Source organism: Apodemus sylvaticus, chromosome 13 (assembly GCF_947179515.1).
Source record: "Apodemus sylvaticus chromosome 13, mApoSyl1.1, whole genome shotgun sequence".
Classification (NCBI taxonomy): domain Eukaryota; kingdom Metazoa; phylum Chordata; class Mammalia; order Rodentia; family Muridae; genus Apodemus; species Apodemus sylvaticus.
Window position 1 is genome coordinate 85,013,941 of NC_067484.1, and position 104,892 is coordinate 85,118,832.

Consider the following 104,892-nt stretch of genomic DNA (forward strand, 5'->3'; position numbering starts at 1 on the left):
ATTTATTTCATTCTCCCCCACTTTTTTTTTTTTGCATTTTTTACATGAACTATAGATGAATTATCTCTAATGATTTCCAAGTGGTTTACACTGAATCAACGATTTTTTTCTTAATAACCTTGCTTTATATAGAACTAGGTGAATGAATGTCCTAGCATAGTATAGAACTGTTTCAGCTAAGGAATCTACCTGTTGATAGTTCTAGGTCTGTTTGGTTTGAACAGGTATTTTTCTGACAGTGAGAGAGTCTGGAGGCCATTATGAGTCCCAGTATGCCGGTAGGCACTAGGGGAGACATTTTGCCTCCTTGCCAGGGAATTTCCTTTGGATTTAGCCTTCCAGCCTTTTCTTGAGTATTCAGGATGACATCCTCTTTTTTTGTAACTACTCCCTGATGAAATTAGGATACTGTTGTCAGGGACCAGGAAAACTGGAATACCAGTCAAAGAACAGGAAAGGATTCAGGCAATGGGACATCATTCATAAGAAGCATCTGGTTTATTGACCCAGCTGAAGAGACAGAGAGCAGTATGGACTGGTTCACATCAACTTTCAACAAGCTCAGACATTTGAGGGAGTTTCTAGTCCACAGCTGATTTCTGGATGGCGTTGGTACCAGGACCTCCGAAATCTGTGACAGTATGACCTACACACCTGTTGCCAAGGCAACAGCCACCATATTCCCAGAATCCACTAGGCTCACCTTTACCTGTGACCACATCACCAGCCATGTATATATAAGAGAAGCACCCCCCTCTCTTTCTCTCTTCCCCTCTTCTCTTTCCACCGTCCCCTTTGCCCTTTCCCTTCTCAATAAACCTCACGTGGAACTATTTGGCCTGGTGTGGTCTTTCTAGAGCTGCCGCTGCCGCCCCCAACAGATGGGGTCTGTCAGCTGAGAAGAAATCTGCTGGAATAGACATAGACTAGGGACAGGAATTAATGTTAAGAAACTTGAAGGAAAATCTTACATTTTGAACTTCCTCCTTAGGAGTAAGCATCGGTGAGGGAGTCCAGGCTGTTGATGGACTGGGGTACTCCCGGAGTCCATTGGAAAGGTGACTGGTACATTCAAGTTGTGACTACTGAATTCTTTAGTATGTAAAAAGAGATAAAAGTTTTAGATACATTAGCATTACCATGGTTTATAATTGGTACTTCTAGAAAAAAGAAGCTAACAGGTGTCTGTGAACAGCTGGAGTAGACTTAGACCTTTGAATAGTAGCATAAGTTTTATTTTCAGTTTAAAAAGCATAAACATTCTTTTCTGTGTTTAGAGGACTGTATTTACTGATTTTTTTTTTACTCCCAATGATGTTTTTAACATAATAAACTCTTTTAAGTCTATATTTAGAAAGAACCAAAGAAAAATTTAAATCTTTTGAACTATAAGAGTAGTCAGTGCTTAGAGGACGGTGGTGGCGCACGCCTGTAATCCCAGCACTCTGGGAGGCAGAGGCAGGTGGATTTCTGAGTCCAGCCTGGTCTACAGAGTGAGCTCCAGGACAGCCAGGGCTATACAGAGAAATCCTCTCTTGAAAAAAAGCAAATCCAAAAAAGAAAAAAGAAAAAAGAGTAGTCAGTGCTTTACCACTTTATCACATCAATGCTAAAACTCAGAATTTTAAAGGTTATAGTTTAAAAGCTTAGTACAACTAGCCGAACAAGGAGGAAGGCAATCTGAATCATTTTTTGTTATCCTAAATCACGTTCTTATACCTTTATAGCTTGTATTTATGTCTTAAATCAGTTTTTTTTTTAGCTTTCACATCCTCAAATGTTTACAACTTGCATTCATACACCTTAAATAGTTTGTTTTAGATCTTTACAATTTATATAAACCGTAAACTTTTTCCTGTCTAATCACTTGCCACAAGACACCAATGGTTAATGATTGAAAGAAGCCATTGCAAAGTGGGTGTCTTTAAATAAAGGAATAGTACAAAGTTACGTCTGAACACTGTTTATCCTTTAACAATTTTGTTAGCAACGCAAACCCGTCTGCCTTTCTCAGCAGGAACCTAGAAGCTTTAGAGAAAACAGGCCTCATTTTTACATATGAAATGAACTAACTGGAGAGCTACTTTGGGAAGATGCGTGTCACCTGCTGCCGCCAAGCCGATAAAGCTACGGTTAGCCCTCAACGCCATCAGAGACCTGAGAAGGATAAATTATAATAAGAAGTATAAATGGAATGACCAGCCCGGCAGTGGTGGTGCACGCCTTTAATTCCAAGCACTTGGGAGGCAGAGGTAGGCGGATTTCTGAGTTCGAGACCAGCCTGGTGTGGAGAGTGAGTTCCAGGACAGCCAGGGCTACACAGAGAAACCCTGTCTTGAAAAAACCAATAAATAAATAAGTAAATAAGTAAATAAATAAATGGAATGGCCTCCGTAATGGCCAAAGACTTTGCAGCCGCCTGGGTGATTACCCTATGGGCTATGTGGTCTCTGTGGCTGAGGTTGTGGTCTTCAGCTGTTGCGTAGGACAGACAGCATTCCTTATGCTTTCAGCTGCTGCACAGAGCAGCACAGGGTATCAGCTGTCAGACCCAGAGGGTCTGAGAGATTTTCCGGTGGAAAAAAACTTCAGAAAATTGGTCAACTCTGACTTACAAAGAGTAGCCAACAAGGACCACACATTGTCCAGTGGTTGGCATCTGTGCCCCAACGGTCTTCTTGGGAGACCTTAGGGTTGCAGCTAACATCTGGCACTTCTGTCTATCTCAGGAAGCTTTTTTCAGTAAACATTTTAAATGCCACATTCATCAGACCTCTTTAGATTTTGAGGACCATAATCTATTAAGTATACCTGATTTATAAACAAAATTCACTTGATTTTAGTTATTTGATTTAGACTTAATCTTGAAAACATATACAGGAGACTAAATAAAGCTTGTCCTTATAATCACTTACATGAGTGCTTAGCATGACCACTAGTATAGTTCTTAATACACGGAAGAATTTGATCATTTTCGAGGTAGCTATTAACTTGCTGTAGCCGTCCAGCAGCCATGGATGAGCTGGGTTGCCTGAGAAGGGGCTGGAAATGAAAAAGGAACAGAGTGCGAGAGAAGGATGAAGCCAAGACAAAGTTTCTGATCAAGGCTCAAAGTTTAATATCCAGCACTGTATTTACATAGGGAGAGCCCATGGACCCATCCTTTGGTTCAGCAGGATTATGTTGCAAAGCAAGCTCAGGAAGCAGTTTGCTCCTGCAGGAAATTGCAGGTGCAGCAAGGGGTAAAACTCTATCCTAGGCCTGCGAAAGACCAACTGTTGCAAACACTCAAAGTCTATTTAGCTTGCTCAAGACTAGGTGAAGGGTAAGACTTGCATTTCTTAATCATCTTTAACAGTTTACAAGTTAGTAGCTTTTATAAGATTAGGATTTGCATTTTTATCCCAGTTAGATTAGCTTTAAAAAGTAACTTTTAAAAAAAGAAAAACAAACAAACAAAACTGAAACTCTTTTAGTATGAAATAAAACTTTAAATCATAATTAAATCCACAAGGGGGACTGGCAACTCTGGTTTCCTGGTCCTTTCACAGGACACCATTATGGAATATCACAGTTTCCTGTATGACTCAGTTTATCAAAATAGCTAAAGCTTAACAAAGTTAGTAATGACATATATTCTTAAGTCAGCCCCTGCTAGGCTGAGTAGACCTAAGAGAGACATCCTATGGGCTCTTTGACAAACTACGTAGGTCATTGTAAGACAGGAAGATCCCAGTTCCTGATGTTTAGTATTTGGTGTTCATATCTGTGGTCCTAACTCCTTAGTCTATTTATTTATTTATTATTTATTATTTATTACAATCACATATTAATAAAAACATAAAATAGTTTTTTAATTTAAATTTTTGGTAAAATTTCAAAACTTTCTATTTAAAAAAAAAGTTTAAAATCTCTCAATTGTGGAATTCCATTGTTCAGTTTTATAAAATGGCGGCAGTGTGATGCGGTGGGAGAGTAACTTCAGTGGCAGGCCAAGGTGTCCCCCTGAATAATCAAGTCATCTGACAGGCCTAATATAAAGACAGTCTATTGGCAAGAAGAGAAGGGGACCTGGAGAACGGAGTAGAGACAGAGAAAGTAGGGAGACAGAGAAGGACAGAGAGAGAGGAAGAGGAGAAGAGGCTGGCTGGTGTGTGTGTGTGTGTATGTATGTGTGTGTATGTGTGTGTGTGTACACCGAGCAGGAGGGGGAGGGGGGAGAAAGAGCCACAGAGACAGAGACAGAGACAGACAGAGACAGACAGAGACAGAGACAGAGAGAGAGCCTGGATCCTGGCTTGTACCTGGAGGGCAGAGATGCAAGCTGTTGCTAGGTAACTGCTGGAGGAGCCTGGAGGAATTGCTAACAAACTACAATATCAAAAAAATAATTTAAGTACTTTTTTTTTTTTTACTTCAAGAGGGAAGAAAGGGCCCAACGACAATCTGGAGAAAGCAATACAAACTCCAGCAGCAAAAACAACTCAGTGCTCTGTATCCAGGATTCTCCGAAGCCGAGGATCCCCTGGGCTCCTCCAAGGGGCTCCGGTTAGCTCTCAGCTCTGCCCTTGGCAGCACGTACAGCCTGGGGTCTAGACTCCAGCCAGCGCCACTTCACTGAGGCTGTGGTCTCTGGTGGCTAGCGCAGGGCACCAGCACCTCCAGCACAGCTGGCTCCCTTTCCATTCCCAGGCTCTCTTTAAGAGCTCAAGGCCTTAGCCATTCTGACTGGTGTGAGGTGAAATCTCAGGGTTGTTTTGATTTGCATTTCCCTGATGACTAAGGATGTTGAACATTCCTTTAGGTATTTCTCAGCCATTTGATATTCCTCAGGTGAAAATTCTTTGTTTAGTTCTGTACCCCATTTTTTTTAATAGGGTTATTTGTCTCTGGAGTCTAACTTCTTGAGTTCTTTGTATATCTTGGATATAAACCCTCTGTTGGATGTAGTGTTGGTGAAGATCTTTTCCCAATTTGTTGGTTGATGTTTTGTCCTTTTGACAGTGTCCTTTGCCTTTGTAGTTTTATGAGATCTCATTTGTCAATTCTTGATCTTAGAGCATAAGCTATTGGTGTTCTGTTGAGAAAAATTTCCCCTGTGCCCATGTCCTCAAGGGTCTTCCCTAGTTTCTTTTCTATTAGTTTCAGTGTGTCTGGTTTTATGTATCTGATGTTTTTTTTAGGCTCAGTGCAGCAATGTAGGGGAATACCAGGACAGGGAAGTGGAAAGGGGTAGATTTGGGGAACAGGGGGGAGGAAAGAGGGCTTATGGGACTTATGGGAGTGGGGATCCAGGAAAGGGAAAATCACTTGAAATGTGCATAAAGAATATATCAAAAAAAATTAAAAAAAAAAAAAAAAGAGCTCAAGGCCTGCCACACTGCCAATTCTCAGCTGCTGTCCAGGACTCCTTCACGCCTTTAAACACCAACCAAATCTGGGTGACTCTGACATTACAAAGCTCGACTCTCAGCATGAGGTACATGCTGAGTATGAACACAAGGAGAAGCAGCTTTAATACCTTATTTCAAAAGCACTGAGATGAAATGGATAAAGCCCTGAAGAGCTGTAGTTGATACTACATGCAAAATTCAGGAAGCAGCTTATTTTTAGGTTATTGTAACTTTATTTACAGCTTTTCTTTTTGAGACAGGATCTCACTGTGTAGCCCTGATTGGCCTGGAACTTGCTATGTAGCTCAGGCTGACTTCAAACTCGGGATGTGCCACCACATCTGGCTGACATGCAATTTTTATACAGAACATCAATTTGGGGTGGGGGAGGAATTGATGAGAATTAAAATAGTGTAAATAATAGTATCTTTCATTTTAATAAACAAAAATGAAGTACAGGGGCTTGTACCTAGGAAATAATGTTTTCATATGCTCATTGCTCATAGATTAATTATACATGGAACTTTTTTATTGAGAATACCAGGATGTCAAACTCGGTAACATTCCATTTCTTGCTTTGGGGCATTCTTAACTAGAACTGGAAAGGAATCAGATTTTTAAAAGAAATCAAATTTAGATGGAGCATAGCATCATTAAAAATTCTTTAAAATAGACCAGTGAATATTAATATGAGCACGATAAAAAGAATTGTGGAGAAAGACCTGGAAGTGAGCTTTGTACAGAGCACTGTGGTAGGACCTGGAAGTGAGCTTTGTAAAGAGCACGGTGGTAGGACCTGGAAGTGAGCTTTGTACAGAGCACTGTGGTAGGACCTGGAAGTGAGCTTTGTAAAGAGCACTGTGGTAGGACCTGGAAGTGAGCTTTGTACAGAACACTGTAGTAGGACCTGGAAGTGAGCTTTGTACAGAACACTGTAGTAGGAAAGCTGAAGGAAGATGAGCAACCAATCGCAACCACAAACTGCTGCTGAAATCCAACGGTAAAGAAGACCGTCTGTTACAGCCTGTTTCTCAATCGCTAGAAGTGGTTGCGCAGAACTTCCCGGATTTTAACGGAATTAATTTTTGTAAAACAGCAGGTTTAAACTTCTCTTCTCCTTCTCCTTCTCCTTCTCCTTCTCCTTCTCCTTCTCCTTCTCCTTCTCCTTCTCCTTCTCCTTCTCCTTCTCCTTCTCCTTCTCCTTCTCCTTCTCCTTCTCCTTCTCCTTCTCCTCCTCCTCCTCCTCCTCCTCCTCCTCCTCCTCCTCCTCCTCCTCCTCCTCCTCCTTCTTCTTCAGTTTTTAAAGACAAGGTTTCTCTGTGAAGCCCTGGCTGTCCTAGAAATCACTCTGTAGTTCAGGCTGGCCTTGAACTCAGAAATCCACCTAAATCTACCTCCCAAGTGCTAGGATTAAAGGCATGTGCCACCACTGCCTGGCCAGTTTAAACTTTTTAATTACAATCCTTTTAAGATGCTTGATTATTAAAAAAAATAACATTTGAGTAAATGCAGAGCAGCAGGAATAAATAATTAGGGTGCTGCTTTTTGTAAAATAATTGGAATTATTCCTATCCCCCTCTAGTTTTCAAATGCATGAGACTATGGTTTATTTATCTGGCTTTGTCAATTACTGGGGGGTAACCCCTAAGCTATTTTTCTACCTGCTGGACTGGCTACTTCCACAGCAGTGGACCCCAAATACTTGCTGTTTGAATCTGTCTGGGTTATTTCTGCTCAAGCAGTCTGGTGTCCTGGGTGGGGGCAGCTCATTTGGGCACACGCTGCTGGTCCGTTGTGTTTTAAGGAGACCTCCTGTTCTCCCCATCTTCTCCTCTGCTGTCTTTCTTGTCCTCTCTCCTCTCTCCTTCTCTCTTGTGGTCCCCACCTTAGACCCCAGCCCAGTAACTCAAACTCTACCTCTCTCTAATCTCCCCAGTAATTCATTGTAGCCATATTTATTTAGCCAGTAGTTTTAAAATTGGGAGCAAGATTTACACAGGAATTTGCTTGTCTGGGGAAACCAGATCTTGGGGTACAGAATTTTTAAGTTTTTTAAGTTATTATAAAATTGCAATTTAAAAATTATTAATTTTATTTAATTTCCTCGGTTTTTGAGACATTGTATCACTTTGTCCCCCAGGCTAGCCTGGAACCCAGTATGTGGAAGTCAAAGAATAAGAGAGCTGACATGGAGACATGGAGCAGCAAAACAGATGCACGTTTGATATTTCTGAAAAAGAAACAAAACAAACTTAATGGGAAACATTCAAAAATATAACTGAGCTAAAAGAAGAACAAGGGCCTCTGTTTAGCATAGATTTTGCTGGTTCTTTTATTCTTATCAAATCTTGACTAGCCAAGTTTTATTTTATTGCTATTTCTTCTTCACTATCCTCTACATTCTATTTCTAACATTTTATCGATTATGCTCAGATTTTTGTTTTGTTTTGTTTTTTGTTTTGTTTTTTTGAGACAGGGTTTCTCTGTGCAGCCCTGGCTGTCCTGGAACTCACTCTGTAGACCAGGCTGGCCTTGAACTCAGAAATCTGCCTGCCTCTACCTGCTGCCTCCCAAGTGCTGGGATTACAGACGTGCGCCACCACCACCTGGCTTATGCTCAGATTTTAAAACACACAGCTAATTTGTTTATGTGCATGTAGTGCAAGCATGTATGTCAGAGTCTAACTATATAGTCCAAGCTAGCCTGGAAGATATGATTGTCTTACTTGTGCTTCTGAGTACTGGAATTTTAGGTATGTACAGCCACAGCCAGGTTTTAAATTGCTACTGGAGCAGATTAAGAGATGCTTTCTATGGAGGACTTATCTGTAGATAAATACCAAGTCTTCAGGAGGAATGACACCCCAGGATCTGTGCGAGTCAGATATCCATGAAGACTATCACTGATGATGCATCAGTTTGGTAAAAACTCTTTAGGACAGGATTATAATTTTGCGCAAAACAAACAAATAACCCCCTCAAACTAAACCAGACAAACATAAAACAAGGCTAGGCAGCTTCCCGGCAGGCAGCACAGCTTCAGGGTGGAGTGTCTGGGATTGCAGGCTGTGTGTTGTCTAAGCTCCTCAATCATGGAGTCTAACACAGCAAACATACTGCGGCCTCCTAACCACGAGGCAGATCTAGGAACACACACATGCATGTGTTCCCTCCGTGAACTGCGCTGCATTTTAAAGCTCCAACGTTGAAGGCATTATGTCATGAGATTTAATAAAACTTAATATTTACTGAGGATTTACTCTGCTCTAAGTACATTGTCTGGATACACTTTATAAACTATTTCCAGGACCTGGATATATCCTTTCTGAATATACTGCATAAAAATCCGCAAGCATAATTCTCATCAGATATGGAATGAATGCATCATTTAACTCTCAGATGGCTGGACCAGCAGGATGATAAAGCCGTTAGAAGAGTATTTTGTAGAAACAAATGTGTGGGCGTTTAAGAAAAGTGTTAGAATAGATTGTGCTTTGTAACCATAAGACAATATAACTTTGAGTACGTCTTTTCAATCCTACTGAAATTAGGTTTATTGGTCTACCTGCAAGTTAATGTGTAATTCCACTGAGTCTAAGCTCTTAGTTCCTGTGTGAGTCATACAAAAAGCTCTGTACAAAAGTCAAAGGAATTGTGCCCTGATTCAAGTTTAGTGATACGCGAGTGAGCAAAGTTAAATAATGACCCAGTGTGTCACCAAAGGCACACCCTGAATTCTCTTTGCCTTAGGTCTAAGCTTTCCATATCGTTTAAGGAATTTACACTGGTGTTCTCTAGAGGAATTAATCCTGTGGAATATATGAAAGGGATTTTCTAGATTGTTTTATGGCGTCTAGGGCTAAATAGTCCCATGATGCTTGTTTGCCTGCTGTAGAGCCAAACAAACAAAGCCCAATGGCTGCTTAATCCAAGCTAGAAGCCTCAAAAATCAGTGTTTTAGTTCTTTTTTTTTTTTTAAGACAAAATACCACAACCAAAGCAACTTAGAGAAAGAAAATTGTGATAGGTTGGCATAAATGCTGCTTGTAATTTGGGGCCTCCAAGACTGGTTGCCCCAAAAGCAAGAGAGACTATATGTAAGACACTGAGTGGCCCAGCCCCCATTTAATTGTGATTGGTAAATAAAGATGCCAATAGTTAATAGTTGGACAGAAGAGACACGGTGGGGTTGAGGTTTCTCAGCTTGGTGAGAGAAGACCACAAGGGAAGGAGAGACAAAAGAAAAAGAGGTAAAAGGAAGAACATGCAGGAGAGGGAAGGAAAGCCACCACGGTAAATAGTAAGTGATACCTAAGGGTTATCGACAGGGAAAGAAGAGTCTTTCAGCACAGAGCATAGGCAGCTGCCTAGCTATTGTGCTGCCTAAGGCTATTTAAGAATATAAAGCTGTGTGTGTATTTCTTCTGGGAACTCAATAACCAAAGCCAGGGTTGAAACCCCATGACTGGGTATTCAATATTTATCACTACAGAAATTACTTATTCCGGTTCATTGCTCCAGAGAGTTAAGAGTCCATGCTTACATATCAGGGAACATCACAGAAGACAGGCAGGCATGGAGTTATGGTGTGAGCTTTAGAATCTTCAAATCTCATCCCCATCCCCCCCACCCCCACCCCCGCACCCCCGCCCATTTGAATCACCACAGGCATAGTCCTGTGAGGTCTCTGAGGGCCCGGGGTCTCCCCGAAGAGTGGCTGATACGAATCTGAGTTAGAGCCAGGCGGTGGTGGCACACGCCTGTAATCCCAGCACTCTGGGAGGCAGAGGCAGGCGGATTTTTGAGTTCGAGGCCAGCCTGGTCTACAGAGTGAGTTCCAGGACAGCCAGGGCTATACAGAGAAACCCTGTCTCGAAAAAACCAAATCCAAATCCAAAAAAAAAAAACAAAAAAACAACAACAAACAAACGAACCTGATCTTCGGAGTATGTAGCAGCAACAGCCTCATTGCCGTGTGAAGACTGGGCTCACCCATCTGCTGGATCCTACTTCAGTGCTCTCAGGACTGTTGGGAGGCACTGCTCATTTTGGGAGGGTCATTGGCAGAGCTGTTTTTATTTCACAAATGAAAACTGGAAAACGCATTCAGCCAGTCCAGCCCTTTTAGCAAGCTTTCTTCTTTCTGCACGAATGAGACTTATTTGAGCCCCTTTTCCATGGCGCTGGAGAAAGACTGGCAGAACCAATATCCCAACCTTATTTTATTTTTAATTTATTTACATTTCAGATGTTATTCCCTTACACCAGTCCCCCCCCCCCCAGAAACCCCCTATCCCACCCTTCCTCTGCTTCTATGAGGGTGTTCCTCCACCCACCCGCCCACTCCTGCCTCTCTGCCCTCAATTCCCATACACTGGGGCATCTATCAAACCTTCACAGGACCAAGGACCTCTCCTTCCATTGATGCCTGACAAAGCCATCCTCTGCTACATATGCAGCTGGAGCCATGGCTCCCTCCATGTGTACTCGCTGATTGGTGACTTAGTGCCTGGGAGCTCTGGGGGGTCTGGTTGGTTGCCCAACCTTATTTTAATGGCATAATATAGAGCATTAGTAGTCTCTCTCTACATCATAGTATGATTTAAGAGAATGGAAAAAAGGAAAAATTATTGTATTTTTAACTTGCTACATTATATTACCTAGTAATTTGCCTAGGGTTGCAGGCTGCATGCATATCTGGCCAAGGCCGACTTACTACAAAGTATTACTTTGCAGTAAAAGGGCTTTGCTTCTTTCTTTGAGGTACCTGCAGCATATCTAATGTTCTCGCCTTTTACAGTAACTTATTAGCATTTACACTGTCCTTTCTGTGACTATGCACTTTCGGATTTTAGTTTCCGGGAGGGAAGGCCAGTGTTGTAGGATTCTCCTTCAGCCACAGAAGCACACAAGTCCTGCGTCTGATGTAACTGGATCCCATTTCTCACTTAGTGTCAGTGCCTTCGGCCGGACTCACTCAGGAACCCAGACTAGTTACCTCCTGCACGAGAACTGCACAAGATCAGTTCAGCCCTAGAGAGACCTAGCTGGAGAAAAAAGGCTTTTATTAGGGATATGGACCCTCCCACATCCCAATACACGCAGCACGACGCACTTACGGAGGCGCTGCAGAGCAGAGGGAGACTCAGGGGTCAGAGTCCAGTTTCTCTTTAAGGGCTGGAGTTTTAAGTGTCTTTGTAGGATCTTTTTCCAACTCAGGGCTCATCAGCCAAACAGATGGGCAGGTTATAGGCTCACAACCGTGGGGTAAACAAGCCTGGTGGCCAGTCCCACCGGCAGAGTGCCTATGGTGGGAGAAAAGGCCCACCTGGCCTTCCATTTAAGCTGCCAGGCTGTTGTCTCAGGTCAGGAGAGTGAGGGAAGAGCCACATGTTTGCCTTCTTTATTATCTGTGTGTAACTCCTGTCAAGGATCTGTGTAAGTCATAGTCCCTTGTGCCTACTGTTGCTCCAGCGATGGCCCCACACCCATTTACACCTGGGAAGCCCTGATGGGACTTAGTAGGCTGTTAAAAAAAAAAAGAAAAAAGAAAAGAAATGCAGTTACTAGAAAGCCATGCAACCTGTGGGGCAGGATTTGGAAGGAGCTGAGGGGGAAGAACGGGGTTAGAAATGAACATGTTTCCTTGTGTATGTGCACGTAATTAAGAAATTAGTAAAGAAATTAGTGAAGAAAACTAACAAAAATTATGAATACATTAAAGCTCCAAAAGTATTTTCCTTTAAGTCGCTAAAAGAATAGACTGGCAAAATCCCATGAGCTTTGTGACAATGGTAAATATGGTAATGAGTGGATTTTTAAAATGGCCTAAAAAAAAAATCCCACATTAACAGTTACTCTGTATTATAATTGTACTTCTTGGCTTGTCTTCATAGCTGCATATAATATATATATACATATATATATATATACACATATGTACATATACATATATTTGTGTGTATATTCACATACGTGTGTGTGTGTGTGTGTGTACATTGTTGTTGTTTTGGTTTGGGGTTTTTTTTGAGGCAGATTTTCTCTCTGTAGCTCTGGCTGTCCTAGAACTTGATGGTCTTACACAGAGATTTGCCTACCGCTACCTGCCTCTGTGAGTACTGAGCCTCCACTGTCTAGCTTTAACTTTCTTCTTGCAGTAAGAGATCACCTTCAGATCCATTACCTTTCGTCTAAATCAGTGGCTCTCAGCCTGTGGGTCTAGACCCTTTACAGGGCTTGTCTACAACCATCAGAAAAAACATAGATATTTACAGTACGATTCATAACAGTAGCCAAATCACAGTTATGAAGTAGCAATGAAAATAATGTTATAGCTGAAGTCACCAGCGCGTGGTGACAAGAATCCAGGGCTTCCCCAAGCAGACTGAGAGGCTTGTCAGAGACAAATGTCCTAAATCACAGAGAAGAGGCATCTGTTTCCACGTGACAGGGGCCCAGTAGGGAGACAGAAGCAGTCTGGCACAAAGGTGTAGCTTTTGTACTAATAGTGGACAAAGAAGGCAACTCAGGTGTTAACACTTCCCCAGGGGATGAGGAGAGAAAGAGAAAACTGCTGGCAAGGTGGGAGAGGCCTTTGGGAGAGGAGAGGGTTCCAACAGAGGCAGGGGAGTGTCTTTAGAGAGAGCCCCCCCCTGCTCCATTTGCTCTCAGCTACTTCCCGGAGTTTCCCCACCTTTCCTCAGGAGCTGCAGCCTCAGCTCCCTTAAGCCCTCCTTGTCCTCCGCAACCCTGTCCCTTCTGTCTCTCAGCTCTCTCCTGCAAGTCCCAAAGCTTCTATAGCCCTCCGGGGCCTTTGACCCTTTCCTTGCCTCCTCCCCAGAAGCTCCCTGTGCTCTCTCTCCACCCTCCAAGGCTGTACCTTTCTTCTCATCTCTTCCTCGGCGGTGACTGCAGAGTCCCACAGCTTCCACCTGAGCCTCTAGCTTCCTTACACCCTCCTGGGCCTTCTGGTCCCTTCTCTGTTCCTCCTCGGACTCAGGTTTTGTTAAAGCCTCGCTGTCTTATACAACCAACTTGCCCTCAATACATCCCAATCAAAGGCCAAAGATTGGCCCACGCCATTGTCAAATTCTTTCATGGGGTAACAATTTCTGCCACTGCACACACAAATGATCCCTGAATCTCTTCTAGCTAAACTTTCTCTATGCTCTGGAAGGTCTCCTAGCCCTGGCTGTCCTGGAACTCACTCTGTAGACCAGGCTGGCCTCGAACTCAGAAATCCATATGCCTCTGCCTCCCAGAGTGCTGGGATTAAAGGCATGCAACACTGCTGCCTGTCCCAGAAGGTCTCTTATCACTACAATTCCTTGGTGCTCTGCTCTTAGGAAACCTTCCAAGACTGTAATGTAAGCAGTTTTTATCTCAGGATTTCTAAATTCACTGGTTATGTTTAAAGAACCTGTAAAATCTGTAACTGACAGTTTAAAACCTGTAACAAAAAAAATGAGTCTTATTTTATTATATGTGATTAAATTAATTTTCAAAACATAGATACTTATTGTTTGGTTTTAGACCAGACGTGGTTCATCTTTTACATATCAAAGCAGACCTAATATCCAGGTTTTCCCAGCATCCCTCCGTCCCTACCTGGTATTACCTGCCCCCAACTCTTGATGTTCCAGCCCAGGGGCCGGGCTGCCCTTCCCCTAGGGGCTCTTCCTATATAATGCAGACATTTTGGGCTCTCTATCTCTCCTCCTCCTCCTCCTCCTCCTCCTCCTCCTCCTCCTCCTCCTCCTCCTCCTCCTCCTCCTCCTCCTCCTCCTCCTCCTCTTCCTCTTCTTCTTCTTCTTCTTCTTCTTCTTCTTCTTCTTCTTCTTCTTCTTCTTCTTCTTTTCTTCTTCTTCTCCTCTTCCTCCTCCTCTTCTTCTGCTTCTTCTGCTTCTCCTCCTCCTCCTTCTTCCTCTTCCTCCCCTTCTCTTCCTCCTCCTCCCCTCCTCCTCCTTCCCTTCTCTCTCTGTGCACATGCCCTTTCTCTCTTTCTCTCCCTCTCCTTCTTCATCATGGTGACTTCCCTGACCTTGGTCCTTGGTGTCAGTGAACACTCTGGAGAGCAGCCTCCCAATAAATCTACCTTTAATGTATTCTAATCTGGTTTGAATCGGCTCATTTCACTGGCAGAGAAATAACCTATAGCCAGGAGTTGTTGGCCACATCTCTGAAGTGGGCGTTTGGGGGGAGAGATTGAGAGACTGCCTGCTAGGCAGAGTCAAGGCAGGTCAGGGTCTGTCTGCAGACTTCCCGTAAGATACCACAAGAGGAGGTGTGCTTGAGGCTCAAGGCGAGGGGCTAAAGACTACTGATCTCGGTGGAAGGAACAGGGAATTTTTTGGGTCTTGTGTATATTTCTGCAACATTGTTTCTGTTAGTTCATGTCTTTGCCTTCCATGGTACTGTAGTATAAGAAGGCTATGAGAAATACACTGGGGCTGGCATGGTAATGACCTGCCCCCTCCCGTGTCTGTCTCTTGCATCTTTTTTCATCTTTCCTATAATCATCCTCACTCCTCCCTCAGAAGACTGTTAGACTCTGCGCCAGCTTTACTGGTACAATCCATTGCTTATTATATATATATACAGCTTGAATTCAACTCTTGTTTAGGAAAACACGTTTCTAAATAGCAACCATGTGCCTCCATGTGCCATGTGATGTCATTAGCATGAAGCAGCCATGTGCTTCCATTGTAGTAAATAACAATAAAACCCTTTTCTTCAACGGCGTCTTGGAGAGGTCATGTCCTTATTTTAGTCACATACTTATGCTTCTGCACGGTGACTCCATTTAGTTTTTCTGGGTTGCATAAGCCCCATGAATCTATAGCCTCAAAAGAGCCAAGGCAAGATGGCTTTTCCATCCAGCTCGAGTGTCTCAGCTGACCTCTTCCTACGGAGGAGGACAACGGGCTTCCTAAGGATGATGTGGCGGCACTTTGATCCTTCTATCTTCATTCTTCAGCTGGGTGTGTCAGGGAATGGTTGTAATCCCTAAAGGGTAGAGACCGGAAGATCAAGATTCAGGGTTATTTTCAGTTACGCAGGCAGTGAGCTTCAGCTCAGCCGGGGCTATCCGAGATCGTGCTCAAAGTCAAATCTAAATCTGAAGAAACAAAAATTCCCTCGTTCTCTCCTCAAGTCCTCTGTCTGCTCAGTGCCCAGCCCCGGGACGTTCTAAATGACTCCCTGTTTTCCTCCAGGCAGGCTTCTTACTCGAGTCAGCCTCGAATTTGCTGGCCCCGAGCTGGGGCCCGCGTTGGTGGTTATCAGGTCATTCAGATTGTCTGAGAGGCGAACTGCTGAATCAACCTAACACAAGCCCATCAGAGGAGAAGAATGGACAAAGCTACCGGTTTATGAACTAGGTGGGAGTGACCTAACTCCGACAAGGGACCTGGCCTGCACGCACTACTCTTCCTTTCCAGAGTCGATTCCTTGTGGTACCATTTAAACAGAATCCTGACACAGACCTTATGACAGAACTGCTAAAGAAAGCTGGAGTCACAGACCATCTCTATGACTCCGACAAAGACGATAAATGCTACAGAGTGCTCCAGAGTGGCTAGCTTCACTCCCACAAGTGAAGGAGCCACGTGAAGATGGCGCTGGTGGGGCTGGCCGGAAGGGCGTGAGGTCGGCTTGCCTGATAACATCTGGCTGAGCTCCCAGCTCCGAGCCTTGTTCATGCTTGACCTGAGGCCCGTTGTTTTTGTTCACCTGGCTAGCTCCGGTTTCCTTATCCCCAAATGTCCTATAATGCCCGCCAGTGGGGTGTTGCGAAAATGACACGCAAGTCGTCTGAATCCTTGAAAACCCAACAGGGCTTTCCAACAGCATGAAAGTGCGGCCTCGTGACGATGAAAGACAGAAGGCCTGTGGAGATCAGCACAAAATTTGGGTCAAATGTTGAACTAGGGATTTTCTATAAATTTTTATTAGACATTATTTCGAAAATACTATATGTGAACATTAAGGTATTGCTTTTTGTTTGTTTGTTTGTTTGTTTGTTTTTGGAGACAAGGTTTCTCTGAGTAAGCCTGGCTGTCCTGGAACTCACTCAGTAGACCAGCTGCTGGCCTGGAAATCATATGTCCACATGCCTCGCCTCCCCTGTGCTGGGATTAAAGTGAGCTACCACTGCCTGGCAGGCGATTAAGCTTTAATGAGATTAAGTTTGCATGTCAATATGACATTTAAAATATTTTTTGAATATAACCTAAATTGAAGAAATCGATATCTTTTTTACCTAGCAGAATTCTGACCTTATTTATATGGGAAAAATTAATTTTAAGAGAAGGTTTTTTGTTGTTGTTGTTGTTGTTTGTTTGTTTGTTTTTTGGATTTGGTTTTTTCAAGACAGGGTTTCTCTGTGTAGCTCTGGCTGTCCTGAAACTCACTCTGTAGACCAGGCTGGTCTTGAACTCAGAAATTCACCTGCCTCTGCCTCCCAGAGTGCTGGGATTACAGGTGTGCACCACCACCACCCGGCTGAGGTTTAGTTTTTAATGCAGGGCAAGAGATATGCCTAACTATACAGTTCTGATCAGAGTATGGTCCCTTCAATCATTGACCTAGTTCCTTCCCCAGTATGCTACTATGGAAATTGCAATTTTTTCTGAAGACCATTGTTTTTAATAGTTTGATGATTAAAGGAAGGAACCCATGTCTCTTTGGACTCTATCTTTAGTCCTGCTAGGATGGTTTATGCAGTCATGATCAGCTGAAAAGAGACACCTGCACACAATATGCTGGGAACATGTGCTGTCGGTAAGGGGCCCAGTAATGCAGCAAGAAGCGTTGGAACAAAGGGTAGCCTTGCGCCTAGAAGATGCATCACTTCAGTGGTCAGCTTGCGGGTTAGCTAGGGATTGGGACTGCAGTGCTCATGGGCCTTTTGGTTGTATTCGCCTTCAATGAGAAGGCTAGTCAAGGCATAACGGATACACATTGGCCCACATTGCATCCGACAGCCCATAAATCCAGGAGGGAAATGTGACTCCTTCGTCCTTCTCCAAAAGGTCCTTATTTCCTACGAACATATCCCTGGTGCAGAGCGCATCCCATGCTGGGGACGCGGTCCTTGCTTAGTGCCAGGTCCACCAGGGATGGTGCCCGGGAGGGCGGGGCGAGGTGGGATGCTGGCGCGGAGTACCAGGACCAATCAGGACCCGCGGCGCTCCAGGGGCTAGGGCTCTGGTTCCTCTTCTCCCGGCGCAGCGCCGCCTGGCGAGTTGAGCACGGGCGGGCGGAGCCTGCAGGGGTCTCGGGGCGCACAGGGCTGTCGGGATTGTCCTCGTGGGTGTCCGCGGTCGGAGATCGCCGCGCGTCTGTCACCTCTTTCCTTCGCCCTCCGGGCCCCGGCCGCGCGCATCCGCCGGGTAGTCCGGGGTCTGTGCGGGGGCGGCGCCGCCTCTCCCTCGGGCCCCGCGGCGGGAATGCGGCTGCTGAGGCCGGCCGGGCAGCGGGCGGCTGCAGCAAGCGGAACCCGGGCGCATTCGCTGCTGGCCGGGACGCCGCCCTGGCCTGCGCTCGGCTCCCGAGGCCGCCGCTGCGCTCCGGGGCCCGGCGCGGAATGAAGTGCAGGCCGCGCGCCGGCGAGCGCCCCGCTCCGCGGCCCCCAGGTTCCCCGCGGCCGGCCGTGCCTCGCGTGCCCCGGCGCCCACGTTAGAGCCCCGCACCAGCAGCGTTCGCCGAGGCACCGGCCCGCAGAGCGCACGCGACCCGACCCGGGTCCGGATCGCGGGGACTCGCCTCTTGGACGCCGCCCCGAGTGCGGGAACCCCGGCACGCTGCAGCGCGCGGGCCGCGCTCCGCATCGCAGAGCTCCTTCAGCCTGGTCCGGGGCTTTGGCCTCCACGGATCCCGGTCTCCCGGCCTCCCTCCACGTTTCTCCGCATCCTTCCTACACCCCTCCCGCGGCTCCACCGCCTCCCATTCATTGCATCCGTTTCTCCTCCCCGGCTCGGTTCTTCTCCCCACAGCCTCCCCGGCCGGACCCCGCTACCCTCTTGGGGTTCTCCGTACATTCATGGAAGTTTAGGGCCTGGACCGTGGCCCGGAGTCTGGCCTGAGAGCGCAGCCCGCGCGGCTGGCAGGACAGAGGAAGATGTCTGCGCTCAAGCGGATGATGCGGGTCTCCAATCGCTCCCTGATTGCTTTCATCTTCTTCTTCTCCCTCTCCACGTCCTGTCTCTACTTCATCTATGTGGCTCCAGGCATCGGTAAGCACCCGGACACACCCTCACCTCCTATGGTCAGAAGGAAGGTAACTGGGGTGTTGAGGGGTTTGGAAACTGGACCAACACATCTGATTTTATTTATTTATTTCAAAACTGTTGAACAAACTGCTTGGGCATGCTAGCTTTGTTAAAACCGGTTTAGATGAACTTAAAAGGTCGCACTCAGGGGATGTAGGGAAATGAGGGCCTGGTGGCTGGGTAGTGGGGGTGGGGTGGAGTGCCTCTTGTCGCTTTCTTGAGTATTCATGCATACCCTATCTATTGGGGTAGTGTTTAATTGTAGTTTTTCCTAGACACCTTTATTTCTTATAAAATAACAGGTCGTGATAATATGAGTCAGTAGCAACTGCGAGGAAGGTCAGGAGTATGCCTGCTGGTATTGCAGGTCTACAGACATTTGCAGCTTACTTGAGACATTGTAGCTTTTGAAACCCAGCTCCGTTAATCAACTTGAGTCTTCTCGTTAAAGTCAGTCTACTTAACCCGTGAGGATGCCTGCTCAGACAAAATACTGATTAAAACAATTATGCAAGGCGATTTGTGGATTTAAATTGTTGACTTTCTGTGAGTTACTTTTGACTTTTGGTTCCAAATATACTTTTGATCTTTGCTTCTTGATTGAAATACTCTTAATTCTTTATTTTTCCTGCTGTTGACAAGGAGTCCATATGGCCTTGTTTTAGTGAATGAAAATTTCTATGGATCTGTATGACTGTTTGAACACATCCTATTCACTAAGCTTGGCTGAGTCTTCTTGTCGTTGGGTAATTTAATGCTGAGTGACTTGGTAACAGTGCACACTGTCATTTCTTTTTAGCTATTCAGTTGTGTTTTGAGTCAGTGTTTCTCCCCGGAACTATCCAAAAAATGTCATTCCTTTCAGAAAGGAAAAACACCTGCAGAATTTTGAGCTGAAATTCTTGTTCTCGCAGAGGTGTGTGTGTGTATGTATGTGTGTGTGTGTGTATGTGTGTAAGACAATGGTAATGAGTTACAGGGGAGACTGTAGCCTTATCCAGGCTGTTTGATTTCTCATGAAAAAATAATTACTATGTGATCCTTTTCTTTATTGGATTTATTAAGTATATAGATGATGAATCTTGGAAAGACCGTCATCGCCAACTAGAAGTTTAGCGAACTTTTTTTGAAGGAGTGTGGATGTTTTAACAATTTGGTCCTTCAATGTGGGTTTTCTTTAGGCAAAAAAGAACAAAGAAAAACATTCTCCTGAAGCTTTTGATACTTACGACAGCAGTTCACATTTTAGCCTGAATTATGAAGTGGGCAAATTTTCATAGAAATGGCACATAGACTATGTAAGAATGGTTTTTATTGGCCCTAAGTTAGATGTTTGGAATCTCTGTTATTAGAAAATCTTTATTAATTCTGCCACACCAGCTAGTTTGTAGATGTCAGATGTATTTTAATATCATTTAGAAGGTTGGATATTGCTTAGGACATTTAGGAAAAGGTTTTAAACAATTTTTTTCTTTTTTTTTTTAAAGATTTATTTATTTATTATATGTAAATACACTGTAGCTGTCTTCAGATACACCAGAAGAGGGCATCAGATCTCATTACAGATGGTTGTGAGCCACCATGTGGTTGCTGGGACTTGAACTCAGGACCTCCGGAAGAGCAGTCAGTGCTCTTAACCGCTGAGCCATCTCTCCAGCCCTCCCAATTTTTTTCTTGCCATTTTAGACACCCAAGAATGCCATTTATTTCTATAAAAACTTTTTCCTTTTTCCTATAACTCCTTAAAAGTTGGACTTCATTGGAGAATATTATTTTACCAGATATTTAACTGTGAGAGATTCTGTACGAGACTATTTTAGAGTATCTTTTTAGCATCTGTGCATGTGAGCACAGGTGTGAGGGTGAGTGTGTGTGTGTGTGTGTGTGTGTGTGTGTGTGTGAAGGTCAGACTGCAGCTGTGGTCATCTCTCCTCCCACCATGTGGGTTCTGGGGATGAAGTGCGCGTGGCCAGCCATGCCTGCCAACACACAGCCTTCCCTCCTGTGTAGCCATCCTGCTGGCCCCTGACAAGATTTCTTTTTTTAGACTGGGTCACTTTATGTAGCCCTGGCTGGCCTGGAACTCTACGCAGATAAGAGTGCTGAGATTAAAGGCGTTTTAATCTCATACCACAGCAGCAAGAAAAAAAAATTTTTAATTTACAATTTCCTATTTCCTTTGAAGTTCCCTTTTTGCTTTTTTGTTTCTTTTCTGAAGCTGGGGATGGATGGTACTCAGGAGCCCTGTGTGTGCAAAGAAAGAACTGTATAATTGAGCTAAATCCTTGTTCCTGTTTCTTCGTATATTGGGTGACAATGCTAAAAAGTCAAGCCAAGCAAGTCCAAGTCTCAGCTTTCTAGTGCCCATATACTTACTATCTGTAGATTGCTACAGTTCGGTGGACACAAAAGCCTGGTGTGTTTTTCTTATTTAAGTGTGTGATGTTGCCATAGAACAGCTAGTGATTAATGTCCTAAAAAATTGGCACTTCTCTTGCAAGCAAGTAGGTCAGCATAACTTAAATTACTCTATTTTGAGGACCTTATAATTAAAAATGGTAACAATGAAGCCAGGAAGAAAAGTAAGTTAACCAATCATAACATGCTATGAATTTGTTAAATCAGATGTCTGCTTACCTTTGTGCTATTTGGGGTGGGGGTGGGGTTTCTCATCTTTAAATTTGGGAAGACGTTTTCTAATTTAGAGTTTGTCTAGGAAATTTAAATTTTGTGTTTAGTGACGAGGGCTGTCTATTTTAATTTTTCATTTTTTTGGTATGTCAGGTCACTTTCTTAAATGCAGGTCAGATACCACACAGTCTGTCAGCTGTTTCTGAAGTGAAAATGATGTGGAAAATGTGGTCAGTTGAGTTCCCGGTGCCTGAGTCAGTGCTCCTTGAAGCCACAGGTGCCTTGGTGTGGCGTGTTCTCCCAGGTGTCCCTTTCCTGTTCTCCATTGGATAAACGGACACTTCTCCCAATGCTCAGTATTCTCTCTCTCTCTCTCTCTCTCTCTCTCTCTCTTTTTTTCTCGAGACAGGGTTTCTCTGTATAGCCCTGGCTATCCTGAAACTCACTCTGTGGACCAGGCTAGCCTCGAACTCAGAAAGCCGCCTGCCTCTGCCTCCCAGAGTGCTGGGATTACAGGCGTGCGCCACCACCGCCTGGCTAATGCTCAGTATTCTCATATGAGCTATAGATCTTGGAGCAAAATTTCCTCATGACTGGATTATGCTAATAGAAGTTCTATTTATTTATTTATTTATTTAAATTTCTTTCTTATTTTATGTGTGTATTTGTCTGCATGTATGTCTGTGCACCATACGCAGGCAGAAGCCAAAAGGGATGGTTGGGTGTCAAGACACAAAGGTTATTGATGGTTATTAGCTGTCACATGGGTGCTGGGAACTGAACCCCAGTCAGTGTTCTGGAAAACAGTGCTCTTAACTGCTGAGTCATCTCTCCAGCCCGCCTGCCTGCCCCTCCCCCCCGCCTGCCTGCCCCTCCCCCCTGACACAGGGTTTCTCTGTGTAGTCCTTCTGGCTGTTCTGAAACTCACTCTGTAGACCAGAATGGCCTCAGATTCAGAGATCCATCTGCTTCTGTCTCCCGAGTGCTGGGGATTCCTTTCATTGATTTAAGAAAACAAAAGTGTTTCAGATCTACTCTATTAAGTCCTTACGAGCCATATCACATGGACTTGTTTGCTAGGTGTTTCGATACCTTTTGGGTGTACACAGGGTTGGTCACGTGTGTTCCTACACACAGGCCTTCCATCATTTAGTGTACTCTTACTGTCTAATGTCTTTCTTCTGAGCTGACAGGTCAGACACTGTAGACTGCCAATCTGGTTAATTTTCTCTTTTTTTCTTGGTGTTGCCCTGCATTCTTTGGGTCCCAGTCTATAGTGTGTTCAATAGAACTCAAAACTTAAACTATTTTAAGAGTAAATTGAAACATTTCCCCCCATACCTCATTCAAGGTAACATCTTTCAGTTAGGGACGTTAGTGTCAGCTGCTTGTTTTGTGCCTGCCCTTGGGCATGGCTGCCCAGGTGAGTGCAGTTCCCATCCAAGGCCTCCAGCTGCTGACTGCTGAGAATAGAGTTCCATTTTGTAGATGGCATTTCCAATATAGCGTCCCATGCAACACAGTCATATCCTGTCATATCAGAGGGCAATTGATTTGCCTTGGAGCGCCCAAGAGAAGCTGGTCATGTATATAATCTATGTGTGCTTATAGATTCCTAGGATAGGTAGCGTAAGATTGGGGTATATTGAGCACAGAAAAAGCATAGAAAATGTCAGTTCTCTGCGTCTCTATGGCTACTCCTTAGGGTGTGGAGAGGCAGATTGCAGAAGGACTTTAGAGCTCCTCATTGCAGCCCAGGTGGGGTTGTCGAGGTTACTAACGTTCACAGCAGAGTGTGCTGGTCTGCCCTCACAGCTTTATCTAAATGTTGATAAGGAAGAAATTGTAGTGCCTGCCGCTGGTAGGGCGGTATCTGAGGGAGACTGCATAACTTCCTTGGGAGTGGGGAGTTTATTGTCCTTTTGACTCCAAAGTCCCTGACCTTTTCCTGGGGAGGCTTTCTTGGACTTTGGGGGAGGAATCTGGCTTTGGTCATTTTGTCTGGCCTCCTGTGGGCCTCTTGGATACTTGTGCTTCCAGGGGATATGTTTGGCGGGCTGAAATGGTGAAGTGGGCGTTGTGGGGTATATAAGAAAGCAAGTGTTTGTAGGAGGCACTCAGATGTTTACTTGGAAGTCTAGCCTGGGGTCTGACTCATTCCTTAGGGGTACCTCAGGAGGTAGCTTCTTGCCTTGCACCTTCTAGTGAGCGTTTCAGCCTCCTAGCGTCAGGTACCAGTAGGGCCTTTTGTGCTCATTTTAGCCTGCTTTGTTTTGCAAAGGACCTTTGTTTTCCCCTCTTCAAGTTCTCTGTTCGCTGGGGCCTTTTCTTGAGGTTCTTCTGATTGGGTATTGGTCACCCTTTGCCTCTGGGCCTGTCTTGCTGTGAGGCGTGCTATTTTTGTTCTGTGAGTAGCTGGACTCAGCGGGAGCTTTGCAAAGGGAAATGAGACAGCCCTTTGTTTTGGAGTAATCCTAGCATGAAGGATGGGAATGTGGGGCAGAGACTGGGGGACACCAGGTGAGAAGCTATGGAGTGTTTCCAGCGCAGGAGATGAAATTCTGGTTAGACAGGAGCACCAGATCCCAGGGCAACGAAGGGGATGTTTCCCTAAGATGCTCAGATTCTAACTTAGACCCCAGGTGACCCGTCACGGGTGATGTTGGCTCCTGGGGCTGAAGGAGCAGTTTTGGCCTTAGGATCCAGGAATTGATTGCCCCTGGAATATCCAGGAGAAGAGTTTGCCAGTGGCTAGGTAGGTGGAAATAAGGTCTTGGAGCCCAAGGGGCAGAGTAAGACAAAGCCCACCTACCCCAGGATTCCTCAGCAACAGTTTCCGGTCCCCATACCCTGTAATGGTTCTGGAATGCCTAGAGAGGCAAAGTAAGACAAAACCCACTTGGTTGTCTCCATCCTGGAATGAGAGACACCCCCACCCCCTTGTTGGGCTTCTGCAGAATAAAACACTCCTTGCTCTTGCATTCTGTTTGAGTCTGGAGTATCTCTCTTCTGCCAACAACAGACCCTTACACATCGTAGAGTCACATTTGGCCATCTTTGGCATTACAGCTGAGCAGTAATTAATCTCCCGCTGCGAGTGCTTGTGACTCCTCCCAAGCCACCTAAGCCTGGTCTCCTAGTGAGTGCAAAGACTGCCCGGAAGGCCAGCATCCCATTGGCAATCATTCCCAGAGGATCTGCCATCTCTTCAGTCCCGCCTTTTAGACAGAATGCATCATGAGCGCGTAGTATTTGTAACTCTGCCCTTAGTGTCAATGACAGTTAATGTAAATGGTGTGACCTGAAAGCTAGCTAATATATTGATTCATAGAACTCTAGCACAGCCAGGTGCCTTTCTCCACCTTGTTTGGTGGTGAGTGCACAGGTGACTACAGCTTTGAGTGTTTATTGAAGATAAAGATAGCCTCGTCTGAAAGAGAAATCCTAGCCTGGGTTAGTAAGTGTCTCTGTGTGATAGATATTTCAACATTTTTCAGAGTCATGAAGAGAATGCTTTTAACTTGTGTAAATAGGGTAGTTAGTTTTAGAAACTACCCAAGCCATATTGAATGTAGGTTTTTTGTTTTGTTTGTTTATTTTTGTTTTGCTTTGCTCTGTGTTTTCTTCAAGACCAGGCAAGGTCTGTAGCTCGGCTGGTTAGCATTATCTATGCAGCTAAGGGTATTTGAACTTCTACCCATCCCCACCTCCTGAGTGCTGGGACGCATCGGTATCTTTTCACCTTCTTCCGAAGGGTTGAGGACTTTGTGTGGCAGGCAAACACTGTCATCTGAGCTCTATCTCTACCCTAAGGTATGCTGTTTTAATAACCCCCCTTTTAGACCTTATGTCTGAAGAGCTTGGCTCTTCTTATTTTAAAAACAATTCATCTCGGGCCGGGCGGTGGTGGCGCACGCCTGTAATCCCAGCACTTGGGAGGCAGAGGCAGGCGTATTTCTGAGTTCGAGGCCATCCTGGTCTACAAAGTGAGTTCCAGGACAGCCAGGGCTACACTGAGAAACCCTGTCTCACAAAACAAAACAAAAAACAAAACAACAACAACAAAAAAAACCCAATTCATCTCGTGTAAATGACTCTATGACTTTTCAGTCCTTGGACCTCGTGTTCCTGGTTCCAGGTGTGACTGCTGCTGTCCTCAGGGTCTCCATGTTTTCTTTGTGCAAGGGTGTGGGGCCACGGGAGCCTGGAGCTTAGATGCACCAGAGTCCTGGATGTCACAATTAATCAGCAAGGAGCATCTGGGTCGAAATCCCAAAACCAGCCCACAGGCAAATCTGATAAAGACCCTTACTCAATAGAGACTTTGCCTTTTTTTTTTTTCTGTTGAGGCTAGACTGGGTCAAGTTGACAGTGCTGACTAGGGCCATCACAAATTTAGTCACAAATTATTAGGCATAGCTTCATCAATATATTGCAGTGTCACAGGCAAAAAGTCTAATGGCCGACAAACACTCCTTGTGCTAATTCCTATTTCAACCAAGCAAGATTTCTGTAGCAGCTCAAAACAGATGAGGCCAATCTCTGCAATCACTGAAAAAGCGGATATGCCCACAGGAGCCTAACCATAACACAACTGATCAAACTGACCAAGCCGCGGGCAGCTGGGACACACTGAGCTACCCATGGAGGAAGCTGGTGTTTTCCGAAGGCATGCTCACAGGCCTCGCGGAAGCCCCGACCGGCTGCTTCTTCCTTCCTTCCTTCCCTGGATCCTTGCTCTTCACATCCAGTCCGTATCACTCACACAGTATCCTCTTTGTTACTGTTCTGGCAGAAGGTTTCCAAACTATGAAGTCATTGTGTGTCCTGGGAACAGGAGGCTCTGCAGGTCCTCCCCCATGGCCTCACTGGTTGGTTATCTTTCGATACTATTAAAAGTGGCTTTCATACGTGAATGTGTTTAAGCCTTATTTAAGGTGGTCTGTTTTAATGAGCTGCTTTTTTTTTCAGGAATATTTTTTTAGATAAAATTTCTTTCTTTCATACCCCTTTCTCTTTTCTTTTCTTTTCTTTCTTTCTTTCTTTTTTTTTTTTTTACCTTTATTGAGGCAAGGTTTCACTCTGTAGCCTGGGCTTTTCTGTACCTTACTATGTATAGATCAGGTCAGCCTTGAACTTAAAGAGATCCTCCTGCCTCTGCCTCCCCCTTGCTGGGGTTAAGGTACAGCCACAGTCAATGCCAGGCCTTAGTTTATATTTTTATTTTTTGCTTGCATTTGTCCTACAGGATAATGGGCCCCTTTGTAGCAGTTGCATGCATTACATAGACATAGCATGGACCTTGACCATATAACCTTCCCAGAGCCTTTCTACCAACAGGTCATCTGTTAGTGGAGCTGCTGATTGCAGCTCCCATCCATCTTACTCAGTACTCAGGTCATTCTGCAGTGTGGTAGTGCTGGTGGTGAATTAAGTACTGGCTAAATTTATTTTTCTTTTGTATAGTCGAAAATGGCCTTGATCTGCTGCCCTACCTCCTGAGTGCTGGGGTTATGAACGGTTCCTGTTGGTTCAAGCGGTGTTGGGGTTGAACTCACGGTCTGGCAGGCGCTCTGCTGATTGCGCTCCGTTTCCTACCTCTGGGCTTTACTTTTCGGTAAATTCATCACCTGATTCCATTTGATCTATCGCAGAACTAATTCTAGGGCTTGAAAACCAAGCTAGCTGACCATTTGTGGTGAATAATGTCTTTCATCCGGAGAACTGGATCTCGAATTAAAAGACTGTGTCATGTGTTCATTTATAGGTTAGCAGTGAGTAGGGGATGTGGTCATAAGTTGATCATTTTTAATTATTATTTTTAATTATTAGAAGGACATGTAGTAATTCTTTGACAAAATTAATAATAATCTGTAAAGCAGTTTTTCCAATAGGTATAATTTAAAAATAGCATTTCTGAGCATTTGGCTAGAAAAATCTTCTTAAACTACTATAGCTGGAGAGATGGCTCAGCGCTTTGAGTGGGCTGCTCTTGCAGGTTCAGTTCCCAGAACCCAGACAGCTGTTCACAACTATTGGTAATTCAAGTTCTGGGGGATCTGATGCTCTCTTCTGAACTCCCCAAAACACCAGGCAACATGTTGTAGGGCACATACAGGCAAAACACTAAAAAAGTACCTTTTTTGGAGGTGTGGTGGGGGTTGAGGCAGGTCTTGCTTTGTATCCCTGGCTGTCTTGGAATTCATTCTGTAGACCATGCTGTCCTCATATTCAGAGATCTGCTTGCCTCTGCCTCTGGAGTGCTGGTATTAAAGACACCAGTAATATACTACGGTAGTATTTGAGTGATTGCCTAAAGTTACTGAAGCATGAAATATTCCATTGGAAAATATTCCATTGAAATATTCCATCCTGGTGGTCCCCAGCTCCTAACCCCTAGACAAGGATTCTCTGTGTAGACCTGGCTGCCTAAGAACTCAGAAGAGAGCTGCCTACCTCTGCTTCAGGAGTGCTGGGATTAAAGGCGTTTGCTGCCACCATCAGTGGTCTATTGGTTTTTATATTTGATAATGTGAATATAACTTGGTTTATAACCACTTGTTGAATAAAATTATGTTGCACAGATTGTCTGTGATAATCGAGGAGCTGGTAAATATCTTGGTTCTAACTGTTTAGCATACTGAGCCTGGATGATTGCCGGGAGTTTGAGGGCAGCCTGTAAAATAAAGGACAGTATCTCTTAAAATAGAGGAAGAAGGAAGGAAAATGGGCAGAGGGAAGTATAACTTCCGGTGTGACTCATAGGAGGGAAGAGGAATCCCAATTGTTTTCACTTGAGTCAACATGCTAAAGAGACAGAAGCGAAAGCCGCCCTGCTTCCTGATCAGAAACATCCTTTTCTGTTGGAAGTTGCTGAAACTCATTCTTGACCAGTGTTCTCTTCTCTGTCTGGCTTTAGAGTTCCTCTCTTCTCGTGAGCAAGTTGAAATTCTGAAGTGTTAATCATTAAAACAGTGTTTGGAGATAGAAAACATAGCTTATACCAGGCATACTTTGCCTGTTGGCTGTAACTCTTCAGTGGGTAGAGATTCGGTTCATTCCCCTGGCGGATGTGGAAAACTCTAGCTCTGTAGTGTTGGGATTACAGGCGTGCGCCACCACCGCCCCGCTTGGGTTCCTGATTAGTTCTTGCCTTCCTTTCTGTAGCCCTTCACTTCCTCCTGGTTTCATTTCCTCATTAGCTCTGTTAGAGTCCCCGGGATACTTGGAAGAAGCTATGCAAATATTCTAGGTCAATGGCACTATAAATTAGCAAGTGCAGGGCATGTCGTCCTCAGTTAGTGTTTTCACACTGGTAGGTGGGTTTTAAGTGTATTGAAATATGTTGCCTTTAAACAAGACTGAACCCACAACTGGCAGTTTGTCTTTCTTTGAATCTTGATTCCTTCTTTCCTTCCTCCCTCCCTCCCTCCTTCCCTCCCTTCCTTTCAGATTTATTTTTAAACCAAATGAAGTTTAATTACTTCATTAATTTTGAGGCAAGGTCGCTCTGTAGGTCATGATAGTCTTGAACTACAAAGAGATCCAGCAGCCTCTGCTTCTCCAGTACTGGGATTAAAGGGGTGTGCCACTATACCCTCAATTTTATTTTTAATTATGTGTATGTGTGTGTCTATGTATGGGTATGTGCACATGAGTGTGGGTGCCCTTGGAGAATAGGGGGTGTCCATCAGATCTGGAGTTGTAGGCAGTTGTAAGCCATCCAACATGAGTGACGGGATTGAACTTGGGGTGCCCTGCAAGAGCACTCTGTGTTCCTAATTGCCAAGCCATCTCTTCAACCCTGTTTTGTTTTTGTTTTTGAGACAGAGTCTCATAGCTCTAGCTGGCTTTGAAACTACTATGTAGCGAAAGATGACCTTGAACTTTTGATCCTCCTGCATCCTCTTCTGTAGGCTCTGGTTTTATGCAGTACTGGGTGTGAATCCTTTGTGCATGGTAGGCAAGTGAACTTCACATTGAACCCACAGCCCAGGATCTTGGGTCTGAATCTACACGACCCCTTAGTTTCCTGAAGTGCTTGGTAAATAGCATACAGTGTATATCCGCTGGGTAAACTTATCTCCACTTGACTAGTTTTAATGTAATAAGGCTGTTGGAAAAGTCAGTTTTGTTTAAAAATGAAAGCTATGACCAGTCTTAGCACACAAGCGCTCCGAGCATAGAGCTGTTTCCACCAGCATAGACGTGATAGACACATGTAACGGCACTCCTGTTAATTTGTAGTGTCTACATCAGCAAATCATGAGCTTTGAATGGGGTTGGCGATGGTCGTGTTCTGCCTGTTACGTTTTGTCTTATCAGTTGATGAAGTGGAACCCTGAACACAGGGCTCTCTCTCTTCAAGAGTCAGACCGTGACTAACTTGGAAAATGGAGTTGAATCTATAGGCTAATAGTTTTCACAGTAGATTACCTTGTGACCCCATCTGAATTTCATTCTCCTGTAATAGCACTCTTTGGCCCAATGGAAATTGCTTATCTGCTTGGCACAGTACCACTGTTTATTTTTGTTTTTAATCCTTTCCTTTAAGCAATGGTTTTCAACCTTCCCAGTGCTGCAACCCTTGATATAGTTCCTTTTGTTGTGGTGACCCTCAACCATAAAATTATTTTTGTTGTTGCTACTTAACTGTAATTTTGCTACTGTTATGAATTGTAATGTAAATATATGTGTTTTCTGATGGTCTTTGTCTACCCCTGTGTAAAAAGGTCTTTTGATCCTCGAAACGGTCACAATCCACAGGTTGAGTCCCACTGCAAAATACAAATCCTGTTTCATGCTTGATCTGGCATAATCCTGTTGTTACCATGATTTTTATAAATGTAGTTTCTCTTGTGAACATGGGTGAGTAACTTCCAGAGGTTCATTGGTTATAGCACTGACTGTGGAAAGAAGATAAGTTTACGGTGCCTGAAACATATTTAGATCATTGTAATTTGTAGAAACTCTGAGGTACCTGGTTCAGGAGGTAATGCCAGGTAAGCGGTGTGGTGTCTTCTGAGATACTGTCTCCTTGGGTGTTCTTAGGTGGTGTGGGAGGCAGCTTCTCCTGCCATTTTGTCCCTTCTGGCTTCTGGAGTAAATTGTAGTCTGGTGCTACTTTCTTCGTGATTGTGTGTGTGTGTGTGTGTGTGTGTGTGTGTGTGTGTGTGATAGAGAGAGAGAGAGAGAGAGAGAGAGAGAGAACACATCTGAGTGCATGTTGTGCTCGGGAGGGCAGAGAATAGTCTTCTAGAACTGGTTCTTCTCTACCCTGTAAGTTTTGGGGACCAAACTCTGGTCGTCAGGCTTAGAGACACCCCCCAGAAACTTTCTGTTTTGAATATTTCTCTTTTTCCTTACTTGTTCCCTCCCCCCCATCTCTGCCGCATTGCATCTGAAGTGTGGGTCCTCAGGCCCTTTATGTCTACACTTGAATATCAGTTTTCAAATCTGCTTATAAGGCTTTCCTTATTTCTGTTTTTTTGATGACTAATCTCATAGAGAACACAGTTGACCCCCCTCAGCTACTACATCCGTTTCCCAGGTCTGCACGCCTTCCAACGAGCACGGCTTAAAATACCAGGAATTATCTCTTCCCAAGGCCTGAAGCCTGAAATGAAGGCCTTGGCTGGATACTTCCTCCTGCGGGCGGTCGCAGGTGCCTGCTGGCTTCTCCAGCAGAAACCTGAGTTTCTTCCGTGTCTGTGTTCTTGTGCCTTCTGTGTGCGCCCACCTCACATGCCCTTTCCCTTTATCTTATAAAAGCCACTGCCAGGTGACCCAGAACTGTCTCTTGAGGACTCCTCTTAGCTTGGGTGTCAGTCAGGTCCTCTGTGGCTCGCCCTCCCCAGCGCTCTCAGAACCTAAGGCCCACAGCTCTTCCTCACTCCTGGTCTCCTCACTTCTCCTTCTATCCAGGGAGCTGGGGAGCTGTCCAGCTCAGCTTCCTTTGCAACTTGTGGCCCTGGGTGTGGCCTTGTTGGAGGAATTGTGTCACTGTGCCGGTGGGCTTTAGGACCCTCCTTCTAGCTGCCTGAAAGGCAGTCTTCTGACTGACTTTCTGTCAGGATGTGACACTTTTGGCTCTTTGTCTACCACCGTGTCTGCTTGGGCACTGCCATGATGATAATGGACTAACTCTGAAACTGTAAGCCAGCTCCAATTAAATGTTGTCCTTTATAAGAGTTGCCTTGGTCACAGTGTCTCTCCTCAACAATGAAAACCCTAAGATACTACTAAACTCTCCTGTGAATCTTTTGTGTTCCCTTCCTCCCCAGGCATGCTCAGACACTCCGCGTCTAAGGAATCTTCTCTTCTCCCTGCTGACTGCTTTCATGAAATGTACCATCCACTGAACCACAGACTATTTTACTTTCTCTTCCAAAAGGCGCCGCCCTCGCAGAGGTTGGACAGCATTGTCTGGAGGTGTGATGGTAACTGTTCCATCACTTGCAGTAAGGGATGTGGTATCCCATTGCCCTGCCTCAATTTTTTAATCTTCAAATAGGAATAATGTTAGTACCCACAGGTACTAACTGAGAGGATAACTGAGAGGATTGATTAAGATGGCTGACATAGGCACATCCAGGGAAGCCTGGCAAAGCGTGGGTCGTACCTCATATGTTGGATATTTTCCCCTAAATTACCTTTTATTTTATTGTACTTTGGTCTTTTGATTTAAGACTTTCAGTTCAGGGCCCACAGAGGCCGGAGATGATGTCAGAGCCACGGGGTTGGAGTTCCAGGTCATTGTGTGCCATTTGATGGTGATGGGAACTGAACCCTAGGGTTCTACAAGAACAACAAATGTTCTTACCCACTGAGCCATCTTTCTAACATTCAGGCTATCATAATACTTTCTCTGCAGCCTTTGCAGCGTTTAACCTAGCTGACTTCTGTTTAGTTTGTAGATTCTTCTGAGGTTAATTAATTTTAGGGCATCATCCGCATAATGGGCCTATCTGTCACCTACTTATGTCCATTCTAGATCATTTTTCTGGTAATTTGCCAGTCTAGTTCTAGCTTGTGGTGGTATTTGCATGTGTCCTAGTTGTATTTCCTCTTAGCTGCAGTCCTGCCATTATACCTGTTGCTAGGTGCTTTATTATCAGGTAAACAGTTGCTTCCAAAGGGACGTGGTGGGCAGGCGACCTGGCACCTGATATGAAAGCACTGAACAACAGTGTGTGTCTCAGCAGTTAGGAGCTGCTATCAGTGCTGGAGATGTCCCTGTCCTGTGGCACTTCTATGCCCCCGCCCATGGGGAGCCCTCACCGTCCATGTTCAACCCTTGCAGCGAGCAGAGTTGGGTATGGGAAGGGTGGTCCGCACAAGGTTATTTTTACCAATCTCTCTTTTCTAGTAGAGAAGGAGGCAGGTTCATGAGGCTCCTGTCGCAAGCCCTGGTAGAGTGCCTAGCAGTTTTGTAAACTATTGTCCTCTGATTTTTTTTTCTTTCCTTTCCCCAAGATGCTTTTTCATCCTTCTGAAAGGATAACTGGCAAACAAGTTGGCTATATGTCTCGTTATGTAGAGGAAAGCAGAAAATGAGCTAATTAAAGAGCGTGCAGCATGGTTTTAATTAAGCAGTGGTGGTTTTTTTTTTTTTTTAGAATTTCTGAGTTGTCTCAAGACACAGGGCAAAGACTTCCTTATTTATTTTCTGAATTATAGTTTCTCACAAGTTGGAATGAAAATCTTAGACAAGGATTTTTTTTTCTTTCTTTAAGTCTTACCAGAGAGAGAGATGCATTTCATCTTAGTGATAATTAGGTAGGATTTAGCTGACTGTGGGTCATTGTGCCTGTCAATGTGGCCATAATACTTTGGGGATTTTGTCCTGACGGTCCGGCTAGTGTGACTTGTTGATACACCACTGTGTCCCTGTTGGCTTCTCAATGTTTAAGTACATCTTTATTCCCAAATGGGTTCCCTTCTTCAGGGACCAATCCTCCAAGGTCCATTTACCTAAGGAATGTAATGTCTTAGCTGTAAATGATTTAAGATAAACTAATAGATTTCTCCCCATGTTGAGCATGGTTCCTGCCTCTTCCTTATGCCTGTGAATCCATCCATGCAGTGAATAGAAAATTCATTTCCTTTGGTTAAAAAAATTCATCTACGTCATGAGGATAATTTTTTTAATTTTTATTTATTTATTTATTTATTTATTTATTTATTTATTTATTTATTTTTGTTGTTTGTTTTTTTCTGAGACACGGTTTCTCTGTGTAGCTCTTGCTGTCCTGGAACTCACTCTGTAGACCAGGCTGGCCTCGAACTCAGAAATCTGCCTGCCTTTGCCTCCCAGAGTGCTGGGATTACAGGCATGCGCCACTACCGCCCTGCCGATGATAATTTTTTAATAGTTTTGTTACCTGTAACTGGAAATATGATTGGAATATGAAAGATTATATCTTTAAGATACAGGATAATGCCCCTCCCCTCTCAGCATCTTAGCATCCATACAGGTGCAAAAATGTGGTATAATCATGTGGTCTTTCTAACTGTACATAATAAACGCAAGTCTAAACAAGTTAAGTCTAATTATAAGACTGCTTTCTAGAAAGGGCAAAGATATCCCTTTACATTTATTTTAGTGTGTGTCCGAGTGCACATGCAGTGTGCATGTGGAGGTCAGAGGACAGCTTGAAGGAGTCAGTTTCCCCCACTATGTGGGTGTCTTCACCCTCTGAGCCATCTCCTAGCCTTAGACAAACATTAAGATGTATGAATGAAGTAATGCTCACGTGAAACCCAGATTTCTGTTTATCTCCTTCTTGTGCATTGAAAATGAAAGAGAACAGTTACATGGTGCTGGTAGTGAGCCCGGGGTGCTGTGACCGCTCTCTTCCAATGACATGGCTCAGCCCGGGGATTCATTCTGTGCAAGTGTCGTTACTCTGTACAGTGACAGTTTTTCATCTGTGAGTGGACAGTCTTGCTGGTGCTTGCCTGGGCTGTGGGAATGAACCTCGTGTTTGAATGGAGTCCTGAAGGTTTCCTCATGATGAGACTAGTTAGCATGGAAAGGGCTTTAGGGGGCATCTAGTGTGATGCTACCTCCTTAAAAAGACACAATCGGGGTGCTGTAGGCTGTCTCAGGTAGGACTCTAAAGAGGATCTCCTGAATTAGTTCCCTGACTGCTGCTTGAAAGAGTGTCACACCTGAGTCAAGGTGTTCTGTAGTCTGTCTGTTTACGGATTTCCTCAACAAATTGAAATTAGGGGTCTGCTTTTGAAACATCACAAAGAATTAAGGAAACCAACCTTAAACTGTATACTCATGGTTGATTTTTTTTTCATACTTTGTTTGAAAGGAATTATAGTACTTTAACTCATAGAAATGATTCAAGAACTATCAACTCTAAGCTACACGTTGGGGCTACAACTCTTCAGACACGTTGGGGCTTTGTGGGCTCTGGAACGGTGAGCCCCTCCTGGTGTTATGGTGATCTGTAGAGCCCACCCTGGTGTTGTTATGATCTGTAGGGTATTAATTGTCAGATAAGAGAATCTTTTTTTTTTTTTTTTTTTTTAATTTTGGTTTTTTTTGGATTTGTTTTTTTCGAGACAGAGTTTCTCTGTGTAGCCCTGGCTGTCCTGGAACTCACTCTGTAGACCAGGCTGGCCTCAAACTCAGAAATCCACCTGCCTCTGCCTCCCAGAGTGCTGGGATTACAGGCATGCACTACCACCACCTGGCTCAGATAAGAAATTCTTATCTTTGTGGAATTTTTTGTTTTAGGGAATTAATATAGAATTTTTAAAAGTGAATTTTGAAATACAAGACTGTGACCTTATGATAAGTAACTCTTTTCTTTTTTTGCAATGACCACTTTATTCATTTTGTAGAAGTTAAAGAATTTTATTACAATTTGTGTATTTAGTTATTCTGTTAACTAGGTGGATATTACCTGTTGTAGAAAATTCTGATCTAGGGTTTCTATCCTGCCTTGACCATTTATTGGAATTTCTAATCATTGCCACATAATTGTTTTCATTTTTATTTAAAATTTCACATTTATTCCTTTGTGTGCATATATGTGTGTGTGTGTGTGTGTGTGTGTGCACTTAAGCACTACAGTGCACACGTGAAGGTCAGAGGGCAACTTTTGTTTTTTTGTTTTTTGTTTTTTTTTGTTTTAAGATTTATTTTATTTATTGTATGTAAGTACACTGTAGTTGTCTTCAGACACACCAGAAGAGGGCGTCAGATCCCATTATGGATGGTTGTGAGCCATCATGTGGTTGCTGGGATTTGAACTCACCACCTTCGGAAGAGCAGTCAGTGCTCTTAACCGCTGAGTCATCTCTCCAGCCCAAGAGGACAACTTTTGGGGATTGGTTTTCTTCTTCAGTTATATGGGTGCCAAGAGTCAAACTCAGGTCATTGGACTTGGTGGCAAGCACTTTCACCCACTGAGTCATCTTGCTGGCCCCCCATTTTAATTTTAAAGTCCATCTATTCCTAAGTTTTTAATGTAGGAAATAGTCATCTTGTTTTCTCCTCTGGTATGTAAATAATCAAGAGTCCACTTTTGGGGGTACTTCAGTAAGTCTGAATAGTATCTTACTAAGAAAGTCTTACTGTGTGTGACCTTTTTCTGTTTTGTCTTGTTTTCTAGCCAACACATACCTCTTTATGGTACAAGCTAGAGGCATCATGCTGAGAGAGAATGTGAAAACAATTGGACACATGATCAGGCTGTACACCAATAAAAATACGACGTTCAACGGGACAGGTAAGACTGTGTCCTCTTTTGTTTACCATGTGAGTTGCAGATCAGTGAACAAACCTTTAAATTCCAGCTCTTTTACCTGCCTATACCTCGCTGTTAAAGAGGGATCTGCCTCCTGCTAAGTGCATTACGAGATGATTAGCATCCCCTACTCAATGTGCTCCTAAGTGGGTGTCTTCTAAGGGTGCCTGTTACTCCATAGGCATCTTCTGAGCAGTGTGTGACTAGGTTGGTCCACTACTCAGTGTAGGGCTAGATCACTGCTTTCATTGCTTGAGCTTGATATCCCCACCTAAGTGTTCTACTAGGTTAATAAACCTGCCATTTGCATGTACTTCCTAGTAATTTTAAAGACCTCTTTAAAGAAACCAAAGGACACATTTTATGATACTGGACATTGCCTACTGTTCTTTTCTGTTTAATGTGAACTGAGAGTGGGCTCACACAAGGCTAATATCAAGTTGACTCAACTAGAGGTTTTCTTGTGTTGGATTTCTTTCTTTTTTTTGTTTTTTTGTTTTTTTGTTTTTTTGTTTTTTTGGATTTGGTTTTTTCAAGACAGGGTTTCTCTGTGTAGCTCTGGCTGTCCTGGAACTCACTCTGTAGACCAGGTTGGCCTCAAACTCAGAAATCCACCTGCCTCTGCCTCCCAGACTGTTGGGATTACAGGCATGCACCACCACCGCCCAGCTAACTAGAGATTTTCTAACAGGAAGTACTTGGTGTCAGTAGCTTTATTTCCCTGTTATAGAAATAAAGTATCTCCTGGCATATTATGGGATGTCACATGGATAAGATCAGGGATTGTCCCAGTAGCACTCTTTAGATCTTTGTTTTGTTTTTTGTTTTGTTTTGTTTTGTTTTTTTTTGGTTAGTTTTTGGATTTGGTTTTTTTCAAGACAGGGTTTCTCTGTATAGCCCTGGCTGTCCTGGAACTCACTCTGTAGACCAGGCTGGCCTCAAACTCAGAAATCGCCTGCTTCTGCCTCCCAGGCGTGCGCTACCGCCCAGCTAGATCTTTGTTCTTAAATAGTTAAAACTATCAAAACTCTTTGTGCCATGGTAGACACACTATGTTCTCATCAACTCTGTTACCTTCTAGAAAGGTATACCTGCTAGAAAGCCTCTATCCCCAGCCATAGTGGTATTTCAGTCTATGGTAGGCAGGTGGAAGTTTTAGGATGATATATGTATGTGTAGAGAACTCATGCTACTCATTTGTCTGATTTATTTATGAGTTCCTTGTAGCCATCCAGCAGCCTCGGATTAACTGGGTTACCTGAACTGAAAGGCCGGGGAGGGGGGTGGGGAGGTGGGGGTGGAGTGCTGGGAACGGGTGGAGAGAGAAGGATGAAGCCAAGACAGAGTTTCTGATCAAGGCTCAAAGTTTAATATTCATCACTGAGAGCCCACAGACCCATCCTTTGTTTCGGCTGGACTGTGTTGCAAAGCAAGGTCAGCAGGCAGTCTACTCCTATAGGAAATTGCAAAAGCAGGGAGGCCAGGGACTCCAGCTAGGTTGTAAAACCTTTGTGGGTCTGTTTAGCCTACTCATGTTGGGGGGAAGGGCAAGTTCCCCTTTTTTGTTTTTTAAAGATGAGCTGGACTGGGGCACAAGATTCACTTGTTTTCCATAATCCTGTCTAGGGTAAAGAGTGGCTGCCGGGCAGTGGCGGTGCATGCCTTTCATCCCACACAGAGACAGGTGGATTTCTGAGTTCAAGGCCAGCCTGGTCTATAGAGTGAGTTCTAGAATAGCCGGGGCTGCACAGAGAAACCCTATCCTGAGTGGCTAGGTGACCGTGTCTGTCTTAGGTCAGTGTCTATATTACTCCTTCTTACCCGTCAGGGAGAACAAACATAGCTTTTTTTCTTTTTTTTAGATTTGGTTTTTTTGAGACAGGGTTTCTCTGTGTAGCCCTGGCTGTCCTGGAGCTCACTCTGTAGACCAGGCTGGCCTTGAACTCAGAAATCCGCCTGCCTCTGCCTCCCAGAGTGCTGGAATTACAGGCGTGCGCCACCACAGCCCCGCCATAGCTTTTGATATATGTTTCTGTAGGTCAAAAGGAACATGCTTACCTGTCTCTTTTGAAGGCTACCGGCCTTCTAAAGCACACTCTTTTCCATTCAGACCAGAACCAGAAAGGACATATGAATATGCACGCAGTGCATTTCTTCATAGTGAGGAATAACTGCACAGTGAATAGCTGAGCTTTCTGAAAAACGATCCTGTGTGAAGGCAACCAATCTGCTTAAGATACAAGGTCCAAAAGTTAAAAGCAACAAAATTATAATTAATGGTCCGAGCAGTATAAAAATTAAAGTTGTAAGCAACGGGGAAGTGGAGAACCAGGATTAATCCCTAATTCTGTTCTTTTTCTCTTTTCCTTTTGGCTAGTCCTTCTCAAAATTTAGCAATAGAATAGATTGATGTAAAAATAACATACTTCATGGAGGGATGTATGTAGTCCTCCCTGTTGAAGGAATAAAAGATTAGGAACTTAAACACATGCGCTAACACTTGTTTGAAATCCAGATCCTGTCCAATTTTATCGACTGCAAATGCAACTTCATAACCAGCCTTCCAAATGAAGGCTGCCATTTCCTTTTTTCCAATATTGGATTGATTTTTAGACAAGTCCATGACTGAGTCAGAATAACTGGTCACATTAAAGGAAAGAGAAGAGTCATTGTAACTTCTCTTTTGATTAATTTTTCTAAATCAGTTTCCACAGTCTCCATGTTCTCTGTCTCACAAGGTCTAAAAGCTTGAGGCAAGGCAGCTTGGCCAATCTGGGGCTTAGGCAAACAAAGGTGGGTCAGGAACATGTATCCAATACAGCTTCTCTGTCCCTTTGTCAGGGCGCTCAGCAAGCTCACAGATCAGCATCGTTCTTTGTCCCAGCATCAGCATGTCTCAGTCACTCTGGCAGCTAGCACACTCCTTCAGCATCCTGTGGAAAAAACACAAACATGTCCTCTTCCCCATATTAATATCTGCTTAGGATCATGACATACACCAGTGTGTGGATCCTTCCATTTCACCTAGACTTAAGTATGTCTAGTTGTAGGGTGCCATAGACACTCAGCAGAGAGTTCTTTGGTATCAGATTTTAAGATAAAAAGCATGATTTAAATAATGTGTTGTACAGGGATATAATTCCCGCTTTTTTGCTTTTTTAAGAAGATATTGTTTTACAGTTCCACAATATCTTGTCCTTGAGAATTATAAAAAAAATCCCAGTCATGTGGGTAACATTAAGTTGTTGAAAAAACATCTCAAATGCTTGACTGTAATAGCCAGTTCCATTATCTGTTTTAATCTGATTTGGAACACCAAGCATAGAAAAACAACGCAGGCAATGAATAATTACATTTCCAGTTGCTTCTCCTGTTAAAGCAATTGCAATTAGAAAGTCTGAAAAGTTGTCAAGTCACATGTCCATATTTTACTTTTCTAAAATCATAAATATGAGTATCATCCATTTGCAATAATTGATTAGGTATAAGTCCTGGAGGATTAACACCATTATGTGGTACAGGTAAAAACTGAGGACACTGAGAACAAGTGTTAGATGGGCGGTGGTGGCGCACGCCTGTAATCCTAGCACTCTGGGAGGCAGAGGCAGGCGGAATTTTGAGTTCGAGGCCAGCCTGATCTACAGAATGAGTTCCAGGACAACCAAGACTACACAGAGAAACCCTGTCTCAAAAAACAAAACAAAACAGAGAGAGAGAGAGAGAGAGAGAGAGAGAGAGAGAGAACATGTCTTTACAATATGGGGTACACAATCTCTAAAAATACCAGTTTGTTGTCTCAAACTATTACTATTTTGATGATGTAAAGAATGAGTTTATATGGCCAATTGTTCTTGTGTAAGGCCTATAATCTGCCTGGTATACAAATCTGCTGTGGCATTGCCCTAAGGGGTCTGTCCAGGCAATCCAGTATGAGCTCTTAAATGACCTGTAAAGTAAGGAACAGTACATGCCTAAGCTGTATTTGTAAAATAACTATAAAATTTGAGAATTAGCAGTATCTAAAACAGGAACAATTTCAAGCAATTGTAAACTATGAGCTATATATTGGTTATCAGTATACAAACTGAAAGTTTGATTTTTCAACTTTTCAAAAGCAGTGGCTACAGCACATAACTCAATTATTTGTGCTAAAGTGGGGGGATACTCAAGAGAATAAACATGTGATCCAATCACATGTACTGCTTTCTCATTAGAGGAGCCATCTTTATATACAGTAAGCACATTTTCTATGGATTGCATGCATAAATTTACAGGAAATACAAAAGTATGTATAGAGGCAAATTCTAATAACTTGTCTTTTGGATAACGATTATCAATTTTGCCTGAAAAGTTTGTACATGCAATAGGCCAAATATCAGTATTCTGCAATAACCAATTTAATTGCTGTTTGCAATAAGTAATAAACATCTCATCAGGCTCTTAAGCCATTCTTTCCAAAATACTTTTCATGATTCTATCCTACAATTTTGTATTAACACAGCAACAGCTTCATAATAGGGTGTTCAAACTTTACTTGGAGATGAAGAAAGATAAATCCACGTTATTGGTCCCTTTTGCCAAAGAATTGCTGTGGGCACATGAGTAGCAATATTGCAAACAGCCAACAATTGATCTATAGTCTACATAAAGTATCTCCTGTTGGCTAATGCTTCCTCTATGTTCTGCAAAGCTATTCATCCCTCACCAGTTAATTTGTATCCCCCTTGAGAATATCAAACAGAGGCTTAAGTCCTCCTGTGGTGAGCTTAAGGTGAGGTCTTAGCTAATTAACATCTCCAAACAACCTTTTAAGCGGATGGCCCGTGGCTGTTGTCCTGAGCTCAAACCCCAGTCTGTTACTTTTCTCTTTTTCCTATCTGCCCCACCACGTTACCTCTTAGTTAACTGTATCCCAAAGTGGCCGCTAGCACGCCGCCACTCAGTGGAGGTGAGGGGACAAAATATATCCTCCTTTAAGGATACGTCACAAAAGTCCCAGTCTGTTCCTTCACCACCTCACTGATCAGACAGATCTGATTACCTGGCCGCAGGGTGCTGGGAATGCACATTTGAGATGTGCTCCCCCAGGTTCTGAGTGAAGCTGGTGCCCTGTCACCCAAGGAGACAGAAGAGGAGTAGGGTCTGTTGGAAGAGGCTCTGAGGCTCTGACAAGCTCATTTAGGCAGCGTTTATTGAGCAGTTAGTATATGCCATGCATGAGTAGATATGGGAGATGCAGTGTTAAGGAAAACATGAGGAGGCTTCCAGGCTTCTCGGAGAGAGGGAGACATCTCTAAAAAACGTGCCTAATTATTTCTGTAGAAACTTAGATAATAATTCACCAAAACTTAAAAAAAAAAAAAAAGAGGCCAGTAAAATGTATAAAGCTGTGAATGCTCCAGGAGAACTGATTGATTGATATGTTTATAACCTATGTTTATAACCTATCATAAGAAGGCAAATTGATTGTGATGAGTATATTTGGTCTCAGAAGGTTCTCGGTTCTGTCTGATGTTCATGCAAACAGACTCCGAATACTTTTGTGTAGAAATTGTAAGTTCTCAGAATCAAACGATGCCTTTCTTGAGTGGCCTGTGGAGTTGAGAAAATGAGGTATCATTATTGACAGTAGGTGTGACAGTAGGTGGCCAGGTGTGTGGGGCCACGATGATAGGTTTGTTGGAGTAAACCTTGTACACATCCGTATTTAATGGATGGTTAGAGTGAGGCCATCGGGCCCGTTAGTGACAGACAAGCAGATCAAGGGGTTCACATAGCACCTTCAGGGTTCCCTCTTGCAGACGGGAAGCTGTTGAGGGGTGTCCTTTGCTCCCTTTCTTTTCTCTGTTCTTTCCGTTTGGGAGTGTTGTGGGGACCGTTGGAGGCTTCCATTTCTCTGGGTGTGGCTCTGGGAGGGAGTAGGCTTCCTGGAGCTCATTTTGTTACCATCCATTCATTAGATGAAATAATGTCTGCCTTCCACACAAGCTGTGGCAAGGCCAAAGCGTGTCTGTAGCTCACGCATAGCCCTTGGAAACCTCGCAGGGCATTGAGAGTAGTGTTGTCCCCGCGGATTCTGCCCACTCGCCGCCTTCATGGGAATAATGATTGTGTGGGTTTCTTCAGTGTTGTTTCCACAAGCTTAAATCAGGCTGTTTCATCGGCTACGAGCTGTTTATTTGCAGCGTGTTCCTGGGATGCCTGATGCCTTAGGTGCCTTATTCTGGAAGTTAAAGACAATTTGATTTCAGTAAAAAGGCGTCCAGCTGGGCAGTGGTGGCGCATGCCTTTAATCCCAGCACTTGGGAGGCAGAGGTAGGCAGATTTCTGAGTTCGAGGCCAGCCTGGTTTACAGAGTGTGTTCCAGGACAGCCAGGTCTATACAGAGAAACCCTGTCTTGAAACACACACACACACACACACACACACACACACACACAGTGATGTTCAGGCGAGTGGCTCCAGTGGTGGATGGGCTGAAGTGGCACATCAGGGATGAAGGGCTTGGGCATCGTGGAAGCATCTCTGTGAGCCTCTTAGTGTGGTGGCCCTTAAGGCTGTTTATTTAGCTCTGACACTCGATGCTCAAGTGATTAGCCAGCACCACATGCCTTTCAGGCACTTAAAAAAATTATTGTTGGATTTCATTAAAGCTGGTGGTGCAAGTGATGACTGTGTCCTTTTATGAAATCTGTGATCCGTCTATCCACCTTCTTTTTCTCCTCGGACGCCCTCCAGGGAGTGCTGGTTATGTTTGCTTTATAGAAAGAACCAGAGAACTTGAAATTTAAGGGAGTTAGATGTGAGTCTGTAGAATCGTAGAATGTAGAAGAGGAGAGGTCCAGGTATTGGTGACACAATTTATCAAGTGTTCAGGGGCAGGAATGTTGATGCAACCCCAAGGCTAGCCTGCGTTCCAAAGTGAATTGAGTTCCAGGCTACCCTGAGCTAAAATAAGGGCTTACCGCAAACCATCAAGTAACCTAAAAACAGACAAAAATAGTACTTGAGAGCTGTACGAGGATGCCAGTAGGCTTTAGCCTACAAAGGCAGCGGACCCAGGGCGGCCTTGATTTCCATTTCTGTCTGCTGTGAATGGGCAGCGTGCGACAGGTGACTAAAGTGGACAAGGTTAAGAACGGTCATTGACATAGAACTGGGCCATCTGTTCTCCCCGCCGGTGTTTGCACACGGAAGCAGTGAGATGTGCATATGGGGGGGGGGGGCACCTATGTCAAAAAGCAAGCTATATAAAATGATTTCTTCAGTTTTCACTTGGAATAATCATTTCTTATTTTAAGGTAGAGGAGGGTTATAAGTTTCTGTGACTCGCCCTCTCCTTCAGTTCTAGTACTCAGAGAACAACCTAGAACCCCACAATTTATTCCATATTTATGTTGACATCTCTCGCTCTCCCTGCCTGCCTGTCTGGGTGAGCCCAGGGTTTCAGCATCTCTTTCCTGTAAAATGAAGACGGAAGCATCAATTATATTTTAATAAGCAGGAAAGTTTATTTACTGATTAAATAATAAATAATTATAAGCAACTAAAGTATAAATCTAAGAATTTGACAAAGATCTGACACCCATAGCAGTAGTAAGAATCAAGTATTCTTAGTGGAGAGGGAGGGTTTTTTTTTCGTTTTCGTTTTTTGTTTTTTTTGAGACAGGGTTTCTCTGTGTAGACCTGACTATCCAGGAACTTGCTCTGTAGACCAGGTTAGCCTCGAACTCAGAGATCCAACTACCTCCAGAGTGCTAGGTTTAAAAGCATGTGCCACCATTACCCAGCAAGAATCTTTTTATTTTTTGGAGTAGTTATTTTTATTTTTGAATTATGAGCCTTTGTTTATGTCTCTGTGTGGGCAGATGGCGCACACGAGGGAGATGCCCGAGGAAGGCAAGAGAAAGGGAGAAAAGGAACTGGAGTTACAGGTGGTCTTGAGGTCCTCAGTGTGGATGCTAGAAACTGAACTGGGGTCCTCCGCCATAGCACCACGTGCTCTTAAATACTGAGCCAGCCTTCCAGCCACGTGCAGCCTCCTAGTTCGCGCTTAGAACACTAATTCCTCCCACTGGCAGAGCGGAATCCCTTATGAAAGAAGAAACGAGTTTAAAAGCACCTGCATTTGATATATCCAGATACATTTTTATAACGCTCCTTGGAGGAGTGAGCCTCACTGGACCCATCGTCTTGGTTTATGTTGACTATAGTATAAATCTCTCAGATACGTTAGGTGAGAATATAGGGTTTGACCGAGAGAGGAGGTTTTATGATTTTGGTCTGCCCCTGGGGACTTTAAATGCCGACTGTTCTGTCTTCCCTGCCCCCCGTGGCTTGGAGCAGATCCCTGCCAGCTCCATTCCAGAGCTCCCGAAAGTAGCATGGGAACGCTCTCATGGGGCTTCCCATAGGCTGGAGAGATAAGGCCGCCGCCCAGCTGCAGTGACCAGCGCTCAGCCGCAGTGACCAGCGCTCGCTCGCTGCTCTGTTCATCACGTTAGGCTTTCCCGCCGGTCCAGCCAGTGCATTGCTCACAGGCTCTTCAGTTAACAGTACGGGCTTCGGTGGAGGCCTTTGGGACTGAACCTTTTTCTTTGGGCTTTATCTCTTCTCTGGGTTTGGACCCAGAGCCTCTGACCTGCTAGGAGGAGCCTTGGCAGGACCTTCTGTAGGTGGCCCTCGAAGGGGAGTGTAGCTCTGCTTGGAAAAATCTGCCTGGTTCCCAGGCTGCAGCCCCACCAACTTCGTTGATGGTGACAATTTCTGGTCTGCGGTGGCGTTTCACCCGCAGTGGCTCTTCTCACTCGTTATAACCACCGCAGCGCCCGCTTTCCCAGGAGTCACAGGGTTTAGCTTTTGCCGAAGCCCGCTGGAGTATGTTTACATTTTCTGAGTCCGTCCATGGCTGGACGCAGCAGGCACGGAGGTTGGGCAGTTGTTTCTGTCTCTGATCTCTGTGAACTCCTCTAGGCCCGCTTCCTCCACAAAGCAGGAAACGGGCATATCCTGACCCTCAGATACGCATTGTGCATCTGTGTCCTAGAGACTAAACTAAATTGCGGTCCCGGATTCCATGTTCAGAGTCCTCTGTTTGCTACTGTCTCATCTTAGACTTGTGCTCTGTCACCCACAACTAAAGCCGTCGAATAGTTTCATGAGAGAAAGAGAGAGCGCCTGCTGTGAAGATGTGTCCGCACTTACTCTTTGGGGTACATTTGGAGGCCACAGGTTGACATCGGGTATCTTCCTCGATGACTTCCACGTTCCGTTTTTGAGACTGGCTCTCTCACTGAACCTGGTTGTTTCGGCTAGACCAAGCTTTGCCAAATCCGCTGTCCCAGCGCCGGTTTTGTAGATGTTTGGGATCTGAACTCAGGTTCTCATGCGTACACAGCAAGCATTTTAGCCATGGGTCCATCTCTCCAGCCCTCTTAGCAATTTCATCTTACTGAAATCCGAAAATGCCAAAATGAGAATGCGACTGTTGCACTCAAGCCAGCACATGCTGGAGCAGGGGTTTGGGGGCGGGGCCGGAGGCGGGGCCGGAGGCGGGGTTTTGAGGTGAGGTTTTGCTGGCACTCTAGGCTGTCACTCTTGACTATGGCGGAACCTGATGACCCTAAGGAAAATGAGCCTAATTTAACAGTTCCAGGCTCCTCAGGGGCTGCAGCCTGCAGGTTAAGAATGTGACTGGCTTAAGGGCTGTGCTCCAGAAGTAAGTTCAGTGGATAAATATTGCATTTCCCTGAGTGAAGTGGCAAGGAATCATCATCCCCTGCACCCTTCGGCTCTGTGCTCAAGTAACAGTGCGCAAATGGTGTGGTGGTTGGAAGGTTGAAGGTGCCCTTGTTCCTTCAGGTTGGGCCCAGCCACAGGGGTGCTTTCCTCTCCTTTCTTGGGAAGCCCTGTAGCGTGTCTGGCCTAGCTGTGGTATGCTTTTTCGTATTCTTTCCAGGTCGTTGCTTGTAAGTAACTGCTACTGTGTATACTGTAGCTCACTCCATATTGTGTGTGACGTACTTCACGCTAGAGGCAGAGCGAAAGGCAATATTGGGTTGTAAATTTCTTCTTCTCTCTCTTTTCCAAGATTATCCTGAAGGCAATAATACAAGTGACTATCTTGTTCAAACAACAACGTATCTTCCACAAAACTTCACGTATTCACCGCACCTCCCTTGTCCAGAGAAGCTGCCTTACATGCGTAAGTGTGACCGCATTTCTTACAGCCGAACTATGCCGCTGTCATTATAAACGATTACAAACTACGTGGTTTGAACGTGTTATCAGATGGCTCATTATTAAAGGTGCTAACATCTTTAATATATTGTATGGGTTTTCTTTTTTTTTAATTTTAAATTTTGGAAGGGTAGTGATCATTGTTTTTGAATATGGATGATTGAAAAGCTGAAGAAAAATACCAAAAAAAAAAAAAAAAAAAGATACTGAGAAATACTTGAATTTCTCCCATTCGGATTTGGAAATGAATACTTTGACTTAACTTTTAAATTCTCTTAAAGTAGATTTAAAAAGAATAATGTGTTTTCTCTCTGGATTCATTAGAACATTATGAATAAAGTCTCTCTTCCTCTCCCAAATGTTAGTTCCCCATCCCTCCCTCAGAGATGACCTAGTTTCTGTTTGATGTATGTACATATAGATTTTTTTTTATAAACTTGGTTTTGCATAGATAAATGGAGAGAGCAAATACATAGTTTCAAAAGCTTTAGGAATATCCCTACCCAAGAAATTATCTCCAGTTGATAATTACTTACAAAGGAAAACCAGTGGAGTGTCAAAAGGTACACAAACCACTCTTTTTTGTTTGTTTGCTTGTTTTTTGTTTTTTTGGATTTGGTTTTTTCGAGACAGGGTTTCTCTGTATAGTCCTGGCTATCCTAGAACTCACTCTGTAGACCAGGCTGGCCTCAAACTCAGAAATCTGCCTGCCTCTGCCTCTGCCTCCCAGAGTGCTGGGATTACAGGTGTGCGCCACCACCGCCCGGCCACAAACCACTCTTAAGGGCAGGCAGGTCCCATGTCCAGCAGTAGATGGCCAATATGGAATTGAACTTAACAGTATTTTTAGAGGTTTTTCATTTTTATCTTATTTTATAATGATTTATCTGGACTTTTTTCTCTTTTTTAATTTTACAGGTTTTTTTTTCAATATTATGGTTTATGATGTGACTATTTTTTAGTGGAATTTCTATGTGCAAATGCTTGTGTGTGTGTGTGTTTTGTTCTGGTTGTTAGTTTTTTTTATTTTTATTTATTATTTATTTTTATTTTGGTTTTTAAATTAGATTCCTATTTGTTTAATGAGAGAGAAAGAAATGGTGTGGATTTGGGTGAATGGGGAGCATCTGGGAGGAGATGGGGCGGGGAACCATGACCAGAATATGTTCTGCGAAGAAAGATCTATTTTCAATTAAAAAATGAGATAAAGGACCCCCACCCACCCACCCACACACACAATTAGATGGTTATAGAAGTGGCTTGCCACCCTGTGACCTGAGTTTTTGGCCGGTATTTTGAGAGATACTTGTGGTCTTTTCTGTGGGTCTGGTGGTTTCTCTGAACTTGTGGAAAATGTCTTTGCATATACACTCTGTTTATTTGCAGTTCTCACCTGGTGGGCAGCTAGGCGGTTTCCACTCTTTTTATTTTTCTTTTAAATCACACACTGAGAAAAGAAAAACAAACTGTATCTTCTTTATCCAGCGAGCAGGATAGCCCAGCCCTTCCTGCTCCCGTGTGTGTGTGTGTGTGTGTGTGTGTGTGTGTGTGTGTGTGAGCGCTCGAGCTGCTAGCGTGGGCTTGGCTGCTGCTCCCCAGGTCCTCTCAGGTTATTGTAGTGAGCAGGGCTGCTTTATATCACTCTGATGTTGATGGGCTTTGTGGTCTTTCTAAAACCTTATTTATTTTAGCTACGCTTCATGGGAGGGCTTTATGTACCCGTCAGTACATGTATGCATGGGGGACAGAAGATGGTGTCCAATTCCCTGGAGCGGGAGTTATAAAGGTGGCTGGGAGTTTCCCAGATATGGGTATTGGGAGCCAAGCTCCAGTCCTCTGGCAGAGCGGGGAGCATAACCTGCTCTAACCTGTGAGCTGCCTCTATTTTAAACTGACCAAACAGTAAAAACAGTATCCCACTCATTATCCAAGTTTTTACTTAACTCTCTCCTGGTGGCTTTAGCTCTCTGTAGTTCTTAGGGCTCTGCCCGTGGTGTCTGTTGGGTGTGAGTTACTCCTGGCTTTTGTTCTCTGCAGCTCTCAGGGCTCTGCCCTTTGTGTCTGTTGGGTGTGTGTTTACCTGTGGCAGGTGTTGACACTGCTGGTATGACAGTTGCCAGTTGTGTGCGTGTTCTGAGCATCTTTTCACAGTCCTGGGCTTACTTTCTAATCCTTCTTAGAAAGTCTTTCATGAAGATCAAATCATGTTTTTTTTAAATCAATCTCTTTAAGACTTGCTTTTTAAAAGGACACTTTCTTTACCTTGACACTATACAAATATCTTTATTTCCTATTAATTTTTAAATTTTTGTTCTTACATTTTGCACCCAAAGTATAGTAGTGACCTAGGTACTACAATTTAAATATAATTTTCCAAGCATCTATTTTTTTTTCTCCCTACATGTGGAGATAAAACTCTATATTCCAGCCACCAGGAATATTGTTGTCTTGCCCTTGGGTCCCACTCCACACTTTCCACATGCTGGTTTGTATCTTGATTGTATGTACTTGAATATTTAAGTACATCTTTTTGATGAGGCAGTTTACCCCTGTTCTCTATGGTTCTTAGCATCTAAGTATTACTTCTTATGCCTCTATCGAGGAATTTGCTCTCTGCCTACCATAGTTGTGGGTTGTTGTGGTTAACTGTTGATAAATGTTGTAACTGTGTAATACAAAGGAGGCTGACCTTGTCACAGGCGTTGGTAGGTTTTCTCCATGGAGAGTGCATCAGAATCACCGGAAGGTTCTGTAGCTCACATGGTCCTTGTGCACGCTGAGGTTCTCTTTCAGTGGGTGAAGTGGCACTGGGAAGTTCCTTCTTGACATTCCAGGGTCCTGCTGATGCTGGTGATGCTTGGACCACACTTGAGATCCAGTTCTGGACTTCGTAGCCCAGGCTGTACAGTAGGACTGCCAGGGGAGCCTTTATCCTGCTGGGCACAGCACAAAGGGTCTGGTTTTATTGATAGAAACTGGCCTGGAATTAGCAAAACAAACGAATGAGCAAGTGTTCTGATTGTGCTAGCTCCGTGTCCCATGAGAAAGAGCGACTTCCGAAGTGACTTGTGCTGGCTCTGTGTGTCTCACAGCAAAAGAGGACGCGAAGTGACTCCCGTGGCCTCATTTGTCATTTGTCATGATAGCTTTGTTTTCCCAAAATAAGTGCTTTTGTCTGTGTAATACTGAAGCCACTGGGAAATGCTCCACTGGGGTATTGATTACAGTAATTTCATCTCCATAATTTGCATATTCAGGGAATGATAGTTATAGGAAGTCTTTGTCCTTGGTTTAGTGACTATTTTCTTCATTAGTGCTTTATGGATACTAATTAAACAGTTTAGAAGTCTTCTCTGCCTGCCAGGCATCTCGGGTCCTTCTGCTACCCTCCCTCTGCTACAGTTCTGCAGCTCCTTGTGAGAGTGCAGCTTGCCTGCTGTGGCTTCATGGCTGCCTCTGCACTGGGGTCTTAGAGCTGCTGCTCCTTTTTTGTGTCCCCCCCCCCCCCACACACACACACATTTAGTGTCCTGTATTGTTTTAGAAAACAGGCGAGCCAAGTACTGCACCCTTTTCACAGCAGGCTTGTTCACAGGTTCGTCACTTCAGGCTGAGCACCGGTCTCATGGCCAGGGAGCCAGGGTAGTCTTGACAGAAAATGTGACTGTGTACAGGTGATATTTCAGAAGGGGACTCTGAGTAGAACCAACATAGTGAGGTGCTGGGGGTGGGGGCAGAGGGAGAGAGAGAGGGGGGGGGGAGAGAGGGAGAGAGAGAGAGAGAGCGCTCATGAGCACTAGCGCTCAAGCCCTTCACTGATGACACAACTGCCCAGGGCATCTCCACACCCATCGGTAACACCCAGAATTGCAGTCCACCTTCGCTGTGAATGCTGACGAGGCGCAGTGTGGGGTGTGAAGCTCAACAGCTATTAGTTGGACTCCTCCTTCCTTCTTTCTCATAACTTCTTTGCTGGAACCAGACTTTCCAGTGATCAAGCAAACTCTTACTGTGTCCAAAGAATAGAATACCTTTCCAAGCTGTGGTTGGATGGATGCAAGACATTCAGCAAATGTGATATTTAAGCGACCTGTCCCTGCAGATGTGATGTGGACTGATACTGTGTGCTTGATCACAGGAAGTAGGTTTTCCTGGATTCTTCTCTTGTGTAGCTGTAGGACAGCCAGCCTACAGTATTTGGCAGTGTTTGGTCTTCAATAGTGGCCAATCATACTTTTAAAAGGATTAATTAATTAATTTATTTTATACATGAGTGCTCTATTTGCATATATATATATGCATGCCAGAAGAGGGCCTTGGATCCCATTACAGATGGTGGGAGCCACCATGTGGTTGCTGGGAATTGAACTCAGGACCTCTGGAAGAGCAGACAGTGCTCTTAACCACAGAGCCATCTCTCTAGCTCCTAGAATCTATCTTAATGGGTATTGCTTGTTTGAAGAGGGTGAGTGACTATTTCATTGCTATTAATATTTATAGGCTCTCCAGAGGGAAAATGTATGCTCATTTTGTTGAATCTATGTGATAACCAAGCGAAATAGTAACTTATCCTCACCTAGGGCATAAACACATGCTTAGCATAGGTGTTTTGATTTTGATTTTTCAGAGTGAGGTAGAAAAGGAAAATGCCAGTTGTGTATGGCACACACAGGAAGACAGACTTTGCACCTGATTGTCTTCTTGTCATCCAAACAGAATATAGTTGAAGTGACTTTCTTACTCTGTCCTTGCCTTGGTAGTTCCCATAGTTACAAACCTTATGAATGCAGAAACTTTCTAAGATGCATTTAATACGTGAATTGAAATTCAGTACAGAGGGAAAAGCAGATAAATTTTAGAAGAAATCACAGTGCTAACCATAACAAACTGCCATGTTACGTGGACGTCAGCTGTAGAGAGACGTGGGGACCTTTGAGAGGGAATGAGAGCAGTCAGTCAGTGGCTGGGCTGCAGGCCTGGTGTCCACAGGGCTCATTAGTGCGATCCGGTGAACGGGCCGGCAGCACCTCAGTATTCTGCTCTCAGAGAGGCATGAGGCAGAAGGGATGGTCACTGAGGGAACTTTGAAGCTAGGTCTTCAAGACAATCCAGCTCAAGGCTGCAAGAGAAAGCACCGTGGGGCTGACAGGGAGCTTGCGTGCTCTACAGTGGGGAGGGGCTGTCAGTGGTCACACTGAAGGTGAGCTTGGCGTAGATGGGACTGTGTCTAGTGCTGGGGAATCCTCGGTGAGATGGCTTTGGAGGGTGTTGGCCCGTTCCTCACATGGAAAAGGGTTGATCAGGTCTGTGCAGGTTTCTTTCAGTCAGAACACATATTTCAAAGGGTGATAGAATGGGGGAGGGGGAGTTGGGAGCACTGCTCTGGGGGAATGAGGCCATTCAAGGTGGGCAGATGAATGAATGGTGGACTAGGTGTGTTCTTCACAACGGTGGTTCACTTGGGAATTTCAAAGAGATTGGGAGAGGCTAGAGTCAGGGTCACTGGTGAGGAAAACACCTTGGCCAGATGTCACATCTGCCTGAAGGATGCCTGACTTGGTGACCCTTTACTGAGGGAAACAACTCACAGAAACATCCCAAATAGAGAATGGGGATATTTATGAGTTTAGTTGCACGTGTTTTATTGGAAGTTCAGGAAAATTAGTTTGGAGTCTGTATTTTGTGAGAGGAATGGAGCTGGAAATAAGAGGAAGTGAGAGAGAGAAGGCTGAGGATGGGCTACGTGTGAGGCCCTGCAGTGACGGGGAGAGCTGACTGAGGAAGGGGATAGGGCAAGGACACGGAAGTCAGGACCGAGTCCCAGGCGGAATGAGGAGCTGTGGCCTCTGCCACGGAAGATGTGCGCAGTGACTGGGAGTCTGTAGAAAAAGGGAAGGGACTCATTTCCATGGTGTTTGACACAACTAAGAGGTCTGTCTATGTGTGAGACAGAGGGGGGAGAGGAAGAGGAGGCAAGAAGGGAGGGATAGAGAGAGGGAGAGGGAGGGAAGGAGGGAGAGAGAAGGTGAGGTAGGGCAGAGGAGAGACAGAGAAAACCAGCCAAGTAGGACCAAGTGTCTTGAAAGGGAGGAACAGAGTGGAAAGGGGAGTCAGCTAATCACTCACGGAAAGGTGACTCACCAGATAACCAGGGGAGCCAGCCTGACCGGGCACTCGCAACGGGACTCCTGGCTGGATCTATTGGAGGCAGCAGATGAGGGATGGCACATCATGGTAGGATTACCCTGCTTTTCTTCAATGCTTTGTGTTATCTGGAGAATCCAGGCACAGCCTTGTAGCTTCAAGGTCAGATCTGAGTCCAGCTCGGCAGGTTCAGAAAGGGAGTAGAGACAGGTGGTGGTGAGGGTGTGGGCGCTACGCTAGGACAAAGGCCATCCGGCTATGTTTTCCTCAACGTAGTACTGGAATCAGCTGGGGTATTTATTCAAACCCAGGTCTCCAACAGCCCAAACTACTCAGACCTCCAAGTAAAGGCTTGCATTCTTTGTTGCAAACCACACTGTTTAAGAAGATAGAGTCTGTGGAAAAAATACTAGAGACTCTGGGTGGACAGTTAGGTTGGGAGATTGAATAGCACAAACAAGGCCCAGCCCGTGCTGTGAAGAACCTCTTGGTCACACTCAGGCCTGAAGACAGAATGGCCATTGCTTCTTGTCCCCAAGCCACCATAGTAACTGCAAGCTACTTTGCAGAATGCCCTGTCTTTATACTGTTTAATGGGTTTTGGTCTTTTGTGGTCATGTGACTGTCCTTTCCTGCTTGGGATGCTGAGGGTTGAATTCTACATTCTTCCTTTGAGAAGTCAGACTCAGCTGCCGAAACTATACACAGGAGCATGGGTCCCCACGGACATGCCTTCTGGGCCTTAATTGATACAGAGGTGTTGAAAGTAGACCCAAAACTCTATTTTAAACAAGAGCCCCCACCCCTAAGCTGGTAAACCTTTTTTATGAGGCTGGATATAGAGGCGATAAACTTCCAGGAAGGGAAGAGTTGGGTGAGAAGAGAGGAACTGCACCGGGTGGTACCCATGGCGGATGTCTGCACCTCTGCACCGGAGGACCGGTTCCCAGGATGTGCAAGGCGGGAGCACCTGTCAGGGATGGAGCTATGTAGAGTAGCTGGTGTGGCTGCTGGCTGTTGGCTGTTGGTGTGGCTGAATGTGTGATGCAGGAAGCAGACAGTTTGGGGAAGGCAGGTAGAAGTGTGCAGACACCTTCGTGCTCGGCTTTAGGGTTACGGACGTGACCTTGCGTTTTGGACACTTGGGAAGCAAGAGAACGGTCTCTGTGAGATGAGGAGCTGGTAGTGGTGATAATTTATCCAGATCATTGAGGTACGATGCATGGGGATTTCTTGGCATGTGACTGTCTCTGGGAAACACACTTCAAAAGGCAGAAGCAGATGATGTATTTTCTTGATTTCATCTGCATAGTGGTCTTTGGGTACAAGAGTGAAGCATTGCATTTAATGTACACATTGTACCCTGTGTCAAAGCAAAATGGAAAGGACAAGTGAGTGTCTCAGAAGCAATGAAAGAGGGAAACAGTGGTGGCAGGTTATGGCTTCTAAGGGGACTGTCAATTTTTTTTTTAAAGGTTTATTTATTGTTATATGTAAGTACACTGTAGCTGTCTTCAGACACCAGAAGAAGACGCCACCATGTGGTTGCTGGGATTTGAACTCAGGACCTTCGGAAGAGCAGTCAGTGCTCTTAACCGCTGAGCCATCTTTCCAGCCCCCAATTTTTTTTTTTACGGTTGGGGAGGGGAAGATTTTGCAGCATCTGATGAAAAATCCGAGTGACTCTAGGAATCCCTGGGGCTCACAGGGTGGATTACAAGGCAGAGTTGGGAACAGAAGCAGTGAGAGAGATTGGAGACTCAGTTGTTTATTGTTTGTTAGTTGTTCAGAACAAATCAAGGAAAACCACAAGTGGGTGTGTGTACATCCATACATGCACATATCCAGCCATGTATGCACATCCATGTACACACACATCCATACATGAACATATCCACCCATGTTCACACACATCCATCCATCTATGCACACTTCCATCATCCACCCGCTCACTTATCCACACACTTATCTCTTTGTCCACCTACCCCCACCCATCTACTCATCCATTCACCCATCCACAACCTTTCCATCCATCCATCCATCCATCCATCCATCCGTCCATCCGTCCATCTACCCACTCATCTATACATCCACCTACCCACCATCCATTTATCCATGCTGAAGGCACTGCACTCATGTTGGGATTTATGACTGAACATCACTGTTTTATGCTTAGAAAGCTCTGGTTTGGTCATTTAAAAAATAGCTGAGTAAGAAAACATTTCGAAGTTATGGAAATTCAAGAAGTCTGTGCAAGGCATTTGAAGGAGTGCTGGTGCTAGCCTCAGAGAGGACAGCAGGTGACCGGTGGCAGGGTGAGTCAGATTCACCACAGAGCTAGAATGGCGGCTGGAGAGAGGGGAGCGACCATGCCTCGCATGAGGGGAATAATTCTTGGGAGTCTTTCACACTGTCCCTGGAGGTCTGGACAGTGTATATTTAAATCCCCGGGGGGGGGGGGGGGGAGGCGGGCAGCACAGTCAAGCAGAGAGTCAGAAATTCAGCTTTTCCTACTAAAACTGATAGAGCCCCTGATCCCCACCCCCCAGCCTCTATGTGGGTGGTGAAATCATTTCAAACTGTTGATTTATAGGGAAAGAGCCCTCTGCCTACAGATTAGAAGAAGTCTTGTGCTTGAGCCGTAAGAAGGATAGAAGCTAAAGTAATTCACACAGATTGAATGCTTGTAATTCTGAGGCTTGCATTTAATAGAAAAAGGAAACAAAGGCCCGAATCCTGCCTAGAGATGTGTTATAATCCACCTTGCCACAGCCTGTCTTTGGTCATCGAGAACCCACCAGGCCCCAGACCCACCAGGTCCAGCTTCAAGCCAGGAGGCCTTGCTTCATGCATACATGTTCAGGAGGATGGAGTCCTGTGTCCGCAGTGGAGCAGTCTTCTCATTCCCAGCAGCAGACCTTGGGCTTGTGGGTGTGGCTGTAAGACTGACAGGTGACTTGCCTTGGCTCGGTTCCACCCTTCCCTTCACCCTTCAGGTAGCTGGCAGAGCCTCATATACACCTGGCTCCTTTGAAGGTGACTGTCAAATGCTTTGGGGAAGCTCTGAGACTTGTAGGGGCCCAGCTGTTACACAAGAAGTGGAAGTGACTGTCCTTAGGGACCAGAAGACCCACACCCAGAACCGTGGTGCTGCCGCTGGCAGGATGGCTTCATGGCACTGGGTCGTCTCTGCCCTTCCGAGCAGGGCGTTAGGTTTACAGAACTAAGAGCAACGGCTCCCTTGGGAAGCCGATAATAGACAGGGTGGGTTGCAAACGAGGAAAGCGGTCAAAGGGAAGATGAAGACTGGGTGGTCCGGGCGGTGGCAGGCAGCCTTCAACCAGCCAGCAGGAGCCCGTAAGGCCTGACTCCTGGTTTAGAGGAACATATATATGCACTGGAGGTGGAAATTACACTGCAAAGGATGCTGGGAAACCTGGCGATAATTATGGTCTCTGAGCTGAGAAAGCTGGAGAAAAGATAGAAAGTTGTTTAATAGTGCAAGAACACAAAGTCCTATTACTTAGGTACGCTGCTTGTGATGTAGCCTGATCACGGCCTAGCATTTTAGTAAGGTGCTTACTTTAAAATCATCTGGTATTTATTTATTTGTTTATTTGTTTGTTTGTTTGTTGTATATGAGTATGCTGCCATTGTCTTCAGACACATCAGAAAAGGGCATTGGATCCCATTACAGATGTTTGTGAGCCACCATGTGCTTGCTGGGAATTGAACTCCAGACCCCTGTCAGCGCTCTTAACTGCTGAGCCATCTTTCCAGCCACTATCTGTGTGATTTTTATCTGATGAGTGCTAAATTCTCTGTGTTTTGTGACCAGGGCTCGGTATTTTATGCCTTGATGTCAAGGGTTTCTCTTAGCTTTGACTTGCCTTCCTCTCTTCAGTTTGTAGGCCTCATTCTGTTTTACATACAGAGATCCGACCTTTTAAAGATCAGCTATTTTGCATATCTTGTCTCCTGAAAGGGTGGGTGTTTGTTTATAAATTTGTAAGTAGAACAGGCTGGCATCAGAAGATAGATTTTTTTCCTATTGGTTCATTCTGGGAAGCACAGGCATTTACATCTACAAATACTTCTCTGTAGTGTGCCTGAGAGTGTGAGTGTGTCTGTGTGCAGCCTCTGCGAGGCCTGCTTCATCAGGTGAGGTGGGGTGGGAAGGGAGACCCCTTCTGGAGGAGGAGGAAGGAGAGGGGACGCCTGGAGAGGGACCGAGTGATTCCTGAGTGCAGTTATGTGTGGCAGGGAGTTGCTCTGAAAACTCGGGAGCATCAAGACCAGTTGGTTTAAGAAGAAAGACTTGGCCAGAGGGCATCCCACATCGATTTGTGCCTATTTTAGACTTTAGCAGGTGTCGGGTTAGTAAACCGGTACAGGATGACATGATTCTGTGTTCCTGGCTTTCCCTGAGGATGGGAGGACAGCATGTCTTTGAGGGACTTAGTGAGTTATAGTTCTGGTGAGGACTGAGAAACTTCCAGCTCTTGGTTCTAGATTAAGGGCGAGTCATTGCAGGGATAGAGCTGGGAGTGTTATGTTGCAGAGTCAGTGCTGGTTAGACCAAGAACATCTTAGAAATTCTTCGCTTTTCGGTTCTGTAGTCAGGGGCCTGGAGGATGGTCGGCACTTGTAATAAATATGCTGCCTGGTATATACAGATTCTTTCTTAGGAACTGCGGGGGGGGGGGGGGGGGGGAGGGGGCCGCTAGAAGGATAGCTTAGCAGTAACAATTTCACTCTTCCTGTGGACCCAAGTTTGGTTCCCAGCACCCTCCTAAGGTAACCACACAGCACACACACACACACAATTTTATAAAAGAAAGATGTATCAGGGTCAGTTATGACTGGGCATGCCTGTAAACCTAGACAGGAAGTTGAAGCAGGAGATTTGAGAGTTCAAGGCCAGAGCTGCACCTGGTGGTTTGGGTCTATAATCCCAGCTTTTTGGGAGACCAAGACAGAAAGATTGCAACTAGAAGCTCAGCTTGGTCAACTTCTAAAGACTTTGTTTTTTAATTAAAACAAGAAATAAACAAAATGGACTATCACACAAAGAGATAGATATAGTTCAGTGATAGAGCGCTTGCCTAACACATGTAATGTCCTAGGTTCATTCACCAGCACTGCCCAACCCAACCAACCAACTTGTGGGAGATCAAGGCTAGCCTGGGCTACTACTTAGTTTAGACTCCATCTTTATCATCACCAACAAACAAGTCCGTAACTGAGGACTTAGAACAGGGAGGTGCCACAGAAACTTCTCAGGTAAGCTGGATCCTTGGCAACACTGTAGAAAAGCATCTTAGGACCAGCCAGAGTGAAACAAAGATATTTAGACAGAGTCATACAGGTAAAGATCACACACCAAAGGCCGGGGTGTGTGAGGCCTTCTCAAGAGCAAGAGTTCCCTAGAAGCGTGTTTAGGTGACTGTATACATGATCATATTGCTTTGAACATTACATTATTCAGAACATTATTAATTGTATGTAATTTACAATAAGGTTTAAATGGTGTATAAGTAAAGCTTAAAAATATATGAGCTGGTTTGTGTATTTATTTATCTTAAGGAATCATTTTGTTTTTTTTATAAAAAATATCTATGAGGTGTTCTTCTGAGGCACAGTGTTTATTTGGGGGGAGGTCTAGCTCAAGCCCACAAGCATTCTGGGCCCCAAGGAAGCTTCATTTACTGTCTTCAGCATCCTCAGGGAACTGCCTTTGTAGCTACTGTTATCAGCTGGGCTGCAGATTCTCGGCTGTCAGCCAGTAAGAGATGCAAACTAGTCGGGATGAGAGGCTTCGTTTTCCTCTATGTGTTCTTACTTTTTCCATCTTTCTCTCCTGCCTCGGTCCCTTGTGTGGGGCCTGTGTTCACTTTGGGGCTGGGATGTGGGAAGGAAGGCCGGTAAATAAGAGTGAGAGCAGCCAGTGCTTCTGAGTTTGTCCCCCATCCTTCTGTAGGTGACAGTCTTCTCTCGGAGTGGGGAATTGACTTCAGGGCCCCTCGGCTCAGAGTGCCCAGGTCCATGGATGACTCGGTCCCTTAGATAAATGTTGTGTGTGCATGTGTCCGGTGCATGGCCCCGTGCACACATGCAGTCATCTCCAGATCGGTTTTACTGTCTAATAAACGAAGCTATCACATATGTTGCTTATTTAGGGAAGAAAGAAATGCCTACATGACATTCCTTTTTTTCTCCCAATTATTTTTGATCTGAGCTCCATTATATCTGTGATTGTGGAGCCTGCTGGTACTGTGGGCTTTTGAATCAAATGGATCCAACCACATCCCTGAGCTAGGGAGGCTGATGACCTGGAGAGTTCTTGCCTCCTAAGCATGAGGACCTGAATTCAAGTCAGCAGAAGGAAGACACACAAAAAGCCAGATGTTGGTGCATGCTTGTAGTCCTGTGATGGAGAGATGAGGGCAGAGACAGGTGGATTCCTGGAAACTCGCTGGCCTTGAGTGCAGTGAGCAGAGCTCTAGACCAGTGAGGGACCCTGACTCCAAGGTGGAAGAGACCAGAAGTTAATTAATGTCTGACCTCCACACACGCACAAGCACACACACACACACACACACACACACACACACACGCGCGCGCGCACGCGTACACACACATACACACACACTTATGTGTGTGTGTACACATTTTAAAATACTTGATTAGTTGTTAAGTTGTAAGGGTGTGCTGTGTTAGAGTTTCCAAATATATTTTCTTTTAAAAGTTAAGGGTTGGGACTGGAGAGATGGCTCAGCGGTTAAGAACACTAACTGCTCTTCCAGAAGTCCTAAGTTCAATTACCAGCACCCACATGCTGGCTCACAACCATCTGTAATGAGATCTGACGCCCTCTTCTGGTGTGTCTGAAGATAGCTACAGTGTACTCATATAAATAAATCTTTAAAAAAAAAAAGGGCTAAAGATTTTCATTTTTTTGGATTTGTTTTTTTTCTTTTTTTCTCTCCCCCCCCCCCCCCCCCACCGAGACAGGGTTTCTCTGTGTAGCCCTGGCTGTCCTGGAACTCACTCTGTAGACCAGGCTGGCTTCGAACTCAGAGATCTGCCTGCCTCTGCCTCCCAGAGTGCTGGGATTAAAGGTGTGCGCCACCACCGCCCGGCTAGATTTTCATTTTTTTAAAGATTTATTTATTATATGTAAGTACACTGTACCTGTCTTCAGACACACCAGAAGAGGGCATCAGATCTCTTTACAGATGGTTGTGAGCCACCATGTGGGTGCTGGGATTTGAACTTATGACCTCTGGAAGAGCAGATGGTGCTCTTAAGCCCATCTCTCCAGCCCAATTTTCATTTCCTTAAGCCAGTGTGCCAAATGTAGTGTGGTGGTCATAGAAATTACCATTTGAAGCTGAAAGAAGATACTGTTTCTTAACTGCGTGGTGACGATGGAACTGTCCCTCACTCTGTGGCTGATGCCAATCAATCCTTCATGCAGTTTGTGAGGCAAATAAACAAGAAAAGAGCAGAAGCCGGGCGGTGGTGGCACACGCCTGTAATCCTAGCACTCTTGGAGGCAGAGGCAGGTGGATTTCTGAGTTTGAGGCCAGCCTGGTCTACAGAGTGAGTTCCAGGACAGCCAGGGCTATTCAGAGAAACCCTGTCTCGAAAGAAACCAAATCCAAAAAACCAAAAAAAAAAAAGAAAGAAAAAAAAAAGAAAAAGAAAAAAAAGAAAAGAGTAGAAGAAAGTGAAACGGTTCTTTTCGTGCTCTGACTACAGGGGGATTCCTCAGCGTCAACGTGAGTGAGATCAGTTTCGATGAAGTCCACCAGCTCTTCTCTAAGGACTCAGAGATTGGGCCAGGGGGCCACTGGAGGCCCAAGGACTGCAAGCCCAGATGGAAGGTGAGACACTTTTCCTCACAGGCGCTGTGACAGTGACTAAGCACTGGGGGACAAGAATGCGCTTGGTTCAAAGCCAATGCATCGGATTGTGTGCATTCGTTGCACTGTAGCCGGTGCTGTCCTTTTGACGGTTGTAAATGCACCTGTGCAGGCACAGAGTGTGCGCGAATGTGCTTGGGGCTGCTTGGGGCGCTTTTGGTAAAGAAAGACAACAGAATGGATTTCTTCTTGGAGCCATCTGTCTCCTGCAGGCGTCTCCAGTGAGTGCCGACACCTGCAGGAATATCCCACCAGTTTCTGGAACTAAGAACTCACAGGAAGGATTCTCATGTCCTTGTTTCCAGTTGGGTCCGGCACGGGGCCACCAGAGGCTTCTCAGAGGCCACGGTTGGTCGTGCTTGGAAGAGAGGCTTTGAGCTTTCTGCTTGTCTTGAGGCTGAGCACAGGTGCCTCACGTGTCAGAATTCTAGTTAATGTTTTGTTTGAAAAATGGTAAAGGAGTATGTTGGCCTCTTGTGCACTAGGATAACCAACAACAACAACAACAACAACAACAACAGCAGCCATGAAATTGGGCTGAACATTGTTCTCAATCTATGAAACTGATCCTGAGTGGGCATCTGGGCAATGGCGCTGTGCTTGAGTCTGGCGTGGCACTATACACTCGCAATGAAAACCAGGAGTCATTAAATCAGGTGTTATGTCCTCAAGGGCTATGATGGGACTTCAACCTGGAAGTAGTCTTTCTAACATATTTGTGTGTTAGTCTATAAAAAAAACATCCCCCATACGGAGGAGATTTATATGCTGTCCAACTTCTCATTTATTAGAATGGCTTAGAGGCTGTGGTCCAGCTAGTCCAACAATGGCTATATACCAGTGGAAAGTCCAACAGTCCAGTAGTTGTTCAGTCCACAAGGCTGGATGTCTCAGCCACTCTTCAGTCTGTGCCAGAATCTCGAAGCTGTAAGGCTCTGACGCCAGCGAAGGCAGGGCCTTTCTGGTGAGAGCGAGCAGGCAGAGAGCAGGCCTCCCTAGTCTGTGTCCTTTCTTAGGCTGCCAGCTAATGATGTGGCCCAGGTTAAAGGTGGGTCGTCCACCTCAAAAGCTCCAGATTAAAAATAGATATTCCCAGTTAAAATGCTTTAATTTAGGAAAGAGAACCGCCACCCCCCCCCCCCATGTACCCAGCCACTTGGGTTTTAGATAATTCCAGATGTAGTCGAGTTGACAACCAAGAATAGACATTGCAATGAAATGTATGTAGTTTTTAGTTTTAAGCTGAAGTAAATAAAACTGCAGGAGGACATTGGGAGATCCTCAGAGGTGAGCTATACTTGCCCAGCTCAGTTCCAAGCCCCCCTCCCCACTTTGCCTGCATGTATGATTCGAATAATAATGGCGCACAGCCGAGGGAAGGAAGAAATCAGTTACAGCACACGTTCTTTTGAGGGTCCCTTTCTCTGTTTTTTTATTTATTTAAGTCTCAAGTCAGTTTGTCCTGTAGTCTTCCAATATTAGAGATTCTAGAACTCTGTGGTTATTCCTGGTACCACAGGTTTGAGAGGAAGGTTCTCCATAGGTCTGGCATCTTTGGGGGCAGGCTCTCTTCCACAGGGGAATTACAGAGGGGCAGACTGGTGCTTTTCAGGTGGTTACCTGCAATGTTGGCTTTCCATGAAGGCTTCATGTGAGGTCTTGAGTAACTACTCTGCAGGTTCCAGCTTGCTGCGCTGTCCTGATTAGAGGTTCGAAGTTCCTCATGTCACCCAAGGTCATTCAGGGATGGGTCTGTGTCAGCCTTCATTAGGTGTTAAGGGACACAGGCCGATTCTTGAGCAGTCATCAGACATTATGACCCAAGAAGAGGGAACAGATAAGAACTACCCTCTCCCTTCTTTATCAGTCTGAAATTTGTTCTTATAGGGAAATGAGGAAGAAGAGGAAGGGTGAGCTACAGCATCCCAGGAGAATGAGAGCTCAGGGGTTCACGCTTGCTCCGTCTAATCCGGTGGCAACAGCTAGCTGGGCTCTAAACCAGCCTGCTCTAAAGCTCCACTATGCAGGTGGTGTGTGATTCAGAGTGTTGGAGGGGAGCAGACACACATCATACACACAAAAATAAATACATTTTTAAAAACCAGATTATGGGGCTGGAGAGATGGTTCAGTGATTAAGAAGGGTAGCTGCCTACGGCCCAAGTTCCCTTCCCAACACCCAGTTTCGGTGGCACACAGCCACTCGTAGCAGAGCGTGCTTACTGGGCAAAGTCTGTGTGGCAGACATTTTCTCAATTGTCTTTTCACAGTGTACTTAAGAGCCAGTGAGCAAGGGCAGAAGGTTCGCCATGGTTCCGAAGGGGGAAGTAACTGAATGTCGTCACTGTTCTTGAAGAGGGTTTGTGAGGAAGGACTTGGGAAGTTAGAGCATTGTTTCCAAATGCTGTGGCCAAATGACCTCCATGGTGCACCCAGAAGAGAGGGGCTCCCAGGTCCACACACGTGGAAGAAGTACTGATGACCCCACGAGACACTGCGCTTTCTTCCTTCTGAACAATAAATTACAAACAAAAAATTAATATCATTTCATAGATACAGAGGAAATGCCAACTGAATTGTAAAGATATTTAGCTTTATTACACACACACACACACACACAGACACACAGACACAGAGCTTTAGGTTTGTCACTTAAAATGTGGATTGTAGTTGTTTGTTTTTCTGTATACTTATTACTCATGTTTTTCCTTCTGGCCCTGCTCCTGATATAATGACTCTGAAGCTCAATTATATTTACAGATACCTAAGCCATATTGGCTGTTCCCCGGCTAGTTCATAAGTTAATCATCCAGTTATTTTATTCTAAGGTCTGCCACGTGGCTGGTTACTTGGTCCTCAGTGTTCTGGGGCCAATCTCCACCTGTCTTTCTATCCCAGCATCCTTCTCTCTCTCTGCTGGATGTGCCACCTTCTAATTTCCCATCTTAAACTCATTGGTCAATCAGCTTTTTATTCAACACACAAGAGATTGTCTCTACATGTGATAGCATCTCATTGTAATTTGGACATGCATTTATTATTAAAATGTCATGTTTAACCATTTTATTTGTCAGAATGCTTTCTCAGTTTCTTACTAAGATAAAAAAAAATCAACCAAACCCAAACAAACAAACAAACAAACAAACCCAACAGCAGGGGACTGGAGAGATGGCCCAGCAGTAAATAGCACTGACTGCTTTTCCAGAGGCCCTGAGTTCAATTCCTAACCACCTATTACAACCATCTGTAATGGGATCTGATGCCTCTTCTGCTGTGTCTGAGAACATCGTTGGTGTACTCACATATAATAAAAATAAAGTCTTTTTTTTTTAAAAAAAAAAAAAAAACTAAGCCAAAAACCAAACAAACAGCGACAAACCAAACCAAACCAAAAACCAGCTCTTGGTGTTTTAGACATTTCTCTGAGAATCTCACAGCAATTAAGAGCTGTAACTTGGTATTTGCCCAGTCAGCTTCTCAGCCTAATTGCATTTAATTCTTGGGGCAATCTTTAGTCCAGACTGGCTTCTTTGCCTAAATATCTGTAATCTGTTTTTTTTTTTTTTTAAAGATTTGTTTCCATCTGTATGTATGTGTCTACATGTCTGTGTGTGTGTCCAGATGCCCTCAGAGAAGGAAGTCAGATCCCTCGGAACTGGAGTCACAGTGGCTGTGGACCACTTAAACTGGGTACTGGGGACGGAACTCAGGTCCTGTGAATGAGCAGCAAGCATTCTTGACCGCCAAGCCATCTCTCCAGCTTCTATGATTTGGTTCTGGAAGTTTTTATTTATTTTTATGTGTATGATGAGCGTAGCGTGTGTGCTGTGACACATGGGAGGGGTCAGGGGAACTTTGATGAGTCACCTGATGAGTCGCCTCCCCTGCTCAGTGTGTTATTCCTACTGCCTTTGAGCTTGTTTGTATTACTTCATAGACAAGCAACTCGTAGCCAGTGGCAAAGCCAAGGGGGCAGATTTTTCTACAGTTCCACTGCTAGACCCGGGCAGGGATGTGACACTAATTGTCCCCACATCCCCACATCCACTGCTGAGTGAGTTAGGAAATCCTCAGCTGTGCCAACCATCAGAAGCCCACAGTAAGTTTCCGCTGAGCACCATCAGCGAGCAATGGGTGGGGAGCAGCGTAGGAGTCTCGGATGTTCTTGTAGCATCATGCAGGTCCCCAGGAGCCTGAGCTCTTCTGGGGATCTAAGAGATATCTTCTGGGGCAGGTCAACTGGGGAGCAGGGTCCTCAGGCACAGCGAATCATGGTGGTGTCCATGACTTACCAAATGGAAAATCACCAATGGGAACGCCAGCCTCTTAGCGTTGTCTCTGTCCTAGCCCTCACATAAGTAAAGGAAAGAGATGTGAGGTCTTTCTAGCCTCGGAACCGTCAAGTGTACTCAGCTAGCTCTTCTCTTTTTAAGTAAACCCTTGATAGCTCAGTTTGTCCCTTTTGTAATTCTGGCAATATACAGGTCTTTTTTTTTCTTGGTGTTGGGGACTGAATCCAGGACCCACACACGCTAAGCATGTATTTCACCTTTGACTATACCCCACCCCTAGCTCCATTGTTGTTGTTGTTGTTGTTGGCAGTATCTAATGTCATTTCCTAATTTCACAAGTAAAATGAGTTCCAGAACTTACCATCCTCAATCAATGTATATTGGTCTAGATTAAAAATTTCAACAAACTCCAGGTTTATGGTTCTTTCAAAGTTCAGAAGAATATGGAGTGATTCAGATATTTTAGTAACCTTTTTACTGGTTAAATTGTTTGAAAATTCAGTAATTTTTGGAATTCACGTATAGCTAATTCACTGTGTTGATTTCAAGTTACAGTAGCAAGTTAGTAGTATGGCCAGTTGAACTCAAATTCAGGAAGTAAGACACTTGAGCTTTGTGCAGGCCAGAACCAGAGGTCTGGCCAAGTTTGGATCCTAGAGGTTAAGGATGGGTGGAGGGTCTGGGGATGATGGGGGGTAGAGGGTGGGGGTAGGGTGGGGTGGGGAGGGTGGCTTCGTAAGTGATGGTTAAGAAGTGTTCAGAGCTCATCACAAGACCTTACTATATAATAGGTGTGTGGGCAAGGGCCAAGCCTCTGTACGTCTGATGAGATTTTCACAAGGTTACCGACTGAAATGCTGGTTTTCTAGGCTCAGTACTTGTAGGGTTTGCTGCAACGCAACCTTGCCTGTGCTGCAGGAGTTCTGTTCTGTTTTGAAGGTGGCAGTCCTCATCCCCTTCCGTAACCGCCATGAACATCTTCCGATTTTTTTCCTGCACCTGATCCCCATGCTCCAGAAGCAGCGGCTGGAATTTGCCTTTTATGTCATCGAGCAGGTGAGGACAGTTTTCGAGATGGCAGTAAATATTCTAGAACTTTAAACAAAATCATACCTGGAATTGAATTTGGTGTTTTTGTTTGTTTGTTTGTTTTGTTTTGTAATAATTGCAATTTGGCCAAATGAATTGAGCCATGATTATGCTTAGTTTGAGATGATAGTATTGGTATATTTATGCCTTTATATCTTTGCCTTAGTTTGTGTTTTTCTTGCTGTGAAGTGACCCCCATGGCTACAGTAACTCTTATAAAGGAAACTATTCATCTGGGGCTGGCTTAGGGCTTCAGAGGTTTACTGTCACCATGGTCCTGGTGAGAAGCATGGCGGCGTGCAGGCAACCATGGGACTGGGAAAGAGCTGGGAGTTCTACATGTCTGTCCCTAAGCAGCAGGGCACTGTGCCACACACATAGAACAGCATAGAACTCAAAGCCCACCCTCAGTGACACACTTGCCCCAGGAAGGCCATACCTCCTAATGGTGGGTAGTATTCAAACACATGAATCTATGGGGTAAATTCCTATTGAACCCACCACACCCATGTACTGGATTGTCTAACTGGTTTGTAAGTACCTGTGGCTGATTTTCACCCTGAAGAATTAAGTCCTGGATTTATAATATTGATCCATTTCTGCTTTTCTTGCATATATGAGTTTGTTTTGTTCTTAATCTCTACATGGGGGTATTGCATCTTATTAACAGCAGCTACCTGGGAGTATTTAGTTCTGTACAACTGTGTGGGACTCATGATGGTGCAAGTTGGTATGCTATCAGTGCCCTGTCCTAGCCTAAAGTATGGATGCAGTCATTATATGAATGACCTCAGACACACCCTCTGTATTTTTATTTCTGAATTTCAATGCATAAAGCAAAGGATAAAAATTGCATATTCTTTTCTTTGTTCTAAGTATTGATAGTCTTGATGGAGAACTTCTTTGTCTGGAAGGACTGCTGACTAGCCTTGAAAGTTAATATTGCCTTGACATTATTAGGTAATTAAGGGTTCTTGAATAGAGCCAGGTAGTAATCCTTAAAAAGAGAAACAGCATGTAATGGACCTCTTCCGTTTTGATTTTATAGTTTTCTATTTTCAGAATTACGTTTCTTGGGAGCAGAGCCTTGGCTGTTTCTCCTGTAGACATATATGGCTCGTCAGCCACACTTAGGCTGATTTCAGTGTTAGAACACTATCCCTTTCACAGTAGGGGCCAGCTCGGTAAGTAAATGCTCATCCAGTGACTGACAGAGGATCATGACAGAGGCTAAATTACATAGAGGATCAATCTGTGGTGCTCAGGACCCCTTCCAGATGGGCGTCTAGAGTTCTTTCAGAACAAGAGATAAACAGGAAGAGAGTAGAGTCAGTAAATAGATATTGTCAAAGCAAAGCAAGCTTCATTCCATTTGCCCTGGATGGGTGCCATGCACGCTGGCATAGTACTGAAGTGACTTTGCCTTACTCTTGAGCCTATGCCTTTCTTTAAAGACCATGATTATAAGTGTAATGAAATAATGTCGTTACTGTATTCTTTTAAGTGTAAAGTGCTGTGTCAGAACCCTAACCCAGTGTGACAACCCTTGAAGAGAGAGCTCTCTACTGCTCTTTGCATTTCCTACTGTGACCTCAGCTGTAGGCATGGTATTTTGTCCTGATGCACACTGACTGTTTCATTTCTGTTGCTGTGATAAAACACCCTGACAAACGGCAGCTGTCTGAGGGCAAAGGATGTATTTCAGCTCACAGTCCCAGGTTATAGTCTATTCCAGTCTATTACAGCGGGACTAACAATAGTCGCCAAGTCCTCAGTCAAGAGCAGAGAAGCAAGGGCTGCCGTGCTCACCTGCTTGCCCAATTAGCTTCTCTTCTCCACTCACAGTTCCAGACAGGCAGGAAACAGGACCACCCACAGTGAGCTGGCTCCACCCACAGCCATTACCTTAATTATGATCCCCAGGGACAGCTCCACAGCCCAACCCAATATAGACGGCCCCTCCTTGGGACTCTATTCTTAGGTGAAGCTAGCTTGCATCAGGTTGACAATCAAACCTGACAGTCATCCTGGCCTTTCCAATCACATTGCACCTTTCCCACACGAGTCCTGGTTGGTTGATGGATCTGTAGAGTGTCATTTCTATCTTTCATTTCTCTTACTGATTAATGGTGTTGATCATTTTTTAAATGTCTTTGCTGTTCATTTGATTTGGAGGTCTCTTGTTGAGTCTTTTTCTGATATTTTAATTGAAGTGTCTTTTTGGTTGGGTTGAAGAATTCTTTGTGTATGCTCACTGTGGGTGATTCATGAGTCACGCTTGGCAAGCGTTAATCTACAGCCTGGTCTGCCCTTTAATTTTGACAGTGTTTGTTTCCCGTTTCAGTGCTGGGGTGAAGCCCAGAGCCTTGCCCCTGCTGTTTAAGTATTCTGCTGGTGACGTACAGTCCCAACTCCAGACAGGGTTTTATTAAAAAAGCAAAGGTTTTCATTTTAATAAAGTCCAATAGTCCAATTTGTTGATTTTTTTCATAATTCCTGCTTCTTGTTTTGCAGTTGAGAATGGTTTTCTGACAGTTTCAGAGTATTTTCTTCCAGAACATTCGTGGTTTTAACTCTCATATTTAGGCTAGTCCCTCTGAGTACATCTTTATATGTGATATGAGGTGAGGAAGAAGGGTTGGTTGTTGTTGTATTGTTGTTTTTTTTTCTCTTGGCTATACGTTTTAGTTATTCTATCACCATCTATAAAGCAGGAAATCTTTTCCTCATTGGCCCCTTTGTTGGAACTGAGTTCCCATACACATACATACATACATGGAACACGTATGTAAATCTATTTCTGGTCAAGAGGAGAGAGATTATCACACTCACATCTACTTCTCCTTTTGCCTTCTGTATCCTCACAGGGGATGATGTTGCCCACAGTGGATTTGCTCTTACCATGTTAATCAATACAATAGATAGATCTTCCTGTGAAGAGGAAGATCTTTCACAGGCACGCTTACACTACCAGCCTGACAACATCCCGTTAATTATTCCCCATCACACCAACTAAGGCCTCTTACTCTTCTGGAAGCGAGCGGTAGTGAATTATGTGATGTGCAGGCTCAGTTCAGAAAATACAGTGGGCTCTATGTAGAGAAGGAGACATGGATGAGACCAGAGGGAGAGAGAACACTTGACCTCCTCTGTCATCATCCTCAAAGGAGATGATAATGGCATGGGTTCTGGTGACCCAGGACATTGTGAACAGTGGCTCGGTTGCATTTTAATTAGAGTGAAATTATTTACCCATACAGTGATAAGTAGCTTGAGCAGTAGGGAGCTCTCCTTGGCTTTTAGTACTTTCTTCTCAACACGAACAGGCGGCCACAGAGCTCCAGGTTTTAACGATGTCCACAAAGGAGCTGAGAGTGAGAGAGAGAGAGAGTGCCAATGACTCGGAGGATCAGGTTGCACTGGTATTTATTCATAAGCAATGATAAACAAATATAAAGCAGAAAGGGATCAATTGATTCACGCACACACACTCACCTCTGGTCTGGTAAGTGCAGTAGCCTAGTTCCCATGAAAGTGCAGGCTGGGCCCACAGTGTTTCCTCACTGTGCTTCGGATCTCTGCTGGAGCCTCGGTCCTGAGTTGGAGTGTCTGGAATTGGTGGGCAGGCTCCAGGAATGTCAACAGGAAGAATCTCCGTTGGGGCTCTCGGGAATGAGCCAAGCCTTCGCTGACAGACCAGGGTTTTTGAGTCTCTCTTAGCCCAGGCCTGCAACACCACTTTATCTGACACTAGCCTTTATCATCTCTACACACACACACACACACTCCAGACTTGGTCTCCATGGTATCTCTCCCCCCCAAGCCCCCCAGACAGGGTTTCTCTGTGTAGCCCTGGCTGTCCTGGAACTCACTCTGTAGACCAGGCTGGCCTCAAACTTAGAAATCCTCCTGCCTCTGCCTCCCAAGTGCTGGGATTAAAGGCGTGTGCCACCACTGCCCAGCCATGGTATCTTTTTAGTCAATTGAGTCGTTCACCTAGTCAGGGCATCTACCTTATCACATTTCACATTCACACACTCCAGGCTGGGTCACAGTTGTAATTTCTTTTATATTGCTTACATTTATTCCTTACAGTATTTCTGAAAGGAGAATGGTTTGTCATTAAGTAAGAGCGATCAGAGCAGATCATCAGTGCACGTGAAGATGTGGTAGCCGAAAGCTTTTGAAAGAATAACTGTGAGGTGAAATAACACCTAAAACAGCCAAAATGTAAGAAACCAAAGCCCATGGATAGCACCATCCCCCTCCTAGAGGCCCATAGGATAGCACCATCACTCTCCTAGAGGCCCATTGATAGCTCCATCACTCTCCTAGAGGCCCATGGATAGCACCATCCCCCTCCTAGAGGCCCATGGATAGCACCATCACCCTCCTAGAGGCCCATGGATAGCACCATCACTCTCCTAGAGGCCCATTGATAGCTCCATCACTCTCCTAGAGGCCCATGGATAGCACCATCCCCCTCATAGAGGCCCATGGGATAGCACCATCACTCTCCTAGAGGCCCATGGATAACACCATCACTCTCCTAGAGGCCCATGGGATAGCACCATCACTCTCCTAGAGGCCCATTGATAGCTCTATCACTCTCCTAGAGGCCCATGGGATAGCACCATCACCCTCCTAGAGGCCCATGGATAGCACCATCACTCTCCTAGAGGCCCATGGATAGCACCATCACTCTCCTAGAGGCCCATGGATAGCACCATCACCCTCATAGAGGCCCATGGGATAGCACCATCACTCTCCTAGAGGCCCATGGGATAGCACCATCACTCTCCTAGAGGCCCATGGGATAGCACCATCACTCTCCTAGAGGCCCATTGATAGCTCCATCACCCTCCTAGAGGCCCATGGATAGCACCATCACTCTCCTAGAGGCCCATGGATAGCACCATCACTCTCCTAGAGGCCCATTGATAGCTCCATCACCCTCCTAGAGGCCCGTGGGATAGCACCATCACCCTCCTAGAGGCCCATGGATAGCACCATCACCCTCCTAGAGGCCCATGGATAGCACCATCACCCTCCTAGAGGCCCATGGGATAGCACCATCACCCTCCTAGAGGCCCATGGATAGCACCATCACCCTCCTAGAGGCCCATGGATAGCACCATCACTCTCCTAGAGGCCCATAGGAAAACACAGTCCAGTGCAAGAGCCACTCTGAAGCTGGGTCTCTCCCCTGCCCTGGTGAGACTCTGTCCTGCTCCAAGAAGAATTCTGTTCCCGTTGGTGACGTGGTCAGCATCATAAATGCTGACTGGCCTTTTTTATTTCTGTTTCTTTTTCCTAGTACTAGGGATCTAGCATGGCCACCAGCTACCTGCCTCATCTGTGGAGGTCACTGAGTTTTGCTGCGATTTTTAGTGTATTAATGTGTGACTAATATACTCACTCACCAGAGTTCTAGAAGAACCACAGCAGAAAAGTTTTTTAGGAGTGTGGAGGGAAGGTGCTAAAGAACAAAATATAAGGAAAACTTCCAAAGCTTGCTGTGTTAGCACCTTTAATCCTAGCACTTAGAAGGCAGAGGCAGGTAGATTTCTGAGTTCCAGGACAGCCAGAGCTGTACAGGGAAACCTTGTCTCAGGAAAAGCATGTGTCTTTAGGTGAGAGACACCCTCCCCAGTGAACATGTGAATAAAGTACACATCTATTATAAAGTGTAGTATTTGTCAATTTTAGAATAAAAATGAAAAAGAAAAGATATTTAAAATGACTATAGGAAAAAATAACAGGAATCAGAAATAATATATGATCTATCCTGACATTGCAAGTAGCTAGAAGCCTAACTTCTAGATTCCAAAGTAAGAAAGGTAAAGGTACTGTGCCCCAGAACTTTCTCCTCAGAATGTCACTTCCAGGGTAGATGGTGACATTTTTAGTCATTTTTTAACAAAGCACAGACACACATGGAGAGAGACAGACAGACACACACACATTCATGCACACACACACCCTTTTATTTTTTTTGGTTATTCAAGACAGGGTTTCTCTGTGTAGCCCTGGCTATTCTGGAACTCTCTCTATAGACCAGGATGGCCTCGAACTCAGAAATCTTCCTGTCTCTGCCTCCACTGCCCGCATTTTTTTTCCACACTTTTCAAAGAACCTTCTGAAAGCTAGATCTGAGCAAATTAAGAGAGCAACATAAAAGGCATGAGTGTCAAAGGGCGTGACAGAAATCTGGATGGTAGTTCCACGGCTGGCCCGTGAGCTGAGGAGAGGAGGAACCAAGAGATGATTTGAACTTTCTATAGTTATATCAGTTACTAAAGGGATAGGTTGTATCAACTAGCCTTTCTAGTTAATACAGAAAACCATTTATCTTCTTGACAAAGAAAAAAAACCAACCCAGTCAGTACTGAAGAAATATTTACACAGTATCAATAATAATGTTACAATTTATCTTCCTTTCCATCTTTTCCGTTTCACTACAAAAAACCTGTGCTTTCTTCAGCCTGCACACCACACTGAATGACGTCTCTCAGGAGGCCAAACTCTGGTGTTGGCCGTACTGCATGGCTCCTTCACTTCTGCCACAATCCTTTTTCTTGTGCTTTTGGAAATGATTTTGTAAAATTTGTTAAAGCATTTGTAAATGTCCTTAATTTTCTTTAGATGCCAAACCAGATATTGCTGTTTCCCGTAGACAGGATTATGCCTGTGAATAAAGGAAAATGGTTACAATGTAGGAACTTGGATTATATGTCATAAGTTCCTATATTGTGTTGGTTTAGTGTTCTTGTCTCATCATAAGTAGGGATAGAGTGTAAAAAGAGAAACCTTTGTCCTTGCACTGTTCTGTAGGACAGCTACAGTAGGGAGGAGGCTGGGTGTCTGTTGCCTGAAATGTTCTTGGCATACTGTAAACATCAAGACTTCAGAATCCTCCAGAGTACATCTGTCCTTCCAAGAGGGTGCCCAGCTTTATTATATAGGAAAGTGTCTGCTTGTGAGTCACCTTTAGTGTCCTGTCTTAATCTTCTCCCCATCTGCCATGTTAGGGATCACACCCAAGATTCCAAGGCTGATGGGCAAATAAATGTTCTTGTCACTGAGCCACACCCCTCCCTCTGGTCTTAATAAAAATTGTTTCTGTTACTCAAAGTGGGTATGTGCAGATGCCCTAGGAGGCGGAGTCACAGATGCTGGGAGCTGCGTGATATAGTGCAGGAAATGCACTTGTTCTCTGTCAGGGCCAACGGGGATCTTGACTTCTGAGCCATCTCTCCAGCAGCGCCTCTGTGTTCATATTGTAGAAAGAACAGAATATACTTACTTTTAGTTGTTCAGGGTGTTCTTTGGTGTAATATTTTTTTATCATCTTTAGTTTTTGGTCACACAGGCATATTTGAAGGAAAGCAGAAATACAAGCTGACATTTCGTATGATGTACATCGTATCAGTAGATAGTAACCGCTGCCCACTTTTCCTCTTTGTTACCAAATATGTCATAGCTAAATGTAAACAGTATGCAGTCATGTGCCTCATAACAGCGTCCCCAGTCAGTGGCATCATTCATATAAAATGGGTGTATCACCCAGTGATACAGCAGCCACAGTTTGTGTGTGTAACTCTGGGATGTGTGCATTAATCGGCCCCTGACCCCTCAGAATATACCCTCCATTGCGAAGCGGTGCCTGGCTGGGTTCCATATGCTTCTGACTTTTTCTTTCACTAACGAGACATAATTATCACTTGACCATGATGCCGCAACTTAAGAAGCAATAGGAAAGCATCACATGACCAAGTCTGAGTACGTTTCTGGTTTTCTCTGTTCTGTGGAGACCGGCACACAACCGTTCAATCGCGCGATGCTCTTTAACGTGGGTTTCAAAGAGGCCATGAAAGACAGAGCCTGGGACTGTGTGATCTTCCATGATGTGGATCACCTGCCTGAGAATGATCGGAACTATTACGGATGCGGAGAGATGCCGCGGCACTTTGCGACAAAGCTGGACAAGTACATGTACATGTGAGTATCTCATCTGCCCTGGATGCTTCGAGGCCTGGTTTCTCCATTCGAGATTACACAGGCGTGGAGTTGGGGAACAAGCTGGCTCCTGTGGTGAGCACATAGATTTAGATCTGGGTTTTAACCCTTGGGCCTTGCTTAGTCACTCTGTCCTCTCAAGGTTGCTTTCCGTTTCCTTGGATGACAGAGCCCATCTGTGGGGTGGCTTTCTGGAATTCTGATCCTACCATGTGTTAGCTGTGTGACCCCTGCACCCTCTTCCTGCCTCCACTCCCCTTAGAGACGGTTCAGGGTCCAGACAGCCCTCCTGCGATCGCCTGCTCTTTAGTTATGTGAAGCAAATGTCCCCTGCTGTGTGTGTATGTTTGTCTGTGTCTGTGTATGTGTGTGTAGGCAGGTATATATACGTGTGTGTGTGTGTGTGTGTGTGTGTGTGTGTGTGTGTGTGTGTAGGCAGGTATATATACACATGTGTGTGTATGTGTGTGTGTGTGTGTGTGTGTGTGTGTGTAGGCAGGTATATATAAGTGTGTGTGTGTGTGTGTCTGAAGGCCAGAGCTTGCTGTCAGAGCTCAGTCATTTTCCATCTTATTTTTAGACTTGGAATTCACCTAGTCATTTAGCCCAAATGGCCAACAAGCCTCAGTGACCTGTCTCCTTCCCAGTGCTTGGACTGCTGGCACACACACACAGCTTTTTATGTGGGTGCTGGGATTCAAACTCAGTTCCTCATGCTTACTGGGCAAGCATTTTACCTTCTGAGTCATCTCCTAAGGCCCTTAGACTGTCTGTATTATATAAGTAGTTATTAATCTGTGAAATGCTCAAGTCAAAGTGGATGACCCAGTATTGACTGGAGTCTTGAGGAAAACACAGATGGGAACTTCTCAGTTACAGGCCTTACCACAGGTAGTGCCTGCCACCTTGCTATACCCAAATACCAGCTCTAATTGACAAATACGCATTGCGCACAGTGCTGTGAGGATGTGGGCTCAGTTCGCCTCCTTTCTTCCGCTCTTTCCTGAGTTTCTTATCTCCCCTCTTCTACAGAGTCATGCTCCCACACAGAGATAACTTACAGAGATAGCTTAAGGGCTAATGTAGTGCAAGAGAGGGAAACCTTGTAACTTTTGTCTTTCTGAGTTGTCCTTAATATAAGGATCTCTGGTTGTATCCATTTCTCTCTAAGCAGTGTGTGGGGTGGGGGTGGTTTCCTTTTTATGGCTGACAAAAAACCCATTGTACATATTCTAAAAAATAGCAACAAATGTTGGTGGGGGAGGAGAGTTGACTTGTAATTAGCCCAGCCTTTGTGGGAATGGCTATGAAGGTTCTTCAGGAGCCGCAGTCCCTGCTGTGTCAATCACAACCACATCCAGCAGAGCAGTCCAACGGTTTAGACACAGGATGGAGGCTTGTGAAGAAGTCACAAAGTTGCAGGCAGAGGATGGGAGCAGTTCAGGGACCTGTCTATGCCCGGACAGTGGTCCATGCTCACAGAGATGGCCTTGCTCCGACCCAGTACCTCCTGGCTTTAGTCTCCTGTTTGGACAGTTTAAGCTTTTGTTCTCCTCCTTCTTTAATGGTGTTATTTAATATGTTTCTGCTACTCTCGTTTAACTTAGACTTTTTTTTTGTTGTGTACAGAATACAACTCCCCAAAGTTGTCCTCTGATAGTATCCCGTCCACATGAGGATACTCCACACAAATAAATTGTGCAAAGTTTGACAAGATCCTTGGAATTTTGAGTTACAGAAAGTAGGGAAAATAAAGCCTAAATTAAAAATATTTTCCTAAATACTAGTGTTTTAAAAATAAATATATTTGGGACTCAGCAGGTGAAAGTGTTTGTAAGCCAGCTTGGCAGCCTCAGTTTGACTTCTAGAACCCTCTAGATGGCAGAAGAGGGAACTGAATCCCACAAGTGGTCCTCTGCTCCCCCCTCCCCCAGGGGTAGCATGCCATCCACCCACAACGAGCATGTGAAAAAAATGTTTTAAAAGTATATATTAAATATCCGTGAGTATTTTGTTAGTTAAATCCAAACAGGTAAAAGTTAATTTTAGAAATAGAAATTCACTTCAAAACTAAATGTGTTTCTTCCTGATTTATATTTTTATTTATCATGTTCTGTGTAACAAATAATATACTTATAAAGTCAGTTAATATTTTAAAATGTTTTCAGCTTAGCAAAATCTAGCACTGCATGACAGTTGCTAATATATTTAAGCATTTTTTGTGTGTATGTATGAATATTATGCACATTTTGAACACTGGGTCTTGAGTCATAAAATAAAAATACTAGCAAATTTCAGTTGATACACATTTTGATTTTACATTTGATTTAAGTACTTGCTTTGACATCCTATAAAAATATTTCATTTCTCAGTTCACATTCTCCAGAATCCTTTAGAAGTCTATGTTACAGTGCATGAGAGGCGGGACACGTGTGACTGGCTGTCCTGATGGATGTGGGACACTGTGTCCTCCTCTCTTTTCCAGTCTTCCGTATAAGGAGTTCTTTGGTGGGGTGAGTGGCCTGACAGTGGAGCAATTCAGGAAGATCAACGGCTTTCCCAATGCCTTCTGGGGATGGGGAGGAGAGGATGATGACCTTTGGAACAGGTATGTTGAGGCACAAGTAGCTTGGTAACTCAGGTCTAAATTTTGTCTGTATTTGGTAAATCACACCTCTCCTAAGAAAGGAGACTTTGGGTTGGGAAGCTTTGGAAGTTCTCAGATTTGTTTTCATTGTTCCCATTTTTGTTCTAAAATTCATTTAATTCCTTTTATGTTACCTTGCAGAGTTCACTATGCTGGATACAATGTAACCCGGCCAGAGGGGGACTTGGGAAAATACATATCCATTCCTCATCACCATCGAGGGGAAGTGCAGTTTTTAGGACGGTGAGTTTAATGTCATCTTGAGACTTCAGGGCTTCCAAACTAATATGCTGCACGGTGTTGTTGTTGTTGTTTTAAAGGAAGCAACTTTCTTTCATGATCAAAGGTCTCTGGCAAATGATTTTGGGTTGCAGTTATAGGGTGTGTATCTGTAGTGTGTGTGTGTGTGCATGTATACGGAGACAGATGTATGTCTGTTCATATCTAGTTAACTTCTTTATTTTTAAAATGTTTCCCTCACTTAAAATATAATCTAAGCTGCTAGAGTATAAAATTCTCTCTTTCTTTTTAAGGTAACCTGTTTTTGACTAGTAAAAGTCTAAAATAAGACAATGGCTTAGAGATTTTAAAGTATGACTTTATTATAAGAATGACTCAGAAAATATTTTCCTCATTCTGCTGTTTTCCCTTAGGTATAAATTACTTCGGTATTCTAAGGAGCGCCAGTACATCGATGGATTGAACAATTTAATATACACACCCAAAATACTGGTTGATAGGCTGTATACAAATATATCTGTAAACCTCATGCCAGAGCTAGCCCCAATTGAAGACTATTAAAAGAAGTCATTCTCGTGGTGGGGTAGACCACAGTGCTGGATCATGAACTTGGCTTGGAGTGCCCTCGGCGTGGAACTTAGCGTGGAACTTAGTGACTGGTGTTTATCTCAGTGTCCCGGTCTTAAAAGGAGCCAGCAGTCCTTAATGTTTACAGCGTGGGCTGCATCCGTCACCCCTCCCCCCCCACTCCTCCCTGCAGGGGGCATCCCCACTGCAGGCATGGAGAGAGAAGAACCCAAGGCTTGGGATTGGAAATGAAGAAAACTCCCTACACAGAGAAGATTTTTATACTGAAATCTATAATTTAATTCAAGAGAATGCTTTTATTTCCATTCAGACATATTTTGTACATATGTGATGTAAATTAAATGTGTTCAAATCGTTGGAAAATAAGATGTCACAATTTTGCATGTAATTGGTTATGCCTTCATTGGACTTTTTTAGACTTTTTTTATTTGCATGGGGGAAAAATGTAAATTTATATGGCCAAACAAAGGTTAAGCCTTGTGTGAAATGAAGGGACTATGGGCAACGGACAAAGATAACATAGTAACTGTTCTGTTGTATTGGTGTTCAACTTTAGCCCTTCTGCCTCGTGGGAGGAGGTGTAGTCCTCTGAGGGCTTTGAAGGAAGGAAGGACTCGCATAGCTTTTCTTCCCGCCAGGATTACCTGTTTTGTTCTTTTTCCCTTGCTTGCAGTCTCATCAGATCTTGCCAAGTCAGCAGCCATATTGTTTATGCATACTGCATGAGTATTACCAAGAAAATCTTCAACGTTGTAAAGTGACATGCTGTACAGGACTTCTTCCCGTTAAATGTCTCTCTGTATCTCTGCCGTGTCAGGGATCTTGTGCCTCAGAAAAATGTGCCCAAGGTTGTGTTTATACACGGTGTATATTTTCTTCAATCTCATAATGAACAACATTATTATTTCTACCTTAGAAGAACCAAAACAAGGTATCTTCTTTTAAGAACTTTTTTGTTTTGAAAGAATGAATTTATGGAAAATCCAGTAGTGCTTATACAGATGAATTATACTATTAGATGAAAAATTAGATGCTCTATTTTTATGAAGATAAATGCTTAGATCAAAACAAACTTCAACATTAATTCTCAGACATACATGGTTCCCTTTCACAGCCAGTCATTCCAACTGTTTTTTTTTTTCACTTTCAAGAAATCTCTGGTATTATTCAATTTTTTTTCATTACAAGTATTCTTTAATGCACCCCTACACATACACCCCTTGGTGCTGGGAATTGAACCTAGGGCCTATAAACTTACCTTAAAAATTAGTTAATTGAGTTCTTGAAAAATAGCCTATATTCTCATGAAAGATCTTATTTCCCATATTTAAACAAATTAAAAACAACATCATCTGTCAAGTGAACCCTAAGAGTGAGAGAATTCTGGATGTGAGGAAGTTTGCTCCGCCTGTCTAATGTTGAGAGCTTAGCTTTCAGTTGTCATTGTCTGTCATAGTGTTGGTAATGCTGATGGCCACAAGTCAACCCTACAGTAATAATTTAAATCCTTACACTGGAGAAGACAGATACCCTATCTGTCGTGACAGCAATCTGTCCGTGTTTATTCTTAAAAGTGCTTCTAAAATATTTACCTCCCAACTTTTTCGGCTACTCAGAATAGTGGGGGAAAAAATCACAACTTCTGGAAATGAAGATTTTTTTTGTATGTTATCAGTTCCTGTTCTGTCTCTTGTGGCTAATGAAGTATTTAATTTGACAGAATGACAGCAGACCGTAATGGTAATGTTAAGGTGGGTGAGTCAGGGCTGTAGATGACTGATGACCCTAGTGCTGGCCCCTCACAGTGCTATAGAAAGTGGAACCATGTAGGATCTTATTGGGGGGAACACGCTTACAATGTCCACAGTGGCATGCCTTTTGCATTGATACAGCGTTCACAGTTTTAGGAAAATTCAGAACTGGTCATCTGCCTTACTCTTAGGCTAAGTCTGGCATTAATATGGCTTCAGGAATTGGATGTAAGTATTTTTGCTGTATCTTCGTTTGTGTTGAATCTGGCACGTCAGTATGTGAGAACCGCCTCTTCTAATTCAGACCTGGAATTCTTTTCAGTAATGTATATGTTCCCAAGGATGACAGTTTTGCCCAGTTACCATGATCACATGACAATAAATCTCTTCTTGCATATTAGCACAAAGACAGTCTGTTAGAATCAAATCTATTTGGTGGTTTTGCACTGGGTGTCGGTCTCCATCTGCTGCCTTGCTGACTGTGGTATTTAAAGGTAGGCTTTTGTTTTGTTTTGTTTTGTTTTGTTTTTTTCCTAAACAAGCCAAGTCAAAGTTGAAACTTATCTGAAATTAAGAACACCCTGTGGTAACTTATCTGTTGTCTTAGTCTCAGGTCCAGTGTGTGGCCCCAGATGCTGGGAGGTCCTGGCGTTGGGGAAATGATATGGTGCCTTTGAACTAAAGAATAAAGTCATGGCTGATGGGCTATTTATCAAAGAAAGGGAGAAAGTTCCCATGTTCACTGTAACATTCTATCTGATGTTCAGTGAAGTTGTCATTTAACTATTTGCCAAAACTAGGGTTTTAATGAGGTGGCTTCCCCAGCCCCCTTTTGTATTTATTATTTTCTGTTGTAGACCCTTGAGATGGCTCACGGTGTAAAGGTGCCTGCACTGAGCCTAGAAACCGACATTTGATTCCTAGGACCTTTGCTGTAGATAGAGAGACCTGCCCTTGCACAGGATTCTCAAGACCTACATATGTGTGAGCACACACACACACACACACACGTACGTACGTACGTACGTACGTACGCACTCACAGGAGCACACTCGTGCACTTGCTCACACAAAACACAAAGCAAATGAAAATATAATTAAAAGTTAAATTTCTGTTTGTGTTTTATAGAAAGGTGTTCAATCAGAAAATATTTATGAGATTAAGTACAAAATTATCTATTGAAAATTCCTATTCCAGACAGTCGATGGTTGTGTATGTCTTTAATCCCAGATCTCCAGAAGCTGAGGCAAGTTCTCTGAGTTCGAGGCCAGCCTGGTCTACAGGATGAGTTCCAAGACAGCTGGGGCTATACAAAGAAACCCTGGTTAAAAAAAAAAAAAAAAAACCAAAAGCTCCTATTCCAGTTGATACTGATAACCATTGTAAAAGAAAACAGAAGCATTACTAATACAATATTGTCCCTTTGGAGATCCCTGGGGGGGAAGCAGATTTTTGTGTCATTGTATTGTCCTGTTTCTTTATATACCTTTCAGATAAATAACACTCTAGATTTCTTGCCTTGGGTTTGCAGATTTGATATTTGAGAAGCAAACTGTCACAGTGTTTTTTTGGAAGGTGGAAGTGTACTTAAGATTATTTATTATGATATGGAATACTTCTACATAAGTGCATTGACATAAATGCTAGTGATTTCTTGCTGTCTTTTTGTCTTGTTTTGCTTCTCATGGACATGTTTGTACTTTTTTTATCATTGTCTTTTATGAAATATAATGTTCTAAAGATTTTGTGTGGTGATGTCGTAGTTTTTATCTCAGAATGTCTTGGGGATTATCTGGTTTTCTTCTCCCTAGATTTTGGGAGAATTGTTGATGCCCTAGTAGATGTTAAGGGCGCACTGAAAATATATGGGGATCAAAGCTGAAATACACTCAGTGTGTTTTGGAGGGAGGCATGGTGAACACTATCATTTAGTACTCATCAGTATGCTTGGTAATCCATGATATCAGGAATTATTTAACCCAGGGTTGAGATGACTTAGTCGGTAAAGTGTTTTCCCCACAGATGTGAAGACCTGAGTTTGTCCCCGGAAGCCATGATATGCCGGACATGGTAACGTCACAGATCCCGCGGTGAGACGGGAACTGGAGACAGGAGGATGCCTGGGGTTTTCAGTTCCAGCTGTCCTGAAATAAGCAACAATAGCAACAAAAGACCCTGACTTCAACAGAAGCAAGCGTCAGTATATGAGGCTGAAGTTGTCCTTCGACCTCCACTTGCAAGCTGCGGCATGGTGCAGATGCATCTGCACATGCGTACCTCTACCCCCAAACAAACAAACACAGGAACTGTGTTCTTACCTGTAGCCTTCACTTCCTTTTCTAGGCATGGCTTCTGGGAACAGAACTGAAAGTTATAGTTAACTCATCTTTTAGATATTACGTCATTTTAAAGATATTTAAGGAAAAGCTGTCAAATTTCAAATACCTTGGGACTAGATGTGTTTAGTATTGGCTTTATCATGGCTTTTGTGGACTTACTTCTTCTGTACTGAGTTCTGCTATTACTAATAGCTAGACAACTTCCAAACTGCAGATTATTGTCACTGCCTAGCACAAATGATGTCAGTCATTAACCACCATTTAACCAAATTTATTGTTATTGTGCCCAGGGTTCATAGCTCTGTGTGTGCTCAGAGAACAGGATTTACTTACATTGAGTGTTACTAGGGATGGAACTCAGAACCTCTAAAAGAACACTCTACCACTGAGCTATATCCCCAGACTATTATTTTGATTTTCTGAGATAGTCCCCAGGCTGCTCTAGAACTGACTGTGGCCGAGACTGGCCTCTATATTATTCTGATGCCTCAGTCTCTCAAGTGTTGGGATTACAGAGATATGCAACTATACTTGGAGGTTGAATGTAATAGCCATGTGTTTATTTTCGGTCCTGTCTTTAAATATATATGGGACAAAATGGTTTTATCTAGAGAACGTTGTATTTGTAAGGAGTCTTATACTATATCACTCTTGATTAAAATGACTTCAGAACAAAGTGATTTGCCACTACAGTATACTTTAGTTAAAGAGAGGAGGAGGAAGAGGAGGGGGAAGGAAAGGGAGAGGAGGGGAGGAAGAGGAAACATGGTTTGAACAATAAAACCCAAGTCTTTCTCAACATGTTCTGTTTTGTTTCCTTTCATTTGAGCCGAGGTCTCATGTATCCCAGGTTAGCCTTGAGGCTCACAGTGTAGCCAAAGCCAGCCTAGAACTCCTGATCCTCCTGCATCTACCTCCCAAGTGCTGGGATTTGACTGGGGGTATGGCCCTTCAGTAGTCAAGCACTAGATAACAGGTGTATGCCAACACGCACAGACTTCAGACAGTCTTAAAATAGAGTTTGATTTACTATAAATATATAATTTATTTATATATTTATATATAATTATATATGATTAATTTTATATATAATATATAAATATATAATATAAATATATAATTTAATCTTTACTGTTTCAACTTGTGTTTTAGAGGTTTTTTGTCGTAGTTTGAATATTCATGATCCAGGGAGTGGCACAGTTTGGAGGTGTAGCCTTGTTGGAGGAAGTATGCCACCATGATGTGGGCTTTAAGTGCTCATCCTAGCTGCCTGGAAGCCAGTCTTCTGTTTGCTGTCAGAACAAGATATAGAACTCTCAGCTCTTCCTACACCATGCCTGCCTGGATACTTTCATGCTCCCACCTTGATGATAATGGACTGACCTTCTGAACCTGTAAGGCAGCCCGGATTACATGTTGTCCTTGTAAGAGTTGCCTTGGTCATGGTGTCTGTTCACAGCAGTAAAACCTTAACTAAGACACTCCTGATGGGGCAGCAGACACTCTGATTCTCAAGAAATATCTGTCTTCTGAACATAAAACCAGTAGAGTGTATAGACCTGAAGAACACATGACATCAGTGAGGCTGCATTTGGTGATTCACAGTCCTGAGTTTCACTGTAGGAGTGACTCTTCTCCATGCATAGACAGCTTCCTAGCTAGATTCTGAAAGGGTAGTTAAAATCATTCTTCCGCAGTAGACTAACGAACTGTAGTAAACTCTATTGAGGTTTGGTCTATTGCTATGGCTTGGGATCTGAAGCAGGGATCAGGGAGAGGAGAGAGAAAATGGCAAAAGGAGAAGACACTATGAAGTAGGTGAATCAGGAGAGCTGGCCAATCGGAGTAAGAGCAACCCCAGCAGAACGTGGCAAGTTATAACTCGGGGTTATTGATAGGGAAGTAGACACCACTAGCTTACAGGGTAGCTATCTGCCCAGCTCTAGTGCTTTAAAGGCTTATAAATATAAAGGTTTTGTGTATTTTATCTGGGAACTGAATGATCAAAGGTGGTGTAGAAACCCCTTGATTGAGATTAATTTTTATTCCAACAAACTCTTAGGAAGGCTCTGCAGGAAGACTCACACAAAACTGGCAAGCAATCAGTAAGCTGTTAAAGCTCGGTGCTTCTCAGTTTTGTGAGCCACTGGAGAATTATGGGAAGAATTAGGTAAGCTCACACTTGGAAGGCACTTGGCATTTCCAGCAAGAACTTGGTTTGTATGAAACCAGCTCCTGGCTTTACCTTAAAAGCCTTTCTTCCATGCCAATGGCCTAGTTTATGTTTAAGAAATATTTGGCAAGGAGTCCTTTGATCCTCAGAAGCTTTTGATAGTGGTTATACATAATTGAACAATTAGTAAAACTGACAAAGGCCCTTGATTGGCACATGTCAGGAGTAGTAGTAGGAATAGAAATGTGGCCAAGCAACAGGTGCTTAGGAGTAAATATAATGGTTACCTCACTGCTAGCTAATGTGCAAGGGCCTTGTAAGAAGAGAGGGAAGGAAATCTTAACCATGCCAAGTCAGTATCATTGCACCCTCTTCGACAGTGTGGGGCAAGCAGGATGGACTTCCCGTGTCTACCTCTCCGAGTGGCTGGTGCGTGCCCTGTGGTGGAGCAGACTCATGGTTAAATGGTTTTTACAAAATGATTGTGAGTTCTTTTTTTGTGATGATCCCTCTGGCTCAGTCCCCTGACTGGACAACAGACATCCTCCACCACATCTGGCCACTCTGATTTTTCTTCTTTTAACGTGCTATGAATGTCTTGTAGGATCACAGGACCAGCTTATAAAATGGTTAAGTAAGAGAATGTTTCACTTACTACATTCTAAGCTCTTTCAATCTAACTCCATTTTTGATTCCCGTATCTATGCAGACATGTGAGTAGTTTCAGAGTGAAAGTAGATTCCTTTTGCATTTCCCGGAGAGGGTCCACAGCAGAGGAGGAAACCGTGGTGCTTGGCACTCCTGCTCATTCAGACAAGGGTGGTGGGTGAAGGAATTTTGAAGATTTCTAGAAGTCCATATATCCTAGGGACTTAACAGCCTAAAAAATCCTGTTAGAAGCCAATTTGCCACAAGATCCCCTCCTCCCTCTAGGGAAGATGTGGACAGCATCCATTCCCTTCTCAAAAGGTGCTAAATCACAAAACAGTGCATATTCCACCTTGGGGCGCCAGTGGGTTTATTAGGGTTATTTACATAGCATGGGCCATGAGGGGCATGAGTGACCTCAAAACAGCCACACCAGAAAGTGTTCGTTCCACAGGGATGGCCTCCCTGTACCACAGTCTTAATCATCCCTGTGGCCCCATAGATGGCACACCTTTGTCCTAGTTTTTCCCAGTTCATATACTAGCTATGGGCTGTTAAGGCAGAACCGCGTACAAATGGCTAGAAGGAGTGGCCGGACTCAGGTGGAGGATGAGTGACCTCTAGGGGATACTAAGTTCCCATCAAGATGGCCTCTCTTGAGTGTAGGCACAGCTGATCTCAGGAAGACGGTGGCAGTTTTGCTCAGAGGACACAATTTATAGCTTTAGACTTTAAGTCCAAAGAAATTCAAGAATCTGTAAAGACCTTATGCACCCACGAGCAGGCACACACAGTGAGTGGTCTATGTGTAGTACAAAGGGTCCCATCGCTTCTAAGAAAAAGAATACGGCATTGCCTGTATGGAGAATTTGTAAAAAAAATAAGGAAATAAAAGCTAGCCAAAGGACTATTAGGAAAAACTGGAGGAAGTAATGAAGTAAGTATTTGTTAATGAGTTTTTTGTAGCTACTAATCTAAAAATTTCTTTTAGAAGTCATTACTGGAAGTGGATGTAATTTTACTCTGTGCCCTCAAGCTAAAGCATTATAATTACCCATTGAAGAACAAATTGAACAGGAATTATGGAACCAGGGAAAAAACTTTCAAGCCAATGGCTTCACTTCCTTTACTTTTTATTAGATACGAAATAGAGATTTAAAAAAAACCTCCTCCCTCTGTCCCTCCCTCCCTTCCTTTCTTCCTTCCTCTTCCCTTCTTTGTCTGTCTTTTTATGCCGTCCAGGCTGGCCTGGAACTTACAGTGTTCCCCCTGCCCAATACAAACAGAACTGCTGTCTCCCACTGGGCTTTCAATGCCCACCAATCCAGTTCCTTAAACAGGCTGAGCTTCCAAAGGCCCTGGTTAATCACCACTCATCTTACAAAGCTCTCCAGACTTCTTGCCTCAATAGGAAGCCCCGCAGATTCCAATAACCAAAGTGCCATTTTCCTGTGAATATTGTCGGTCTCCATCTCAGGTTCCTGGCCCTTCATTACTTACCTTTCTTTCCATGACTGGGTGTTTGCGATGTACTTGCCTGGTGACTCCTTGTAGCTTCTACAGATTAGCAGTATTCCCTCTTAGTGAGGTCCCTAGTTCCCAGGAGACCACAATACACTTTTCTATTTTGCTATGATAGGGTTTAAATAGTTTTATGACAATGTTGACCGGCTATCCTATCCAGCTGGCCTGCCTTCTCATCTTCCTGCCTTTCTGCTACCCTGTGTATGTGTCTGTGGAAGAGGTATGCATGCATATGTGTTCATATGCATACACATGTGTCATGGGTTCATGTTGGGTATCTTCTCTTACTATCCCCCCTCCTTTTTGAGACAGAGTCTCTATGAATCTGGAGCTCATGGATTTGACAAGTCTAGCTAGCTTTGACAAGAGTTCCAGAAGTCCTCCTGTCTCCACATCCCTAACCCTGGGATTATAAGCATGCACTACCACAATCAGCTTTTTATGTAGATTCTTGGCATCCAATCTCAGATTCCTGTGCTTACACATCAAGGACTTTACCGACTGAGCTGTCTCCCCACACCCTCAACCCAGCTTCTTCTTCTAACAATTGCATCTGAATCTTTCTGTTGGACTCCCTACTCCCTGGGAGGTTCCAATGACCTCAGTGGGACTCTGCCCCATTAGTGTTCTGATCCTACTCTGTGAGCTTTCATCTCATAATGCTTCTCTAGATAGGCTTGGGATAGCAGAAGCTTGGTTCTGCCTTTTAAGACCTCGGCTGAAAACCTTTCCATAGCCTTTTGTTGTCTTTTTGAAAGAAGAGACTTTTGTTGTTGTTGTTATTGTTGTAGACCTAGTCAGAGTAAATAGACAGTTTCTATGTTTATTTAAAAATTTTGAAATTAGTCCAAGCATGTAGAGGCTGACCTTGGTACATAAAACAGGTTGTTCAGAAGTAATAGAAAATTTCTCATGTTCCCCTGGTACCAAGTCTCTCATGTGTATGTTAGAGAGAAAACCCAACTGGTCAGTCACGTGATGTGGAAGGCTCAGATTTGCCTACCTAGAACTAATCCTTTCCTTCATTCGTCTATTAGATCATTTATTAATTCACTCCACATATTTAGGAGGGATTCTCCATGACGCTCAAACTTTTAAAAGCCCTGTGTGGTAGGTGTTATTTTCTGGAAGTTGGGAACACATCTAAGGTACTTTCCAAATGCTCCTTCCTGGGGTCACCAGCGAGCAGTGTTGTCCTTTTAGCTGAGCACACGTTCTCATGCTGTTCTGGGTTCACCTTGTCGCATCAGCCTTGGCCTTCTCTCCCATCATCCCTTGTACCTGTGTCTCTAACCACCAGCTTCCTGGCAGTAAATAAGAAGAAGGAACAGTAAGTGGTGGACTGTTGCACTGGGGGCGGGGTGCACATCCCTAGGGTTCATTTTAGGAAGCCCCAGTGCAACCCACCTCCTTGCTCACAGAGGCTCCGCAGTGGACCTTCAGTATTTACTTGGGTTTGCCAAAGATGAACCGCCATCTGCTTTGGCTTGACATTAACTGGGGCAGCTCCTACCCAGAGAGAATGGAGGGCTGGGGAAGTGGAACTGCGTCTAAGCTTATTTCTATTTTGAAAGACTGGAAGGAAAGCTAACGGCCACTTAGGAGGCTCTACGAACTGTGAAGTAAAGGAGGGAATCACCGGGGAAACAATGATTTGGGGAGAAATAATTCTGCCTCTGCTATGAGCACTCAGTGGATAAAATATAGCTGGAGGCAGAAATACGCTTCGTTTACTTGTTTGACAGGTGCTATCAAATGCTGCCGGTAGGACTTCAATATTTATGATTATGCTTTTCAGGAGACGATTCCACCCCTTGGACACCTGCGCGTACACACCGCCGACTTTGGAGTTTAAAAATGGGTCTGCTTACATTAAACCCAGTGTGGTTAGAATTGAACTTATTCTCTTCCATGACAAATCTATTTTGTTTCACTTTGTTCATTTGCCTGTATTACTGTGCTTATCCTCTGGTGTGTGCCTGTGTGTGTGTGTGTGTGTGTGTGTGTGTGTGTGCGCGCGCACGCTCGCGCGCGAGTATTGATTAAACATGAACTTAGGATTTGACTAAGTTGTTGTTAGACAAGGTCTCACTATGCAGTTCTGGTTGGCTTGGAACTTACCAGACTGGCCTTGAACTCACGGACATCCTCCTGTCTCGGCCTCTGTCTCCTGAGAAATGGGTTCTGATTGCCAGGTAGAATTGGTCTAAAGAGGATTCGAGGAGTAGAGAGATCTGGGGATGTGGAGTTGGTTCTAAGCTTATTTCCTTTTGGAAGGTTGGAAGGGCAGCTAGCAGAGCTCAGGAGGGGTGTGTTCTGTGAACTGTGGAGAAGAGGCAGGGCCTGGGAAGTGAAGTCGGGTGGCCACAGGTTTGTCCCTTTGGAACTCGCTGTTCCTACACGTGCGTTAGTGATTGATTTTGTTTGCTTCGGTTTTACACATGCACACAGCCTACTCTGACGCTCTCTTCCTCGCCCTCTCTTAGCTTCCTCCTACCTCCCCACCCCTCCGCAGCCCTTCTCCCAGGTTCCTGACAACCTGTTTCGTTTGGTTTTGTGGCTTGTTTCTTCACTTTGGCTTGGAAATGTCCACTAGAGCCTGGTGGAGTCACCAGTGGGCACACCCGAAGACACTGACTCCCCTTCTACCTGAATATATCACTATAAATAGTTCAGCAGCAAGGGATGGGGCCCCGAGCCCCATTTCCATCCAAGCCTGACTGCTGATAGGCCCATTCTTGGGCAAAGGAACTGTTACATCTCTCAAACAAGTAAAGCACTTAACAAAAATGCCTGAAGAATTAGCTGTAGTAGTATCCAATTAAATACTTCAGTACATCCTATCTGCTGAGGCTCATTCCTCACTACTTGCCCCAATGTTCTGGGTTCCCAAATGAAGCACACACACATATAAACCCACACCCACACCCACACGCACACATGCGCACCTGAGCTCGCGCGCTTCTGGCTGGGCTACTTCCTATCCTCCATGTTGCTAATCCATCTCCCTCCAACGTTCCCGAGCTATTACTTACTAACTTCTATTTTCTATCTTGGCTGCCCCAGACCCAGACCTGCCGCCCTCTTGGACTGCTAGCTCCTGGCTCCTAGATGGTGGCTATGTTCTCTGATCCACACCTTTTCAGGTGTGGTGTTTATCCTCTCTTTCTCTAGGCAGGGCAGCAATCTCCTCCTTCCTCTTCCGGGGAATCCTAAAAGTCCCGCCTCCGTCTACCCCGCCCAGCCATTGGGTGCCGGCAGCTTGATTTACCAGTGTGGATTTTTGTACGATTTTGAGACCCAAATGGACATGATATAAGCAGCCACGATTAGTCCCTTAGATTTGTCTTTATCTGTTCACTGAAGGTTATAGAAAAAACAAGTATTTCATTTTCAGAACGTCTTTTGACCTGCTTTTCAGTATTGTGATTGACCCAGGGCTTTTGAACATGCTCTGGGAAAACACTACTGTGTGTCTCTAGCCCTTCAGATAGTGTCTTTTTAAAGGCTGCAGACCATGCTTAGTATATGTGTTGCTTGTAAAACACTGAACAGTTGGTCCACTCTGCTTCCTGACCTGCCTGCCTCAGTCAAGTTGCCAGGAGCGCCCATGACCTCCCCCAAGATGGACCTCTTTAAACCATGAGCCAAAAAGGCATTCCCTTTCTTTAAAAAGTTCTGATGGCACACTTTCTAGAATTCTTTAGAAGATTTTGGGATTTAGGAGCAGGGGAGAAAAACAAGGGAATAAAAAAAGAAACACCATGTGAATGAAATAACAGATGGTTTAATAAAACCCTGTTTATAGAGCAAGGACACTGTTTCAGTACAAGCGGGATGCTTCTGCTTTGGCAAGATCCTGGTCCTCCTGGGCTGGGTCCCTCACTTCTGGGGGTTGCTGACCACAGCGGTGGTGCTGTAAGAGTAGGGGCTGAGCAGCGCTGCGATGGTGTAGTGGCGATGGCCAGAGTCATTAGCTGTGAAAACCACCTAGGAGAGAGGAGAGACAGCTAGCTCTACAGAGCCCAGAGGTGGGAGGCAGCCGAAGTGTCGAAGAAACTCAGTGCTAAACTGGTAATCTTCCTTTTACTGTTTTCTGGGGATGTGGCTAGGGAAGGAATAGTTGGATTAAAACAAAATGTGCTGTGCAAGTCTTTGGAGCTGTGTGCAGCCCCTAGAGAATTGCCCCTAGAGGTTTTTCTTTGCAAGTTTGCTTCTGCAGTGTGGGTGGCCCTGGCCAGATCAAACTGAGTCCCAGAGAGCCCAAAGGGTATTGTTCACTTTCTGGGGTTCAGATAAAAGTGGGGAGAATGGAAACACTGACACCCACAAACAAACCTGTGGTGAATGGTGGTTGTCAACAAGCACACTACAAACTTCCAGACCTGGCATGCTGGCCCGAGCCATTGTCTGGCAGACTGCACGCTGGCTGCATTTCTACAGTGAGAGCATTTCTGCATTTCTACAGTGAGAGCCCAACCGGAAAGGGAGGCTTCTTGCCTCCCAGTCCCAGGATGTCTCTCCCACTGTCCCTTTGCATTTTCTAATGTGAGAAGATGAACATTTTTAGGGAAGAAACAAGGCCGAGACACCATGGGAAGACATCACAGGGTTCTCTCCACAACACAAATGGTTTGTGGTTGGCAGAAATGTAAATGAAAGCTTTGGAGCTCATGGAAGTTTCTGAATAAAACCTGGATATTGCAACGACTAGCCACTTCTCAAATCACCAGACTATCTGAGACATGGGTGTGAGCCAAATCTGGAACAGATGTTAAGTATGGAAGATGTATGTAATTGTACTCATTTTGTGTACAGGTTTTAGATATAGCTTTAAACACACTTTGAATAAAGTTTTTTTTTTTAATGTCTAAATATAGAGCAAAGAATGATTGGATGGTAGAGTAAAACTAACACAAAAATAAATCCAGATAAATGGGAGGGAGAACATCTTAGACCGTCTGTTGCATTCATTTATTATTATTTATGGTGCCGTGGGTCACATCTTGTGAATGCTAGGCAAGCCCTATGGCACTGTTATGACCCTGGCCCCTGGCCTAGGCTGGCCACTAACTCGTGAGCCTCCTACCGTAGCCTCCAGCATTAGAGGAGAGGCTGTGCCATCACAGACACTCCTGGAAGGTTCTTCTCCGCCACATTGCCCCCCAGGCTCATTTGTTTTTTTCCCCAAAAGTGAAAAAAAAAAGATATTATGTAGTTTTTTTAAAAGAAATCTGCCAAGTAAGAGAGCTCAGTAGTTTTAAGCTCTTGCCTTGCTAGAATGAAGACATGAATTTGAAACCCAGAATATGTGTAAAAATGTCTGGGGCACACACACACACACACACACACACACACACACACGCACACGCACACGCACACGCACACACGCACATACACTCACAGGCTACACCCATGTCTCAGTCTAGTGATTTGAGAAGTAGCTAGTCGTTGCAAAATCCAGGTTTTATTCAGAAACTTCCATGAGCTCCAAACTTTTCATAAAAATTGCCCCAAGCAAAGAGACCTATTAGTTCCAAAGGACATTCCTAATTTCCCCGTGGTGTATATAATGGGATCATCTGGGACCCTGGTTGGGATGAAGCACTCTGCACTAAAAGGCTGCATTTATCAGAGTGCTCAAGGCAGAAGGTTTTTTATTTTTCAAATGTTTGTTGAATGATGGGCTGGGAACGTGAGTCAGTTGATAGAGTGCCTGACATCATTAAACTCTGGTTTCAGAGCCCCAGCATGGAGTGAAATTGCTGTGGTGCTTTATGCCTTTTCTCCTAGCAGTTGGGAGGAAGAGAGAAGATTAGCGGTTCAAGGCCATCCTTTGCCAGTTCGAAGCCAGGCTGGCCTGAGAGAGATCTTGTCTCAAAAAAGCCAAAACAAAATTAAAATGTTTGCTTATTGAGTTCTAAAAGAGAATCAGACAAGTATTCCAACAGGAGTAACAAGTTCTAGGAGCAGACAAGGCTCTATGGGCAATTAATCCAGGAAACAGAGCAAGGGTCCTGTACCGGTGCCCAGCTGACCCCTGCACAGAGGTGTTGGTGCCCGGTGAGGAGTAGAGTACTACCTTGGTAGGTGGCAGACTTTGATATCTGTGAGTCCCAAGAGTCTAAGAGGCCCCTCCAGTTTGTCTGGTAATGCCATCATCTGAGCGTTTCAACCATGGCTAAGCCACAGGACAGACCCCATTTGTGCTTTGTTGGTTAGATTTTGTCACCTTGACACAAAGAGTGACCTGAGAAGAGGGACTCTCCCCCAGGGTGTTGCTGCCATCACACTGGGCTGTAGGCAAGTCTGTGGAACATGTTTGTTTTGTTTTGTTTTTCTTACTGATGGTTGGTGTAGGAGGGTCTAGCCTGTGCTTGGCACTGCCAGCCCGTGAACACCTAGACCTAAGCTGTATAAGAAAAGGAGCCTCGCAAGCCAGTCAACAGCATTCCTTTCTGGTCTCTGCACCAATTTCTACCTCCAGGTTCCCGCCCAGCTTCCCTCCATGGTGAACTGTAAGCTAAGATGAAATAAACCCAGTTCCCTCCATGGTGAACTGTAAGCTAAGATGAAATAAACCCTTCTCTCCCCAGGTTGCTTTTCGGTCATGGTGTTTATCATAGCAACAGACAGCAAACTGGCTCACATGCCGAGCTATTTTTTGATGGAATTTGTTATCTCCAGTGCTGACCAACAGGCTTGGATTCTATTTCCATGACAGCAGCCTCTGAGACAGGAGACCTGAGAGGAGCCAGGGAGCCTGACCCAATGCCTGACCCAATGCCTGACCCAATGCCAGGCAAAGGCTACTCATGTGCCTTTGGTTGTTGGCTTTGGGTTTTGATGTAGCTCGGTTTCTCACAGAGAAACGGGCTGAGGGTCGGAAGGCACACTAACCAACACAGAGGCCAACGCCATCACTTGCTCACACGTGCTTGTCTTGTGACCTCGATGAGGTACTTAACTTAGCTCATTGGTAAAATGGGTGTAAGACAAGGCTAGACCACCATAGGTCGATCATAAGGGTGAAACAGTTTTGATTCAGAAACCCCTTTGCCATGTGACGGTCGCTTGATGATTTAAATATTAAGCTGTTTGGTTTTAAACATGTCGTAATTCTCTGTGTTGCCAAGAATTGTTTACCCAAACTTCTGGGGACACAAGATGTGCTTTGGAATAAAGAGAATGCCAGAATTTAGAGTAATAGCATGGGAAACCCTCTCTTTGACTATGAAATGCCCTCCATGGTATCTGGAGGCTGCCTCAAAAGCAAATACTAATATCTCTTCTACAGAGAAACGAATATTTACATAAATACAGTTAGCCGGCCACAAGCGGTGTGAGCAGGTTCAGGCTGTGTGCTGAATGAGTTTTAGAGAAACTCAGAAGGCTTGCTACCCAGGCGGATTATGCTCATGCCCAAGGTACATCAAGAGTAGAGGGAATTTACTGAGACTAAAAACAAAACTCGAACAACTCGGCGTGTCCACTTACCTCTGCGTATTCGTGGAACGGGGAAATGCCAAGTGCTGTCCAGTACGATTTGGTGTCCAGTTCCACTCTGTACACCCCTTCTACGAACTTCTCGTCTGTGGTGAGCCCGTGGAGCTCTCCAGATTCAGCGGTCTTCCTGGAGGGCACAGAAGTCCAGGGGAATTTAGGGGAAAAGAACATGAATGTGTAAGTATGTGGTTGTGATATGTGTATGTACATGCGCTCATGTGTGTGTGTGTGTGTGTACATGTATATACCTGTGTATTTTTTTTTTCTGTCACCTGAATCAAAAGGGAGGAAATCCTTTTATGTTTGAGGTAAAATAGCAAAAAATTCAAAGGGATTTTATGTACAGCTTTATTATACCATTTTGTCTTATGAGACTAAAATATAGTAAAATGTTTACCTTAAGAGTCTTAACCTAGGCATGTGGGGTCCCCTGTTATTATTCTAATGCTCTCAGGATAGAGGCAGGAGGGTTGCTGCTGCAGAGGTTTGAGGATAATTGGGTTTAAATAGTGAGTTCTAGACCAGATGGGACTAGGTGTTGAGACCCTGATTGAAAACAAATGAATTAAAAGTTTTAAAAGAAAGAAAAGCTTTAAGGCCTACAGATGTTACTTAGTGGTAAAGTTCTTTCTTAACATTTGTATACCCCTGGATTCAACCCCCAACAAAGGCAAAAACACACACACACAAATACACAAACACAGACACACACAGAGACACAAACACATACATACATACATACATACACACATAAACACATACACACATACACACAGAGACACAGACATACACACACACACACACACACACACACACACACACACAGTATTGCATTCAGGTTTAATGACTTGGTGAAAGTTCATGACAGTCCCTGAAAGTGTCACAAGCTGCCCTGACTAACTGTGATCCCTGTGACAGCAGAGTGACAGCCCAGTGTTCCATGGACTAAGGGAAACTTCTGGAAGTGTGGACTTTATCATAGCAGAAAGCTTAATAAACAAAGAAGAAGCCAGGCAGTGGTGGCGCACGCCTTTAATCCCAGTGCTTGGGAGGCAGAGGCAGGCAGATTTCTGAGTTCGAGGCCAGCCTGGTCTACAGAGTGAGTTCCAGGACAGCCAGGGCTATACAGAGAAACCCTGTCTCAAAACAAAACAAAACAAAACAAAACAAAACAAAACAAAACAAAACAAAACAAACCCAAACCAAGCCAAACAAAAACCAAAGAAGACCTTGTAACCGACTTTCTTCTTTTGGATATTTAATCAATTCGCTAATTCTTTGCCAACAAGAAATACCAAGTGACTTCCATTTCCACCTAGGCATCAGCTCAATACTCAATAACGGTAGGGTTAGAAACTGCTCCCCACTCAGTGACAACCAAGCCAGATAACAGTGGCAGCTGTCATTAGTGACTCTGACCACGCCTCTTCCCAGCTCTTCTTTTTATTTATTTGTTTATTTTTTTGATGTGGGTACAAAAGAGAAGAGTCACAAGAAAGTTTGAATATTCCGGTGTCCATTCCACTCCAACTTAGATTCCCCCAGCCACTTTGCATGCCGTGGTCAACACTCACATAATCACAAAGACATTAACAAACAGAAACTCAGTTAAAACAGCACCAAAAGAAAATGACCTTCCCAAAGATTGGTGCAGAGCACTAGTGGTTCTGGGTATTCAATTAAAGCCTAATATAAAGCCTTCACCCAGGAGACATAAGTGCATAGCTGTTCTGCTTAAATGCTAAGCGAGTCTTTGCTGTTTTTCATTTTGGTTTGCTTGTTTAGATTAATTAGCAATTGCTTTGAAATCACTAATTGTTAAAAACAAAAACAAAAACAGAGCAACACAAAATCGTTAAGTGGCTAGCCTGGGGGTTGGGGGGAAGTCATGTTGTCATGCTAGTGGGTGACTGAGATCGGCCACCCCTGGGTTCGCCTTGCAGGTCTCTCCTGGTGTGTTCTTGTTGAGATTCATGGGTGCCACCCTTGCACAGGACCACTGTTCTGAGTGCGCATTTAAGGAGCCCTGATTCTGCCCAACAGCAGTAAGCTCCAGAGGGTGCTTTGTCAGCCCCTTTCCTTCCATCGATAAACTAGCACCTGTGAACACATCCTTCGGGAGATTCTAAGACTCAAAGCTTGAGCATCGGCCCTGGTCTGAAAACTTCTGAAAACCACGTGTATATGGTTTTATACACGCTTGTCTTTGAGCCTCTTTGTGGCCATGAAGTCTTTAAATTTTTTGTTTTTTAATTTCTTTTTCTCTGTATCTCTGTCTCTCTCTGATTCTCTCTCTCTCTCTTTGATTCTCTCTCTCTCTGTGTGTGTGTGTGTGTGTGTGAGTGTGTGTGTGTGTACACATTTGCATGATCTAAGCTCAAAACTATATGTCTTCAGTTATTCTACACCTTGATTTTTGAGACAGGGTCTTTCACCAAACATGAAGCTACCTGTTCAGAGAGGCTGATGACCAATAAACCTCAGGGTCCCCCTGTTTCTAAGCTTGTACCCCCAGGCTGGTATTATAAGCATGCACTACCATGCTGGGCATCTTACAGGGTCCGGGGACTCCCATCCAAGTCCCCAGTCTTCTGAGCAGGCGCTGAACTGACTGAGCGGCTCCTCTGTCCCAGAAGACTATCACTTTTATTATCTGCTTAAAGAGGGCTGTGATGCAAAAGGGTTGCAAACCACTATGAAAAAGTGTGGTTCTTGACTCTCCCCTTTTTTCCCTTCAGTCCTGGATTGTATTCTGGTTCCTGGTCATGCTCTAAGCAACACAAGAAAGCAGATTTCTTTAAAAAGGTCTCTGCTGGCGGATGCTCGCAGACAACCATCGGACTGATCACCAGGTCCCCAGTGGAGGTGTTAGAGAAAGGACTGTAGGAGCTGAAGGGGTCTGCAACCCCATAGGAAGAACAACAATACCAGACCCCAGCCAGACCCCACCCCTAGAGCTCCCAAGGACTAAACTACCAACCAAGAAGTACATGTGGAGGGACCCACGGCTCCAGCCGCATATGTAGCAGGGATGGCCTTGTCAGACATCAATGGGAGGAGAGGTCCTTGGTCCTGTGAAGGCTCGATGCCCCAGTGTAGGGGGATTTGAGGGTCAGGAGGCAGGAGTGGGAGGGTGGGTGAGGGAACACCCTCATTGAAGCGGAGGGGAGGGGGGAAGAGGATGAGATGGGGGGGACCAAGAAAGGGGATAACATTTGAAATGTAAATAAAGAAAATATCAAATTAAAAAAAAAGCAAAATAAAATGTCTCTGCCCATACCTTTAACATTCTAACAAATTCTTTAGCAACTAGGTTTGTTTGTTTGTTTGTTTGTTTGTTTATAAGATTTGTTGCCTGCATGTGAATTTGTGCACCACACACATGGTGGACAGAAGGGGATGTCAGATCCCCAGATCCCAAGACTGGAGTTTCAGATGGTTATGAACTGCCACTCTGGTGCTAGGAATCAAACCTGTGTCTCTTACAAGAGCAATAAGTGTCCTTAACCACTGAGTCTTCTCTCTGAACCTGGCTGGGAGGCTGTGTGTGCCTGTCTCTAACAAGCAGAAGAGTACATGGGAAACTGAAACCAGTCCCGTGGTGGGCTCTTCCGCGAGCTTACCCAGAGGCGAATGGCTCCCAGGTATCCTCAGCGGTCTTTTTGAACACTTTCACAGCCACATCGACAGCAGGGCTGCCTCGGACAGCATCCAGGACTTTGACCATCAGAGGACACTTGGATTCTCCAGCACCCTGGGCATAGAGGAGACGAGAGAAATGTCAGTGAAATGGGTCAGAATAAACGGGCTTGTTCTTTCCGGCGACAGAATCTGGAACAAAACCAAAAGTACATGCTGATCCCATTACGATAACATAAGTGTTGACAATTAATGAGCTTCTTTATCCAGCATAACATAGACAGCATTGTTTCCAAAGCAAGAACAGTTTCTGCCCCCAGATGCCCTGCTGTGCACCAGGGATATGGATAATGAATTTCAAAGGGAAAATAGGCCCTCTGAGAGCCCTTGCTCTGTTCGCCTTTCCATGCAAGTGGAGGCTCTGTAAAAGGTGCGTGCTTCAAAAAGACAGAATGGGCTTTTCCTTGAGATCATTTTACTCGGATGTTGCTATAGTAATTCCCTCTGGTTGAAAAATAACCCTCACATAACTTCCTGACTCATTTCATTATACTGATTAACTCTTTTAAAGGACTTTATCAGAGACTGGAATAGAGTGTTGGCCAAAAAAGACAAAGAAAGATCAATAATACGTTTTGATTAGCTAAAGAACTAAAATATAATCATACAAGAGGTATACTAAATACATTAAAGATTTTATGAGAATTCAATATTAACAGCCCCACTGATAATATAGCCTTTTTGTTTCTATTGCTAGAGATCGAACAGAAGGCTTTCCATATAGCAGGCAAACAGTGGACCACTAAACTACACATCCAGCCCTTTTGTATCTTTACTTCTATGTTTATTTCATATATTTATTACCTAAGGACACCAGAGACTGAGCATTACAGACTCAATACACTAAAGCAACAGGAGGAAGAGCCAGAGGCACCCCAGCTCTTCTCTTTGGGGTTTAATGGCAAATACAGTCTGGGTGTCATCGTCCTAACAGCACAGCTAGTTCCCAAGGTGGGAGGAAGGCACATCTTCTCCATCTAAGGTCTCACTGCCATGTCTGGGTCGCTCCCAGGATCACTCACCCCAGGGCCAGCTTCAGACACAAATACCAGTCCAGCGAGGCAAAGGAGGAACAGTCGGAGGGAAGCCATTCTGTCCGGAGCTGGTGGGTCTCTGTGACGGCTGCTCCCGCTGAAGGGGCTTTTATACCCCTCCTCCCAAGCCAGGCTGCTGATCCCTGCCAATCTGACTCCAAACCTGCTGATTCTGATTATTGACTTAGTCAACAAAGGGAGAATAAGTAACCTACACAAATATGAACCTTGTCTAGGGAGATTAGAGCATCGGAACACTCGCTCTACGGAATATTCTTAACCGGTCATTTGACCAGCCTGATCCACACAACACAGCAATCTAAACCAAACAAGACCAAACAAGAGCAGCCTGCTTGTGTGGTCAGAATGCACAGGACTTGGGGGATGTTCCCTTATCGATTTCTATGCATCTTTCCCAGTTTCTATACATTTTTTACCTTTGGTTTTAGATGGTAGCTACAAATTGTAATGATTTGTTCTATGTTTATTGACATCTGGCTATCCAGCTTAAATACAGTGCATCAGAAGATACCTCTGTAGTAGGTTACCAGACAGCAAGGAAGTTCCTTTAGTAGTTTAAAAAAAAAAAAAGAAAAAAAACTCTCTTGAAGTCAAACCAAGGCTTCTGGACATTTTGCTTTTTGTCGCTGTGCGCATGTATGCCAACACTTCTCCTTTTCTAGATGAAGTTCATCCCAACCCCAGGAATAATGGTGTATTTCAGATTTCTGTTCATGAGACTAACATGGTAAGTTTGTACTGAGTCTATTTGGGAATGCAGGAACAAAGGCACTGGCTGGTTTTTGTTAGAAGTGAAATTTATGGAGGAAGGTAGACATGGCTGTGAGAGGGAAATGCTGTACCTGATGACACCTCTTTATCCTCAATGACCAACAAGTCCAGGAATTATAGGCTGGATGACTCATTAACTAGGCAATGACTCCTGGGGTGCATGCATACATGTGTATGTATATGTGTGTATGTTGCATGCATGTAAATTAAGGCAGGTTTTTATTCTTACAGGGATGATATGGAAGAGATACAAAGCAGACATGTTTTGGACATACGTCAAGGGCTGGTGTAGTTTGGGGCATCTAGCGTTGGGGAGATATTCCCATGACTGAAAGAACTAGTAGAAGGTCATCAAGAAACCACGAAGGATCTCAGCTTCCAGGGAGACACAGATGGGACAGGAAGGAATTCCAGAATATGGAAATGTGCAGGCACCTTTGGGAGAGAGGGCAACCGTCCAAAAGCAACAATGAGTAGATACAGCCAGAGCATGACGCTTTGAGTCTGACAGGGTTGGAGGCACTGGTGCACCCACCCCAGATCTGCTGCTCAGTGACCTGCTTGCTTCTGGAGGTGATTTCCTATCACAGATATCAGCCCACACATTTTTAAATCAGAAACGTCACATTTCTCTTTGAAGAGGATTGTCTAAGAACTCTAAAATGTGACATGATATGAAGTCATTTTGTAAGTCGGAACATACAAGTGTCAGATGCTTCCATTCAATGTCTGTGCCTAAGGAGGCAACGCTTTCTCCAGAATCTCTCATGCATTGTCAACCAAGGTTAACGTCATTATTTTACATTGCTCAGAATGTGATGGAAAACCCTTCTCCATACAGGAATCCTAAGGAGTTGAAGGTTCTTTCACTACCTAGTAAAATCTCTCACCCATGCATGTTAATTCAACACTACTGAACTCCATACTCTATTGAAACCAAGAGTTGCCTCCCCCGATCTTGTAAACTGGCAAAGCTGAGCTGCCTCCTGACCACAGGCTCCACCATTTCTCTAGGATTTTGAAACATTTGCAAAAATTACAAATTGAACCACGTTGTACTAAAACCTGGACTTTGGTTCATCTCGAGAAACTGGAAGATGACAGCAGTTGCCTTACATTCCCATGAAAATATGGGGTTCCATGTTGGAACATCTCGGTTTCCTGAGTTCCCTCCCACTCTGAAGCCAGATGACATGACTACTGGTGCTCTCACACTTCAGTGTCTGATTGTCTGTCTGTTTTTAATGCACATTCCATATTCTTGATCCATGACAAAGCCCAGCCTCTTTATTAATTTGTTATGATTACTGGTCTTCTGACAGCATATTTTCTTTTGCCAAATAAAGATGCCCAACTCTTTGAGAGATTCCTCTCCAGACACAGGACCTAGAATCCTCTCTCCCCAGGACTTTGTCATCTGGCTTCCTTCCACTGGTCAGTGTTTCTCTTCCAATGTGATGCACTGAAGCAGACACACACTCCAGATAATTGAACTGGACTCACATTTCAGATAACTGAACTGGACACACATTCCAGATAAGGTCATGTAAACCCTGAGGACACGGCCAGAAGGCTTTAGTCTTCCTTGACAAATGTGCTCTACAGATAGTGTTAGACCCTGAGTGCATCCATAACTGTTATCACTGTGACCCTTCACCCAACCATGTGTCTAACGCAGCCAAAGAACATTCATCATGATGAGTTATGCTCACTTATCAAGTTTATTTAGTTTTTGGTTTGCTGTTTAGGGATGGAATCTCATTTTGTAGCTTTGGCTAGCCTGGAGCTCACCAGGCTAACCTTGAACTCATAGGGATCCTCTCCACTCTGTCTTCTTCTTCTTCTTCTTTTTTTTTAAAAATAAATTTGAATCTAAGAATAGGATCCCAAATTTATCTCTGACCATAACATACTGGTAGTTCTGACCAAGCAGTGAATTCAAACGCCCTCAGATCTTTGATTTGCATGTTTTTGTTTTTGTTTTTTTTTAATCTACAACAGCCTAGAAACCGATTTTTAAAATTTTAATTTGAACGAGACAAGGATGTGAAGAAAAAGTGAGGTGCTTTGAAGCACCGGGAGGACGTTGCGTACTATGGAAAACTACTGATGACCCTTGCAGACACAGAGTATTAGGACATGTTTGAACAGAGCCAGGCCATCAGCAGGTAGACTGTCTGGAGTCTGAGTCAAAGGTCGGGCAGTATTTTATATGATGGAGCAGGACAGAAGAAAAAACGGACAGAGTAAGAAAACATTTGTTATCTAAGATGTGGGTGTGGGATAAAAGGCAGTCCCCCCCACCCCAGAAGCCCAGTGCTTTTTTCCTGAGAGTCACTTTGTGCTGTGAACAGGTCCCAAGGATAAACAGACTTTTCTAAAGAAAGGAAGGTGTGCCTTTGCATGTTGAGTTGAATTTGTAAAAACTCTTCTCAGAGGATGATTACAGGAATCCATGATGAGGGATGGACTTCCGTCAAGATTCACTGCCTTCCTGGGGCTTCTGTTGAAGGCATTGCCTGTTCTGTTTTGGGGTAATACTAACAGCTGCTACCTAGAGAATATAAGGGCTTTGGGCATAGTGTTTAAGTTAGAAGGCTGTCTTTTCTTAGCACTTTACTGGTTTTCTTCACATCCTGGCTGTGGTGTTGTAGCTTACATGTTTCATTTAAGTGAATGAGAGACTGAGTTACTGACAACATCTCTCTCCCTACTACCAAATATGTGGTAGTTAATGAACAACCCTGGCTGGCTCTGGATTTGAGTCTTTGGCCTTCTCCCTTAAAATGTACATCCTCGTTCAATACATCTTTTCATCTCCTAAACAATCTCTTCATTTGTTTTCTGAGGGTCTGAACTAACACATAGCCAGCAGTCTGTAGGCCCTGGAATGCTTGCTAATGCTATTGCGATAAGCTGATTAGAAAGAAGGGGACTCGGTAGGCCAAATGCTTGCACTGCACCTCCTGGTGAGGTAGTAGGAAAGAAATAGCAGTGTTCGGGGCTTGGATCTTTGTAGGTCAAAGAATTCAATTTTGTGAGCTCCCCTTGAGGTGGGTGGATAAGTCCTGGAGGTTTGATTAAAGCTAAACAAATCATAAAGTCTCATTTTAAAACCAAATGCTGATTTAATTAACAGTCAGATGGCCTTCTGATAATCAAGGGATTGGAGCAAGAGGGCTTTGAGTGTTTTTCAAGAATGTTTTCTAGGTGGGAGAGCCTGGCTAAGATTGTTTAATATTGCTGAATATATGTTTTTTTTGTACTGGACATGCTTGAACCTGCCTTGTCCAACGTGCCTTTCTTCCCAAGTGTTGAATACATGATGAAAAGGGCCTTCTCTCCTCGTCCTTCCACTGTTTTCTAACCATCCAACTGAAGACTAACATTATCTAGGGAATCACCTTTTAGTTTCAGTCTCATGATTGAATGGTAGTGGGCATCACAGCTGGGAGCAACAATTGAGAACACCCTTATGCAAGAATGTCCCCTGATTCATATCACACATGCCGCCATGTATCGAAATGGGGACAGCGTCTCCCAGAGCACGGGCCTCAGTCGTTCTGCTGGTGAGAATCTCCTCTGCCTCTCTCAGGTGGGTCTTGATTTGTCTATCGTCCGCAGTGCAGATGATTGACGGTTTCAAGATACCATGACTTGGTCTAGTCTGGGTTTATATTGGTTTCTCTGTTCACATACATTTCAATGACCTTATCCATATATAGACACTTGATGTGGCAAGAGTTCTGGCTTCTAGAATCCTCCAAAGATTATGCTCTTATTTTATTTAGAGAGAAGGTTCCAGGCCTTCTTGACAAGTAGATGGATTTCCTTTTGTTTTTCTTTGCTACTCCTTATAGTTTTCAGGCAGCTAGTGAGGCCTAACAGGTTTGAGAGTACTTAGCCCTTAGAACTTGTCTGGCTACAGTCTGTGAAGGGTTCAAAGGAGTATGGTGCAGCCCAACGGAGAGATGGTAGAGACCAGATATCTTTCTGATCTAAACGTGTCATTGGCATAAGCATTTCATAGCTTAGTACAGTTTTCAAAAAGACAGTCCTGGGCTTAGATCAACAATGTCAGCTAGAATTAAAGATTCGAGTGATCTTTTGTCTGTACTCACTTTTCCCTTAGAATTAGCTGCATTGGTCTGCCGCCATAATCCACCATCAAGGATTCAGGTTCTGATTTTGGCCATTGCTGTTCTCTTCTGACTGATGAGGAGACATTGTAAACTCAATTAATTAAAAATAAATACTTCTGGGCATGTAAATGTGCAACCTTCAGGTTGCCTATAATTTGACTTTTAGGGAAAATGTGCATTCTTTAAACTGGAAGCAGTTGATAAATGGGCAAGAATTTGTGGACAGAAGTGACTTTGGGTTCACGAAGGGATAAGATTTTACTTTCACTGGGAAAGATAACATATCTAAGTATGTAAAAAGAAACTGTGCTTGCGATTCTTCTCTTATTCAAAGGGAGAAGTATGTGAGTCCCCAGCCGTTGATGGTGAGGGGAAAATTAACGGTGTAAGTCCTGTAGGACATGGAATGGAGGAAAACTCAAAATCTAGGATTAGGAATGGAGCAGAATCTGACCAAAACATCTGGGGCCCCTCCCCCATCTCTTGTCATCTTGGACAGTTGCGTTTTTTGCTTATGTGGCAGCCAGAGGTTAACCTCAGATGGTGTCCCTCACTCTCCATTAACTTTGTTTGTTTTTCAAGACAGTCTGTCGCTGGGATCCGGAACTCACTAATTAGGCTGAGTCAGCTGGCTGCCCAACCTCCCCTCCAGGTTGGAATTACAAATGCTTCCCACGATTGCCATGCCTGGGTGCTGGGGATTGAATTCAGAACCTTGGGCTTACATGGCAAGCACTAAACCAACTATGCTATTTCTCTGGTGCCAAGAAGCATCATTTTTTAGAAAGTTAGAAGGTTAAGAGAAACTTAGAGGAGGGGAGGCAGTGGAGTACTAGTAGAGCAATCAGAGACGGAGAAGTCAGAGCTAGTCTAGAGCCTGGAACCCGATGGGCTCTAGATACAAGGGGTTCTTAGATTCTGTGCATCTTCAAGTTTCTATTCACATAATGAGAACAATTACATACTCTGAGGCATGTGGAGAATCCTGACCACTTGGAGAACAAGGAAAGAAGCCATCCCAGGATCCATCTGACAATTAGTTTCACGATCAGGACTTTCTCTGGAACAAGAAAACATGGAGGAAAGGTTTCCCACTCATATGGCTGGAAGTGAGTCCACTGGTCTTTCTGATTCACTCATACGGCCGGAAGTGAGTTCACTGGTCTTTCTGATTCATAAGCTTGGGGGAATCCCCAGGGAACAGTGCCATCTTGAAATTTCTATATGTGCTTTAGGGTTTATGAGCTTGTGAGTTTGCCTCTCGGGTTTCTGATGAAACCGGTCCTGAGCCTGCCTAGTGGACCTTGGACATTGCTCAACCTGAGGGAATTTGTAAATCCACATGCTAGGTGATACTTGCTAGGTGAGGTGAGCTTGGCTGCATCTGCAAACACTCTGCCTTCAGTAAACCTCACTCTTGTAAGGGCAACAGCAGCAGTCTGGGCTGGTGGTGAGGCTTTGACTATAAAAGAGAAGGCCGACAGACAATGTTAATCTAGGGCCAGTGGCAGAAGGGCAAGGCGTGAGGATGTCAGTATAATTGGAGGGGTCAGCATAGTTGCTCAGCTTAGAACCAAGGAGGATCAGCGTGTCTTTGACAGAAAACCATGAAACAGTGCATCGAGCTGTGCTGGTTGAGCTGTGCTGGCCTTCCAGCCTCTGCCACACGGTCAGGTGTTTGAGTGACTCTCTCCCCTGGCATTCTTTTTATTCTCAGTTCTTTCCCTATCCTGGCTGTTTGTTCTACTATCTGTGCCACAGATCCTCAGGCAGAGCTCTTAGCTGCTCAGGCATTCTTGTAACCCCAGCAATTAAGTGAATGTGGTGAGAATATAACTTTAGGTAGATGTCCCTGTGGGGATCCCATGCCTTCCTGACAAAAGGGCCCTTGAGTGTCCTGAAGGAGGAAGCGTGGGACAAATGGGTGGGAAATGCAGTGTGTAAGTTGATCCAGCTCCTCAGTTAGACACGGGGAAGCGTGTCTGAAGTTTCCAGCAGTCTGGTCACTAACAGAGTGACCTGATAGGATTGATCTG

At 44.3% G+C, this 104,892-nt stretch overlaps 2 protein-coding genes across 2 annotated transcripts; one reads left to right on the forward strand and one right to left on the reverse strand.

Annotated features, from left to right (window-relative positions):
• Positions 1-17,686: 17,686 nt before the first annotated feature.
• B4galt6 (beta-1,4-galactosyltransferase 6) lies at positions 17,687-80,350 on the forward strand. Its single transcript, XM_052155264.1, has 9 exons — positions 17,687-18,628; positions 35,929-36,045; positions 46,154-46,267; positions 60,211-60,335; positions 65,605-65,721; positions 73,568-73,755; positions 76,259-76,381; positions 76,562-76,663; positions 77,074-80,350. The coding sequence occupies exons 1-9, from the start codon at positions 18,514-18,516 to the stop codon at positions 77,219-77,221; spliced, it is 1,149 nt and encodes a 382-aa protein (XP_052011224.1). The 5' UTR covers positions 17,687-18,513; the 3' UTR covers positions 77,222-80,350.
• A 9,100-nt stretch (positions 80,351-89,450) lies between these two features.
• Positions 89,451-98,016, reverse strand: Ttr (transthyretin). Its single transcript, XM_052155628.1, has 4 exons — positions 97,911-98,016; positions 96,813-96,943; positions 93,181-93,316; positions 89,451-89,673 (listed from the first exon to the last, which is right to left on the reverse strand). Exons 1-4 carry the CDS (start codon positions 97,977-97,979, stop codon positions 89,566-89,568), a joined length of 444 nt encoding a protein of 147 aa, XP_052011588.1. The 5' UTR covers positions 97,980-98,016; the 3' UTR covers positions 89,451-89,565.
• Between the last annotated feature and the right edge of the window lie 6,876 nt (positions 98,017-104,892).

Excerpts from the sequence above, each read along its gene's own strand:
- B4galt6 (XM_052155264.1), top strand. The coding sequence starts at position 18,514 with ATGTCTGCGCTCAAGCGGATGATGCGGGTCTCCAATCGCTCCCTGATT. Across the intron at positions 36,046-46,153 it reads TACGACGTTCAACGGGACAG|ATTATCCTGAAGGCAATAAT; the intron begins GTAAGACTGTGT and ends CTCTTTTCCAAG. Across the intron at positions 65,722-73,567 it reads CCTTTTATGTCATCGAGCAG|ACCGGCACACAACCGTTCAA; the intron begins GTGAGGACAGTT and ends TGTTCTGTGGAG.
- Ttr (XM_052155628.1), bottom strand. The coding sequence starts at position 97,979 with ATGGCTTCCCTCCGACTGTTCCTCCTTTGCCTCGCTGGACTGGTATTT. Across the intron at positions 96,944-97,910 it reads TGTCTGAAGCTGGCCCTGGG|GGTGCTGGAGAATCCAAGTG; the intron begins GTGAGTGATCCT and ends CTCTATGCCCAG. Across the intron at positions 93,317-96,812 it reads TGGGAGCCATTCGCCTCTGG|GAAGACCGCTGAATCTGGAG; the intron begins GTAAGCTCGCGG and ends TGTGCCCTCCAG.